This window comes from Anoplopoma fimbria, chromosome 10, assembly GCF_027596085.1.
Source record: "Anoplopoma fimbria isolate UVic2021 breed Golden Eagle Sablefish chromosome 10, Afim_UVic_2022, whole genome shotgun sequence".
Taxonomy (NCBI): domain Eukaryota; kingdom Metazoa; phylum Chordata; class Actinopteri; order Perciformes; family Anoplopomatidae; genus Anoplopoma; species Anoplopoma fimbria.
Window position 1 is genome coordinate 15,096,561 of NC_072458.1, and position 112,248 is coordinate 15,208,808.

Below are 112,248 nucleotides of genomic sequence, written 5' to 3' on the forward strand. Positions count from 1 at the left end.
TTTTAGCAGTCCATGTAGACACAAGTGTTAGTATTTCCCAGCACCAGATTCCCTTTAGAAAACCTCTCATTTTGGAGCAGCAGGGGTCTGACAGCAGCCAGCAGCGCAGTGTCGGTGTTGGCTCCATGCCAGGACTGGCAGCGGGGAGAAGCTCTGCTCCTGGCCGGAGGAGGAGACGCTTATGAGCTCTCTTTCTCCCACCAGAGCTTCCAACTGCAGGACCAAGACGGCAGCAAAGCTGGATCTGGGTCTGTCCACGGTGGACTGGTCTCTGCTGGAGGCCCCACTGGAATCTGAGCTGAAGGACTTTCTGGTGAACCTGCATGATTTCATCTGATTTCACCAGAATCCTACCCGGTGGCACCGATGACAATTATTAAGACTAACTATATAGAAATAGACACTCTTCTCATTCATTGTCTCGTTTACTGATTCAGGTCATATAGAGGCATCAGTATTTAATTGACACTGTTTTATAACCAGTTAAATGTTCCTTGCAGTAACTTTAACATACACGGCTCCCATCAGACGTCATACGTAACGACAAGTTACGTAAGTTACTTAATAAACATACTTATTTTAACCTAAACCGGGTTTAATCACGGATAACGGCCATTCAATCAGGTGATAACATTTGAAATGAGCTCCCCTGGTACCATAAGAACCCAGTAGGGTCTAATTTCTAAATTCTAGGTTCTGCCATGTTTTCCAAGGTGTTTAAAATAACAATGTTCTGGGTATATAGGTCACAGAAAAGGCCACAATGTATGGGTTGACTAGGACAAACCTTTTTTTCAGTGAAACTTGGTAGGAAAAGGTTCCATCTACAGAAGAGCCCCACTTGCAGAAGGGGGTGAACAGAACATATTGTTCTGGACTGTGCAGACTGCATTTGTTGTTTTGGAGCCCCCTACTGGCATTCTGTATACAGCAGTCTAAGACTTACCTTATTTCCTGTCTAGACAGGATGTTGATATTCAGGAAGAGATTAATGGCTGCATGTGGGTTAGGGTATGCATCCTTTGTTTGAATTGAGATTGAATTGTAATCTTTCCCCATCCTCTTCACATGCTTTTTAAGACGTAATGTCTGTAAGCATATTTGTTTATAATGCTTATTATTGTTAAGAGCACTATATTTGTTAACTATACCAGAAATTGGTTTTGTTTGCAGATTTCCCCCAATGTGAACAACTATGCTAATTTCCATTTCATTGTTGACTGGTATTACATACATACATACATACATACATACATACATACATACTTTACCTCTTACTTATATTTACATACTGTTTGTAAATTTGTTTAGTTTCACACTTTGATTCAGTAAACCTTTAAAATCAGTCATCGGCCTCTACTGGAGTTATTTTTTTTAATTGAGGGTTTGACTTACTGTTAGCCCATCGCCTGTGAGACCAGTACATACTCATCAAAAAGAGGACATGACACTGACGAAAAACCAGCTCCCACCAGCTCTCCTGAGCCAGCTGTGTCCCTTGGGCCTTAGCTAGGCTGCCCTAAGAGATCACCAGCAGCTGCTCCTCCCACTCACTCTCTGTTCCATACCCCAAAAAACATTGTGCTTCTTGATTCTGTCCTGAATTCGGAAGTGAAAGTTAAAGGGTGAGACGAGATTAGATACTCATTTCTGATCCTTTTTTTTGGAACCAGAAGTGACATGAGAGGGTGGAGCTAAATTCAACCCAATGCTGAATAAAACATTTCTGGTCACCAAAATGTAACAATTATATTCTAAAAAGTGAACACACTGTGTAGAGTTTAAGTTCTTAGACGAAAACATAGACAACACCCAAACTGGAGAACGCTGTGGTAGCAACCTGTCAATCACAAGTTAGCCCCGCCCTAAAGCATGCCCTGCTTTATGGTCTATTTGACTCTAAATGGACCATAATTTACTAATTGAACATCGTGCTGTATTGAAGAAGACTTGAAACTAGAGATATAGACCATAAACTCATGTTTACAATGTTTACTGAGGGAATAAATCAAGAGAGAAGTAGAGTCATTTTTCATAGACTTCTATACAACCAGACTTCTTTTTGCAAACACAGGATGCAATAGAAGTTTAAGGCACTTCTGCATTGGCTACATGTTTCAGAGCCAGAGGTGGCAGCCAGATCTGGTTGCATTATCTAGCTACTAGGTGGAAAAACTTCCTCATTAGCAATGATTTTGAGACGCTACCTGAAGTTTACTAGGAATTGCACATTATTGTAATCCCAACACTGAACACAATAAGGCTGAATAAGACGAAACGAATATGTCAACTATATTTTGAAAAACACTTTATTGCAGTGCTATCTAAAGACATGAGCTGCTTTATTGATTGGGGTGCAAACCAGCTGTTGCTTTCCTAAAGAGAGTATCTGAACTTGGATTAGAAAAGACTGGAAGGAAAAAGAAGTAAGGTGTATGACATCATCACAACACCACATGTGACAGCTGTGGGGACACAGACTTGTTGAGTCAGAAAGAGCTACAGAAGTTCCCAAGTAAAAGTAAATTAGATCGACAACCTTACATTTTAAAAAAAATCTTTATTTGGTCTTAGGCATGTCGGAACGTGATCAAGGAAGGAGAAAAAGCAGAGTTAAGTCCAGACATTCAGAGAGAGCATTCTGCAGTCACACAGAGACCAAGCTGTTTGGCAGGAATTAGAGAGCTGAAAATACTGTGTCCACTGTCATACATTTGAATAATTAATTTGGTCTATATGTTGCTATCAATGGGAACAACGCCTTGCTTCAAAGAAGAGTAGCTATTGGACACCGAGTACCATTAGGATATTAACTGACAGTAAATATGCAATTTATCTGGATTTTTTCATAATAGTGTTTTCTTGTAAATACACTTTAAAGACCTACAACAGGAGCTCTCAGGCTAAATAAATAAATAAATAACATTAAAGGGTCAGTTCAAACAAATCACCCATTAAGGTCTTTGTAGCCATTTGGGCTTTTCAACCAAAGTAGAAAGTACAACTAGTGTTGACTTTTCGAAGTATATTTTTGAATGTTTTAAAGTGAGCGAGCAGCCATCTAACTGGGGCCAAAAAAAACAGGGGCCACAAGTGGTAACTAAAGGATAAATGCTTCAACATTTAAGTGACTTCCACTTAAGTGAATTAGTGACAGACAAACCTTGGTAGATAAAACATAAACTATGAGGGATTTTGTCATTTGTGTGAACTGACACCAATTTTGTGAGAATGTAAAATAAATGTACTGTGAAAGCTTTCCAAGTCACAGCTTGGTCTCTGTTTCCAGCCACAGTCTTTCTGCAATCCGTTCTTATCATTTTGGACAAAGAGCGAGGGCCAGACCTCAGGCAGAACAGGTTAAAGCTTTAGGTTTTAAGTTGGCTACAATACACCAGTGGAAAACTTAGAGAACAGAGAAGCACTAATCATTAAAGCATTGGTTCTCATTGGTGCTAGCAGCCAGTTTCTACTTTCCTACAATTTTTTTTCTTTTTTTGTGGTTCTTTCTCTTCTAGTCGCTGGCTCTTCAGGGCAGAACATGAGTTTGGCTTTTCAGACTTAAATTTAGTGTCTCTGGAAAACTCAAGTCACTTGCTGAAAGGCCATCATAAAGTAATTCTAACAATCATTTCATCCGCATGTCAAAAAAAAGAAAACATTTGAAATTATCATAATTAATGTTATCCAATCTAATAATAATAATAATAATAATAACAATAATACACTTTCAAAAAAAGCAAACATTTGCTTTGGCAACTTTTCCTGTGCACAGCAGGTAGAAGACTCAAAAGACTCAAATGAAAAGAGACAGAGAAAGGAATGGTTCCAAACAGAAGCAACAAAGCTTTCCATTTTAGTAACTAGTTTAACCGCTACACACATCACACTACATAAAACACATGACTTTATGGGTCATCCATATCAAATACTCTTTTTGGTATCGCATTGGTTTAACAGCTTCCAGTTGTGTCAAAAAGGAAATGTATATTGTTCTACTGTTCTTTTGAGTAAGCCTAAAACACTCACAAATAAAAGGTGAACCTTGAGGACTATAAAGCTGAGGCAACACACACTTTTGGTTAATGATACATTTTGTTCCTCAGTCAAGAGTTTTAAGTTTAAGAACCATTTTAAAGTCCATCTGAAATCCCAATCAATGACCCCTTTTTGCAGTGAAAAATAATGTCAATGTTTTTTTTAAATGTATTGATATTATTTGTCATCACTGGAATGAAGAAAAAGGGTTGTTGATCAAAGTACAAGCCTTGTTCTCTGGCTCTTAGTTAGTGGCAGTAATAAAACGGTGACATTACAAATATAAAGCTGACAATGAAATTATTTGAATGGATACATTCAAAGTCTCAATGGCTACTAACTGTCATCAAACCGAAAAAATATAGAATTTAAATGTACTCCTTATAAGACAAACAATGTGGAATTCAAAGTCAGCTGGACTTTGAAAGTTGTGTCCTTTGCGAAGCAATGTATAAACAACTTCAAAAGCTACTTGTTGAATGTAATTTGAGGTTTGTTCTTAAAGCTGCTGCCGTCAAGGTTCACTTATTACTAGCCATTCACACACACACACATATATATGTATAAACATGCTCACAGGCATGTCGCTGTGCTTTGGTTATGGGGAAGTGTAAAGGTCAAGACTCTGAATGTTAAAAATGTAGAGTTATTTGGTTACATATTTCTTTAAAAAAGCTAAATATTTGGCAAGAATTCAACTACTTTAAAAAGAAAGCAAGTATTGACATAGAAAGTCTTTTAAAATATCTGACATCTTCATTTGGTTACTCTTTAAAAGTTAAATGTTTGGAAAAATAACAAGTTCCATGTTGAAGGGCGCACCTGGAAAAACCAAACTAAAAAGTAAGATAAAACGATATTATTTAAAAAATGATAATGAAATCATGAGAATTTTTTTGGCTTGGTTCAGTTAAAGCACTATACAAACAGGCGACCCTTTTGAAACAGGTACAATCCAAAACATTTTGAGTTAATGCAGTCTCTCTTAAAAAAATTCTTTACAGGAAAAATAAAGAAAACCATTAAAATGTTTACATCTTTGGGTATCATTCAGCTTGGTTTCCATACAAGAACTTTTTGGATAGGCTGACAGGGTGAAACACGAGCCTCGTTCGTGCATTCAGGCAAGCATCACCTTAAAACTTTTTCGCCACCAACTCAGTCATCGAGGTCCCAGAGTGGCCCATATGGAATCTGGAGAGTTAACCTGGCAGCATGGCCTCAAATGCTCATTTTTGGCTTAGCATCAGCACGCCATCAGGTTTGTGCAGATCAAACAAGCATCCTGTTTGTTTGAAGTTATTTTCTTTGACGGACTTCATCGAAAAAAAAATCAAATACATGGCTTATAGGGCTCAAGAAGCACTCTTTGAAGTTCATATTTTCTATGAGCTATATCCTTTGCACAAATATGTCTTTGGAGATGGACACTTTCAGATATTTGAAAGCCATGGATAGCCACAAAAAGGATTAACAAAAACCAAGGAGGCAACACTACATGGTCTGGTATAGGGTCTCCTCATGTTGGATCAGAAAAGTTGAAGATTTCCAGCCAAACTGGAAGTGTTGGCAGAAACATAAGGTGACCTGGCTTGAACAGGAGGTTAAGGCTCTTGTTGATCTCTGGTGCAGTAAGGCTTAATTCGGGCTCTGCCACGGTTTGGTTTCCCTGGTAGTGGTCCTGGTGAGCACTCTCTGGACTGTCCTGGTTAGGGACTGGCACGGTACACTGGCAGTGGTCATGGAAATAGTTGCTTAAGGGAAAGGGATTCCCTAGTTTTTGGTTGAGGTAGGCTAGCACAAGCAGCATAATCAGGCTAAAATTGTCCCTAACCATGGCTCAGACATTCCTGTCAGACTGAGGTAGCTTTCTTTGGAGGTGTGCAGATTCTGGGTGAGGAGTAAAGAATACCCGCTTACTTGGTTCCTCTAAATGGCTCATACGGTGATAGATAATAATTTCATATCACCTTCATAAGGCGTTCACAAAGGCCACTGTGTTTCTTCCCTTTCTTATTGCGGAGGAACTGAAGGCAAAGTCAAGAGTTCTGTCACTAATAATTTCTCCATTTGGGGTTTTAAAACCATAGTGCACATCTTCACACGTCCGCTTACCAGAGGAGATCTGAGGAATATAATATTTTGGTTATGGAACAGACTCCCACTGGAAAAAGCGACGACTGTTTGTGGTGTACACACAAAAAGAAGATACCAGGACCTCATCCCGGTGTGGCAATGCTTTTGTGAAGGCTTTTTCTACATGCACATGTGCATGTGCACAGGCAATAAAGGCAATACGCTTTGGTTATAGGTAGGGGTGGAGGATGGGGGTGGGTTAGCTGAGGACCAGGATGTATCCTAGCTCTGTAAGCAGTCTGTCACAGTTTTGTGGAAGCTACTTTCAGGTTACAAGCAGCAGGTTTTGGGCGGACTAAACCTATGACTGACCCCTATCAAAGGGCACAGAGGGTGCTCATTGATGGGAGGCTTGGGTTTACTAAGTGAGAAGCAGACTGCGGGGGTGACAGGGATGTGGGTGTTGATAATATTGACCAGTTCTAGCCAGTGTCCGTGCCAGGCAAACCTGACAAGTGCTGCTCAATGACAACCTGGTACTGCGATGGACAGACCACCTGCTCACAGGAAGTATCAGGTAGGACAGGTGGGAGACAAGAGAGAACAAAGACAAGGAATCAGATACCATTTAAATATGGCATTATTGACATGACAGCACAAGCAGGTCATCAAATAACCACTGGAGTTAACCATGACTATTAACTATGTCATAATGAGACTATTAAACAAATGATCCCATTCATCTGTGAAGCCTAGTTGTACTTACCGTAAGGTATGTTTTTTTCTAGGAGCTCTATATTTCTCAGCTATTCCTGACCTATAATAAGTCTATAATAAACTGTGTAGCCAAAATACAGACACTCAGACCCTTAAGGACAAAAATGTCCTGATGGAAAACAAATAAAACCACAATTTGATGTCCATAACAGTATAAAATCATGTAATATATTATGTCAGGCTGTAAACTGAGCCCTGGCTTCTAAATTGTACTTTTTACTATTTTCCAACAGGGTTTGCCCTGTGGGGCTAATACATGCTATTTCCCTGGATTCCACTCGGGGCATTGCTGCTGTATTACGGAGCACTGCAGTTTTTTTTAATGAAATGCATCACAGTCAATGTTTTTGCTTATTATTGACATATATCATTGACTTTTCTATATACTAAAACATTTAGTATATAGGAAGTCAATTATTTTTCTTCCATAAAAAAATACCAATGACATTATGTAAACGAACTGGCATTTGAAGGGTTAGAGTTCTGAAATTGAATTTATATTTGGTAGTATGATCAGGACTGAAGTTTGTTAAAAAATTTGTATGGAAAATGATATTAATTTACAATTTTATTGCAGTTTTTTGATGCACATTTTTGTCCTCCAGGGACATTAGAGCAACTTTTTAAAGGGATGAACGAGGGTTAACTATAATGTTTAAATAGAATACTTTGTTTTAAGTTGCGTCAGTGGAATGAAACTGTAATAAATGAAGTGGTCGAGTAAAGGATAAAAGGCTGTGAGACTACCTGAGGGGCTGACTCCCCACTGGGGCGGTTTGCTCCATCTTTAAGCAAGCCATTGTGTCCCGTGTGGTCCCTCGGTACAGACCAGCTGTCCTGAGTCCCTCTACTGCAAAACAGACTGCAAACAGATTGAAGCTATGAGTACACATTCTGCATAACTTCAAATTAGCATAACTAAATAATTATTCATGAAGGTGCAGAATTTTCAGAAAGTCCCATTGATCAATGAAAATGTCTGGTTCAGGTTTGCATATGGCAGTAAACATGATACATAGTTCCTTGGATTGTAACTGAACAAGAATGGTTGATAGAGTATAGATACATTGAATTGGCACTTACCTGCGACGGTATCCAAACATGAGGAAGAGAACACAGAAGATGATGCAGGCGGTGCCTATATGGATGCCAATGACGATGCTGCCAAGAGAGGCCTCTCCGTCCCTGCACTGACACAGACTGTTCCCTCCTGGAAACAAACCCAGCACTAATGAAGAACATCCTTCCATCATAATGGGAAAAGCACAAGATTCAACCAAATTTCACACATAGAAATGGTCCATTTTTTCTAAAATGTTTAACATATTGCTGATATTATAGTCTCAAGGTCTGTTGGTCCTTTGGATGTTTGCCTGCAGCCATTTCAGCCTGACAGCTTTCTTTCTAGCAGCCAAACTAATTTATTCCTCCTATGCTATGAATTTATTTTGGATTCTGCCCAGGTGTAATGTGACTAAAGAGCAATCACCTTCTATTCCAAATTTCTTTATGAAGATGAGCTCAGAAATGTGAAGATGATCAGCAATTTCTACTTTGGTGTCCCAAAATATTAGATTATGTTCTTCCAACAGATCGCTCACTAGAAGCTTGACTTGGAGTCTTCTGTCTACCATTTTCTTTTGATATAGAGTATCAAATCGTGTTTTGTTGACTCATATCTTGTAGGCCTATGTATCTCATGGTATATTAACCAAAATAGCTTCAATATCCTTTGTGTGTAATGCATTTATTAAAATAGTTTATTAAACCTAGATATGTGATAAAATCAGGTTAAAGATGTGTAAAGATTCCTAATTCAAATGTGACCTTCCTAGTGCTCTGCACTCTTCCACGGCATTCACAGGTGTTATCAGAGGACCGGCTGAAAGCTGTTCCAGGACGCGGTCTGTCATCATACTCACCAGTGGCTTGGTCACTCACGCCTTCCTCTGCCAGCGACACCAATCTCTTGGAGCAATCACTCTCCCCGTTCCCATTGTAGGCCACCAGTTTGACTTCATACACTGCACCAGATTCTGAAACAGATGGCCCAAACAGAGTCAGTCAGGAGTTTGAGGCAATGTTTTTAAAGGAATTGATTGGTGTCTTAGTAAGTATCATACTAAGATAGATACAAACGTACACAGTGGATATTGTATTGGTGGTGCACACCCTAAAGATCAGAGAGACTATTGGATCATTTGAGACATTTTTTAGATCATCTACAGATTTTTAATCAGAATCTCACATTTTATCAAGCCACGTGACAACCATCAAAATGTAACTGTGTCTGTTTTATACCACATCACATCATTGTTCCTATGCTACATCTAATTCTTCTCCAGGTAATGTCCTCTTGGCTTTCTGGATCTTACAATCTCCTCTTATATCAAGCTACCCCTTTCAGGCTGTGTAGATTGTATTTCATGCTGTGAATGGCTCAATCAGTAAGTAACACCACACATTTGACAGAAATGGTCATCAACCTCTGATTCTTAAAAGGCCTACTGTTGACTGCTGACTAATCCATGATGTGAAGTTGAGCCATTGGGCCACACTTCCAACTACAAATAAATCCAGTGCTCTATAATAATAATAATAATATAATAATAATAATAATAATAATAATAATAATAATAATAATAATAATAATAATAATAATAATAATAATAATAATAATTAAGCCTTTATTAGTCCCACAATGGGGAAATTCGGTTCTCTGCCTTTGACCCATCCCTGCAATGAAGCACCCGGGGAGCAATTTTGGGGTTAGGTGTCTCGCTCAAGGACACCTCGGCATGCCTGTAGAGGGGTTCAAACCACCGACCTTGTGGTTGCGGGTCAAGCGCTCTACCTCATGTGCCACAGCCGCCCCTTAGTGGATGAACTCATTATCATTGACCGCCCTTCTGTGTGATGTGTGTTCAGAGAATTCTCCACAGTGTGGACACCAGCTGTCAGGTTGACTGATAATAGACTGACTCATTCAGATACACCTGTAGGCTCCATCTGTCTTCTTTTCACTTGTCTTGATTTCATAGAAGTTACTTTAAGAAATATGATACACAGATTTGAAGTACTATTACTTTATTTTACGTGTCTGTAGTTCCTAATAGTTTTCTTGGAGCAACAATACAATTTGCCACTAATTACTAATAACTACTAAGTTTTGAGACAGAACGTTGTATTGAGCTTCTGAACAGTTCTTGATTTTCAATTTTGTAAGAACTGCTCCCACTCAAACCAAACTATTTTATTATTCATTTATTATAGAACACTTTCTCGTCCATATTTGCAATTACAGAAATTTAGGTAACCCTTTTTATGACGCCCATATCTATAATGCAATATAACATACTTATATGTAGTATATTCTTATATAAAGCACTGCATTGTTATAGTTATAAGCACTCATGAATAGTCATAATGCTTTGTAACTATAATCATAACAGATTATTAGAAGTATTTATTAATTACATATAAAATCAAATATGATACAATTTCTTAAATGCTGGTCACCCATATGTTATACATTAGATATCTTCAATAATGCATTATAATGTAATTATAGGTTACTATGTAGCTGTAATAGTCATTTGTAAAAACGTTTTGTGTGTTATTCTTGCATAGATTTAATATAACTGATGACCACGTATACTGACTTATAATCATTAATCATGACATTATAAAATGTTGTATAAGGTGTTATGATTATTGTTATATAGCATTATCAAGAAGCATGATTGCTTCTAACAATGATATTACAGGGTTATAAACAGATTATATGTATGTTTGTAATGCAGTATAGACATGTCCTTGAAAGTGTCACAAAAATTCCACATTGTTGCATGTTCAGCCGACTTAAGAATCTCTACTTTTATTTTTCAACACCGTCAGTATTTAGTTACAATTAATCAAATGAATTAAAACAGCTTTCTATGAAACTCTATGAAACTGTGTGACCTCTAAAATAAGCTTCTGTTGTTTTTTCCCTGTTGACTGTTGATTATTAACACACAACATTTTCTAATCCTGGGTGTTTTTTTTTTCAGATTTTATAATTATTTTTGAATCAAATAACAGGAGAAGGCCCTGTGTAGCTGATGTCTCGTATTTCAATTCAATCATTTTCACTTGTAGGTATGGAAGATAAGTGTGATTGACAGGGAGTGATTGACATCTTGGTATGATGTGGAAATATTTATTTTGGTTTATGGTTTATTCTATTCATTTCTTTTTCATTCAATAGGCCACTCTTGTACTTAGTTCATGTTGACCTGCTGTATAGTGTACAGATTCATGTGGTTTTTAGTAAATTTACTCACACACACACACACACACACACACACACACACACACACACACACACACAACACACACACACACACACACACACACACACACACACACACACACACACACACACACACACACACACACACACACACACACACACTCACCCAGCTGAGAGATGGTGTGGGCATTGATGTGGGAGGGTAACTGGAGGGGCCTCTGGAAGTCGGCATGGGGGACCCTGCGGTAGGACAGCCTGAAGCCCTCAGCCTTGCCGGCCTTACTGGGGAGCTCCCAGAGGACCTGCACGGCGCTGGAGTTCACCACTTTGGTGTAGAAGGTGGGAGCGGTCGGTACTGGATGGAGAGCAGAGACAGAAGGAGACAAGCTGATATAGACTAGACATAAAAAGAGATACTGATAACAGAGCAGGTTTGAAGTGAATTCAGCAGCGAAGACAACGGAATATGAAAAGCACAGATCGAGCAACAAAACTGAAGGAACGTTAATAAAAACTAATAAAAGAACTGTTTCTAACTTCATGGCAGAGCAACTTTTATTTAAATTTAGTGATGTTATTGAATTGAATTGAATTGAATTGAATAAAGAAGCATAGCAGGAATGAACCCCCTGTGGTTCCGTCAGTGTTTCATGTTCTTACCGCCCCCCAGTGTTGTAGTCACCACAGTGTGGGACTGCTGGCTGGCTCCCAGAGGAGAGTAGGCCTTCAGGTAGAGGGAGTAGGTGGTGGCTGGTTCCAGGTTGGTCACATCATGCTGAAAGTTACCTTTACTGATGGCTTCCTGCAGCTCCAGACTATCAGGCTCTGAATCACAGACACATGCATGCACACACACACACACACACACACACACACACACACACACACACACACACACACACACACACACACACACACACACACACACACACACACACACACACACACACACACACACACACAGTAACTTAGATTTAGTTTTTATTATAACTAAACATTTGAATTACGGATTATATCTTTCTAGTAGACTCTTACTGTGTGTGTGCTGACACTTACCTCCAATCTTGCGGATGTGCAGGACGTATCCGATGATGCTGTCAGTGACGTTGGCGGGCGGCTGGCTCCATGTGATCTGCAGGGTGTTGGTGGACAGCGCGCTGGCTGTGAGGCCCTGGGGGGCGGCGGGCAGGTCTTTAGCCTGGGTCACGGCTAGACGGGCGCTGGCTTGGTTGGTGCCAGCGCTGTTCTCGGCGATGCACTGGTAGATGGCCTCATCCTCTGAACTGATACGGGTCAGAGCCAGAGTGCTGCACAGATAACAACACACAGCTGAATCAGTTCACTGCAGTCACATTTACTGTGAAGACACTACTTCTACTACAACTGTTCAAGGCTGGCCACATTGATAAATGTTCCTGGTCCCATATCATCAGGGGCCACAACAGCCCCGGGTCTTCTTTTGAGGAAAGGGTTAGGGTTAGGGTTGAAGTGGAAGTGGAAGTTTGGGAAAATGCTGAGAAACACAAATTAAATGAGGAGGCCCTAATGGAGGTAGTCGAAGCTGTGTTTTTTACAGATGTATTTAATCACTCAACAAACCTGGATGAGGGTAGAATATTCTAGCATCGGAAAGCTGGTTGAAGCTTCCTTGTGGGGTCTGCTTCCAGCACAACAGTTCAATCATATGTTTTATAAGAAGGCAGTTTCCTAGAGTGAGAAACCAAGGACTTCCCATCTAAAACACTAAGCTAAATTTCTCTAATAAACTGAGCAGCATAAATAATCAGAGCATCAACACCAAAACATGTCACAATGGAAATTGGAAATATTTGTAACTAGAGTGCATACTCTAACAGCTTTATAGCATATTTGGGATACAAAATAATTTAAATACAGATAAATACAAACATGTCATCATTAATAAATATAAAGAATAGACACAATTTACTATTTAGATTAATTTGTCATAGACCACGCACTGATCATCAGAAGATATTCAGGGTTTAACCCAGTGATTCTTAAAGTCTGATCAGGGGCCTCCAGGGGTCCGTGGCACACATTATAAAATGTGTTATTAAAACAATGTTTATCTACAGATGGAGAACATCTGAGCCAATTAACAAGCATATTATGTCTACAACCCTGTCAAATCAGCTTTTGGCCAATAGAAACTCTGATATGAATGTGACATGCTGCAATTAGTTCTTTGTTTTTAAGTTGATGCACTTATGGAAGGTCAGCTTAAGACTGATTACTTTAAAGATCTGGATGTATAAGGACTATCTTAGTCCTGCTAATGTTCATTTTCTGAAAGCTTTTAAGATAAATTATTTGAAATGTAGGCGATATATGTTGTCAAGTTGAATCTTAATCCAGTTTAAATAGGTATTAGCATTCAGTAACATTGCATATGTCCCCACTGGGGGACTAATAAAGGATTAAGTCATCTTCTCTTATCTAAACATTGAACTGTGTTTCTGTTTATCACTATGATGCAGGTCTAAAGAATAAAAATACTTCTGATGGCACCTAAGAGTAAAAAAATCAGCAAGCATATGCTTTATATGTGATAAGATATAAGGGGGTCCTTGGAAAATGTCACACTCCACACTATGTGCAGAGCTGCATGTTGATGTGGTGCAACATTTAAATGTATGTGAGTGGGGACTTGCAAAAGATTGGGCTTTTCATAGAAAACCAAAGCCTGCATCCGACAATACTATTGCTACTATTGTAGATGAACTTAGATAATCCTCTTCTGCTTCTGAAACCACCACTATGGCCTGCGCCTCCTTTTCTCCTTTTTATTTTTGAATATAAATGAAAACTACAGTGTGCCTGCGTTCAAGCCATTACTCAATGCATCTCCAGCGCTGTAGTGCTACTGCTGGCTCAGCCTTTGGGTTGCCATGACACTTAACATTATGATCAATGTGCATGAATGGTATTTGTTTAAATGTATATTAGTGATCATTCAGCTGTGTGACGCCCATACTGTTAGTGCAGAGATAAGAGTGGAGAGACTCAAGTAATTTCTATCCTCAGTTTCTGGTAAATGAAATGGAAAAGTCCTATATTCACATCACAGGTCATCAGTGCCATCACACACCTGTTGTTATTGGTCAGCTTGACGTTGTGTCCCGGCATCAGGACCTTGCCGTTCCTCAACCAGATGAGGTGAGGCTCTGGGACGCCCTGGGCCACACAAGTAAACACAGCACTGCCCCCTGCTGGTTTGGACACAGACTGCGGCCACTGCAGGAACTCAGGAGGGGCTGAGGAGAAGCAGAGAGGGAGGTGAGACATGGAGCAGACAACGAATAGAATAATCACAACATAAATTGATGAAAGAGGATGATAAACATGACACTTGTTAAAGTAATGGATAACATTTAGAATTTACTCTGACTTAAGGACGGTTTAAACTATATTTTGGGAGGGATGTAAGAAAAGAAGTCTAGAGCCTTGCTGTCTATTTCTATTTCTTAGAAAGAACATCGGAATCGGCAAAAATAATAATCGGCAGGTCAGACTTAAAAATACAGGGATCCTCCAGACTGCAGGACTGATATCTTTCAGGAATTCTGTTTAATCTTGGAATTTGTTTACATATATATTAATAATTATGTTCTTAGCAGAAAAGAATAATTGTGGTACAGAATTAAAAAACAACAACACCCAGATAAAAGTAAAACAATTAAATTGATGTATGTGATACTTAGAAAACCTCCCCAAATCATTCAGAAATATGTCGAAGGTTTCAATAGCTAATACAGTCTGTGCTTGAACTTCATATGTCGTAGATGTCCCTCCATACCTCAAAGGATAGTCAGGTCCCTTTACAACGCACACACACACACACACACACACACACACACACACACACACACACACACACACACACACACACACACACACACACACACACACACACACACACACACACACACACAGCCTGCTGACCCCAGCCAGTCCCGGCTGTCTACATACAGGGTTGACTGCTCATCCTGACACCCAGTTCAATATTAGCGACACAATAGACATGCATATGCTGGGATATGGGCTGCACTCCTTAAGCCCTAAAGCCCCTCCCACTTCAGCCCATGCTCAGCATCTCATTGATCTATTGACCTAAACACCCTCTGTGACGACCCCCCCCCCCCCCCCCCCACCCACCCACTCATAAGCTGAGGGGGTTGTCAAGAGGATGACCATTTCAATAAGGACACATTCATCACTGCAGTTCTCTTTCTTCTATCGGTCGGAGCATTTTGATCAGAACCAGCTCTCAGTTCATCTGAGCCATAACGAACCCATGAAGAAAACAACAGAATGAAGTGATACTGTATGTGTGTGTGTGGTTGTTGAGTTATACCATCACAGGAGCAAATGTAGACCTGCTGGGGTAAAGATGTGGTGCTGTCAGTTTTTAGGGTTTCTGAACCCAAAATACGAATCATGAGGGGGTAGCTGTCCACCCATTCATCTGCTCAGCTGTCCCACCATCATGTTAAAATGTGTCAGGCATCCTCAGCTGACCGTTCCTCAGTCGATCCATACCCTGTATTGATCGGTGATTCTGTTGACCTTGAGTTTCACCTCATCTCGTAACCTCTTTTTGTGTTTGTTTGTTTTCTCTTTTCTGGGGGGGGGCATACATCTGTCCACTTCTTGGACAACCAATGAACATATAGATTTACATATATGTCAGCCATAAAACTAAAGGGTGTACAACAATCCTTAGTGCAAAATGTCACTAAAGCACCGGTACACAATCTATGAGCAGTGGATGTATTTAACTGCTAATAGATGAAGGTACTGCATGGAACATTAGAGGTTCTAAATATCGTTGCTCGAAGCTGCAAAGAGTATTTAAATGTGTAATACTTATTTTTTTAAAGGTCCTCTAACTGACATTAACTGGAACTATGAAATCTGGTACCAATTTTGTACCAACTTTACTTCAGAAAGAATCAAGAAATTAGATAGTATAAGTAGAGCAAGAGTTTATAAGCAGTTGATTATTACCAAATAGCATAGTCTCACGTGTGTATTTAAATATGACCCGTGGTGGAAGAGGCATTTAAGTATTTACTTTAACTAAGTATTAGTACCAAGTAAAGTTCAATAAAAAAGTCCTGCATTTATCAAAAAAATTCAACTTAATTAACAAGGTAAAAGTACTCAATATGCATATTGATTGTTATATTGATTGTTATTATATGCCGAATATAATTTGATGAATATTACTGACGCATTAATTTCCAAGCAGCATCGTTGGAGCTTATTTTATCCTATGAATTACTACAGGAATGAAAAAAACTTTGATTAAATGTTTTGTATGTAAAATCCAAACCAGGACAGTTTGATAAACGCTGTTGATTCAAAGAATACAATATTTCCTTTTGAGATTATGTTATAAAGTAAAAGTAAATAAAAATACTTAAGTTAAGCCAGAGTTAACAAAAACTATACTACATTGAAATTGTACTTAATAACAGCACTTAAATAGATAGACCTATCAGGATTGCCATACATACATATTTTAATTTATTTTTCAACACATTAGGGAAAGAAGTTATGTGGCTCAGCGTGATACTTTTGAATTTTTTTTGCTGATGTTCACATTATATGTGAGAAGCGAATTGAGGCCCTCATTGGGATCTGCATGATAAAAGATCTGCAGCTCATCTCATCTGCAAAACAGGTCGAGAAAAATGAGGAGGAAGGGGAGGGATGGGCGTATTTAACACACCATTCTCCAAATGTCTGCCACCCTTTGTGTCTCCCTCTCCGTGGTGACACCCTGGTTGCCCTGACCCCTCAGCTGGGATGCTATTCATCTTCCTGCCCTCCCTAATTTACCCTGAGACCACACCTACTTTCTCCGTCCACCTTCCTATCTATCCCCCCTCACTCCAACCGTTTTCACACACATAGGCCCTGCATCTTTCTGTCGAGATCAGGGGTCAGAGGTCCAAGGTCATTAATTCCCCTTGGACCCCCTTCCTGCACCTCACACCCTGCATTGACCGTCTAGCTGTCCTCCACTTTTTTGTCTCTTTGTATGTTGTCTTCTTTGTCCCTTCATCGTGACCATGACCATGGACAGACACACTGACACACATTCACAGACAGACAGACAGACCTCTGCTAACCTTCACACTACAAACAGCAGCCAGTCTTACTGGTTCCCACTGAACTTGACTTCAGCTGGATAATAACCTCACCTTCACTGCAAGTCTTCACAGCGTCTCTGACTATTCAGGCTGTACAACTGTACGGGAGGAGTTGACCGTTACTAAGTGCAAATGCAGAGCAAACATGTTCTTATTATTTTATTATGTCTAATTGCAAAAATGAAAAAACATTTAAATCGAAAAAGAATAAATAATTGCAAAGCCTATTGTTGTAAATCCCCTTTACATACTCTTTAAATAAATTAAACATCTAAGTTTGTGAATGTGAAGAAAGGATTCGTAAAAATGTGTTCAAAAATTATATAAATGGAAAGGTTACTGTTTGTTGAACAGTTTTCTGCTGTGAATGTGTACTCAGATGGTCACAAAGGCTTTTCTTTTTATATCAGAGTCTTTGTGTAACCTCAACATTGATTTACTGTAATTTATGCACACATTTTATTTAGGTATTCTTAGTTTTTTTCTACGACTACACTGTTTTTGCACATTCGAAAGCTTAATTTTACAAGATTAAAATCCTGTTGAAACTTATTGGAGTCCATAATTGTTAAATACACTTCCAACATAAACAAATAGCTATATAAAGTAATGTTTTATCCCATATGTGTGACCATATGAGACCTTATATTACACGATCTGCAATATGATGTTGTTACATTAGACATGATAAACATTTTCACGGTTATTTGAACGGTATGTCCTAAAATGTCCTAGTGTCATTAAAGGAATCAGTAGAGATTCATCTCACCTTTTTAAAACTGGAGATTATTAAACAACTTTATTGTAAAAATCTTATTTTGGTGCACAGCTGCAGAATGAGGACATTTCCACTTCTAAACCACTGTGTGGGTGGTCAAGCTAACAGATGACCAAAGCCTTAAGCTGTTTGTTCTCTCTCAAACCCAAAAAGAGAGCAAATTGATCAATAAATGAATGAATATATTAGAGATCTGTCCCTTCTCCCCTCCTCTACATTAGAGGCACTGCCAATCACTGTGAGAGAGTGGCAGGGAAAAGTATTGATTGATCTGCTTAAAGAGTTGGACACAACAGGAACAGAGACATGGATGGATGAAGGTAAAGCTTTATGATATGAGTATAGATTGGTGGTAATTTAGATTACAAGAATGAGATGTGCTTCAGCTCTTTCTTTTGTTTTACATTTCAAATGCTATGCATTGTTTGAAGTTAATGTATAGAGTATGTACTATACTTTTCTAGCTCCCTAGTTTTAGTATAACGCTACTCTTAAACTGACAATTTACAGTACAGGAGAGCTGCACTGAGCTGATCTCAGTGTTGTGTGTTATCTCTGAATAAGGAGGTCACTGAAAACAAGCAGCAACATTAGTCTGGTTTAGAATTGTTAAAGGGGCACACCAACAACTTTACACATAAAGCTCAATTTACTGGTCATGGGGAGTACTACTGTACTCGGCCTAAACATTCTTATTATTTATTGTATTCATCTGGAGGACCTTTACAACGACCTGATAAAACTACCCTTATAATGTTGGGTAAGTTCAACTTTGGTTAGGAGACTACCAATTCCTGAGAGCCTGCGCTAGGTATAAAATTTAGATATTGGCATTTTTATCAGTAGGGAAGATATAATGAATGTGTGCAAATAGTTAAATATTTAAAATTTAGGATCCTTTGGTGTTTGACCCAGGGGGGACTTCCCCACTGGGACTAAAAGTCTGGACTAAAAGGACTAAAAGTCTGGAAATATGCCTCTGCCTCTTCAGCACAGATTGTGACAATTCTATTTTTAATTTGTCTCCCCCAACTTTATTGGAGTGAAATAGAAAAATGAATAAGGTATCATCCAAATTATCTTGTGACTGCATGTCGAGAACGTTGTACAGTGGTAAAATAAGTATTCCGATCCTTCACTAAAGTAAGAACAGATTTTGTAAAATGTAGTTTTATGTTAAATCGCTATCTTCAACTCAAGCTGTTGGACAAATGTAGTGGAGTAAAAAGCATATTTCCCTCTGAAATGTGATGAAGTATAATAATACACTTCTGTAACGCAGTTACTCTGTGTATGCAGTACGGGTAGAAACTAGATGTGTTTAGGGATTTATGTATGTTTTATATATTTTTTATAGTAATTAAACCTTTCTGCCAATCAAATCTAACTCCCATGACTTACAGGAACAAAAAGAGAATTCAGAGCCTGGTAATTACACATTGAACACTTAACACTCTTCTTGTTTCTGTTTCGTGTGGACTCTAACACTCTGGGAGCTGCTAATTGAAGACAGGACAGCTGATGTGACACCACCTGATGTGACACCACCACCATACAGCCGGTCCAAGCCTCCACCCCCACTAAACAACCCGGCGAAAAGGTGACAAAAAAAGGCTGGAGCTTGCTATTGACCCTTTCCTTCCTTTCCCCTCATCACCAGCGACAGTTATTATGGTCAAGTGCACATGCACGTGTAGTAATCAAACAAAGGCTGCAACAATGGCATGTTTTCTGGACAGGATGTATCTATATCAGACTGTCAATTTACAGAACTGTGAGTACAGTATGATAACATAACAATTTTAATATGTTAATGTATAATTCAAAATCATTTATCTTTAATTCATCTTCACTCAGCCCTCCCTTCCCTGAATGCACCATGCCCTGCACTAATGTGTTTTTACATTAATGGAACAGTCCAACATTTTGGTTTCATCAGTTTCGTCTCTGTGTATCCAGTACATTGATATTAGGTATCTGTATGTAAGGATATATGACGCGTCTCCACTTCCTCCCACTGTACAGAAGTGAAGCCAAATATCCCTGGTAGGGGCGCTACCCCATTTTGAATTCATTTGGAGCCAGTGTCTGCGCAATAATGATGATAAACCCTTGCTATCTAATCACAAGCACGACCTCAGCATGTTAGTGTAACCCTCCTAGATGCTGTATTAAACTGACGTTAGCACGTAGCTGAAAGACACAACAATTTAATACCTCTATAAAATCCATTTATGATCAAATGAAGAATGTTATATTACACAGACTCGTGATTCGGGTTTCAGAAACGCCAGCTTCATTTCTGCTATGAACACACACAGCGGTCAAACAGTGCTGAGTAACTGCAATGTTGCTAAGCTAGCTCACGAAATGGTCAGACTTTATGAACAGACATTGTACATAAAGATCTCAATGTACAGGAAAAGTTAAAGTAACGTCTCCTGACCATGTTCTGTGTAACTTGCCCAACACTGGTCCTAATAAGGTTTACATTCTTCAGTTCCATATATGATGGATTTTTATGGTTAATTCTGATATAAATTAATCCAGGTATTGTTAATCTACAGACATTAGGCAATTACTTAACTCAAATTTAAGCAAAATAAATAGATTTAGCATTTGACCTCTATATGAATAGGGTTTGAACAGCCTTCCAAATTTACAGAAAAAAAATAGGCAAATTGTGACTCATAACCTAAGTTTTTTGAAATGCTGGTTATGGCCCTGTCTGTACTGGACACAGATATATGACAACTACTAACCATCTTCTCACCTGATGTACCAATGATAGCAAAGAAGAGTATCTCCAAAACTGTTGGACTGTTCCTGGTGTCTAAAGTTAGTCAATATAGAATCAATGGTTGGTGCTGATGGCCAGTGAGGAGCTCTACAAGACCCGTAGAGAGTTAAGTCCTTTGCTCAATAACACTTTAGCAGTATGTCTCTGCATGACCTCACCTTGAACAACGAGTCGTCCCAGTGCAGTACGTCTCATTCTGGTGCCGGGCCGATTGGCAGCACACACGTACACACCAGAGTGCTGCAGGGAAACATCTGAGATCATCAGATTCCCGGTCCCCAGAACCTGGATACCCTCCACTCCAATGGAGCGTCCATCTGATGGACATACATGGATGGTTTGTGAAATAAAACTTAAAACAGGCTTAAAAGTGCAAGTTATTATTTTTCCTCCAATTCCAACCAAGTAGATTGACAGTCTATCAGAAATTTCCAGTGGTACCTAGCCTGCTCCAGGAAACGATGGGCCTGGGGTTTCCTGTGGCAATGCACTCCAAGATGGCCGTCTGATGCACGGTGATGGTCAGATTCTGGGGTCCTGACAGGATGACTGGCTCCTTGAAGGTTCTGGGAGCTCCACCTGAGAGGATGACGGAAAACAAAAAGTGATTAGGTGTAAATGTCTCCATTTTGGGTTAAAAGCAATTTATATGGGATCGTACATCGTAAATTGTGATGGCAAAAAAATCTGAGATACAGTGATGACAACTACCTCTACAAGTACATTGCCAAATTACATATATCCTGTGAATACAGGCAGGAATGAATAACATAGCTAGAGCCGGAGGGAACAGAATTCATAACCCTTGTTCACTCCACAGAGTTCTTTCTGTGACTACATGTATATTACATGCTACACCTGTGTCCACCCACCAGTGATGTTGAGCATGGCCTCATGGCTGAAGCGAGTGTTGGCGGGGTTGGTGGCGACACAGCGGAAAACCCCTGCATCCGCCTGCCTCACGCCTGTCACCTGGAGAATGCCCATGGGCAGAAGAGTGTATCTGGACAGGGAGGAGAGATATGAGTGCAGTTAGCATCTGTACACTTTGATTTACAAATACACTTTACTGTGCGGTTTCTCTAGCAACAAAAGTAGATAATTGTAGGTCTTTGGAACATACTGGATATCTGGATCACACTGCAGCAGTACATTAAAGTTTTTGAGTTCATATGGATATTTTGATGCTAAAATGCTGCATTCACATGAAATCAGGCTTCACCATATGTTTGGCACGGGAAAAAAAAACGGAATTACAGGACGGCAAAGTGAATCACACAGGAAGACATGTTGCTATGAGGATGAAATGATATATATATAATTTAAAATGACTTTGAGTACTTTGAGTTTTATTCTAGTAATACATGAAGCAATAAGATGCAACTGTCCTTTAACATTCTGTTGCAAACTGAAATAACTAATACATTTTGTTGTGGAGGATGGCAAAAAGATAAAATATTTTAATTTCGGAAGGCAATTCAGTTTCCTGGTACCGCTGGTAGTATTCTCTGCCGGCCTCACCTATTTTTACCCTCCTGCTCTCATCTACTAAAATGATATCCCATATACTTGATTCCATTGGAATGCAGCATAAGCCTTAAACAGGCCCTATTATGCTATTTTCCAGGTGCATATTTTTATCTCAAGTTACAGTTACAACATGTTTACATGCGTTAATGCTCATAATCCGCCTTGTTTTTCTCATCCTGGCTGTCCTGCAGCACCTCTTCTCACCCTCTCTCTGAAATGCTCCGTTGTAGCGCTTGCTCCTCCCTCCAGAAAGCAAAGTTTGCCCTGATTGGTCAATTAGCCCGCTCTGTTGTGATTGGTCAACGTTTCACATTTTCAAAAAACTCTCCCTCTAGAGCATGACAAATGAATGTTTGATCACAACAGGATTCAAATCTGTGTCTCCTGGGTCAGAGACTGCTGTCACAACCACTACACCATGGTAGATGTGAACTTTGGCTCCATCTTTCTGTTTTGTTGTTTGAGGGCCAAACTAGCTGGAAGGAGTTTTACGTGACTTCCGTAACATTGTGACCTCATAAAGTTATGGAAGTGAAGGAGAGAATTCAATGGAGACGTTTCAGGCAGCTCAGGAGCAGTGACTCTGAGGGGGAGGGTAACTCCTATTAGGCGTGGACTTCAGGTTTTACACTCACACAAAAATATATATAACACACTAAAGGAGAGGGGAAAAGTGGAAAGCATAATGGGGCCACTTTAACTTCCAAAAATGGAAACAATCTTACAGAACTTTATACTAGTTAGAAGGAAATCCATGTGTAACATATTGTAGTGTTTGATACATTTTGATGGTTGAGTTTGTAGAGTAGTAGTTGAAGGAGCAGCATTGTGTTTATTGTGTTACCTGTTGTCGGTGGTGTTGAGTGATACTCTGTCTCTCTCCCAGGTGATGTTGGCCTCAGGTACCCCGTTGATCTGACACTGGAAGCGAGCTACGCCTCCCTCATCCACGGACATGGACAGTGGGTGGGTGTGGAATTTAGGAAGAGCTGAGGAGTCAGACACACAAAGATCAGCCTTAATCAGACACTGAATACGGATGTTATTTTGAAACATTGAAGGGTCACCACACCAATTCTACAAATGAAGATCAGTTTATAAATTGAGGTTGCCACGCTTACTGCTTAATATTTTTAGTAGGCTTTACTGTCTACTGTGGCTCTTGAGGAGCTTTGTCTAGTGTAAGTAGATAACCCTGATGACATCATAATGATGTCTGTTGAACTGGTAGTTTACTGGACAGGAAAGGTCTAACAAAAATATACTATTGGTGACATTATGGGAAGTATTGGTGGAGATAATTAGTGGCTTCTATCTCTTTTTCTTTATCACTTTATCACTCTTCTTCTGCCAGATTATCAAATTTAAAGCCATTAAATCACATGTTCTATTTCTCCACTTCTCTCTCCTGGTATTTCCAAGTTTGCTAAAGAGGACCAACTTGGAAAGAGATTTTTAATCAGCCTTTCTTTCAGAATCTGCTATTGCTGTAACACACTGGGAGGGCCTAGCTTGCCAAACTGTTTTAGAAAATATTTTTAATTGTCAGATAGCCAAAACTTTAAGAACAGAGATAAAAACAGAGATAGGTTTACTAATCCATGTGCTCATTCAGCCCTCTCTGCACACAGATTTTCTCTGTTATTCCATGTGACCTCCAAGGGGCTCAGTAAATTAGAGATTTGAATAGTGCAGAGTTTGGGGTTGTAGTAGAATCTGTGAGTGTAAATCAGGACATACTGTATACGACAGTTTGTGTAATTCCTAAGTTAAGGTTTGGGATAGCCTAAAACATTTGACCACTTCCAGGTTTTACGCCCGCCCACACACACACACACACACACACACACACTGGATTTCTAATGACCTCATGGCCATAATCAATATGAGAGTATACCTCAGAGGGGGGGTCTGCAAATGAGAAAGCATCACCATGGCAACACATTGCATTGAAGTAAGACCACCTTGAGATGGCTATAATTCTCCTGGATTAACCATAAAGCCTTGGTTTTATTGGATTGAAGGGAGTGGAGGTGGGGAGGAGAAGGTTGTACGAGTAGTGCTCGTGTGTGTATGTGTTCAACACATGTACATTACTGTACACTCCTACATGTGCTGAGCAGTCATTTACAGGTTTCACATAATGAGGAGCCAGTATGTATTGGTGAAGGCTTTGTAGGGCGCCTGTTCCCTCTGACAACAAAGGATCAAAGGGTCCGAGGGGGGCTCGGGTTGCCAAGTATGCTGCAGAGGTGTTCACAGTGTGAACCATAATTTATAACAAAGACTATGGGATGTTTTGACAGAGAAAGGGCAACATGTGGTGATATCCCCTGTTCCCTGTGCAGGTTTATGGCCTGTGGATAATGCAGGGATATGGACATTAAAATGCCAGAGGAAATGACTGTTGATAAAAATTAAATTAAGAGTTTCTTATACTATCGACATCGTAACAAAACAAGGTAACAACTTTAAACTTGTAACTTTATCCATCATTCCTACTTAATATGATTAAATCATACAAACCAGAAGAGGATGTCAAAGAAGCTAATTTCAGCTGCCTTTCCTTCTTAACGCTAGCTGTGAAATGTGATGTGAAAGTCCACTACAAATGCATAGAAATATAATTTATCAAAACACTGCAACAAACATCACTGAGTTGGGCCAAAATCAGGTTAAGTAAAATGAAAGAGCATTGTGAGGCTTAGTGCTCTGGAAAACGTGCAGTCTAACCAACAAGTAAGCTATTACAACCAGGGCCTCAACTACCTTTAGGACACAGAGTCATGTCTTTTAGAATTTTCTGTCACATAGATTTTTTGCAGACTACATTCTGCAATTAAAATCAAACACATAGTGGGTGTTTTATTGGCAGATTCCAGTATTTTGATGTTCAGCATATTTCATTTGACTACTTATAGGACAGTGATCAACCAAGCATTGCACTCAGGATGTTACAGCCAGAAATTAAGATTTACAGAAAATACAATTGATTACTTAACTGAATAATTAACAATTGGAGAATCCAAATAGTATAACTATTTGTACAATAATGGTGTTTGGTAGGGTGTTGGGGGACTCATGATCTCAGTATTTTTAAAATCCTAACAATGGCCCATAATTACAGTGAACTTATGTTTTGATAATGATGATGAGTGGAAAGGAAAAGGCTTTAATAATTAAAATAAAAATAAATAAAACAAAGATGTCCTTGTAATTATGACGTATTGTCTCCTCATTACACAAAATGATCACATTATAACAATAAAACTATCTAAATTATTAGATTGTTTTCGTAATCCTGAGATTAGGATCTTGTAATTATGATTTCCATACTTCCATATCTCATTGAGGTAGCTGTAGGAACTGATGATGTATCGAATGTCAAGCACTTCCTCTCAAAATTTCCTCATGAACAAATAAGAACTGAAGTGAAATTATTTCTTCCTGTCCCTGTGTAGTTAAGTGTTTTTGAAGAGCATGTAATTGTATGACATAACAAGTATATCAAATGTAACATTCATGTGCTGTGTTGCACTATTAAACACTTACATGCCAAAAGGACTTTGGCCTTGCGGCTGACCAGCATGCCAAAGCGATTTTGGGCCGCGCAGTCGTACTCGCCCATATCCGCGTCACTCCCCTCTCTGCGTTTCTGGAAGCTCTGGATGAACAGCGTGCCATTGACCAGCACCTGAACCCGCGGGCTGGTTGGTAAGGGCATCCCGTTTTTACGCCACGTGACCATGATCGGCTCCTCACCCTGCACCTGACAGTCCAGCAAGAGCGGGCGTTCTCTCACGGCGATCACATCACTTGGCTCCAGCAGGAAAGACAGCTCCAAGGCCAAACAGCCACCTGCAGATGGGTGCAAGAGAAGGACAGGTTATCAGAGAGAGAAAGGTTGTATGACTACAAATATGATTACTTGAATTGAGAATTTGTTGTACAATCAAGAGAAATATACAAACATTGGTCAAGAAGTGCCATCTATATCTCTACACATATTAATGCATTTCAGTAACCTGGAATTCTGGGTACGCCCTGAGATCGCTTTGAGTGTGAACTGTCTGTCGCACAAACACACACTGCCATACTCTACACATACAGTCAGTGTGTATGTTGCTAGCTACAGCTAGAGGTCTTCATAGGTCAACTTCCTTTTTTATAAATTGCACATCACTCAAGGAGCCTCTTCACACTTTAAAATATACCATCAAGCACATAATATGTAGGCTGAAAATCCAACCTCAGTCAATGTACATGAATACATGTATGTTTATTGTCCTGAGGACAGTGTGGTATTACAAAATACTGACACACTCAAGGCTTGCGGCAATACCAAGCTGGGGTGTACACTTTCGCAGTACAATGGCTGTTTGTTGCAAATAAAACAGTCCAGTCAAAGAAATCCAAATGAGCCTGTCATAGAACCATAGGGAGTTTTTGTTTCAACATTAAATGAGTACACAGAGGAGTAACCTTCATCTGCAGGAGTGAAGATTTTGTTTCTACCCATTTTTTATCTGAAAAACAAACATCCCATAGTTCCAGAGACAATAGCACAAGGGGAGGATTCTCTGTTGGACACCAAGTCTTAGTGAACCCTACCAGAATTGCCTGAAAAACCACACTCAACACCAGAAACCACCTAATTTGATTGATGGAACATTTGGTTTTGTGGCCTATAACGCTTTAATTGAAGGCCAGCCACAATGGAGGCTGGAGGCTGGATGCCAACGAGCCATCCAGCCAGAGAGGACAACAACAATACCCAGCTGGGAAGGAGAACACTGGCAAGGGTTGCTGGGGTCAAGTTAGGAGACCGTCCATTGAAGCAGGGGCCAATGGTGACAATAGTGTTGTGACTATGCTTATTTGCACCCAACCCACAGTAACCTCTGTAAAACTCCCGTCAGCCACCATCCACCCAAGGGCACCATCTGCCCCTTCTTATGCATCCCCTCCACCCCTCCCGTCCCTTCCCGTCCTTTCAGATCCATCTCTGAGGTGACTTTCCCATGCCACCAGAGCTCTCTTCCTCACCCTTGTCCCCTCCCCTGCGTGACCTTGGTGACACTCCCAGTCTTCCCCATTTTCTTTCAGTCTTTTTTGGTGTTAATGTCCTCATATGCAAAGAACCTTGAACCCTTGCAGTAGCCGCTTTCCGAAGCTGTAAAGCAGTAACAATGGCCGTTGCACTTGAACCTGCACAATGCCTTATCAGTGTCACTGAGGAGTCCTGCATCTGTTAAATCACATACACCCTTTTGGCCAACTGAGCCCTGGGCCGCACAACATTCATTGTTGTCCAGCCACTGTCATGCATCCTATCCCACACACAGAGGTTTGCAGCTGAACTTGGGATTGGATGGGCTTCAGTCATTTTGTGCATTTCTGTTGCAGGTGAAGTACATTTCCACTCTGAAGGCCAGCTGATGCTGCTTGCTTATGTGTTGAACATCATTATCAGTGCACTGATTATGTATTTTCTAGTATTTCTGTTTCCATTGATTTTTATAATTTAATGAAAACCCTAAACAAATATATTTTCTCACTTGCCTCAATGGTAACTATCAATACAGATACCACAAGGTTTGAAATGCAGTCTATATATATATATATATATATATATATATATATATATATATATATATATATATACATATATTTATATATATATAAATATCTCTCTTTGATTTTTGCCTCTAATTTTGTTTGTTTTGCTCACAGCATTGAAAATTTTGATTAAAAAGTCATCAGTAACATGTCTTTCCAGAGTCCTGGTTGTCGACATAACATTACATTACATTACATTACATTACAGTCATTTAGCAGACGCTTTTATCCAAAGCGACTTACAGGAAGTGTATTCAACATAGGTATTCAAGAGAACTACTAGTCACCAGAAGTCATAAGTGCATCTCCTTTCTTAAACAAGCATCTTAAAGCATAAACCAGAGCAAAAGTATAGTGCAGAGGCAAATTACTACGAAAACAATAATTGCAACAGAATAATACGAATATAATAAGTGCAACAAACTACTACGAATAGGATAAGTGCAGTAAACGAATACGAATTCAATAAGTGCAGCGAGCTGATACGAATACAGTGAGTGCAACAACTAATACGAATGCAATAAGTGCTACGAGGAAGGCTCAGGGTAGTACTTCTTGAAGAGGTGAGTTTTCAGCCTGCGCCGAAAGATGGGCAGCGACTCTGCTGTCCTGACGTCAGTGGGGAGTTCATTCCACCACTGAGGGGCCAGGACAGAAAAAAGCTGTGACCGGGTGGATCGGCCGCAGGGACCTCTGAGCGACGGGGCAACCAATCGCCCAACAGTAACCAACAGTAACACGGACACTGACTCTGGAAACAGATGTTATTGTTGAATTTTTTAGATGTAATTTAGTAAGTTGTGAGCACCACACAAATCACTTCCATTGCAGTGGGTTGGAGGCAGACATCTCGATAAATGGTATGGACTAAGGAATCATGGTATTGCGTTTACAAATACCACAAATTTGGCCACTTACACGTTACACTGTTCGGCTGTAAGTCTCCTGGAAATGAGCAGGTTGATGACTCACGCTGACAAGGTTGTTTTGAAAATGAACATACAGCATAGCTTTTCCCCTCCTCATGATCTCTGTGATCAAGAAATGAGCATCTGCCCTCTTTCTAAGGATAGATCTCCCACCCAGCAGATGCAGCCAGCTGAAAGTGGATCTGGGCTGATAGAACCCTGCAACCCCCCTGAGCTTCCCATCCCTCAGGCCTGGTAATGAAATTCAGGGCTCCCAAGGGGGGACTTGCATCCCATTCTGTGGCCACAGTTATCAAACACATGGTGATGCAAACTGTGAGGCCCAAAAGGCCGGGGTTATGGTAAGTAAGGTTTAGACATAAACAAGTTTTTTTCATAGGACTCTTTGAGGGTATTGGTTTTTGGTTCGTGCTTGGTTTCCTCTCCTTTATCAACATTACCAGGGCTTGGATGGTTATTTAAAAAATCTACAATTACTGATCTGATAACATTACAATGTCTACATATCAGGTGCACGATTGAGAACACACTGCAAGGTGACTTCTAAAGACTGGTTGCTTACAAAACATATTGTTATTTTGTTTAGATATTATTTCGGAAGTTTTAACTATAGGTGTTAATTCAAATCTTTAAAAATATGTTAGGGTGAACAAAATAGGAAAATCGTTCAGTACAATGCAGTCCAATATGACACCACCTCAAAATACAGCTTCAGAAATGACAATCAACAAAAACTGAAGGACTATCTTCATAAACGTGGGGTTCATTGAAGGGCTACAGTACGGGATGGCATTAGATTGTACAGGTGTGTCATATAAGCCGTAACTCAATAACAGTTTTGAGATAACCTTTGAGATTTGTGCCTTGGCATTGACATGGGATCAATCCCTAGTCTTGTTCCCAGTTTGAAGATGGATGAAGGATGGTAATAGTCAGCAGGACTAAAGGATGTTAGAGAACAAGCTTTAAGGCAACTCCAGACTGGAGGAGTAAAATATACTCCATGACAACAAGCTGGACCCACATGCCGTGTGATTAAGTGCATAGCATTAGAGATTGGACTATTTTCAATATCGGGCAGGGACTATAATGAGAGTTTTTGAAGGGGGGGTTGTCCAGCACCCCCCACACTAGCACCCTGTTCTTGTAACCCCAAGCCCCTCAGGGGTCATGAGACAGTCAGAGGTGAGGAGGATGGATGTGCAGATGAGGGTGGGCGGGTGGGCAGCTTGTGTCCAGCCTGAGCTACTCTCCCAGCCCTCCACTGCCATTGTTTAGTGGGACTGAGGCCCCTGAAGTTCACAGATTTCTGTCCACCCCCCTTAATAAATGTACAGAGAAAGAGGGAGGGGTCCTGAAAATATTTTCATTAATTTATGTTCCTTTATCCTCTCTCCCCTTTTAGACATCTCTGATGGAAAGGAAACATTGGAGGGCTGTATGGATTTGAGCAAGGAATGACAAGAGGAATGAAAGTGAGCAATATTAGGTTAGGGCTGAGAATAAGGTTAAAGCTTTAAGGGTTAGGGTTTGGGTTGGAGCTTCGTATTCTATGGATTCACTGCACATATATGCAGACATCATATTAGAGCAAATGTTTGATAACTGATTTAAATATTCTTGATTTAAATTAAGTACTCAGTTCTAATATTCCCCTTTGTTATGCTTCCTTGCCCATGACCTCTTCTTCTATTGTATCCTTATCAGAGGAGGGCAGTTTAAACAATAAATGTGTAGTTGAAGGTCTTAGCTGGAAGATGGGAATGGCTGGGCCGGCATGAAACCAATTGCCTGGGGCTTCATCCTTTGTCTTCCTCATGGGAGCAAAAGTCTCCTTGTCCAGAGACGGCGAGTTCTCTCAGCTGTAGGAGGTCTGCAAAGGTCTTTTGTTTAAGTTAACTGATGGTCATTTACTGGGTGCCGTATGTCAAGTTCAATGTCTCTGAGTCTGAGGAATGAATGTGTTCATGACTTAAAGTGGAATTTAAACAGATAACAGCTATAGTTTAAGGCTGCTCGTACTTATTAGAAGTAATTTCTTGATTTAACAACTATATCAAGTGTGGTCAATATTGGTCTTCCAACAATAGTTTATTTTTGTCTACATTTGTGGAGATACACTACCCAAGTTTAGGTACCAAAACAATACTACTTTAATTTTTTTGCTTTCTATAAAAAACTTTTTTCATCCTTTTAACAAAAAGGAACAATTGGCAAATTTTTTATAAAAATTTGTAACTATCTGATCAAACAAAAGAGAGATTATTAATCTATGTTTTGGACACATTTCAGTTCAAAGCAGTACTGATGATATACTTAGGTTTGGTACCAAGCCCTATTCAACACGTTCTCATACAACGTCATCTTGTAAATATACGGAATGTAAAATTTACAAGATTTTTATCATGTGATATGGAGGGTGACTATTTTTTGGATAAGAAACAAATGATACTAAGGTCAAATTTATTGTGGGATCAGACTTTTTAGAGCAACTTATCTTTCCTGACTGATAACATGCTTATCGATGCATAAAGTGAGATTGGCCTTGGGACCCTGGGCCCCTGAGCCCAGGATGTCCCATCTGCATTTGGGGGTTGATATCTAATGGTCAGTGCAGATTTAAAAAGCCTGGCCATAACCACGGTCCCCACCAGCCAGGCAGATCAATAAGCAATATTCTCTAATGTGATATAGAGGGGTCCTCTTTGTTTGTCCTGCAATTTTAATCAGTGAGGTGTCAGCTCACAGAGTGGATGCAGCAACTCTTTTTAGGGAAATCTCATTATAAGCAAAAAGCCTGGCAGGACACCTTACAAAACACAAGCTAATAGGACTCAGAGACTCATCACGGTGCAAGAGGGCTGCTACTGAGAGATTATGGGAAGCACTATTGGAAAAATAAAACTGTGATCTAATGGGATAATAATCGTGACATCAAATTACTTACAGCTTTATTATGGAAGGTTTCCACAGTTATAAAGTCAATAACCCTAACCAGCAGTTTAAACAATTGGTCATTTACTACCACTACTGGTGAACCAGATGCTGCTCAGTCCTGTTTTTACTGTCAACCACTCTGTGGCACTGGACATAGAGCTGACATAAGCATTTAAACGTGAAATAATATAAAGTATTAAGGATTTCACACATAAACTGTAGTAAAATAACGAAAATAAAAGACGTGTAATGGAATACAAGTTGTGTTGCATTAAAGTTCACAAAGCAGTGTGGGCTTGTTAATGCCTCATATCGTCAGGTCAAAATTGGATGAGGGCCTCCTGCAAGAAGTCCCATCAGACTCATAACCGCATCTTTACATGGTTTAAATCCTGTTAGCATTAGCCTAAACTCTCCACAGATTGAGATGTTCGCCTCTTTTCTGTCACACACCGGCCACCACATGCCCTTTGTGTCCCTGCTGTGGATTAAACCAAGGGGTTACTTTGCTGGCCTCCTCCATCGTGTTCACTGTGTGTGTGAGTCTGAGAGAGGAACCCTGACAGGGGAGGGTTGTCGGGGACATGGTCATGGGCAGCTGGAGGGGGATTACCTTCCACACACATATTTTTAATAAGGTCTCAATCTGAGCGCAGACTGGGACAGTGTTATGGAGATGAGGGTGTGAAGGTCAGCTCACTGAAGACTGAGGACTTGGTGGGGCCTATTGTGTCTGTGCACCCCCACACAGACTGCTCTGCTGACCAGGATGACCCAGAGCCATACCCCCACCCAAAGGCCAGAGGTCACCAACTCTAACCCCTTACTGTGGTCCGAGTGAAAGACACCCGTCTGCACTGCTACCCTGCTCATGCAAAGCTGCTCTGTCTTTCTCAAATAAAACATTTTTCCCCCCATCTACAAACTTGTATGTACTGTTATTTCGAAGGTTTATTATGTGATAATTGTGCCTGAAAACAAATTAAGATGCCTGGCCATCAGGCTTTCATTTTTACTGAAATGATCTATAAATTAATGTTTGAAATGTATGTATCTCTCCCCTCATCTGTAACTTAGCACTGGGTACAGAAATGAATTGTGCGTACAGAAAAAGTATTTTCTGTGTCACCTCAAAAAATGAAACCCTGTTGCAAACAATTTGATCAAGTTAAACAGTTCAAATTTTTATCTTAACTCTAGATCCATTAACAAGCTTTTCTGGAGCTTCCAACTGCACTTCACTGTCTTCTTCAGTGGAGTTTGCTTGGTTGAAATCTCAAGAAAAAGGTAGTGAGTGGATCTTGAGTTTTTATTCATTTATTTGTAAAACTATTGTTTCCAAGTTGAAGATTTAACTTGCTTGCTAAGTCAAACAGTGTTTTGATTACCTTCAATTTAAACCTTTTAATGTTTATTCAAGATTGATAATTAAACGTAAAAATGCATATTCATACTTTTAGGATTTATTTAGAGGATACCCCGCACCCAAAATATTGTGCATTCAGTAGGCCTCTGCTTTAACTGGGAAGAAAGTGACACAATGGTCAGTTAATTTGAATATTGTTCTCAAGGTTAAAATAAGTAGTTTAATGTTTTTTTCTAGATAACATTTAAAAAAAATGAGGTATTTTAAAATGTATAAACTGCATTGTTTCATTCTTGGTCTTGAAAAAGGCTGTTTAACTTTGTGCCTCTGAGGCTTACCCTCCTTCCAGGAAGGCCACAAGACCAAGTGGATGTTATGATAATGCTTTTTATCAAATTGTACATGAAGATTACCAGATCTACATTTGTTTGTGGGACTTAACGCTTAGCTCCAGTTTATATGCAGACATTTACAGTCACTTTGAGTTTGCATATTGTACATATTTGTGCAAGGGATCGATGACAAAACATTCACATCCATTTAAATATTGACAAGAGTTTCCAATGATCTGAACAGAGTGAAACTGATCCTTCTGTCCTTATCAATAATACCTGGATTAATAAATGAGAAGCTTGTTTCTCCAATTTACAGCAATTTCAGTAACTTAAAATACAGATGCGATATTACGATGCTGTAGGAGCACAGATCTTGTTAAACTTACTGATTCTATGGGAAACAATTGGATCTTCAACAAAGATATAAACTGGATGGTTAAAAACTTAGACGCCAAAGATTTGAGTTCCAGTTTACTAAAAAAAAAGTCAAAGCAGCAACAGAATAGATGGAACTGCAGCAGCATCCTCTGCTCTGGGGACTTGGCAAAGTACCCCTAGTTCTCATCCTGATCTCTCCAACAGCGGAACCAAGCACACTGAATGTAAAAGCGAAACTGTACTTACTCAAACAGTAGAAGGTTGCCAGGCATGTGAGAAAGAGTCTTGGTTTCATTTTTGGTTTTCTTCACTCCAACCTTCTTGACGTCAAAGCTTCTTCCCCTTAAAACCCCTTGAAAAATCAAATAGATAAAAAAAACAAGTAATCCCAATGGAAAGGTGTCTGTATCCTCCCACTGTGTACCGTCTTTGGTGATAAAGCTACAATTGTATTTGTTTTTTATGAAAGCATCGTTATTCTTTAGGTTCCCATGTCCAGCTTTTGGGCCACGGAAGGCTGCTGGTCATATTCAAAGCTACTGTGAGAATAGTGCAAGGACCACACTTCAGCCCGGACAGAGCTCATTAGTCATTCAGCCTCATTGTTGTGAGTGAATGGACACTGATACAGCAGCTTTCACCGGCCGCTCCAGGTTGGTCTGCTGTGAGCCAATCGTAGCCCTGCGGTGAGGGCTCAGCCTGGGAGACATGATTGATATTCATTTAAACAGAGAGCTGCTGGCCATCCGCCCTGGCCCGCCCTGCCCCCTGCCTGATGGGCCTGATGTGTCCAGAGCTGGACTCAAGGTTCCCAGCCAGGCAAAGGAGTAAGTTCAGAGTCAAAGCTCCTTTAATTTAAATAACTACATGACCTTTTCAGGTCACTTATTATCACACTAGAATTCACTCTGGATCAATATGTAAAGGGATAGGTTTGGGATAGTTGGGGAGGTGAAGTTCAGACTGGAAGTTTTTGGACAGACACATTTCCTATTGTTTGAAAGGTGATGTGTGTGTGTGTGTGTGTGTGTGTGTGTGTGTGTGTGTGTGTGTGTGTGTGTGTGTGTGTGTGTGTGTGTGTGTGTGTGTGTGTGTATTGTGAAGCAGACACCTGAGTGATTTTTAGGTTTCTTTTCTCAGTGGGAATAAAAGTAATTTTGTTCAGTTTTGTTTTTGGTTGGCTAAATAATTGATCTCACATTCCATTTTTCACTATCTGAGAAATCCTAGCTTCCAACACACAAAGACAAGTTATTTTTTCAGGCAGCATCCATCAGTTCTGAAAAGTGAAGTCAATGCTGCATGTCTTAAACTTGGTGGGTTGTAAAAACTGAAATTTACTCTTTTGCATGTACTTACATGGTGCTACTTGACTATATTGATGAGCAGGTGGCAACCTCCAACCAATACTGAAGTGCCTTAAAACTTGCATTCTCCTACTGTCCATCAGGGGGTGACTCCTCTAGTTGTATAGAAGTCTGTTAGAAAATGACTCTACTTCTCTCTTGATTTATTACTTCAGTAAACATTATGGTCCATTTAAAGTCAAATAGACCATAAAGCAGGTGATTGACGGGTTGCTACCATGGCGTTGTCCAGTTTGGGAGTTGTACATATTTCGTCCATGTTTTTGTCCTAGAACTTTAACCCTTGCACAGTGTGTTTAATTTCAATCAAGTTAATTGTAATCCTTTGGTTGACTTAAGATGACTTATTAAGCATTCAGTTGCACTAAGCTCCACCCTTTAGTGACACTTCTGGTTCCGAAATACGAAGATGGCGACCGTAGTCCATAAACCAAGGAGTGAAATCACCATGGCTACGTCCACTTCTACAGTCTATGTAATCAATGCAGCACCTCAGATTACACAAATTTATTGTTATGCTGGAATTTAGTTTGTTAAAACTCTTTTTGAAGTGGCCTTACACAAACAGAGATAGAAGTTGAGCAGTATAGGCTACTGGTATAAAATCATAACATCTGTATAGGGCCCTTATTTGCCGCATTAATGCAGGGACCTGAAAACAAACTGCACCTGTCAAAGGCTTTCAAAGTCAATAATAACAGCTTTTTTGTGTAATTAAGGTAAGACTGAGGTCCTAATATATATTTGAGGAGTCATCCACCATTGTTTTGACTATATACCAAAAATTGCATCTCATGAATGTAGTCTTTCTCTGCTCAAAAAGTGTCTGAAATCTGTCAAGTGAATAACATTTTTTGCCAGTTTAACCACATTGGTGTTTGTGGATTATGGTCCTTAAAATGTATATAAATAGTCACATGAGGTTAACATAATCTATGAGTTTAATTTGCTAAATTGTTACAACAATAAATATAGAAATAAGAGCTATATATTTGATAGCATCTAACAGTTGTTAGAGGGCTAGCTTTAGGCTAGTAGATAGTGGCTGGCTAGTTCACCACTTGACTTCTGTTAGGTTGGTTAAAGTAACACTCTTATCATTATTGATATATTACAGCACCAGTTTCACCACTTCAGATACTCACCTTCACACTCAAAGGATGAAGGATACTAAATCTAGCAGGGTGGTTAGTCGCTCTCCTAACTTCATTTGATGGTTGACTTTATTATTTTAAATAAAAAAATGTTTTCCCCCTTATGTCTGGCCCTGATACTTTTCCATAAAGGCTGTGAAGAGAGAAGACCCAGCAGATTACCTTTATTTTTGACACAAATGTCCCCACAACAGGAAATCTCTTTCTCAATGAGGATCTGTATAGGATTCCCTTCAAAACTGAAGCTCAGGATGAGTCGATACTGGCCGTCTCATGTTTTCACAGAAACATATATGCTCGTGAGAACAAACTGCTAAGTTATCTACAACTCTTTTCTAGCCTTTTAGGAACTGCACATGTTGCTGAAACAATACAGAGTTCCCTCACCCTGTGATGCCTGCATAATTCCACCTGGGTTCTAAGTTTATACACATAAGGCCCCTAATTGACATCAGTCAAGTAAACTGTGAACATACTATGTACAAACATACATTCATTAAAAATACCAGAGCTCTCTGTGACCCATGTTAGCGTGTTGAGCTAAGTGTTAGCATGCTGCTGTGCTAATGCAGAGCTAGCTTCCAGTATACCAACAGGCTGGGTCAATGTTGAAATAACAGTTATGTAACACTATGAGAACTGTGTGAACGTTTAGCCTTTTTTGAAGCCAGTTGAATAAGAGACTTATACTTATACTGGAACACTATACTGCATTGCTATAGGCAGTGTGGCCCAGATGCGCTTCCAGCTGAATCAGCACTTTTGCTCCCAACACCTGGGGCCTTGGCGGTGGCATGTTTTGAGAATATATCTGTTATTTTTGCACAGGTCTCTTTGATTTTTTCTCTGTCTCTCTGCCCACTCCTTTGCTCGACATTAAACAGGCCCTATTATGCTATTTTCCGGGTGCATATTTTTATCTCAAGTTACATTTACAACATGTTTACATGCGTTAATGCTCATAATCCTCCTTGTTTCTCTCATAATGGCTGTCCTGCAGCACCTCTTCTCACCCTCTCTCTGAAACGCTCCGTTATAGTGCTTGCTCCTCCCTCCAGAAAGCAAAGTCTGCTCTGATTGGTCAGCTAGCCTGCTCTGTTGTGATTGGTCAACGTTTCGCTTGGTCGGATATGTCCCGCCACTTACAAACAGAATTCAGCCACGTCTTCCAGAGCGGTTCAAAACACTGTTGAAGCTGTCCTCGGCGAAATGCAGCGAACACAACATTAAGTTTTCGTTGTACTGCTCTGGCGAAGTGAAAATGAAATGTAGACACTTTTTCATCATTTCATCTGCCTTCGGAGTCCAAACAAAGGACATTTCCCCTCGCAGAGCAGAGCACAGCGTCTTCTCCACATGACAAAAAAAACAAAACACTCTTCCTCCGGAGCTCCGTCTTTCTCTTTTGTTGTTTGAGGGCCAAACTAGCCGGAAGGAGTTTTACATCAATTCTGTAACATTATGACCTCATAAAGTTAAGGAAGTGAAGGAGAGAATTCAATGGAGCCGTTTCAGGCAGCTGAGGAGCAGTGATTCTGAGGGGGAGAGTAACTCCTTTTAGGAGTGGACTTCAGGTTTTACGGACCTCTTACCTGTACAAAAATATATATAACACACTAGAGGAGAGGAAAAAAGTGGAAAAGCATAATAGGGACACTTTAAGCACACAGTATGAGAATAATATCCATCTTCTCATTTTACTCTCGGAATGCAAGCAAATACGTTTTTGTTTTAAATGCATAACTGTTGCTATGTTTTATGCCTAGCAAAAGAGATAAGATAATCCTTTATAAATCCCACAGCGGGGATAATGCAAACAAGAGACAAAGTAAAAAACAAGATCAAAACAAGAATTATAAATAAGTAAATAAGTAATAACAGTAAAGAATAACTTTAAAAAACTTTAAAAATCCACAATAACTAAAATATTATATAAACAGACAGAATAATTTTAGTATTGCACCATCTACACTACTCTGGCGTTTTAGAACCCCGGGTCTCGGGGGCGGCAGGCTTAGGAGGGTATTCTAGACATTCCTCTCCCCAGCAACGCTTTCTCGCTCTTCCTGGGGTGCCCCAAGGCGTTTCCAGGGCAGACAAGATATATAATCTCTCCAACATGTTCAATGTCTGCCCCGGGGCTTTTTACCAGTTGGACTTGCCTGGAAAACTTCTTAAGGGAGGCATCCAGGAGGCGGGAGTAGCAGCCATCTTTGACTCAAGCCTATTAATAAACCCTAAACCTAAATTAAATTATAACTCATTTGAAAGCCTTGTTCTTAGTCTTTCAAACCCGACCTGGAAAGCATTACAGCCAGTTCTATTTGTTATAGTGTACTGCGCACCAGCTCCGTATTTTGAATTCCTATCAGAATTTTCATAGTTCTTATCAAGTTTGTCCTCAAAACAGATAAAGTAATTATTGTAGGTGATTTTAATATTCATGTGGATGTCAATAATGATAGCCTTAGTACTGCGTTTATTTCATTATTAGATTCGATTGGCTTCTGTAAGAGTGTACAGAAACCGCCTCACTGTTTTAACCACACCCTCAACCCTGTTCTGGCATTGAAATAGAAAATGTAGTTGTCTTTCCACAGAACCCTCTTTTATCGGACCATTACCTAATAACTTTAGAATTTGTACTACCGGAGTGTACGCCATTAGGCAAAAGTTTCTACACTAGATGTCTATCTGATAAAGCTGTAGCTAAATTTAAAGAAGCGATTCCATCAGCGTTTAATTCATTACCATTGCTCAATACAACAGAGGACTCCTATGCTAACTTTAGTCCGTCTCAGATTGCCAATCTTGTGGCTAGTGCTACTGGCTCACTGCAAATGACACTAGACTCTATAGCCCCTCTAAAAAAGAAGATAATAAAAGAAAGGAATCACGGTTTGTCTGGCGAGACGGTCTTAAAATATGAAAGAAGGCACTCCGTAATGCCAGAGCAGCCTATTATTCAGCATTAATAGAGAAAAATAAGGGGATCACCTCTCTACCTGTAATTACAGACCCATCAGTATCCTGCCAACAGTGTCAAAGGTTGCAGAGAAGTTTGTAGCTGAGCAAATTATCTCCCATTTGAATACCAGTTCTTTGGTCCTTCGTCCAATGCAATTTGGCATCAGAGCCAATTATTCTACTGAGACAGCCAGCCACCTGTTTCTTCACGGAAAAAAAAGAAATCAAATTTCGCTTGGACAAAGGGGGTGTTGTTGGAGCTGTATTCCTTGATCTCAAGAAGGCATTTGACACTGTTAACCATAGAATTATTTTGTCTGAGTTGCCCAGCTACAATTTCTCTTCAGGAACAATTCAATGGATTGAATCATATCTGCGTAATAGATCCCAGTATGTCCAAGTACAGAACCATCATTCACCTGCCCTCCATTTGTCCACAGGTGTCCCACAAGGTTCCATCCTGGGCCCACTGCTATTTTCTTTATATATATTAATGATCTTCCATCAGCATGTCCTAACACCAATATCCAAATATATGCAGATGACACTGTCATTTACTTACATGGAAGCAAAATGACACAAGTTGCAAATGAGCTCATTAACGCCATGGTTCATGTAACAGCATGGTTAAAGCAATGCTGTCTACAATTAAATGTGTCCAAAACTGTATGTATGTTTTTTACCAAAACAAACACTGATAGTGTAGAGCAGGATGTTTTTGTATCTGGGGAGAGGCTACAGGTAGTACCGGAAAACAATTATATAATTGGAGTACTTTTTGATTCCAAATTATCATTCAAAACACAGGTGAAAAAGGTCTGTAACAGGGTCAAATTTAATCTGTCAAATTTCAGGTTCACACGAGATTACATGTCAACAGAGGCAGCTAAAATATACATGCTTTCTATGGTTGTTTCTCATATCACTTACTGTTTAACAACCTGGTCACAGGCTAGCACCACTACTCTAAAACCACTACAGTCATTGTATAAAAGAACACTAAAAATCCTTGACAAAAAACCTGTTATTTATCATCACTGCCCAATATTGCAAAAATATAACTTGTTCAGTTTGGAGAACATGATTAAATATGTGAATGTCTGTCTCATGTACAAAATCATATATGGCTTGACCTCTCCTCCACTCAAACAGTTTGTAACCACCAGATCAACTGCATATTGGCTCACAAGAGGTGCAGTAAGAGGAGATTGCATTATCCCATTTAGGAAAAGTGCTTTCAGTCAGTCTGCATTCTCTGTAAAAGCTGCACTAGAATGGAACTCCATCCCAGTGACCATTAGACAACGGGACACATACAGTTCATTTAAAGATAATTTAAAGACATGGTTAATTAGCACCCAGCACTGTCATCACTAACTGCGCCTTACTTCCTCAATATGTCTGTGCTGAATTTCCCCCAGTCTGTCTGCTCTCACCTGTCTGTCTTGATATTGCCCGTCGCCACTCATCAACCTGCAAGCATGTCTTTTAATGTCAGACTGAAATGACACTAATTGACATACTCTGCATGCTTTTTAATGTATTGTGCTTCTGATATATATGTTTTTATTGTCTAACAATGCAAGATAATCTTGTTTTTAGTCCATGTTCTTTTTAACATAATCTAATATTCTGTTTTTAGGGTGACTTTGTAACATCTGTCTAGGGACTACAGATGAAAAATAGCCTCTTGGCTAACTCTGGTACATTTACAGAAATGTTAATTAATGTGCACTGTCCCTACCAAATAAACCAATAAAAAAAATAAAAGAACAACCCCAGGTTTCTCTTCAGCACTGTAGCCAGGCTGACAGAGTCACAGCTCTGTTGAGCCCTGTATTCCTATAAACATCGGTAGTAGTGACTTCATGAACTTCTTTAATAAGATTCTAACTACTTAGATGTTTTTTCTCCCATCCACCTTCACCAATTGATAACAATTTCTAAGTGTAAACCTTCTGCCTGTCTCTTAGATTGCATTATATTCACCCCATTCAGGTCAGTATTTAGTAGATGCACCTTTGGCTGCAATCACAGCACTGAGTCTGTGTGGATATGTCTCAATCAGGCTGGCACATCTGGACACTGCAATTTTTCTCCATTCTTCCTTGCAAAACAGCTCAAGCTCTGTCAGGTTGCTCGGGGATCGGGCGTGAACAGCTCTTTTCAAGTCCAGCCACAAATTCTCGATTGGATTGAGATCTGGGCTTTGACTTGGCCACTCCAGAACATTCACCTTGTTGTCTTTGAACCATTTCTGTGTAGCTTTTGCTGTATGCTTGGGGTCGTTGTCTTGCTGGAAAATAAATCTTCTCCCAAGTCGTAGCTCTCTTGCAGACTGAGTCGGATTATCCTCCAGGATTTGGCGATATTTTTCTGCATTCATGTTCCCCTCTATCTTTACAACCCTTCCAGGGCCTGCTGCTGAGAAGCATCCCCAGAGCATGATGCTGCCACCACCATGCTTCAGGGTGGAGATGGTGTGTTTGTGGTGATGTGCAGTGTTTGGTGTTCGCCAAACATAGCATCTAGTCTGATGGCCAAAAAGCTCAATTTTTGTCTCATCAGATCAAAGAACTTTCTTCCAATTGACCTTGGAGTCTCCCACATACCTTTGGGCGAATTCCAGGCGAGATTTCATATGAGCTTTTTTCAACAGTGGCTTTCTCTTTGCCACTCTCCCATACAGCTTCGACTGGTGAAGAACCCGGGCAACAGTTGTTATATGTACAGTCTCTCCCATCGAGCCACTGAAGCTTTTAACTCCTTCAGAGTGGTCGTAGGTGTCTTGGTGGCCTCCCTCACCACTCTACTTCTTGCCCGGTCACTCAGTTTGTGAGGATGGCCAGCTCTAGGCAGATTTAAACAAGTGCCATACTCCTTCCATTTCTTAATGACGGATTTAACTGAACTCTGTGGGATGTCCAGTGAGTTGGAAATCTTCTTGTAGCCAACTCCTGACTTATACTTTTCAATGATCTTTTCTGAGTTGCTTGGAGTGTTCTTTTGTCTTCATGTTGCAATTGTAGCAGGAATACTGATGAACCAGAGACTGGACCTCACAGACACAGGTGTTTTTATACTACAATCACTTGACACACATCAACGGCACTCAGGTGATCTCCATTTCACTAATTGTGACACTGCTGGCGTCAACTAGCTGGACCTCTGTTGAATTAGGTCAGTCACTTTAAAGGGGGTGAATATTTATGCAAACACTTATTTTACACTATATATTTTTAATTAATTGACATTAGTTTGTAAAAATCTGTTTTCACTTTGACATGAAAGAAGCTTTTTTTGCAAATTCTTGTCAAAAAAGCCAAATTATATTGACCATGATTTCATGTATAAAAGCAACAAAAGGGGAAAACATCCAAGGGGGGTGAATACCTTTTATAGGCATTGTGTATGAATAATTTGTGTTATATACATTGAATGTTTTGTAACTCTGTTATGTTGTTCATTCTGTACACAGGACATCTATTGCATTTCTGTCGCTCTCCCATAGGTTCCTTTTTTCTCCCTGTTAAAGGTTTTTTGTAGGGGAGTTTTTCCTGTGCCGATGTGAGGGTCTAAGGACAGAGGATGTTGTATGTTGTACAGATTTGTGATTTGTGATTTTGGGCTATACGAAATAAATTAAATTAAATTAAATTAAATTAAATTGAATTGAATTGAATTGAATTGAATTTAACTGAATTTAATTGAATTTAAATGAATTGAATCCTGATCAGATGCTTGAACGAACTCAGCTGGCCCCTTTTTACAGGAAGGAGCAGCGGCTCTATTCCAAACTGTCTGAGCTCCTCACCCTAATATCTAAGGCTGAGCCCAGCCAGTATAACGAAGGAAGCTCACTTCGACCACTTGTAACCTCATTCTTTCAGTCACTACCCAAAGCTCATGACCATAGGTGAGGGTCGGAATGTAGATGGACTGGTAAATCCAGCTCAGCTCCCTCTTCACCCCAACGGTCGGATACAACACACCGCACCGAAATGTCTGTCGATCTCACCCTTGATTTTACCCTCACTCATGAACAAGACCAATATACTTATACTCGCTTGCCTGACTTGTTCTCCAATCTGCAGGGTAAAATTAAGAAGATTTTAATCAAACACAAAACTCTGCAAAACCAGCTGCAAAGTAGACAATATACTTTTATACAATTTTTTGTTTTGCTGCAAAGGATAAAGGTCAAATCACAGCAAATAACTGACACATCTGAGTGTTTGTTCCCATAAATCATTTTCACATGTCACACAGTGAACTCATGTGGCAGTAAGAGGTAGTGAGACTGGGATGACAATTTCAATCAGTAGTGCTGAGTAGTTGACCATGACCAGCTTGCTTACAGCCTACAGGAGTCTTTTCTAATGCTGCAAATCCTCTAGTTGACGCACCTGGTAGTGTAATTGTAACACCTATGACCCCAATGTTGCCAGTAATTTGATATGATTCAAGTAAGAACTTGATTCAAATATACAGTATATTGATAATCACATGAAATACCTAAGAAATACAAATACATTAGAGGGAGTTATATATCATTTATCAAGTGCTTTTAAATCTCAAATAAAGGTGAGAGATGAAGGTCTTCCCAATGGATTTTACTTAGTTTATTATAATGGATTTGTACCCAATCCAACAAGAGGGAGCCATCAACAAAGAAAATATACTGTTCTCCAGAAATGACAGACTGCTCTAAAAGAACATTTTTGTGAAATACGCTCATTCCCTTTCTTACCACCAGTGAGATTAGAAGATCAATATCAGTCGCATGTCTTTTATCTCTTAACTTTTTGGGGTAGGTTTGGATACAAACAGCATGTCAAATAAAATGATTATATAAGAATGATTCCAAAGTAGCTACAGTATTTCCAACAACAAATGAAAAATCAGAGACCAGAGATCCATTTGGACGCCAAACTTTTGACAGTTTGTCATTTCATGTCAATGTAAAAGTTGTGCCTGCATGTGGTAAAATACAAGATTACAAACAACTGGATTTCTTTATTTATCACACTAGTTATATAAAGGAACCTATTTCAGTTGTCCTGTGTGGATCAATTTATCTGTATAATGTGAATCTAAAGATGTATGGATTTCATGCTCCAGGTGACAGAGTCCCAGTGGGAGGCATCCCAGGCCAGGAACCAGCCTGTGAAGGTGGGAGGTTCATGGCCTTGTTTCACCACCACCACAGGAGTCTGTTTGTCCCGTCCGCTCGGGTCGGTCTCTATGTACCGTTTGGCTGCAGAGGAGAAGAACATTCACTGTTAAGGTGAAGCAAACTGCTGTACCTGGGTGGTATTGCCAAGAAGTCAGTGTCACATGTTAGTAGTGACCTCATGTGGCAGTAAGAGGTACATGTTTTATACATGTGAAATTCAATGTAGAAAAATTCTGTGGTGATACTCAACTAATAGACATGATAGGGATGAGAGAGGAGTGTGTGTTTTGTGGACCCTGCAGAGACTCAGCTCAGACTCAGTCCTACTGATCAGGCTCGCAAACTGTGACTGACAGCTGACGGTAATACAGTTTATTAAACCAATTAGTGCATGCAAGCATGGTGGTTCAGTAGTTTTCAGTGTCTCCCTATCTCCTACAAATTAAGTTTATATACTACCAATTTGATTAACCAAATGTGATTTGGAGAAACATAATTGCCATCAGATTAGTTAAAAAAAATCCAAACCAATGACACTACACAGAAGATGACCAGGGTTTGGGTCATATGTCCATGTGGTGTATAGTTAAGGCTTCTTGGTCAAGGTTCAGGAAAAATTGTTATCTTCTTAGATACTCAAAAAAATCATTAATCAAGGCTCTGTCCAAATGTGAAGCACATTTTAACCGAATTTCCAGTAAATCTGCAAAACAGAATTACTATGTGTATTTGCTGTTGTTATGAAATTATTAAGAGTTGGGTGCATAAAGATAAACAGTCGGTGCAGAAACACAGCTAAAACAGCAACACACAGAGATTAGTTAAGAATCCAAAGCTCACCAGATTTGACGGATTCAGTTCTCTCCACCTCGTTGGCATCCTTTCCGATCCACACAAACACCTACAACAGAAGATTGTGTTAGAGTGACTGCAGAGTTTGTCCAGAGATGACCTAACCTTTGCTACAGCTGCGTACAGTACCTGGTCCCACACATCCAGCAGCATCACATCATCTTCAGCCAGGTCATCCTGTGTGAACTCTCCTGGAACCTCCTCAATCTGAACACATAATGGCACTGGTTACAATACTGCTCCACAACATCTCATTCCACTCACTGCAGTGTTCCTCACAGACTGAATGGGGATTCAACTGATCACATGAGGAAACATAACAGGTAACCTTTATTGAGAAATGTGTTTCAAAAGTGCATGCTAATGTAATATATATAAAAAGCATAATTTAGATGAGGGAGTGATGAAAGAACGGCTGACTCACTAGGTCTTCAACATAGTTTATCAAATGTACTTATTCTATCACGCCCTTGTATACACAATGGAACATAGCAGCACAAAGCACTCATCAGATGTACATTTACTTAATCCAATTACATGGTTTAGTATAAAAATAAATCTAATTCTATGAAAAAGCGGTAATGACGTAGGTGAAATACTTACTATGAACCTGCCGGTCTTATTGGAACATCCAAACAGAAGAGGAGGGTGAGTGATGGTCTGACTGTCCAGGCTCTCTGAGGTCTGGTACTCTGTCTTCCCCCTAATGCTGCCCAGAAGTCATCTGCAACCCAAAACTCACACTGAATGACATTTGACAATTTATTATATAACTCCCCTGTTTAAATTATATCAAGCCTTAAAGTTAAGCATAATCAAGGGTATGGTCGCTTTGCGTGACAGGTGGGTGCCGTACCAGATCCCTAACTGCTAGATCCCTGCTCTGTTGTATCACATAGGCCAGCATTCAGCTCCACCGACGATTCAATTATTTCATTTTTTCATCATTTAATATGAGAGGTGTTTTACCTTGAGGATCAGTATGTTTTAAAGCTACTACGAGGATCTTTTATTTTGTGCTGATTTTGGCGGTCCCTGCGGACAAAAGCGATGGTGTTTTCGGGCACCAGAATCCCTTAAGAATACCTCTCATTTTACTGCAGCAAGGTTTTAATGTCTGCCCTGGTCAGTCCTGGTTGTGGTTCTCCCTTGCCTCCCTTCCCTCCAGCGGGCCTAGCAATACGGCCTGGGCCTCCAGCAGCACGGTGTCAGTGTTGGCTCTCAGCAGGGGTCGACAGAGCAGCAAGGAGGAGAACTGCATCTGCCAGAGGAAGAGTCGCTGCTGCTTGACGCAGAGCTATCCTCCTCCCCACAGCTAAGCAGGATCTGGGTTTGTCTGCAGGGGGCTGGTCTTCGCTGGAGGCCCCGCTGGAGTCAGTGCTGAAGTCAGTGCTGGGGGAGTGTCTGGTTAACTTGCATGATATCGTTTCCTTTCGAGGAATTAGCCCCGCTGGCCAGGTTGACAAGCATTAAGAATAACTATATAGAAATAGCTAATCATCTCTCTGATGGTCTCGTTTATTTCTGTAGGTAATATAGAGGATCATTATTAAATTGAGACTTTTTGGTTTCATAACCAGTTAAAAGTTTATCATAGTAACTCTAAGGAATGCTACTACACAGCTGCCATCTGACTTCATATACCACACATTCTTCTAATTCCTGCTTATGTTCTTGGTGACAGAGGTATTATTCTTTTTTTTCTGCAAAATATGCAAGGTTGTTCACCTATGTAGTATAAATAATTCTGAGATAAATAGACATATAATGCATATAAGTGCAGATACAGGGCTGGACTAGTTCAGCTGTCTGTCACATCCTGTGTTAAAGCATTACAACCTGCTACAGTAGCTCTGTACTGACAGTCAAAAACCCGCTGCTAACCATGCATAACCAATGCTGGCAGAGTTTACAGATGTATTTTAGTACTAGTTTTACTGGCTGTCAGTCACAGCTGTCACTCATGTTGTTAGTTTGAATTTCAACATCATCCAAACTCCACCATCAGCAGAAGGTGTTTGTGTTAGTATGTGGTAGTATTTGTGTTTAATGTAAGTAAGTGAAATGTAGATGTTGACCTGGTTCATTTCCCTCCATGACGTGTTTGCTGCTGCAGTTCAGCTCTTTACTCATGTAGTCAGCTCCTTTCTCCTCTTCTTTACTGGCCCCTTTGCCCATCCAAAGATAGCCCCGGCCATCAGTCATCTTCAGCAGGAAGGCATCATTAGAGTTCAGACTGGATGCACTGGCATCAACCTGAAACATAGGACACATTCAACACCTTTACGCGACAAAATGCCCGTTTTAAATATCTACTGCCATGCAGCAAGAAGATGCTCACCTCAGCGATTCTGGTGATGGTGCCCAGGTTCCGTCGTACCTGAAACAGTCGGGTTGGAGGTGGGGGGGTCTGGCCTATGAGGCGGGACGTACCATTCTTATATACAATGAGGGGTTTGGGTTTGAAGAGGCTCAGCAGATGTGGGGGCTCCTTACCCTGGCACACTCTGACCTGAATGACACACACAAAAAAATCTGTATTTGCAATTCAAAAGAAAATTCATTCCAAAACCTTATCTTTCTTTTTGTTTTTGATTTTTTTTAACTTTCGGCAGTGTTATTGTATTGTGATGTTTGATTGCTGTTTTTGTTGAAGGAATAGTTTGACCTTTTGGGAAATATACGCTTATTTGCTTTGAAACTACAACCAAGGAAACAGTTAGTTTAGCTTAGCATAAACACTGGAAATAAGGGGAACTAGCTAACCTGGCTCTGTACAAATCCACCTACAAGCACTTCTGTAGTCTACTTATTAACACATGAACCAAACTGCAGCCAAAACAGCTGGTTTGTGATGAACTAAGAACTTCTCGGCATGTAGCTTACTGGTTTACTGTATAGTGACAAAGCATTGACTTAATTAGGCAAAGAGACAGATTCATGAGCTACTGTATTTCAGGCATCCATTGCATGTGCTGTTCATTTCGTTTGTTACTGGCTGTACCTGCACTGCATGCCCTCCCAGTGAACGATCCAGTTCTACTGTCAGGAAGGCAGAAGCTGTTAGCTCATCCAAAGAGCATCTGGCTCCTTGCCTACAGGCCAGATGAGACATGTGACATGATATTGAGTAAACCTTTAAGCCATCAACAATGAGACAAGCAAATATTTGTGATGTGACAGGCATCTTGGTGAACATCCCACAGAGAATGATGAACCCTGCTGTTCCCCTCAGCTCTACAGAGCAGTAATAAACCACAGATATAATCAACATAAACCAGGAAGCATCAGAGCATATCACAGAGGAAGTAACACTCTTTGTTGCTTATGAAAAACCAGCTCAGTGAAGGGTGACGTACCAGGTGTAGATGACCTGCCTCTTCCCGTAAGTGTACAGGATGATGTAACAGTCCCCGCCATAGAACTGACCGTAGCCCTTTGGGTCGATAGGAACCCTGCCATTGCTCTCCACCCTCCAGATCTGAAAGATGGAAACAATATTCACTACTTTAAGAGCCCCATGTAAGAATAGTTTCAGTGTGAGAATTATGGCAACATATTATGCTGAAGGTGCATAATGCTTTCTCATTGGGCTAGTTTATTAATCACAAGCCAATCTTCAGATTATATAAATTATAATGAATTCAGATTAAGTTATGGTTCAAGGCAAAAGTACACTCGCCAATCCTCTCTCCACCAGGGGCCACAATGTTGTCATTTTGGGGCAGCGGATCAAGGTCTAAACACCGAATCTGACATACACCTTAGAAAGCCTTTTACTGCTAAAATTGTAAGCAAGCAGTTGTCTGTTGGAAGATCATCCGCCCACTCCACCTGATTGGAGTCGACTGATTGGTCTGGGATTGTGACATTAAAGGCAGTTTCTTGATTAAAAAGTAATCGATAAATAAGCGGAAGAGTAATATTAACAATGGAGACCATTTCAGACCACATTTATGCTGGCGCATGTTGGCATATCACGGTCACACTACTCTTCTCTTCTTCTTCCTCATTTTTGTTTGTAACTGTAACGTCAAGATCAGACTGCCACTTATCCAAAACACATTATGTTTCCTCAACCATATGAGTAATCTAAAACATTTACACAAATCCTCACAGACTAGACGGCAGGTCTATATGGGGGAATTACCCTGACATCTCTGTATCCTTCACTCTATGGCCTCTTTTTGTTGTTTTGTGCTGCTGAATAATAGTTTTGAATTTTATATGACCCCCTTGAATAAAAACATTTTTTTTCTTAATATCGCCCGACATCATAGGCTAGTTCTGTTTGCAAACCTTCTCTTTTGACTCCCTCCGCTCCACTTTAAAGCGCCATAAACAAAGTATGCTGTCATGTCAACACATCACCTGTCGACTTAAAACGCATTAGATTCTGACGGATACAGTCTCTAGTCATAATTTTAACAAAATGGATCCCCAAGGAAATTGATTAATGGAGGCAATGTCAGACTGAGGATGTAAACAGAGTGAAACTAGTTGACAATTCTGTCTAATATCTGCCAACATCAAGAAGTCCAAGAGCAACATTTTCATGCCACTGGAGTCATGTTAGAGTCCACCTGATCAATTCATGTATATCTACTCTCCTTTTAGGTCTTGTTTGGTCTCCACCAACTTCAAAAACACAATTTACACCCAAAAAGGTTTTGTTTATAGTTCATGCTCATAGGAGAAATCCCAGTTCTCCCACCTTGGTATCCCAGTAACTACAGAACTTCCCTCAAAGTTAAAGCTAAACAAACACCTTAAGAGCAATGCCTGTTTGAGGAAAGAGGTAGGACAAAATGCTTGCTTTGTGCCCCAAAGAGACTTAAGACATTTGGGACTCGAAGTCAGGGCTTCTGAGTTATTTCTTCAACTTGCACCATAGTGTGGTTTTAGAAGTTAACTTCTTGTGTATTCAGTCACCTGTGTTAGTCCGCTCCCATCATCCACCATGTTGTACTGGGCTGCCATGTGATTGGACTCATGGAGCTTGGAGGCATCAAATTCCCCCTGCTGTATCCTCGCAATTCTCTCAGTGACAAACACCTTCCCAAAACCCTCACTCTGGTCCCTGTCCTTCCAGCCCAGGAAGAACTGCTTGAACATGGAAGTCTCTCCTCCCTCTGGCAACACCTGGATCTGCAGGACAAAACTAATTCATGACATAGGGGAACAGTTCTTGCAAGAGCCCAGTATTTTTGCTCACTGAAAGAATAAAAAAAACATAATCAAACATATTTGACAACAGTTTTAAGGTTTACCCCCCATAACCTGTAATAGAGCACTTCTTTAAAAAATACAAACAATAAAATAGAAAAGTAATAATGAAAGTAAACCTGTGTGTTTGCTGGGTACCCCATCTGTTTGATGAAGCCTTCAGCTGTTTTCATTGCTTCCTTTCTTTCACTGGGGTTGGCATTATGCCCTGTTTGAGATAGATTAGATGAAATCCATGTTGAATGACCTTCTGCACAGTCACAAAGACAATACACCATCAAAGCAGATGCTGAAACGCTGTCTGATTACCTTTCCATACAAATATCATCTTGTTTCTGCCATGGTCCAGAATGAAGCATTCATCTGGGAGCAGGTCAGTCTGGAGGAATGGGTTTTCCTCCTTCACAATGGTCACTTTCATGGACCCTGACGCATCAGAAACCTGGTAATACACAAACACAAAAATCACCAAGCCCGTATAACAAAGAGAGAATGTATCCAATAGAGGGCTGCAGGCATGACATATTTTGTAGGCCAACTTCAGAGCATCACACGAGTTCCCTTGACACAAAGCCAATGGGATTTTTCAGATGGCTTTTGGATTATTGCAGAAAATAAGCTTTGTTACAAACACAAGTTTATAATACACACGTTTCGTTCTGCAAGATAATCTTCACAAAAGAACACTACTTTTATGATTTTTGATGCGTGAATGCAGATGTAAATTCTATTGGCCGATGTAAAAAGCTAATATAAGGCTATAATTAGACTACTACACAATCACATGAGCGTGAGTATACACAACTAGGCTGTAGAGGTGGACTAGTCAGCGTGATGAAGTTTAGTCGTCTCATTTATGTACGTGTAAGGTACCTGTTTTAAGACATGCAAAAGAGCATCAAAAGCACCATCATTAAGTCCAATGAACCGGCATGATTAGTTGAAGTTAATCTGTACAAATTTATGCGCCAACTTTCGGAAACTTTGTCCCACAAATTTGTGCCATTGACCAGTAGCAAGCCATCTTTACTCTGCTGACCTTTGAGGGATGGAAAGTCCAAAATCGTAGCTTATGAGATATGTTTCACCATCCAGAGTATGTACTGCTCCACAAAAGGAATAGATTGAAGGAAACTTTGAGACATCAGTGAGTGGTACAATATAATTAGCTGAGCTGATTGTCCTGTTAGCGTCCAATCTAACAAGCTTTTCTACTGACAGTTTATTCAAAAGATATAATAAGCTTGTTAGCAGAGAAAGAGCTTGTCCCTGTTTTTTCTTAAAGATATATTTCAAGCTTTTATTGTTTGTATTAGAGCAGCTGGAGAATTTCAGGAAATAAGGGAGAAATAGAGGGGGTTGACACGCAGCAAAGGGTTGAGGGTTTGAATCCAAACCAGGCAGCTGCCAAGTCTTATTTTCAAGAGAACTCTTCATTGTATGATAATATGCAGCTTTAGATAACTGTAAATAATGGACTTCCATGTGACGGAAAAGCACCCTACTTGATAAACTGCATGAGATAAGATTCCTGTGTCTAATTTTATGTGATTCAAAGAATCAATAATATACTTAACAGGTATACTGGTAATTATGGTATTTATGTTATTTTCCCTTCCTGCTAAGTCAACCAACCAGCCAATCCTTTCTAAATTGTTCTGTTGAATTGAATGTCTGATATTTTGCATGAGTGAATACCATACCATGTATAGTTTAGCCATTTTCCTGTTGGACAGGTCTGCCTCTGTATCATCATCGACATCTCCCTCTGAGAGTTCTGGTTTGACTCCAAGGACCTGTTTGTGCGAAAAAATGATATAACAAGTATAGATTTTTCTATAACGTTTTTTCAGTCCCGATACCAGGGACAATGATGGTTCACTTGTTACTGCCAGTTCATCATCGATTTTGGAAGCAGTAAAGACTTTTTCTGGAGCTAAGAATGAGCCATCGTGCTTCTTTCTCAGCTCTGTAGAGAGTTCCACATACGCAGTACAGATCAGACAGGATGTACAGATGGGGTGATATGGAAAAGTGTTATGATAACGTGATATTGGATCACTACAGACACTCGCATACTTACCAATACCCGATTCAGCCTTTCAGGTGTATTGTAGACATTCCCAATACTGACATCGGGACAACTCTAATAATGCTACTTCATTAAACCCATGGAGAAGGGAAAACCGTATTCAGAGTCTTGGTGTTAGAGAAGCATTTATCAGACTGTCAAGTTATATACAGCAGGTATATCGAGGGCATTACAATCTGTGAGGCTGAAAAATGAAACCAATGTGTAAGGGCCTCCTTGTTAAAATGCCAAACTTTACAGTAGATAGAACCATATCTACAGCCTGGTACTAAAATGGTTGGGCTCTATAACTAATATCCTATGTCCATGACAACTGTGCAGGGGTTGAATTTTATATAACTCACCTTTTTAGATAATAATAAGGCTGAAAGTTATGCATAATAAGGGTGTGGCTGCTTTGAGGCTACTTTAAGTCACTAAACTTAACGTGTTTGTGTTTGGAGAATTTTCCAATGCAATCATCTCCTATTGTAGCCCAACTTTCTTCGACCTAGTTGGGCGTGTTTCAGCAACAGGCTTTATTCGGCCCACCTCAGCTTCATCCATGCTCCTATTCTTTGCCCATTTGTGGATTAGCCAGGAGTTAAGATGTGTCGTCACTGCCAGAATGGCGACAGCTAGGACCCCTTTGAGCCCACATTGAGCTCCATTTCGGCTCTTCAGTAACCTATGGGTGACGTCATGGGATACTATGTCTATGTTTTATTCAGTCTACGGTTCACACCCAATAGTTTTTCTTTTCTTTTTGTGCAGACATATCATGAGACACATTTGTGAAAAAGAAGGGAAATGTAAATGAGAGAAAAAGGAGAGACTCACATCAGTTAACTTGGACAGTTCACTTCCCTCTTCTACAACTATCAGTTCGGCCCGGGAATTTCTCTCGTTGTCACGGATACCTCTGGCCACTTGTGCCGCCTTCAGTCGCTCAAACTTGTTACATTTGGCTCCACACCACTGATAGATCTTCTACAGATTGGTGAACACACAGACAGACAGGGAATCACTATCAACATTCAAACTTGTCTATCCAGTTTGATTAACCCTCCTTCTGCAAACACACAGCAAGAAAATACTGTGTTCTTACATCTCCGAGATCAACAATGAAGCAGTCTCCACTGTTAAAGCTGGTCCAGCTGAGAGGGACCTGGGTGGCCCTCACGACCCTCCGGCCCTTTATGTGTAGGAGTCTCTTTGCTGAAAGGTCATTGGTGACCACATGGTGGAAACCTGAGGCCACACCTCCTGTCTGTGGGGAAAAGAACACTGTCATCCTTCTTCCATTTCTCTGTTTACTTTAGACTTACGTATTCTTCTGTCCATTTAGGCACTGTTGCTTTTAGCCAAGTATAATACTGCAAACAGGTTTATGGAAAAAAAAAAACAGCTGTGTTAAGTCATGATGATCCGGTTAAAACACCTACAGTCAATATTTATTAAGTTAATAATTTTCATTAAAATTGCAAGAAAGTAATTTTGATTTTAAAAATAAAATGAAGTGTTTTTCTTTCCAGTTTTACTTTTCGGATTGCAACACCCTAGAGTACAGTGGGAGTACAGTACTGTACTAAGAGAATGATGACACTCTATAACTCTCCATTAACCCAAGATGACAGTATTAAAACAAGAGTCTGCAGCGAACGCTAGCAGCTCCAGGCTGTGCTGACGTACTGTCGAGTAACTTATGATTTAGGTATTCCATTCTCCAGGGAATACTTGTTGCGTATCACATAGTACAGATAGGTGCTGTGATCCCATCACACTCCATTTAAAGGCAAAAGAATCTACTCCCAGGGTACATGCACATTGTTTGTTTTTTATTTGGTTTATCTATTCAGAGATAAAAAAAATTAATTGAAGGGGCAAGTATTAGACACTGAGATTCCCAACTTAAAGGACAGCATACGTAAAAAGAACAAAGAACTGTACTATGATTAGTATTAGTGTTAAATGAATTCCACTATGTTCCAAGTAAGCGGATGTTCAGTTTTTTTCATTCCTCTACTTCTCCTTGAAAATAATCGTATATCATTCCAAAGTGTGATAAGGAAGTGCTTACATATGCACCATATGTGTCGATCCATTGAGCAGAGATGAGATTTTTCTCTGGATGTATGAAAACCTTGATGTGCTGAATGAAAACTAAGGGCGTTATCAAATTCCATGGTAACTCATCCAATAGCTGTTGAGACTTTACACAGGAAAATATAAACTGTCAACTTCATAGCTAGAGGAAAAGTCAGGGGATCAGCAAAGCCATTAGGATTTATCCTCTGGGGATCATGAATGTACCAAATTTCATGACAATCCATCCATTATTGACCTAAATGGCAGACCGACCAACACTGACATATGTAGACAGACAGACAGACAGACAGACAGACAGACAGACAGATAGATAGCAAACCTAGCAATATACGAAAATTGTCAACTATAGTTTAAATCTTATCTCTTGGTCAGTTGCACTTGAACACAACACAAAGACTACAGCCATCTGCACCTCTGAACCTGTAAGAAAATAAATATGCTGTCTATATTTGTGATCTCTGGAGGATGTCTACCTGACATAAGAAATATGAAAATCGAATGGGCAGATTTAATTTATATTTCAATCATCTTTCCCCTACTGCCAAACTGTGTCAAAAATGTCACCGTGAATTTCATGACCCATTTTTTAAGCGAAAAAAACATTTTAAAAATATGAAAAATTGTCTAATTAACCAAAGATTTCGCGGACCCCCTGCAGTACCTCCGCAGACCCCCTAGGGAAGTGTTATTTAGTAAAAAGGCATAAGCAAATATAACAGTTAAGGGTATAACAGTAACTATATTTCAGAGTAGAGTCACAACTGTAGAGGATGTCCAGCACAAGTCACTTAATTGCATTTACAGACCAGTAATGATTATGATCCATACCTTGTAAGTAATCCCTCCCTTAAAGTAGCTGGCGAAGGCTGTTGACTCGACCCCCTGCAGTTCTCTGTACTGGACCGGCTTTCCGCCCAGGTAGTCATCCAGATGCACAGTAAAGATGGCTGCAGCGGTACTTTCATCCTGGCTGCATTCTTTTCCTTTAAAGAACAAGCACAGGCTCAAATGAAGGACAATTCAAAATTACCGATGTATCAAATTGCTTCTGCATTGATTCCAGTGCTCTTCTGGAAGGCATTTGCTGGGCAACACTCCTGAAAGTCCATTTAATCACCAGGTCCATTCACTTTATGTACATGCACATTAGTACTTAGGTCATTTTTTCAGTTTGTGAAGAAAGCTTATTTAGGATAGGCATCCACAAAAAAAAAGTTAAGACTCATTTCTTGGTTGTACAGTTTAACTGGGTTTCTAACAGAGTGCAAATTAAACCAAAAACCAACACATTGATCTATTTCTTGACAAAAAAATCTATCCACCTAACAATTGTTGAGACTCTAGTGCAGGATACAGTAAGTAAGGATGGGTTTTGGTTTGGGTCTCTGTGGAGGCACGGTGGTACCAAACTTCACTCTTTAAATCAGACTTCAAAAAGCTGCACAGTTAGTTGCGGCTCATAACTCCCTCTGAAACCACAAAATGTAATTTTTACATTTTGTTTGTATGTTAAACTAATTATGTTGATTAGTCAACTTAAGATATGTTGGCTAGCTGTTTCTCCAGCCTTAATGCCAAGCTAGGCTAGCTCTAAACTTTTGTGTCGTTGTTGGTGCCATTTTTCAGAGCTTGTGACTTGAGATGAATCAGAAGTAAGTCACACAATTAGAGTTGAGACTCAGCTTAACCTGGAGTCTGTCTATTCATCCTCAAACACACTGAGCATGTTTTACTATAGTAACATACCTTTATTGTTATACCATGTGGTGACAAGCTTAGAAAGCCAGCTGAAAGTGCTGATGTGGCGCTTCGGCAAAGTATCTCAGTTATCTATACACAATCAATTTTTCTAAAGAAAAAATGTATGCAACATATCTGCATGCAACGGTTTGTATGATATCTTTAGAAACGTTTTTTGTTATTTTTTTGTTATTTAATATGAATGTCCAGCAACACAAGCTATCAGTGTGTCTGTACAAACCCCTGAAGTGTTTAAGCAAAGAAATTTAGTTATGGAAGTTACATATTTACATGGATTTACACAGACACAAACAGCAGTCTTCTGGGTATAAGTCCAGTGTTTTCTGAACCACCCATCCACAGAGACCTCCTCTCCATGCAGACTTTATGGCTTTATAATACAACAGCTGTCCTAGCTACGATTACATTGATTACATACGTACATTGATTACATAAGTTGATTATGTGGGTTGTGTATAATTTAACACAACGACACCAGACAGACATTGCATGTGAATGTCAGTTTAAGGACTTAAGGAGGTCACAGTTTGGGAAAGAAAATGATTTTCCACCATGTCATTTAATAGTTAACAATCAGGAACCTGGAATTTACCTTCAAGGACTTGAGGCTTGCCTTAAAGACTTAAAGCAACATTTGCCAAACGTCTGCTTTTGCACAGGTTATTTACATTTGCAACACGTTTCTTAATAACACCCCCATTGGGCTCTCATCCTTTCTGACTGATGATCTGAATTCAGCCTATTAGTGTTAGTGGCTGACAGCACGGCCAGCAAAACGTTCCTCACAGTCATTCTGCATTAACACAAACTGCATGAGGCATGAAAAGTGCTTCATCTTTTTTTTGTGGTACAGAGTGACAGGAAGGATGTGTGTGAAGGTGCCATTTGCATGCCTAACAGTGAATGATTAATGTTGATGGATTCTCAGTTAGAAGGCAAGAACCAGAAAACATCTTAGTCGTATTGACTTTCTACCCTCAGAGGAAATGAAGAGAGTTTCAGGAAGGAAATACATTCACTGATCAAAACCTCAGATGCACTATGTTCTAAATTTAATAACCTAAATTCTAAATGTTACAGTTCTGTTTGTATGTGTGTACTTTGTGTTCAGAGCTCTTCAGTAGGACAATGTATGCATTTCAAAGCCGTATTTTGTTAATATAGGCAAAAGCAAGGACTTAAATAGCATTATATGCATATTACGCTTCTAACAGCATAACACGGCGTGTTAGTGTGTATTGATACATCTAAAGATGCACGTTCAGAGATTGGGTGTTCCTCGCGCATTGCAGTGCTTTAATAGAAACAGGGCGTGTGACCAAAAATTCAGCTCAAAACGGAGCATCGTGCTGTGCAGTGCTGGGTTGCTTGTGGCCAGTTAGAACACGGGTACTATGGACACAATGCACCAAAATAGATATTCAAATAATTCAAACCTATGGGTTTTTAAGAACAAATATTTGAATGGCCACTTGGAGCTTAATTTCAGGGGACTTTTATTTCATAATGCCAAATTTATTTCCCAGCTCTTTTTATTTCATCTCATTTCATCATTCTGGTTGAAAACTCCAAGTCCTCTAAGCTGGTTTGCCAACAGAAGAAGCAGAAGAAGAAAGAAGGAAAAGTAGAAAAAGGGGAAAATTGAAGAAGGAGAATTACTGAATGAAAATAGGATTTCGAGATGCCATACTTTCCTTAGCAAATCAAATTGATCTAAAAAGCTATTATGACACAATACAAACAGATGCCTGTCATATCTGTCAGAACAGCTGTTAATATTAACTGACCTAACTTTCGTCAACATTAACGTTTTTGGCTAACTTTAACTGTTGACGAATAACTGTCCAACTAACTTACATTCCTTCCATCTCTTTGTATCATATATACAAGATTAAATAATTGTTAGTCAAACATGGTTAAATTCTGTATTATGTTACATGATAATATATGTATTGCAAATGTGTTTCCCCACCAGTCAAGACATTTGTGTGACATTATCTCAGTTTCATTCCCTCAACTTAATGCTGTGTTCACACCAAATGCAAAGCAAATTTGATCATTGCATTAATTGTGCGAGGTTGACATGGTTCACATTGTTTGTGTTTATTGTGACACTTGAGCTAGACGGGCCGGGGAGGTATGGGGCCTAGATGTTGTCGATGTCCTAGATACCCCGGACACCAAATGCTGTCGTGTCTGGGTTCAAAACATCATCTGGAGGCCCTCTGTGAATTTCACCGAACCTTATTCACCAAGCCACATGTCGGCTGGTTAACTACAGCTATATGAAACCAAAATATACAGGTTTTTCTGTAATTTAATTGCAATAAACTGATAAGAAAGGATGCTGAAAAAAAACTAAATAATAATGCAGATTTGTAAATAGTCTGAATTCATGCTTTGTTAGGTCTGGCCACAAGACAACAAGCAGACTTAAAATGCTTGTTTTCTGAATATAATTCTGATCAATTAGTGCTAGCCTATGCTAACATTGTACCTGATCCATCAGGATTCAAAATAACATCATAGAAATACAAGCACAACGTTATTGTTTATACCATAGACATAGTGAGTTTGTGCAAGCCACATACACATTTATATACAGAGTTTATTCTGGTTTCTGTAGAAAAGAGAGGTCTTGTAGAGCTCATGGGTGCCAATTGGTGCCCAGAGACAGCTCTTCACCATTTCCGATTAAACAACTTCAGGACATCAGGAGGAGAATCTGAATGTAATGTTTTATGTAATTGCGCTGCAAGAAAAGTTCTCTTTGGGTTTGGTATGAGCATACCATTAGACCTTCTTCTGCAAATCACCTCTGATTCGTGCAGGATGAGACACCAAACACATTCATGATTTCTCAGCTCATTGGCCAGACGACACAAAGTTAGCAAGCATATCACCTGGAATATCCAGAGATGTGCGATCTGCACCTGTGCTCGTAGCATCTTCTTGGACAACTTCCACATGAACACGGTTTTCAATCAGTCTCATACTATTTAAAGCTAGGTCATCAATGTGCAGAATGTGAAGAGCACATCTCTCAGTCCGAGTATATCTGAAAAGTCTTTAATACAGCCCATAATAGTATCCATTGGTAAACTGTGTTGATCACATTGATCTGCTAAGGATAGCATGGCATCCCGGAGACCACCGACTTCCTCCGTATTGTCCACTTTGCCTTATTTTAATTCGTTAGCTTGAGGCACAATCCAAAAGTCCCTTCTAAAGCCTTAAGCCTCTGACCTATTTTCCAAGATGGTTTTACTTTTTTGTGTTGGTCAGTAAAATAAGAGAGTTAAATTGGAAGAAAGAGAAAAGGTAAAAATTAAGGGAGTGAGAATGTCTGTTTATAAATGTGAATTTGGCATATAAAATAATCCAGTTTATGTTCACAATTTAAGACCTCTAGGTATAGTTTTGTTCTCTCTTTGAAAGGTTTGGTGAATATATTTAATTTAAAAAAATTTATTTCATTGTTCAAAGGACATCATATTACAAGATTCATCAAAAAGCTTGAGAATAGGATTTATGTATTTTTTAAATCATTTTGGAAGGAACAAGGATTTGTTTCTGGTATGTATGTTGCAGTTGTTCCAGAGAATAGTCTTGTGAGGTGAGAAATTGTGGACAAAACATAGCTACCAAGCTATGCTGATGGAATTTGCATAACTTGATAGGTAATCTGTTTGGCAAAAATTGCAATTTAAATGAAAAGAAAGACCTCCAAAGGTTGCCAAAAACCTTTTGTTGTATTTCCAACTACAGAATCATCACAATTATGGAGAAACAAAAATTCACATTGGGACATATTCAATCTTAAAACTGAGTCATTGGAGAATTAGTGCGGTATTATCTGCCAGTTGGAATTTTTTTAAATCATAAAACGACAGCAGTTAATGAAATTTTGAAATTCCTTTTCCTCCTCAAGAGCAATAATTTGTGTTCCTTTTTGCCAGGCCTCAATAAATGTAATGTCGCTCTTCTTGCAAAGAAGAATTTTCATTTGTTACTAAAAGGTCAAGTTTGTGCATCAAGTCAGTTTCTTGTTCCTTATATTTAAATAATTCCCAATTTAGCCTATAATCATTGTTTAAGCCATCATCCAGGAGTTCTTTTCTGGTGTTTTAATAGTGTCATTGAATGAATTATCATTTTGAAGAGAATTGTTGAATTTCAATATCCTTCTATACCAGAAGTTTCCTAGGAAGGTATTCATTTTAAAAATATTTGTTTATAGTCTGATAAAGGGGCATACCAAAGATGAACTTCTTTCACAAAATGCTGGGGAGAGGAAGAAATTAGTAATATATCAATTGTTGATCTTAAAGTTAATCATCTACTACACCAAGTAAATTATTTTGTACGAGGGTTGAAGAAATGCCAGGAATCAATCAATGAAAGGTTGGAGCATTTTGACCACTGACGGTAAAACAGTGCACTGGGTCTGCACTTGTTGAAACACTTAAAACACCTTGCAGGATTGTCTGCTGTTATGACACTGCATGCCAAGACCAACTGGCTGAATGAGCAGTCAAACTGGAAATGTTGACCTGTTTAAGTGTAACTCCACCCACTGCTTCATTTTGAAATATGTTAAAATATGGTTCAAGCACAATGCTTGTAAACATCCAAATTGGTTTAGGCCTTCCACCTCTGACTTCGACTCTATGTCAGCATTGGCCTTTCAAGTTTCAGGGCTGATTTAAAATAGTATATTAAGCAATGATTTGATTTAAGCCAAATTTTTCTAAATTTGGTTAGAAATGTGAATATTACCACCAGCATTTGTTATCAAAGTACAGTCATATCATTCAGTTAACAGCTCATCAAACTTATTTGAATATGCAGTGCTCTTTAGTTTTTAAATGATAAAACCAGTTATGTTTATATATTTATATTTAACCCTATTCTTTAAACCGTAGCCCGATAGCATGGCTATAATCTCCAATACATATCTATTGCTTTCCTTAATACTGAGGAAGCTGCAGTGTTTCTTTAGAGTGAGATGTGATATATATCTCTAACCAGGAGGACTTTTTCTACACCATTTCCCTCTCATGACTGAAGGTTATTACATCAAATCAACATTAACTCATTTGCTTACTTTTGAGGGGTTTGGAAAATAAAGAAATTGACCCAATTAAGAAGCGCCAGGGCTTTACTCACTTACCCAGCCAGTAGTGCAAGTGGTAGAAAACGCTGTTCTTCTGTTTGACAGTGTAGAGAATCACATAAGCATCACCGATGTAAAAGTTCCCACACAAGCTTTCTGGCACAGGGACCAGCTCCAGATTCTCGATCCTCCAAATCTGTATGCCGGCTGTCTTGCCTGCATTGGTGAACTCTTTGTGGTGGAGTACCATGTCTGCTGCTGCTGCTGCGTAATGCTCTTAGGATGATGGTGGGAAGGCTGAGGGTATGAACACACTGCTGCTCTGTTGCTGAGCACTGACTGAGTGACAGAGTGTGTAGCAGCAGTGTTTCAGCCCCTGCTTCCTCAAGCTCTTAGACACACACACTGGGTGTGTCCACATGCTGCCAACCTACACACATCAGCATCCTCAAATACACATGCATGAATTGAGCCTTTTCAGCAGGAAATAAAAGAAAGAACCAAATGAAAATAATTATATATACATAACTAAAAAGAATGATTAAAGTAGTGGATATATTGTTTATTATTTAAAATGTATTGAAATAAAAATCAATTATAAAAAGTGCAATGATTTGCATACAAGAGAAGGGGTGGCTGGTGATTGATGAGTGGAATTTGCTGGCTCTGCACTTTGTGGTAATTTGCTGAAGGTTTTTTTTTATCCCCCACATAAAACATACTTCAAGGACTGCCTGTTTTAAACCTAAATGACCAGGTTCTACCTGGACCGTGGTTTTGCCTCCTGTTCTGGCCCTGCCTGACACCCTCTGCTACTACTATTATTAATATGTTTAGACCCATTTCTATACTATCACTGCTACTACTACTGCTTTTATTATCATAATTATTATATTATATTCAATACTGCTGTATTAAGAATGTATACTCTACATCCAAGCTTTTATAGTAGCATATATAATAGAATATTTACTCCATATCAAAGCATGTATCATAATATATATAATAGAATATATACTCCATATCCAAGCTTGTATCATATGATATATAATAGAATATATATCCATATCCAAGCTTGTATCATATGATATATAATAGAATATATATCCATATCCAAGCTTTTATCTATAGTATTACATTGAATTTATACTCCATATCCAAGCTTGTATCTATTATAATTAATAGAATATATACTCCATATCCAGTGTATCATATGATATACAATAGAATATATATATCCATATCCAAGCTTGTATCATATGCTATATTATAGAATATATACTCCATATACAAGCTTGTATTTATAATATATAATAGAATACATATCCATTTAGTGGCATCTAGTTTAGCTTGTTTTGTGAAAAAAATGCTTTTGGCCGATCGTGCGCAGTGTGCTGGTGTAAACATAGCGACTGTGGATAAGAGACTGAGGACAGGGCCGATTGAATCAGGTTTCACTTTCATTTACATGTTCATGCTTGTTGAAAAGATATATTGATAGAGTATTACCTTTTTATTTGGGAAGGATTTATTTAACAGTAAGAAGCGTAGATGTCATCACCTGGTTCACTTCAGTGAAAAAACCACCAGTAACGTCTGCACTTATCAACACTCCGATCTGTAAAACTTTAGCACTGGTGCCTGTTTATTACATGAATTATAATTAAAAAGATCAATAATTTGACACAAAATATTGTAAATGGTAAATGGACTGTACTTGTATAGGGCTTTTCTAGTCTTCCGACCATTCCGATACATTACTAATCATTCACCCTTTCATACCCATTCATACACTGATGATAGGGGCTACCATGCAAGGTGCCACCTGCCCATCAGGATCTCTCTAATCATTCACACCCATTCATACACCGATGGATTGTAAAAAAAATGATGAAATTATACAGAAATTATTTTATTTCTCCAAAAAATAGTCCTCTCATTTTGTACAGAGTGCAGAACTACGTCCATAATAAAGGTTTGTTATTCATAGCAGCGGTCTACTATGTGGAAATAACAGACTAGACGGAGAGACTAGAATGCCTTATTTGACCATTGGGTAAATGGTTAATAGACTGTACTCGTATTGCACTTTTCTTTTCCTACGACCACTCAAAGCACTTTAACACTACATGTCATCTTTCACCCATTCATACACTGATGACAGGGGCAACTGTGCAAGGTGCCACCTGCCCACCACGACTGTATATAATCATTCACACACTGATGGCAGAGCCTTCAGGAGCAACTTGGGGTTAAGCGTCTTGCCCAAGGACACATGGACATGGACTACCTGAGCCGGGGATTGAACCGTTGAACCTGATTGGAAGACGACCCTGCTCTACCACTGATCCACAGTCACTCCATCAGAATTGACTCATACAATATCCATACAATGTGTAAAAAGATGATTGGTCTTAACTGCTCTTGACCTTAATTATGTTCTAGACCTATTTCTCTGTTATTGATTGTACAGTACAATATATTACAGAGTTGATATTTGGTTGTAAACACTTCCAGTTGAAAAAAAAGTATATATAAATATTATATAAGTATACTGACAGCAAAATTACACTGACAGCTTCAATAGAGAACTGAAACATCTATGCTTAATGTCACAATAAGTTTTAGAAAGTTCAAGGGGTCAAGAATCCTGTGTGAGTTAAAGTCTGTCTGTGTGGAGTCCAAAATATTATGTGTATTACAATATTATAACACTGTGGAACTCATCAAGTGTCTGAGTTGTGTCTGATTTCTTTTCAACATTGGTGGGGACACATTTTACATGTCTGGAGATTATAAAAACAAGGCCAATTCATTTTGAGATGGTTTAGAAACAGGAGGTCTTACAAATCTACATTTGAGTAAATATTTTCTTTAAAATTAATTGAATACTTATTCTTTCTTTCCAGGGCTTGTAGAAAGGCAATCAAGTAGTCCATGAATATGAGATATGAGTTTACAGCTAATTACAATCCCTCCTCGGCATTGTGGAGGTTGGTTTATGACTTTTTGCCAGTTACACCTACAGAGTATGGGTTACTCTCGTTTTTTGATTCTACAAGGTTCATTTTGTTTGTACGACTTCTAGAGTTTAGGGGCAAAACAAAACACAAAGCAGGCTTTCAGGTGTCCTTTACTAAGAAGAGGCTCTGGGTACATCCCAAGTCTCTTAAATTGCCTCCCCGTTTCCCTCACTTGCTCTCCATGCATCCCTGGTGGGCGGGACTAAGACGCAAGGAAACCAGGCGAGGAGAGAGGAAACGAGGAAATGTGTTTTAAGAGACATGAGACGTTTTCTGATGACGACAGCCGCTGATCACAGCTGATCAGCTGTCAGTCGGCTTTAACAGCTGGAGAGACTTTTGATTTTATGTCTGCACACATGATCACTGTACTAATATTAATAATGACACAAAGTAATCATCACTGTACTAATATTAATAATGACACTAAGTCATCATCACTGCCAGAGTAGAAATGTATTTATCTCTGCAGCCTGTTACCTGTTTAACAAACTGCACTGAGTATTTATACTGTGTTCTGTGTATTTATACTATGTTCTTAGTATTTTTTACTGTGTTCTGTGTCCTTCTTATAGGCACAGGACCGATTTTTACCAGCGAAATGCGTTTGTCTTATTTATTAATTATTAAAGTCTATGTTTTAAAATTCGGATTGTAATGTCATTATTAAATAATCCAGAATATGATTATTGTTTCTCCTAAACACTGGAATTAATTTATTAGGCTCAATGTTTCGGGGTAAATTGGAATTTTCTAACTCATCAAACCGACACTCAGGAATTATCAGGCTCATATGAATGAATGGAAATGACAATAAATGATATATAATGGTATAAAGTGTTTCTACTGACAAACAGACTCCAACTGCAACTCTTTAACTCTCTCTGACTTTTTAATCAATTCAATCTGTGAAAAACTCCAGTGATGATGAGCTATATCAGATCAGTACGATCGGTTGCAGCGTCCAATCAAATAACTTATTAACGATGAGGGGGCGTGTCGGCCCTCACAACACTTCCTGGAAGGAAGCTCTCGTGCATCCTCGCTCATGGCTTCCTCAGAGATCCCTCCTCGCTCCTCAGAGTTGAAATAAGAGCTTTGGGACGGCCGTCAATATGGCGGCGTAGAACGACTTCCGGTTCAAGCGAGGAGCGAGGAAACGACAAGTAAGAAACTTGGGATGTACCCACTGTCTGGCCACTCTGCCATAGAGGCCCAGATCAGTAGAGGGTCACATTGATTGTTGTCCTTCTGGACAAGGGACCATCAGGTTCTCGATTAACTCTACTACCAAGAGCCTTCTTACCCAATGCTCTGGTTGGATGGTGCTGGTTGTTCAAAACTTCTTCCCTTTAAGAATTATAGAGGCCATTGTGTTCTTAGGAACCTTCAATGCAACAGAACTTCTGAGGCCTTCCCAAGATCAGTGCCTCAACACAATGCTGTCTCTGAGCTCTGCAGTCAGTTCCTTTGATCTCATGGCTTGGTTTTCCCAAATCATGTCCAATCAAGTGAGTTTACCAAAGGTGGACTTCAATCAAGGTGTAGACACATCTCAAAGGTGATCAAGAGCTAAATTGCAAGTGTCATAGCTAAGGGTTTGAATGTTTATGTCAATGAGATATTTCAAGTTTATTTCTTATTTTTAATAAAACGGTATTTATTGTAGATTGATGAGAGAAGAACTTAATTTTAGCATATGGCTGAAACATAACAAAATGTGAAACAATTAAAGGGTTGCATTTCTTTCTAAAAAAATACTCAGATAATCATGTTTCAAAACTTTATTCATACTCCCAAGACAAATATAAAACTATGAATAATGATCAATAAAATCTTTGAAATGACATTGGAGGTAGGAGTCTAAAATAGCTTTTCAAAAGTTAATAGGGACTGTTAAAGGTGCATGTTAGGATAAAAAAAAAAGTGTGCTTCTCTTTAAATCCCACTCAATACAAATGTTACAGCTGTAGTCTAGCTACCCAAATATCAAAGTTTGTAGGAATGTTATATTATAATGACAATTTCTAAATATTTACAGGATGTTGACATAAATCATGCAAAATTCTAGATACCCAGGATGTTTTTTCAAATTCAAAATAGATTTGATACAAAACTAGATGACTATTGGTCAAAGATCATAATATATATGTGTGTCATTAACAAAATAAATTAGGTGAAATGTTAGAGAAAATATTAGTCATTATTTTTATTTAAGGTATAAAAATGAGACCACCATTTCTAGGAACCACCACAGTTAGAAGGATAAGTATGCATTATGTGCAAATCAACTTGTTCAGTCATAATGATCCCAACTTCACAGGATTCAATCATTCAATCATTTTAAATAAACCTATTTGCAGGATAGCAAGAGCAGAATATAATGCTTTATTTATTCAAGAAATGTACAACTACTAATAATCCTAATAAATTACAGCCCTTCACGATTCATCGACCAAAAGGCTTCAGTGGTCTGCATTGTTTCTAACGGGTGTTGAATCCAATAAATATTCAGAAAATTGATTTCCGGTTTTGTACAGCTTTAAAAATAGATGACTACTAATAATGTGGACTTAAATTTCAAAATTTGGACCTGAACCCATCAAAAAACAGATCTGAATACCCATATCCATTTATTTTCAGATGAAAAAGTTGTTTGGAGTTTTAGTTACTCTATAAGTAAATATGCTTGCTTGCCATTTTACATTTTGCTTACTTTTTCATTACAGAGTTGCCAGTACAGTAATAGGTCGAGGACGTGAACCCTCTGAAGTGATAATTCCTTTGAATTAAAGAGCAACTCCACTCTGTTTAATACGTTTGCTTGTACTGCCAACAAGTGGTGCCTTCATGCTCTGTTTACACCCTGTGCAGCTTTAATGTAGTGCATATCTATAGCGTCCTCTGTCCAACGAGGAGGTCAGGCCTGGTCGCATGAGAAAGTGTTGCAGTGAAATTCATCCTAGTGAAATAGGTGGTGCTAAAAGCTTAGTGGTGTGGGTATTACTCACAAGGTGGCAAGCCAAGAATAATTTCCCCCTCTTTCTTTGATGTGGAATGACACTTTCAATTAATTACAAATATGAAGACAAAAAAAAAGCTATAACGACAAGCAATGTATAAACTATAATTATGAGCACCCGGCAACTACATAGAATGGTAGATTATTCAGAGGATCATACAAATTCAAAGCAGTCATAGAGGAACACTACGTATTTCATAATCAGACACATCAGTATCTGAATATTGTTATCATGTAATAACACCACTTTTTGTTGATCCATCTTCATAGAGCCTAACACACTGAGGTGGAGGAAAAGGCTTTGGAGTACTTGGAACCGCTGATAAAGTGTGCTATTTAAATATACTTATAAAGTGCATTAGGGTTCTGTCGGTAGTGAAATGCCTTCATCAAGTTTTCAAATCTACATTTATTATTAGAACAAATACCCTTTTTGTTTCCTCCTCTTGTGTAAATCTTAGATTATGATGGAGTGGAATTTATTAATGAGTGTTGTCACAATAAGATGATGATGCCACCTCAAAACTGTAGAAAAAAAAACCTTGTTTTCTCACTATCAGGACATACATATGTCTTAATCTTAAAATAGCTGGGGTTTCACTTCATGGTCTGGCCAAGAAGCTCCCATCTTAGAATTGCTAAACTCTGTCTTGAAAAAAAGGCATGTATAGCTTATTTTGGTATTAATTAGCCTAGTAGCCAAGCATCATACTTATCCAATATTTTTGGAATGTAGTCTAAAATATGCACCTATACCTTCAGAGGTTTGGCATATTTTGCTAAATTAAAAGAGATTTGCAGAGGAACATTTATATTCCCCCAGCTAAGGATTGAAAAAACATAACAGCATTTGAACCAAAGTAAATAAGTAGTAAAAGCTAAAAGAACACTCTTGAGATAAGGGGACTAAAGTAACTAGCTAACTACGTCAGCTTAAATTTTGTTGGGGCAAATTGGGACCCCTGAAATATATTCCTTTGACCGGACAAATATGTACTGAGGCATGGTATCCCTGTTATTGTGATACGGCTCTCGTAATTATCAAAAGAGTTTTCTTGTAATTACAAAATACTGATCTCATAATCATAAAACTGTTTTTGGGTAATTACAAGAGATAGGAATTAGGTTTCTTGTCATTTGTAAATACTGATCTCCTAATTATACAGTTTCTTGCAATTGTTTGATACCGATCTTGATCATGAAATAGTCTTCTCGCAATGACAAGATCAGGATTTCATAGTTAAAAAGTGTTCTTGTAATAACTAGATGTATAGCTTGTAATTATTAGCATAAATAATGAAAAAAAATATTAATTATATAATTGTTTTCTAGTATTTTCAAGATACAGATCTTGTAACTATGTTATACTTTTCCTGTACTTATGAAGTAGAGTCATAATTATGAGATATGCATCTCCTAACTATGAGACAGTACTGTTACTTTAAGATACACATCTTGTATTTAGGAGCTTTCTTACAATTTTGAGGTGTGGAACTCATCCTTTGAGACACATACTGTATGTGGTGACAATAAAATACATGTTATTATGAGGTAATTGTCTAGCATCTTGAAATGATAAAGTGTTAGTAATTAATATTATTGCTACTGTAGATTGTTTTCTCTTTGCTGAATTCAATTCACCTCCATAAGAAACAACTTCATGTTCTTGTCTTAGTGTGGATTTCTTTTAGTATTTATATTGCAGTCAATTACTGCTGCATTGTGACAACAGCAGTTTGTGAGGCGCTGCAGGTGGAGGAGAAGGGAAAACACAGTGAACCATCTAAGGCTGGTGAGGACAGTGGTGGGGTTACTCAGCAGGATGTGGGATGCTGAGCAGCTTGGTCATCCCTCTAGTAGAGGTGGTGTTCCCTCCACAGTCCACGTACTGGTACATCTCCTGAGACACCTGCTCCGCATGACCAAAGTACGTGGTGGTGACAGTCACTCTGCAGAGGGTGGAGAGGGACGGGGTGAAGCCTGAGACACACACTACACACAGTAAACTCAAATGTTTAGAATATTAGAATAAAACACAACTCACTGCATCATGACGACAATGTTGTGGACCTTGATGGTTTGGAGAGTGCAGTAGTCACTGGAAAATAAAACAAGTGCTGGTAAATATGTATTGTGGACCAATTAAGAAATGACTTTGTTTTGCAGCAATGTTGAGCATTTTTCCATGTAAACGATAATTTGCTCGCATAATGTGGGAGGTAAAAACTGTAACGGAGTCAATCACTCAAATGAACAATTTCTTTGTCGTATATGACATTAGAGTGATAATCTTTGGGGTTTGGACTGTTGGTTGTACTCGGTATGACGAGATTATCGTTCAACACAATACTGGTTAGGATATTCTATTATGCCATGCCTTATGAATTTTGAGCTATATTCACTTACTTTTCTCTCTCTCTATGCTTTACTAATGCCATTGTAACAACTACTTCCTAGGCAGGGAACATACAGTGGGGCAAAAAAGTATTTAGTCAGCCACCAATTGTGCAAGTTCTCCCACTTAAAAAGATGAGAGACGCCTGTAATTTTCATCATAGGTACACTTCAACTATGAGAGACAGAATGGGGGAAAGAATCCAGGAAATCACATTGTAGGATTTTTAATGAATTAATTGGTAAATTCCTCGGTAAAATAAGTATTTGGTCACCTACAAATAAGCAAGATTTCTGGCTCTCACAGACCTGTAACTTCTTCTTTAAGAGGCTCCTCTGTCCTCCACTCGTTACCTGTATTAATGGCACCTGTTTGAACTTGTTATCAGTATAAAAGACACCTGTCCACAACCTCAAACAGTCACACTCCAAACTCCACTATGGCCAAGACCAAAGAGCTGTCAAAGGACACCAGAAACAAAATTGTAGACCTGCACCAGGCTGGGAAGACTGAATCTGCAATAGGTAAGCAGCTTGGTGTGAAGAAATCAACTGTGGGAGCAATTATTAGAAAATGGAAGACATACAAGACCACTGATAATCTCCTCGATCTGGGGCTCCACGCAAGATCTCACCCCGTGGGGCCAAAATGATCACAAGAACGGTGAACAAAAATCCCAGAACCACACAGGGGGACCTAGTGAATGACCTGCAGAGAGCTGGGACCAAAGTAACAAAGGCTACCATCAGTAACACACTACGCCGCCAGGGACTCAAATCCTGCAGTGCCAGACGTGTCCCCCTGCTTAAGCCAGTACATGTCCAGGCCCGTCTGAAGTTTGCTAGAGAGCATTTGGATGATCCAGAAGAGGATTGGGAGAATGTCATATGGTCAGATGAAACCAAAATAGAACTTTTTGGTAAAAACTCAACTCGTCGTGTTTGGAGGAGAAAGAATGCCGAGTTGCATCCAAAGAACACCATACCTACTGTGAAGCATGGGGGTGGAAACATCATGCTTTGGGGCTGTTTTTCTGCAAGGGGACCAGGACGACTGATCCGTGTAAAGGAAAGAATGAATGGGGCCATGTATCGTGAGATTTTGAGTGAAAACCTCCTTCCATCAGCAAGGGCAATGAAGATGAAACGTGGCTGGGTCTTTCAGCATGACAATGATCCCAAACACACCGCCCGGGCAACGAAGGAGTGGCTTCGTAAGAAGCATTTCAAGGTCCTGGAGTGGCCTAGCCAGTCTCCAGATCTCAACCCCATAGAAAATCTGTGGAGGGAGTTGAAAGTCCGTGTTGCCCAGCGACAGCCCCAAAACATCACTGCTCTAGAGGAGATCTGCATGGAGGAATGGGCCAAAATACCAGCAACAGTGTGTGAAAAGCTTGTGAAGACTTACAGAAAACGTTTGACCTCTGTCATTGCCAACAAAGGGTATATAACAAAGTATTGAGATGAACCTTTGTTATTGACCAAATACTTATTTTCCACCATAATTTGCAAATATATTCTTTAAAAATCAGACAATGTGATTTTCAGGAATTTATTTTCTCATTTTGTCTCTCATAGTTTAGGTATACCTATGATGAAAATGACAGGCCTCTCTCATCTTTTTAAGTGGGAGAACTTGCACAATTGGTGGCTGACTAAATACTTCTTTGCCCCACTGTACACACACTTTTTACTAGTATTTTACTTACAACTAAGCCAAAGGAAACACAAAACAAATTCTGTTGAAGCGGGGGAGGTACTTTTAGCAGGGAAAAATTGTCACAATGCTTCATTTAATTGTTATAGCGTGAAGCCACATGCCAGCATATGTCGGATTTTGTGATGAAATTAATCTCTTATAAATAACATTTCAACTTTGGAGATGGTGGAAGCCATGTAACTATTGAGCGTAATGTCCTGTAAGTTATTAATAATAATAATTGTAATGTTAACGTTATCAAAGAAGCTTCTAACTATTCGGTACAGTCCTATTCATTTCCCATGTTGCCCTAACTGCATCTTTCGACCACTTGTTAGCTAAAATAACGCAAATGTACCTATTTGGCAAATCTTTGTTTTAAACGCAACTAAAACGGAGAGCAAGAGAACATGAACGAAGGGATTTGTGAGCTGTATGATAAACACGGCAGGACTAAAGATGGAAACCCCACAAATATCAGCTCCAATCTTAAAATGAGTTTGTAAAACCAGAATAGTGGAACTTAGACTTTACGTGCTTTACAGGTTTAAGCTCCAGATGATGGGTTGTTCCTGTAGTGGAAAAGGCCTACATGTTATGAAGACCCCGTTTCTAAATGTTCTCAGACATCTGTGACGGAGTAGCTAATAGCGCTGTAACGGTACACTGAAGTCACACCCCGGTTTAGGAGACACGGTTCGGTGCAACTTTGTTTTTATTTACATAGAACAGACCGTAGAACAGGTGCCAGACACAATCCTTCTGCAGGGGACTGAGACAGCATTTTCCCACTGGCAACTTTGGTAAACTATTAAAATTTGAAGGAATATTTCAAACACTTGTGTGTTACACTGTACAAACACTGAACAAAACACTTTCCCAAAAGATAAACAGGTCACAACAGGCTATAAAACTGAAAAGCATCACTTATGCTGTGAAATTGAAAATACTTAATAAATAGTATCTGTCCGTTGCTGTTGTAGCTGACCAGGATACCGGTTATCTGCTTGTGACTGCGTGCACCGGACCGCGAGGGTGGTACTTTTGACTACTGTTTACCATTATTTTTGACTTAACTATTAATTAACAGATTAAAGAATAATGAATATAATCATTAGATGCAGCCATAGTCTTGTCACATCTACAGTATGGGCCTCTCAGAGCTTCTGCCTTGTGTGCGCCACAACTTCAAAACCACACCCTGCATAGACAAAGACCAGAGGTCAAACAAGTATTTCTGTGAGTCATACCTGAAAAACACTCCTTATTAACACACCTTATCTACATCCCTTAAATCATAATTCTTTATCTTTTTGTGGTGAAAAGGTTCATCTATACAGCTTAGCCTTAGAAAAACCTTTGACCTTTGATGTGTATAGCTGGATCAAATCATGTGTGTGTAAACGTTGCCAGTGTTCTATACTCTGGTTTTGGATACACAGTATCTCTTGAGGAATCTTGAGCAGGCAAAAGACCATACCTGGTTCTTGTTAACTTTGATAAAGGAGCAATAGAAAGCATCCTGACTGGAAACATTATAAACTGGTATTGGATGTGCAGGGCCCAGGACAGGAGCGCTCTACAGCGAGTGATTAGAACCGCATGGAACATTACTGGTAGCATCAGTGATATTGGTGAGTTTCGGAGCCTGTGAAAAGCTAAAAGGATGCTTAAAGACAAAACCCACCCAGCCACAGCCTGCTGCTGTCTGGCAAAAGACACTGATGTATTTCACCGCTGTACCACCAGACTACAGAGCAGCTTCTATCCTCCTTAACTCCGCCATAAATAAATGACATGGAACTTTCTGTTATGCTGGTTTTGCAAATTACCATACGGCTACCTTTTGTACAGGCCTAATTCCCACAATAAACCACATTCTCTAGGTATATTTGTATTAACTGTATATATTGTTTTATTTAATTTCCTTTTAAGCCTATTCTAATTTAAATATCTGTATATGTTCTATGTTTATGTAGCGTGAAGGGGCTACAATTTACATTTCATTGTGGAACCCTGTGTTGTATAATGACAGATAAATGAACCATGCAACCTTGTGACAATACTTACTACATGTAGTTCATCTCATCTGCAATGGTGGTGGAGACCATATAATCTATCTGGAAACAGAAATGGAGACAACATTAAAGAGTTGTGCCTCTTCAGTGGAATGGTTAGGTGATGAACAGACACTGAGCTCTACCTGTTTCATGTCCAGAGGACTGATGGCAGTGATGTTGCTGATGCGAGATTTACCGATCACCGTCTTGGCAAACTGCACCTGAGCTGTGATGTTGGCCACCTCCACTGAGTAGTAGTTGTTGTTGGTTATATTGAGCGTGTTCTGGAGGAGAACCAACATTAGAAGAGTTCATTAGTAGTAGTAGGTTTTATACGTGGCAGTGGCCACAAGTTTCCTGAACTCATAATACCACAAAGACACTGTTCATAGGCGAGGGAAGAGCCAGGCTTAAATCTGAATGATTTGATTAAAATCCCTCTTGTATCATCCTGACTCACTCTGAAATGTATCGCATAACAGAAGATACAGACACTCCAACTTCCCATTCCCTATGACTTTGAAGTTTTATGCACATAACACATTCATTCTATTGAAAGAACTAAGAACATTATTGGTACATCTTTCAGACACTATTACTGTGCAAAAGGTACTACATGAATAGATAGTTGAAATGGTTTTGTCTCTGTTAATGTTTAAGTATTTCATACAATCTAAAAGCTTTACAACTAGTGCTGACGGAAATGACCTGAAATCAATATCACAATTAATTTAAATCATGATTAAAATACAAAATGTAATCTTGTGACCACTGAGTCAATTACAAGTACAATTATAGACAAGAGACATGGTTTCTGATTTCTGTATTATTAGCTATTTGTTATCTGCATCTGTCTGAGCCGTTTTCCCTTTCGCTTTAAAGTGTTTGGTGAATTTACCTCTAATCTTACAGATAAGCCCACATAAAGGATGTAAGCACTGACTGAAAGTTTGCGTTACATGTTTGTTGTTTTACTTTCATATAAATTATTTTCGTATTAACTTAATTGCCCGGCCCTATTGAGCCTTTACTTAAGCCCTTAAATCCAATCATTGTGCATTTAATGATCCTCCGCAAACTGACTGGGCTACAAGGTACATAGTTTATGCAGTGACATACCAAACTATCAGCACCTACAACCAAGCAACCGGTCCCCTTTCTCTGTGCTTTTCTGATGGGTCAGCAAAGATCATTTTGTAAATGATGCTCTTGTGTGTGGGGGGATTTAATAATGGATGTCCAAACACATTTTTTGTCCTTATTGTATTTGCTGTTTGTATTCATCCCCACTACAACAGGATTTACACGTTAGTGTTTTTTGATAACTTTAGATTTGACCAAAGATGAAGCCCACCGTGATGTTGAGATAAACGCTGCGTTTCTCTTCGTCGTAGCTGACAAAAACGGATTTCACTCCGACGTAGGACACATCGATGGAGCGAGGGAAGAGGAAGAACACAGCCAGACTGGACAGCAACAGGCAGACCACCACTGATGCCGACACATACAACTTCCTGAGGAGGACACAAGACAATCATGTGATTCCATTACTAAAACACACAATGTGAACTACAAAATGTAACAGAGCTTTATACATACTTGAGAATTTTGGTGCTCGGTATTTTATCCAAGTATCATCTCTCTCACATCTCTCCTCCTTTTTAACAACTACCAGGTAAACAGTGAAATTAAACTCTTCACATTCATAGTATTCTACAGGAGTGTGCACCTGGAAGTAACTGATTGGCCAAATTCAGTGCTTTGCTCAATGATGTCACTGTGCGTTACAGCAAATGATGCGCCAGGTTTAATTTACATTGTCCAGAGGTAAACGGTAAGTGGATTAATTGGGAGTCACATGGTTTTATCAAAAACTACTGCACCATGTAGTGGCTAAGAACCTCAGCATTAGAGGACATTTTGTGAAATACTTGGTTGTGGATCTATCGCCTGTGTACAGTACGGAGCTTGAATCAGGACATTGATAGCCTAGCGTAGCATAAAGACTGCTAGCAGAAGGGAACAGCTAGCCGGGTTATGTGTAAATTCAAAAATACACCTATCAACACTTATTAAGCTGACTATTTTACACACTGTTTCTGGTATCTCTAATATATACAATAAAATAACTGTAAATGTGTCAGTTTATGGTTAAAGGGACAGTTACGTGCTTGAATTATGTCGTGTTGAATAACATCAGTTGCAGTGACTGTAGAGCAGCTTCCTGCCGTCTTGTTGACACAGTAAGGTTGCTAGGTTTTGTACACTGCACAAAAATATTGTGCAGATTGATAAATTGTTGTTTGCCAAGAAATAATTCCAACACCTAACTCCCCCAAAAACAACTGCCTATGTCAATTCATACATTGAGAAACAACTTTCTTTCTGTCAAAATCAAATGCCTACTTTTTTTAGATGTGTGGTTTAATTTCCCATCAATACTTTCTTCCTGTCCTAATACTTTTTATTTTTTGTTCAAATCCATGCTGTTTATTAAATGACAATAGAATAGCAGTACAATAATGTAGTGATTGAAAGCTGGACAGTTATCTGAGAATAATGCGCTGACTCTAGCCAATCAGTATTTGATTGCTTAACTATATGTGTATATTTTATTCAACTTGCAAATACTGAAAGAAGTTAAAGTTGTAATTGTAAAGACCTTTAACCCTATCAGTGTCTCTGTCTAACAGTCCGGAGAGGACACACAGATTAAAGTACTCACGTCCTTCTGGGTCGCAGCCTTTGGTCACTGTATGGAATCAATGCCACAAGTTGATTTTCTTGTCCTGAAACACACACAACAATCAATCATGAGTCACTGTTGGCTGTTTTGGAAAGTAGGTCTGTGGTGCAACTAAAGCCTTTCTTACATTATCCCCCTGCTTTACTTAAGGATTATCACTGGATGCTGTAAAATCACATGACTCTGGAAGACAGACAGCTAACTAACATTAAGTCCTACCCCACCCTGTCTGTGTACACGGTGGTGTTACCTCTGGGGATCCTCCCTGTGCCCTGACATGTGGGACATGTCACACTGTCCCGTCCTGTGAACTCCACATAAGGAAACTGGGAGACGTCTCCACCCTTTCCGTCCTCACTCTGAGAGTCCTCCAGAGGAGAGGTCAGGCTCTCCTGGCCATTATCCTGGCCGGTCTGCTTAGTGAGGCTGGAAAAAGACTTTCCCATAGTCACACCTGGAAAACACAAGAAAGATCAGCTGGGTCTGTACACAGTCCATCCATACCTGGGTTCAATGGCTGACTTATAGCCATGGGACCAAAGGAAAGCTATGTTGAACGAGTAAACAGGAACAGGCGACAACAACTGATCTTTGGAGACAGCTCTTTGGTTTATGGCACACCGGGATGAAATGATCATCTCGGCTGCTGCTTGCATATAGGGGAACAACTGCATTCTTATTTGTCATTCAGCAAAGACTCACTCAGCACTGTCTATCCCTGTCTATCAGATGTTTTAAGAAATATTTCATGTTTCCCTTCCAATTCTCTCCCCTAAAAAAGTAGTTCTGAGAACCTGATTGAATTCTGTATCAACTGTTCATGTGATGGCAAGATTGTATTGTTAAACAAGGAAAAACATTCCTGTACATTACATTACAAGCCCCCTCAACTTCCACAACAGAGACTGCTAAGCCCCCTACCCAATGGCAACTACCGTTGTGGTAGCTGTGCACAGTGCAATAACACATACAAAACCTACAGTTTTTCACATAAAGAGTGTTATCACTTGTGCCTCCACACATGTTGTGTACATGCTATGTTGTCCATGTGGACTTGTGTATGTAGGTAAAACTACCAGAAAGCTCAAGCTGCGTATGAGTGAACACAAAAGTTCTATACGCAGAAATGACAGAGACCATCCTGTAGCGGTACACTTTAAAGATAAAAGACACGACATTTCTACTTTAAGGTTTTGTGGCATTGAACCGAGAGGTGGCGACTTTGACTTGTTTTTAAAACAATGTGAGGCATTCTGGATATTCACCCTACAGACCTTGTCTCCCAAGGGTTTGAAAGATGAATTATTATTATTAACGTAATGTTATGAAATATTTTTCAGATATTTCCGATGCACCATTTGATTTTATTTTATTTGTACTTATTCCAAACGTATGATACTGGTTGGTTATAATGTGACATATTTTTTTTCTAGGGACAGACTGTAGAATAAAAACTTTGCAAGCTTCTAAAAATCCTGTCCTACAAAAGAAAAGTATTGAGCTTGGCATTACAGCCTTTCTATAGTTATCTTCTCTATGTGTTTTTTGATTGACATCCAGACATTCCTCCTATATGATATTATGTATTATGTGTATGTTTTCATGTTGTGTGTAGGCTTTTAGTGCCACGGTATAATGTAAATTGATTCTTGATTTGTTGATGGTTCCGATTCGTGGATGACTGATTGATGTCATGTGATTGGGGCAATCTGATTGGTCTACCAACCTATTTCAGAACCCCAAGTTCTATTTAATGCATGTATCCTCATTTCCTTGTAAAATAACCTGATGAAGGTCTACGTACCGAAACGTTGTTACTAAAATATATTTATATGCAAGTGAAGAAGACAGTGTGCGGGAGTTTTTTATTCTATTAGATTCTATTGTTGAAATCTTTCAAATAAACTTTTACAAATACCTATAGTTCAAAGCAATTGAGACAATTTTAAATCTTTTGTCCAACAATTTGCATGCTTCAAATGTCAGGGTGGCACAACTGTAAATATGGGACTTTTATTTTAATATTAAAGTACACAACAGTTACCAGGATATAGCATCATCAAGAGGAATTCGACTAACTTTTATGTATATATATATATACACACATATATATACACATACATACATATATACATATATATATATATATATACATACATATATATATATATATATATACATACATACATACATACATACATACATACATACATACATACATACATACATATATATACACACAGTACCAGTTAAAAGTTTGGACACACCTTCTCATTCAACTACTAAGAATCTAAAATATAAAACATATTCTGGTTTGTTAAGCATTTGTTTGTTTACCACATAATTCCATATGTGTTCCTTCATAGTTTGGATGTCTTCAATATTAATCTACAATGTAGAAAGAAAGAAAAAAATAAAAACCATTGAATGAGAAGGTGTGTCCAAACTTTTGACTGTACTGTGTGTGTGTGTACATATACATACATATACATACATATATACATACATACATATATATATATATATATATATATATATATATATATATAGACATAAAAGTGATTCAATTCATTGTGATTTGAGCCTTTGATTTAAAAAAAAATGACCCTAGTCATCGTGTTACAATCATCATGCTTTCATAAACACATATTTATTAATTTGCTAAAAATGATCTCACCGTAAAGACTTGTCTTGCCTTTTCAAAAATCTCTTGGCAGGCCTCCTTTCTCTACCAGGCTGTAACCCATGTAAAGGACAATGATTCCTTTAAAAAAGGGATCAATTCAACTTTGCATATATTGTAATACAAGTAGGTGGTCAGCTAACACACTCAACCTGGTGTTTGAGTACAGTCACTGATGACTGTCAAAAGGATCAGATAACATAACAAATGACTGTAATGTAATAACAGACGTGCCCACTGCCAGCCATAACCTCCACAGTTGCAAAGAACGTGAGGTAGAACACGGGAATCCCTCGTGCCTATCTGTTGGTAACAACATTGAAATTGAGACGGTGTTCTAAAGTGAGTCCATTACTTAGCACGGTCACGCTAACGTTGCTGACGTTTAGGCCTGTGAACTAAGATAGAGCGACGGCAGTTCACTTTAGTAATCTATTGACAGGGGGAGTTTCTGTCAATGTCGATGTAGCTAACAACATCATACAACAAACCGAAGTGACCAAGCATGCTGACAAAATGCCCTCTTAAAAGAAACCCCCACAAGAGTAACAGTTAGCTTGATCAGCTAGCTACAATAGCCCAGGCTGACAGCTAACCTTAAGCCGTGGCCAATAGTACCATAGCGTACTCACCTAGCTACTTTCATATATAACACATTCTATCCATCAAAGGTTAATGTGAGAAATGCTGAAATAAACACGTAAGTCCACTGAAATAGGGTCAGAGAGAATTGACGCTACCTGCATGCGACTCTGTAGTTACCAGATCACTGCTGCTGGTGGCTCATGCAGTTTTGTTTATCCTCTTAAAAACAGACATGCGCGCGTATGCTACATTCAAAACCATGGGAAAAGCCAGTTTCAAGCTTAGAAATACGATGACATCATGATAACATCTAATAAGATCTCTTATGGAGCAACAACAGACAAAAAATGATTAGGCTACTTAAGCTGCGTTTTTGTCTAAAAGTTAGAAACAGGAAAACACCTCACCTACTTTCTACCACGAGGGCCGATTTTAATTTCAGCACATATCAAAATAGTTTATTTATATATATATATATATATATATATATATATATATATATATATATATATATATATATATATATATATATATATATATATATATAATGTATTGGCATATATCTTTTTAAACGTTGGCCTTATCCTCTCATGCAGCCAAAGGAGCTGCAGGTCCCTGTGTCTGTATGAAGAAAGGTTAAGGCCATGTCACAGCAAAATGTTATCAATTATGGGATTCAACCTTCTACTACCAGTAGTCTAAACGTGCCGGCCTCACCTGTAAATTTGCTAGTGAAAGACTTTTATAATATCATCTGCCTCAGGTCTCTGGATTAGGTCGACCTGCCTGCACCACCGTGACCAACATTTTTACACTGAATATTGCTCATGTTATTTAATAATAATAAATGTGGATGTTGAGGTCTATCTTCAGCATTTTCAGACAAAAATTAAAGACAGCCCCATTAGGGTTAATCAAATGAATGTCATCCAGGGGGCAAATGGGACAGTGCTCTAAGGCCATTTCAAAGGACCAGTTTTGACCCTGAGTCAAAAATCAATGGAATGTTTGTCGATGCTAAAGGAATTGGAGAAGGTGCTGTGGATGAGGGGGTTCCAAAAGGGAATTTTGTACTCTCCTCATGAGACAATTTAATAGCCACAGAATATTTGAAGGTCCAGAGGAGAGTAGGACATTGACCCTGGACTGTTTTGGTAAGTTTACAAGTAAATTAAATGCATTGTAATTTGTAGATTTAAAAATGAATAATATAAGATAAGATAAGATAAGATAAGATAAGATAATCCTTTATTAGTCCCGCAGCGGGGAAATTTACAGGATTACAGCAGCAAAGAGGATAGTGCAAAACAAGAGACATAGTAAATAAAACAAATAAAAACACAAGAACAAAATTAGTATTATAAATAAATAAGCAAATGAGCAGTAAAAAACAGTAAGAACAGTAGAGAATCCACAGTAAAAACTATATATGCAGACTATAAATGTTGTATTGCACAGTGTATTAGTGTATTAATGTCATTAATGTCATTAATGTCATGTGGTCTGCTGGGAGCAGAGCTGGTTGTGCAGCCGGACAGCAGCAGGAAGGAAGGACTTGCGGTACCTCTCCTTCACACACCGGGGGTGAAGCAGCCGGTGGCTGAAGGAGCTGCACAGAGCTGCCAGGGTGTCCCGCATGGGGTGGGACATGTTGTTCATCAGGGATGACAGCTTGGCCATCATCCTCCTGTCTCCCACCACCTCCACCGTATCCAGTGGACACCCCAGCACACTGCTGGCTTCCTTGACAAGTTTATTTAGTCTCTTCCTGTCGGCTGTCGAGATGCTGCTGCTCCAGCAGACCACTGCATAAAAAATGGCTGATGCCACCACAGAGTCAAAAAAGGTCTTCAGGAGTGCTCCCTGCACTCCAAAGGACCTCAGTCTCCTCAGCAGATAGAGTCTGCTCTGACCATTTTTATAAAGTGCATTTGAATGATTAGTCCAGTCCAGTTTATTGTTTAAGTGAACACCCAGGTACTTATAAGATTTCACAATCTCAATGTCCAATCCCTGGATGTTCACTGGTTCCGGGGGACAGTGATTACCCCGGCGGAAGTCCACCACCAGCTCTTTGGTTTTACCAGAGTTGATCTGGAGGCGGTTCCGCTGGCACCATCCTATGAAGTCCTGGTTCAGTTCTCTGTATTCCCTGTCGTCACCGGCGGAGATGAGGCCGACTATTGCAGAGTCATCAGAGAACTTTTGCAGATGGCAGTTTGCAGAGTTGTATGTGAAGTCGGATGTGTAGATGGAGAAGAGGAATGGAGCCAGAACGGTTCCTTGTGGGGCCCCCGTGCTGCAGGACACCAGATCTGACTCACACTCCCCTATCCTCACATACTGTGGACGGTTGGTGAGGTAGTCCAGTATAGTAGTATTTAGAGATTACAGATTTGTGTTGTATACAGTAAAAACACTAGTACTACACAGTAACAACAACAGTACTATAAAATGGCATCTTAACTGTAACCTTAATGCAAAACTGTAGCTGCATTTAACAATCCCCTCCTGGCTGTTATTATGTTTGTAAATATGATCACACCATTTTATTCGAAGAAGAATTTTTGCTTCCTGGATCAATATTTGTCCTATGCATTGATGTGGCCTTGTGAATCATTATTTGCTTTATTATAACACAGTATTTCTTGTAAATCAGTGTCTTATTTTCCTAGTCCTCTCTCATCAGGTTTTGAAACAAATGAACCAGGTTCCAGTCCCTCCTACATCCATGGTTCACCATCCTGACCTCGATCCAAACTGTTTGAATCCAAACAAACTTCAGATTATCCACAACATATACAGAGATGACTATGGACGTTTGAGGCGTAGTATAGAAGAGGAGTAAGATGTTATTACACATAATGAAATCTGTGTAAACCACATCTGAACACAATTGTTTAATTATAACACAAGATCATAAGAACCAATGAATAAATGAGAATTGTTTATTTTCCTCCAAATGACTTTATTTCTTTTCAAATGATAAAAAAAAGAAACATTTGTTAATACTGTAATACTCAATAGATAATTTTTAGCTGCAATGGTAATGATATGTGATCCTCTCCATACAGGCGATACAGTCTACAATGTTAGCAAGTACTATATCTAAAAGTGAAACACAAAAGCACATTAAATGTAAAACATACCTTAGCTTCTCAGGTGAGTATCCCTCAGAGGACCCAGGACAGCTGAGTGCCAACAGATACCATCCTTTGAGAAGTCTGTGTGCCCTCTGGGACTGTTTGTGGACGGTCTGTTGTCGGTACCGGGTCCTTCTGTGATGTACTCTTAAAGACAGAGACAAATGTGTTCATTAAAACTAATTTGCATCAGATGAAAACAGTCAACATCTATCAAGCTAAAGAGTCATGTCCCGTGAAAAATCAGCAAACAACAAATGTCCGTGTAAACACATGCACAAAGACTCACAATACTATTTTATGACACAAATACACCCCAGCTGTCTAGCTATGAGTAAAATTGACGTTGTTCATCTTATGCTGGGATGTGTCTAGTTTACCTATTGTTGGCAGTTTAATGAAAGGAGCCCAGTGGCTCAGAGCAGAAACAGCGGGGTAACAGTCATGAAAATAGATACATAGTTAGCCAAACCAAAGTGGATGGTGGCAGAAACATTACAGCTTGTAATCACAAACCTACCTTCCTCACTTGATCACTATTCACGATGGACATATTCAGTCCTCATATTCTACACTGTGTTAGCAGTGGGGCTAATGTTGATTAACTGAGCCATTAGAACACAATAACGTTGGCTACCAACGTTAGCCGAGGCTACAGCTGAGCACTGTGTTAACATTTGAACCCCGACTAGTAACGTTAGCTACCTTTGTTGTGTTAAACATCATATCATTAATCATCCACAAATAATAAATCTACTTACAGTTTATGATCCTGAACCACCATCATCTATCAGCAGTAAACTCTTCCTCTGGAGCTCCAGCTCAATCTCTCTGTAGCTTTGTTTGAGGGCGGGCCATACTAGCCTGAGGGTTATGCAATTTCTTTCCATAACATTATGACCTCATAATGTCACGGAAGTGAAGGAGAGAGTTCAATCAAGCCGTTTCAGGCAGCTCAGGAGCAGGGATTCTGAGGGGGAGGGTAACTCTTTTTAGGCGTGGACTTCAGGTTTTACACTCTATGGACCTTTTACATGTAAAAAACAATATATTTAACACACTAAAGGAGAGGGGGGAAAAGGGAAAGCATAATAGGGCCACTTTAATGATGTCAGAGAAAATACCACACTTGTTTGTACAGTAAATTTAAAAACAAAAATTGTTATGTACTATACTCACACGATATAAAAAGACAATGAAAAGTAGGCATGACAAAATGTGGAAGCTGTAAATGCAACTAACACACACAATACAGAATAGATCAAAATAAAGACTTGGATGTGCACACACATTTAGTCTGTCTTGGGGGTCTATGAATTTGGAGTGTGGAGGTATTACCTACAGACTACAGACAGAAGTGGAGTCGGATGAGATTGATTTGTGACAATGGTGACCCCCTTCTCATGTGACTACCACACTGTGGGAAGCATATTATGAGAGATGACTAAAAGCCACTAGACTGTTCATCAGCTGTCTCTATTGTGCTTCCTGATTTCACAGCATTAACAAAATAGTAACCTTTACAGGCACATTCTAGTCACACGACCAGAGGGGAAAAAATAAGTGAAATAAAAGGTATTTTGACTTTTATGTGCTGGCAATAGCAACTTGTAAAAATGTGTCTACTGTCAACTCTTTACACTCTGGAGGGGGCGAATTCAAAGGCTGGGACCAAGGCAATGATGATGCCAGAGCTTGCTCAAAAAAGTCTTACAGCCATCCTGAATCATCTGCTTCAAGGATAAAGAAATAATTTACACGGGGACGCTCTTCTGTCTGGTTCATGGAGCCATGCATTCCAGAAAAAGTCAGGTGACGTTATTGTTGCCCTGTTCATTTGTACTGACACAAATCAGTACAAATAGAAAGTTATAGACTTAGACAGTGAAATAAAAGTTCAGAAAGATGACAGTGAAAGTAGACCAACATCGAAAGAAGATACTAACAATTAAAATCAGTTAGTTATCCTATTTTGTTCATTAATGTTCATAATATTTAAAATAACAATTATAGTTATAATAAGTATTATTAATATTATCATTATTTTCATTATCGCAATTGTAAATCACACTGTTGATAATTGCTTCAGTTAGAGTTCTAGACTTCCAGTTCACAGTTCACCAGCACTGTAAATACATTTTTTTAGACTTTTGGCTAGAGTAAGAAAGGATTTGGAAAACGATTTGGAAAACTGAGAATCAGTGCTTGATTAAAATAAGGGATATGAGCCATAGATTTAATAGTTCAGCCATAGATTTCAAAATTGAATGCAAATGCATCTCAGCAACTAGCGCAGCAATAATAACACATTTTTTACGTTGTTCCTCAAAATGTTAGAATGCCGTTTAGTAAGATTCCTTAGAAAATGCTGATGATATCCTGCCAGAAGGAAACCATTTGGGCACAAGTCTACTTTATGATAGTGAAAAAAATGGAAATGGTTTATATGCAAATAGAAAGTAAGATTGTAGTCACTTATGAGAAACTATTTCTTAAACCAACCATTAGCTAAGAGCACAGTCTGTCTTTGCAGTCTTGTAACACATAGTAAAGCCTCTGTTTCATCCTTACTGTAAATACTCTTCATAACAGCCTCAAGGCCTAAAGCCTCTACCCCTCCTGTTGCTATGCACTCTGCAGCTAACCTGTAGATGGTGCTGCAGGTTTTGTGTTCTGCTGATCAGGGTCTAAAAACAAAAGTTAACAAAAGGGAAGATTGGAAAACTAAATGGCATAGCATTAATTTATATCCCCAGTGTGATCATGCTTGAATAATAATAGCATTTCTAAGACGAGTAATCCCAATAGTATATCACTGCATTTTTAATATAAAAAATATATAAAATACAGACTATTGCCTCTGATGTTTGTTTAAGTTATAAAACAATAATAATTAGAACACTTCAATACATTCACACAATCACTTTTTAGGCCTTCTTACAGTCATTTAGCATCATCTGCTTCAAGGATAAATAAAGACTTTACATGGGGTCGCTCTTCTGTCTGGTGTATCAAGCCATGCATTCCTGAAAAAGTCAGGTAATGCAGTTGCTGTCCTATCCATGAAAACATATCCAGTTAAAAACATGCAGTGCATTGATGTACAAGGGCAATTAATGCAGAAGACTTGGGGACACTTCAGCTCGTTAACACTTCAAATGCTACACTCAGGCTTTTTATGACTCCTGAATAAATAAAAACACTCTGCGTGTAGCCACAGGGAAACCCTGCCTTGATATTTTGCATGGCATCACTTGAGAATTCCCCTTGACAAGAGTATGGGAATTAATTTTTTCAGTGGTATACAGTAGTTTATTAGCCTTATAGCAAATGTTAATATGATAATGATACCAGTCCTCATACACACAGGTAGCCTACACATAGCCTAAATAAACATAAATACACACGGATACACAGCTGATTTAATTTCAGGAAAAAATGCACTGATGGCCAACAGATGAATATCAGTTTGAACAAAAAGTCTTGCTAGCTTCAGTTAGTGTTAACATCACACAAATATCATACATTTGTATAAAGATTTCTTAAGGAAAGTTAATATGGCAAACTTGCAGTTCCAAGTTCTTGTGAACTTTTACAGAGGAGCAATAAAAAGCATCCTCACTGGAAACTTAAAAAAACTGGCATGAAATGTTCCCGACCCAGGACAGGAGGTCTCTATAGTGTGTGATTTAAACCGACCAGAACATTATTGACACCCATCTACTGAGCATCTGTGATATCGGTGAAAAGAGGAGCCTGCCAAGAGCCCAAAGGACACGAAAAGACAAAACACACCAAGGCACAACCTGTTCACCTGCTGCTGTTTGAAACCAGCAGCCGTACCACTAGACTTCAGAACAGTTTTTTTCTTCTGTCTGTAAGACTCTATTATTTATCTACACCCTCCATATACAATATTGTTTTTTTGTGTGTGTTTTTTTTGTGTAGCAAAATGGGACCGCAATCCACACTTTATTGTACAACGACAATAAATGAACCTTGTAACCGACGTGACACAATAAGTCAACAGACTCTTCGTTTCAAACAGGACAGTTGATAATTTCAAAGTGCCCTGCATCTCCCTAGTGAGTGGGTGGGGTTGCGGTGGCAGACAGCCAGGCTTTTCTCAGGAAACCAAGGCCGGCAGGGAGTGGTTCCTCAACCCTTATCACCATATCCTGTCCTACACTCTGACGACTGCAACGTTTACACCCTTCACAGCTCACACTGACTAGGAAACAGAATAGCAGTTCACACAGTCATCAATCAAATTGAACAAACCCCACAAGACTCAACTGTCCTGCTGAATACACACTCTTCACAGGGATGGTTGGGCTTTCAAAGTCTGTTTCCTCAGCTGTAAGAAAGGGAGTGATCAGATAGTGGACACCTGAATGTGGCTGAAATACACAAGCACACGTGTATTCTGTTAGAAAAGAGGAGAACGGAAAGATCCTGTTGTTATCTTCATATATTTGAATCAAATATATCATGGCTATATTGTATCTCAATTTTCTGGAGCAGAGGAAGTTATTATTAAAAACTCCTAGAAAATGAAAGGTTTTGAAGTCCAGTTTTGCTCCCCATTCCTTTATTGAAGTATTTAATTGGTTGGTAGTTGCCATGAACCCCAGCGCCTCCTCACTGTCAAAATGCAGTTGGAAGCCACTTTTTGCTACATAAGAAAACAGACAAAAAAACAAAGAGACATCTGATCCCTGTCAAATTTGTTTCCCCTTATACAGTAAATGTTGCCAAAAGATAATCTGAAATCTGGATTTCTTTTTTATTTCCCCCATTTACACCTTGAAATTACACCTATCATCTATTTCTCATTTTAGCAAAGAAATCTGAATCCTCAGATAAATTTTACTTAAACATATGTAATCTTTATTCAATTTATGTGCAATCTGATAAAAATATCACAGTTTCAAATCAGTTCAATTTAAGATGTATTTCAGATACATTCATCAGACCAACATGACTCTTGGAGGTAGGCTCAGATGAAAAAACATTTGGTGTCAGTCAACAGATGACTAAAATATGAACAGTTGTCTTTGTTATTTTGCTTTTGTGCCTCTTGTCCAATACGTCCACTGGTAATTTTAACATTTACAGTCAAGGTATGTAGGATTTTCAAAGTGCCAGCCTTCGGATCATGACATGACAATGACAGATTCTGAATGTAACTATGGATCTGTGAGACCCAAGGATGACAAAAATCGTAAAAGAGCGACATCATCCTTCAGTGTTCCTGAACCCTTTGCATTAAAAAATATACCTGTTTGAATCTAGAGATGTTGTGTGTCTCAGCTGGGCCCCTTGCTCTCACACTAATCCACTGTTAATTACTGCCCACCATTTTGAGGCCAGGCCAGGAAGTGAGGCCGGCTGATATGGATGTTTGGGAACAAGTGACCCCTGAAGCCCCCTCCGTCACTGTGCTAAAGCATATTTGTCATCCTCCGGCCAAGGGCCATGGGAAGAGGGAGAGGCTTAACCTGGCATGCCACCCAGCCCTGTGTGAGTTTTGTGTAATGGAAAATATTTATGGCAGCTGGGCAGGCAGCCATGTTGCTGTGGAGGAAGGATGCTCCTGATGCAGGAAGGGCAGTTGACAAACTGTGTTCACAGTCAGTCAATGAGGATTTCTACTTTTCCATCCATAATAATGAGAAAAATATGAATACATCAATAACACAAGTTTCTTACACTTTGAATGTGGCTTTAAGTTCATGCAGAGCCTCAACAGACGCACGCTTGTAAAAAAAATCAACATAGATATCTCCCCATTTTAAATTCTTTATTTGTTGAGGTTTTTGACTCTGAGCTGAGCAGGCTGGAAGACCACATATTTCATTATCTCTGACAGAACATGTACTGGTTTTACCCCCAATGTCTAACCTCAGTTTCATGTTTGGGTTTTGTCTGTGCAGGCTAGAATAGGATGGCCAGTTTGGAATATGCCCAAAGGTACATTAACTCAACAGGGTGGTACATGGACTGATGAGACAAATATTAACCTATATGATGGAAATAGTGGCGAAAGAAGAGATCTGCTCATGACGCCAAACACACAAAAGTTAAAGTCACGGCTGATTCTCAGATGAGTTCATCGATATTCATAGATGATGTAACAAATGCTGACTGCAGCAGAATGAACTCAGATAAGCATCCAAAATCCTTCTTCACAACGACCCAAAACACACTGTCTAAACAAACAAGGTACTGGCTAAGGGACCCGCTGACATGTTGCATCTAAAAAGATGGGAAAACTACAGCCGTGCTGCTTCCATCCTTTCATCCAATGTGTTGGGTGGTTGCACTCTTGCCACACCTGTCGTGACTAAGCCAACCAAGACCTGCGCGCTGCAATGACGATGATGTTGAAACAGCGATAATTTAGCAGTGAGCGTCACTGATTAAACTAAACACAGTCAAAACGAAGATAAATGCATTTCCAGCACCGTAAATCCCTCACAGTTGCTTTACTGCTCGGCTTGTGTGTGTCAACAGGCTGACCTTTTAGTCTTAGTCAGCGGTAGTCCATAAAACTCAGGGTAGCCCCGCACTAACATGATAAACTCCTCCATGTATATACTGTAGACTGAAAGGCAGAAGAAAGAAAGTGTACTTGCCATCATGCCCTGAAAAATAGGCGCCGCTGTCTCTCTAGCTTTTGACCGTGCCTTCCGTGCGACTACATTGACAAGGGATTTGAGGGCTCAAAAAAGGCAGCATGTGAATGGACCCTTAGTCATTCTCCAGACTTACACCATTTTAGCATGCATTTCACCTGCTAAAGAGGAGACTGAAGAGGGAAACCTCCCGAAACAGACAAATGAAAGAGGCTTCAGTGAAAGTCTGGAAAAGCGTCACAAAAGACAAAAGACAATGTATTGCCATGTTAATGTGTTGCAGGCTGGATGCAGTTATTGCAAGCTAATGATTTGCAACTAAATTTTACACATTATTCCCCTAAATCTATTCAAAGTCAATCCAGTCCAATACTTTTGCTAACTAAAAAAGGAATGTTACAAACTTATTTCTTAAGTTGATAAGATCTAGATCTTATATAAGATCTCTAACATAAAATATCAAAGTATTTTAGACAAAACACCTCAATATTGATATATTGATAAGGTTGACCATAATAACTATCAGTAATGTGGATATAATGACTATGTGGGTAAAGGCAAATAATAGAACAGCTAGAATAGTCTGCTGGTAAATTATTACGATATCCAAAGTCAAAGACGATATTTAGTCAATATACCACAATATCGATATATCAATATATCGCCCACCCCAACATTCCCCTTAATTTAATTTAATTATACAAGACGATTAATTCGGATATTTTATTTTAATTTGAAACTGTCTATTGGTGGAGAAGGCATACAGTTACATCATGTCATGAAATCAAAAGGTTGTGTTTCATAGTCTTATGGCAGTGTGTATACGCATCACGGAGGTTTAATATCTATGTATTATTGTTATATAGATATTTTAATGGATGACAGATTTTCTGTTTTTACCAACTGTTTGAATAAAATGTGGCAAAGATTTAGTTAGGTCAAACTATATCACATGTTGACCCAGCTTTTGTATCTAGATCTATGTCATCTCACTCCACCCGAATGCACAAACTTATTTGATTGGATTCCAATAAGACAATTACAGTGTTTCACATCATCTAGAGTAAACTTCTGGTCTTAGTCTACTTAAAAATACTCAATTATCTTTTTTAATCTGATTAAAATTAGACTGATGGCATGAACTTGAATTGAACTTTATGGAACCCGTTTAGCCCCACCTGATTTGTTAGGTTAATTCAAGTTTTGTACTAAAAGCCCCACTTTCCTTAGCTCACCTAATGGAATGTGGCCCAGGCAGTCAGTCATATGTTCCAATAACTTTGCTCACTTGAAAAATGGGTGGGTGGCATCTTTCCCTCTCAAGATGATTCAATACATATCTCAATACATGGTCTGAAATACCATACAAAAATGATAGAGTTAACCATGTAATGATTCGATACAGTTCAATATTGCTCTAATTTGATACAATCCTATTCAGTTTAACTTAGTTCATAGTATTCTCTTAAAGTGTCATATTTTTCCTTTACCCATATGGCTCACGACAGCACATTGGCCATAGTTGTAATTTAATGTTTATAACTGTGAATCTCAACTGTTGTTTGCCTTATACCTGTCGTGATAATGTGAGACATCAGACTTTTTACTATTTATGATACAGATAACATTCTAAATCTACTGGAAACAGTGGACGCAGGGACAAGTCTTATTGTACTGCATCCACTGATAATAGCCAAAGAGTGGACGAGGTTTACGCCACAGTGAAGACATTATCTAGCTGCTATATTAGGGCAGCACCAGTACACCAGGACCCAGAAGAGATTCCAGCAGTGGGACACTAGGCGGTCTAAGCTAGCAATGCTAATTTAACATTAGGCCAACAAGTCCCAGACGGTAGTCAAAACTCTTGTGTAATACGATTGAATGTAGCTTAGCCTAGCCCAGACAAAACGATGGCCTGGCACATTTGAATCCCATTTGTTTTTGTGACTGTAGCTAGCTCCCCTCCAGAGACTGCCTGCTTGCATGCGTGACCTGTTTGCTGGACCGCTGTGCTCATCTCCTTTTCCTGTCTTTATGTGGTTAAAGGGGGGGTGTCTCGCTGCCTACGTCACACACACACACACACACACACACACACACACACACACACACACACACACACACACACACACACACACACACACACACACACACACACACACACACACACACACACACACACACACACACACACACACACACACACACACACACTCTCTGAAACTCTCTCTCTGCTCATACACAGAACACACAAAATGTGACTGTATGGTTTATGATGATACCCATCAAAATTTAAATTAGATTGAAAATACTTATTGATGTAGCTGCATCTGAGACTTAGTAATCAATGTTTGGTAAAATGTTTAATCTTGTTTACTTGAACAGCTGTTTGTTTTTTAGACTTTTTAACATTTGAGCGGGTTGGTGTAATCTGTTAAATGAACAAGGTTTTTGTAGGACACCATGTTTGTAGTCCTTTAGGTAAGGTATTGAAAAAGGATAATTTTGATAACAGAAACTGAAGTTATTGTATTGGCACTAGTACATAACATTTTCAAATCATAACCAGCTGTACTAGCAAGCTACCATACCTTAACCAAACGTTAGTTGTTGAGTTATCTCTCAAAAAACAAGCATCTAAGTTTGGGTAACCCCCTCTATATATCATATAGATGATTGTCACTTCATATCAAACATTTTACGTTTTCCCTAAGTTACCTCAATCATATCTTTAGCATTTCTGTCCTGACATAATTCGTTACTTAAGAGCCAAGAAATACATTAACACTGACATATCTGCAATTAGCTATAATCAGCAAATATATACTCACCCAGGCAGATTCATTGGTATAGCATTAATTTATATTCAGATATAAATTATAATACATTTAAGATTATTACATTGTGTTAAATTTGACTGATGCTTTTCATTATTAATTGTTGTATGATCTGTACATGCAAGTTACAGAGAAGCAAGTGAAGCAGAGGTTGTGCATTATTTACTGCTAAAAAGATCCAAATCTGGCACAGAGGAACAATGAGCCATGGCCGGCACTGCATTCTGCTCTTTTGAAGCTACTGTGATGGTGCTAGAAAGACGCCCTCGCCCTTTGTTATCCAGAAGGTTTGACAACTAAATGTAATGTTTTAAATGGATTCTACCTGTGTCTGTGACACTAAATAACAGTGTTCACATGTTTAGGGTCATTGTACATCCCTTTTTTAGAGAATATTACTCTTTATGTAAACGTTTTGACCAACCCCCCCCCCCCCCATTGTGCAACATGGATACAAAATACTTTACTGACAAATGCAGCATTTATCAAATAGCTCTAAAACAAGCTTTGGTAGCAACAAATTTGAACAAGAAACATAAATCAGAGGAGTCAGAGCTCATTGTTCACTTTAAAGAGTTCAGTGTAAACTTCATAGTATAGCATAATACTGGGCTTCCTTGATGAATGACTTGTTGCTGACAAGATTGTAGGCATCCAAAGTCCACGGGGCCAAATCAATCCCACAGTCCTCTCTGGGAGCCCAACACTGGCCGACCTGAACAAACTGTTACACTGCAAGGATCAAACTAAGCCAATCAGACTTCAAAGGGAAGCCGAATTACAGTTTACTATGGACCAGCAGATTGTTCACAGCTCACAGTAGTTCTGATGTAGCTTTAGATCATTCTCACATTTTATAGTTCCCATTGTAAGCACATCATCTCTTCTTCTTCTGCTGCCGCAGCATCTTTCTCCTCTTCATGATCATGGCATGCAGCTTCTCGAGACCTTCCTGCAGTCCCTCACCAATGATTGCACAAGCCGGCAGAAGGTGCCAGGCTGTGGCCGGGCTGAGCTCACCTAAGGCCAACATGCTCTCCATCTCAGCCATGCTGAGTGAGTTCCTCAGGTCCTGTTTGTTAGCCACCACCAGAACAGGCACTCCCTGGTTCTCTGTCAGCCGTGTGATCTTGTGCAGCTCTGTCTTGGCCTCCTCGATGCGCTCAGCATCTACAGAGTCCACCACGAAGACGATGCCATCAGCACAACGTGTGTAAGAGCGCCACAAAGGACGCAGCTTCTCCTGACCGCCCACATCCCAGAAGTGGAAGGACGCTGTCCGTCGGCGACCTCCAAGTGACACCTTGATCTTCTCTGTGTTAAAACCTTTAGTTGGGACAGTGTTCACAAACTCATTGAAACGCAGGCGGTACAGTACAGTGGTCTTGCCTGCACAGTCCAGTCCTAGAATGACAATGTGGAGAGCCTGGAAGGACGGCAGGCAGGGGAAGAGGGAGTGATGATCTGATGACCCGTTCCCCATCTTGGTAGAGCAAGATAAGTCCTCACCAAATGTTTACCAGGCTGCTTTTATTCCTTGGGACTTCAGGAGGAGCCTGGGGGGGTCAACACAGCATACATAATAAGTCAAAGCAGTGAAAGCACACAAACCCCCAGCACCCCATAGCTTTATGAAAGACCAAACACCCAACAAGTGAATATATCCCCACTCTCAGTTGAGTACCCAACCCCACATTATACTGCTGGTGAGAGATGAATGAGAACCAAAACAGCAGGGTGGATGGCACTCGATTTGCACATGTAGCGCCACAGCAGCCAACAGGGATTTCATACGCTAATTTCTATTCAGTATTGAGTAATGGCTTTTGAATTTGACCAACATCCCAGATTTAACCGGCCATCCAGTGCTCTGTGATAGGGAGGGATCGGAGGGAGGGATATATTTGACAACAGAACAGACTGACAAATATAGTCTAGGCTTAAAAAAAAAAAAACGTGTTGCTTGGCAACATCTACTCCTCTCTTATGCTGAAAGGACACGGTTTGGATTTCAAAAATATTCCAATTGCTATAGCCTTGCTGCAAACACTGACAAATCGAAAAAAAGCAAACAACCACTGTAGCAACTCACAGATGTTGTGATACATTTGGCATAAATGTGATCCACATTCAATTGCAATAATTCGCGACTTTCATAAATGGCTTAAAGCTAAATTGCAGTTCCCTTCTCCACTGCATGGTACGTTACAGGGAGACTGGGAATACCTTAACTGGTAAATCATCACAGAGAGTGGACATTTGATTGGAATCCAGTTTCGCTTGGTGTGGTGGGTTATACACACACATGTGTAAGCAGTAACTAAGGATTCAGGGGATATCTCGACAAGTAAAGCTAGCTTTATAGCTGGAGGCAGTCGCTGCCGGTCTTAAACGGACCCTGGCGTGTACCGGTAGTTCTCTCTGATCGGTGCTACACCAGACCAGGCTCGACTTCAGGCTGTGATGCCAACAAGTGTTGAAAATCATAAAAGTTAAATTGGCTTTATTGGGCCCAGTGTGTGGCTGACAGCTAGGCCTGCACCTTTACATGTAACGTGAATGGAACGTACGTTACCGTTACATGACAGCACAGAGGAATGGAGAACAGTATTAATGTGGTGGAATTATTATTATTTATTTATTTTTTAAGCTGTTTAGCTAAATGTTGTGACACGGTAATCAAGGTGTGTTCAACACAATCCGTAGTATCACTAGAGGGAACTTACCTTTCTCAACCAGTGATAACGTTAGTCCAACCAGAAGCTGAAAGTGTGCTCTCATATGTTCAGACCCACTGAGCCGCTCTGCTGGGAGGACTCCCTCCATTCCTCAGAGGCGCCAAGCCGGACAGAGTACGAAACAACACGATATCCGCTCAGGTTTTTCAAAATAATAATCTTCTTTTGAAGAAGAAGAAGAAGAAGAAGAAGAAGAAGAAGAAGAAGAAGAAGAAGAAGAAGAAGAAGAAGAAGAAGAAGAAGAAGAAGAAATCAGTAAGCAAAGTTCAAAACAACAGGACAGCACGTACTTTTACAACAGTTGATAGTTTGACGGATTTTGTCAAGTCATCAAACTCAGTCGCTGAGGAAGCCTAGACAAATCTTTGAAAGTGGAAACTGAGTTACTTTACTGTTTAGTTTAGTTTTATTTGCAAAAAACATAACATTGATAAATGATATTACAGTGCAGGAATAGGCAGAAAGCCCACTGGGCTTATTTGAAGCCTCCACTTATATACTATTTAAAAAAAAATCACAATACTATAACGAATACAAAAAGAAAATACATATGATATGAAATATTGTTGAAAAAGCATTTTTACAAGATATGATTTATAATAATAATACATTATAAACAACAAGAAAACAAAGATGTTTCAAAGATAAAGACTAAACTTACCATTAATCATTTCTCATAATCATACAGTAATAGCTGAAAACGTTATAGCATCACAATTAGTTAACTAGTCAGGGTTTACACTATCTTTTTTTGTAAATAGATCAAATAGGTGTAATTCCATCTATTGCTTGACTACTGGAAAAACCTTGATAATACTTTACTTATCTGGTGTCATATATTATATTAAAAGACTGCTAAACTATTTGGGTTCACTCCAGGTTGTAATAATCTAATTTGTCCACATTTTCTTGAGGGTACCCTAGTTACCAAATGTGTTAAACACTTTTATTGTGAAGGAATGGCGGCGAGTTTTCCTGTCTCATTCTGCCTAAAACAGATGACTTGATGCAGTTTCTTTACGCTGACTGATCTGAGGTGAACAGTGCCATGCCTACTTCGCTCACGGGCACGCGCAGGTCACCTGTTTCTGTCACTCCAACAGAGGCAACCTCCAAAGAAAGAGTTGGATTGAATTGCGGGCAGAAGCTAAAATGTCTTTGAAAACGGTTTATTTCAACGCCATTTTATGGTCATAGAATATGGAGTCATAAGAGTGCCATAATAAAGAATAAGTCTGTAAAATAATTTGAAAATAAATGTGGAAATATTAAGAGGAATAAATAAAAGAATAAATGAGTAAATATATATATTTTTAAATAAATAAATAAATGTTTTTCATACAAGACCTGTAGCTCAAAAGTCTTCCCGCCACGCATCAGCCATGTCACATTTGGAAAAATATCTTATCATGTGGAGTTGAGTTTTGTCAAAACATTCAAATTCGCTGCGCCGTTGTGGCAACGTACCCACATGTAACAGCAACTTCCTGTTTTGAGGCGAAAGTTGTTTTGTTTCGTTGCAATGCCACGGCAACATAGCTCCACTCAAAAACTGCACAGCTTCGCACATTTTGCATCTGAAATGCTTAAAATGGTACTGACCATATTTGAAGTCAATCTGGGGAAATCTTTACGAGGAGTTTGTTAAAGTGCAGTACCTGGAAATGGCAAGAAATACTCTAAATCAGCATATTCAATTCAAAATTGACTTCTTGTTGGGTTGATTACACCCTCCAAGAGGCTATTTGTACGTGTAACATCTGCCAACCAAAGTTTGTACATCTTCAGGGGGCTTCTTGTTAAAATTGTGTGTGGGGCGCTACCAAGCAACTAAGCCACACCCATTTACGAGACCCATGAAATATAAACATTTTCACCACTTCTGATGAATGTCCAAAATATGTTAAGGTACTGGTGCTTGGAGCGGTCAAAAAGGATGAAGAGAGACCTGTAGTTCTACAATAATTTCTCTCATGTGACATGATCATGTGATTGTATCGGCCCAAGTCCGGCTGGGGTTGGCTACTTTGTCTCAGCCGACAGAGAAGTTAACAAGAACAATCTGAGCTAAACAGTTAGTTAGTTTGGTTTGTAAAAAAAAAGCATTAAGCCGATGGTGCGTGCTGTTTTTGTGTAATGGTGGATGAGAGACTGAAGACAGAGCCGATTGAATTAGGTTTCTTTCATTTAAATGTTCATGGTTGTTGAACAGATGTTTTAATAAAGTATTGGCTTTTTAATGGTGAATGTTTTTATTGAACTAACAGTAACGAGTGTTGTTGGTGGCGACTTGAGAAATCTTCACCTGGTTCACTTCACTGTCTCCCCTTCTCTGCCTCTGCTCTGTATGCTGACTATACTGCTTGTGTGTGTACTAGTGTAGCTGGAGGAGCTCAGCCCAACAGAGAGAGCAAAGGAGATGCTCGATGATAATTAATGACACCAAAACATTAAACATCAAAGATAAAAAAGCACCAGTAACGTCGGGGCTTATCTATACTCCATTCTCTAATAATTTAGCACCGGGGCTGTTTAATATCTGGTTGGTACCCACCCCTACCTTCCGCTGACATAAAAACGTGAAAGGTACTCACTAGAGCCGGTGTTTGGTTTGTCCTTTCTGGGCTGCTGTAGAAACATGGCAGTGCAAGAGAGTAGAGTCCATGGAAGAGGACTCGCTCCCTATTTAGATATAACTGGCCTTTTCTAACTAAAACACAAAGACTCTTGTTTTAGGTGATTATACAAGGATTAAAACATGGTTATGAATGTTATATTCAATTTCTGCCATTAAATCCCCTAAATGTTGCACACTGTTTTGTCTAATAAAATCAGACATTATAAAAAAAGCATTGGTCTTTTTGTGACCAGAGTCAATCTTTCCTCTAGATAGCCCAGACGTTTGTAACAAGGTTAAACTTTTAACATCAAAAGTAGTAAGACTACAGAAGATGTCGAAGTGATATGATAGGGGCGGCTGTGGCTCAGTGGAGAGCAGGGTCGTCCTCCAATCAGAGGATCGGCGGTTCGATCCCTGGCTCCGGCAGTCCATGTCGATGTGTCCTTGGGCAAGACACTTAACCCTGAGTTGCTCCCGACGGCTGTGCCATCGGTGTATGAATGGGTGTGAATGATTAGAGAGACCCTGATGGGTGGCACCTTGCATGGTAGCCCCTGTCATCAGTGTATGAATGGGTATGAAAGGGTGAATGATTAGTAATGTAAAAGCGCTTTGAGTGGTCGGAAGACTAGAAAAGCGCTATACAAGTACAGTCCATTTACAGTCCATCCTTTCAGGCCGCTGATCGACAGCATCGGTCTGCACCTTTAATGTATTAAGATTGTGGATCAGTAACAACACATGCACTTTGATTATTTTCTATTGTAAGAAAAACAATTTGGGAAAATAATAGACACTCTTACCCTGTCACCCTCTTCACACAGACAAAGATAGTGGGTGAGACTAGAAAAAGGGAAAATAAACATATTAAATCTGTCAGTTGATTTATTTTTTGCACAGACAACAAGTCCAGTCACCAGTCTTTTCTTGTCAAAGCAGTGCTGTGTCCTTTCAATTAAAACCACACAATACCAAAAAAGAAACTTCCATCAAAAAATACACAAAATAAAACATTTTAAAACAACATCTTACTCAGTCAGAGAATGACAGGCCTGGAATGGGTGGTTTTGGAGCAGAGCACATGGCACAATTCCTCAATGTGTCAAACCAAGGATCTTTAGCAGACAAATATCACAATATGAATATAGATGAAGAAAACCTGACACACACCTGATGATTCAAGCATTTTCGGAGCCAAGGTTCTACGTTCCTGTGCCAACTCTCTCATTTTTGCTGTGGCCTGTCCTTTTCATTTTGAAGTACTCACTGTATGAGAATAAGAAATAAGGAACAGGTTGAGCTACAAACAGTACAAAAGGAACTCAATCAGTTGTTAAAGAAGGCCAGGAGAACACTTTATTACTATGAACTCTTAAAAACTTTGGGATTCAATGAAAGCCATTACCAATATGGAACCAAGCAAAATACATATTTCTTTTACTGATGACTTACATTACATTACAGTCATTTAGCAGACGCTTTTATCCAAAGCGACTTACAGGAAGTGTATTCAACATAGGTATTCAAGAGAACTACTAGTCACCAGAAGTCATAAGTGCATCTCCTTTCTTAAACAAGCATCTTAAAGCATAAGCCAGAGCAAAAGTATAGTGCAGAGGCAAATTACTACGAAAACAATAATTGCAACAGACTAATACGAATACAATATGTGCTACAAACTACTCCGAATAGGATAAGTGCAGTAAACGAATACGAATTCAATAAGTGCAGCGAACTGATACGAATACAGTAAGTGCAACAACTAATACGAATGCAATAAGTGCTACGAGGAAGGCTCAGGGTAGTACTTCTTGAAGAGGTGAGTTTTCAGCCTGCGCCTAAAGATGGGCAGCGACTCTGCTGTCCTGACGTCAGTGGGGAGTTCATTCCACCACTGAGGGGCCAGGACAGAAAAAAGCTGTGACCGGGTGGATCGGCCGCAGGGACCTCTGAGCGACGGGGCAACCAATCGCCCCGAGGCAGCAGAGCGAAGTGGTCGGGGTGGGGGTGTAGGGCTTGACCAAGGCCTGGAGATAGGAAGGAGCTGTTCCTTTCACTGCCCTGTAGGCTAGCACCAGAGTCTTAAACTGGATGCGAGCTCTTACAGGGAGCCAGTGTAGAGAACGGAGAAGGGAAGATGTGTGGTAGAACTTGGGGCGATTGAACACCAGACGTGCTGCAGCTTTCTGGACAAGCTCCAGGGTCTGATGGCCGACGCAGGGCTCCGGCAAGTAGTGAGTTGCAGTAGTCCAGGCGGGAGATGACCAGAGCCTGGATGAGCACCTGTGCTGTCTCGTCAGTGAGGAAGGGGCGAATCCTCCTGATGTTGTAGAGGAGGAATCTGCAGGAGCGTGTGACCGATGCAATGTTTGCTGAGAACGACAGTTGGTCGTCCAGGGTCATTGTGCAGACCCAGATTCCTCACAGTCCGAGGGCGTCATACGGCATCATCAATGGTGATGGACAGGTCTCGGTGCGGGCAGCTTTCCCCGGGAGGAACAGTAGCTCGGTTGCATGTCCAGGTTGGGCTCCGGGTGGTGAGTCGCCAGTCCACGGGAGATGAGCCAGAGCCTGGATGAGCACCTCCACTTGGGTGTCACCGGGAGGAAGGGCGAAGACCAGCTGATGTTGTAACAATGGTAAGGAAGTCTGCAGGAGCGTGTGAACCCAGAATGTTTGCTGAGAGAGAAGAGAAGGGGGCCCAGAACTGAACCTTGTGGGACCCCGTAGTCAGCATGCGTGGTTCCGACACGGCCCCCTCCATGTCACCTGGTAGGATCGGCCTGTCAGGTAGGATGCAAGCAGGGAGAGTGCAGAGCCTGAGACGCCCATCCCCTCGAGGGTGGAGAGGAGGATCTGGTGGTTCACCGTGTCAAACGCCACTGACAGGTCCAGGAGAATCAGAACAGAGGAGAGAGAGTTCGCTCTCGCAGCGTGAAGCGACTCTGTCACCGCAAGGAGGGCCGTCTCTGACAAGTGACCCACCTTGAACCCGGACTGGTGGGGGTCCAAGAGGTTGTTCTGGTGGAGGTAGGAAGACAGTTGTTTAGAGACAGCGCGTTCAAGTGTTTTGGATAGAAAGGGTAGAAGAGAAACCGGTCTGAAGTTCTTGACATCAGAGGGGTCAAGTGATGGTTTTTTCAGAAGGGGGTGACTCTGGCAGTCTTGAAAGCCGAGGGAAAGCATCCCGAGACGAGAGATGTGTTGATGAGGTGGGTGAGGAAAGGAAGGAGTTCAGTGGCAATAGACTGAAGAAGAGGGGAGGGGATCGGGTCAAGGGAGCACGTGGTGGGGCGGTTAGATGTAACAAGGTCGAGGACCTCGTTAGGGGAGAGGGGAGCAAAATAGGGTAAGATGGGGTGTGGAGAGGGAAGGGGGAGCTGAGGGGGAAGAGCTGGAGAGGGTAGAGAGGGAGAGGGTAGACAGGGAGAGAGGGGCTGAGAGAAGAAGGATCTGATATCGTTTACCTTCTTGTCAAAGAAGTTGGCGAAATCATCAGGGAGAAGGGAGGAAGTAGGAGGAGGGGGTGGGGGTTGGAGGAGTGAAGAGAAAGTTTCAAAGAGTTTTTTAGGATTGGAAGCAGAGGTTAGGATTTTAGAGCGGAAAAAAGCCGCTTTAGCAGTAGCTAGAGAGGAGGAAAAAGTGGAAAGGAGAGATTGGATGTTAAGAAGGTCCTCCGGGAGTTTGCCTGTTCTCCATTTACGCTCAGCCGCTCTTAGGCTCCGTCTATCAGTACGCACTGAGTCCCACAGTCATGGGGCAGGAGGAGTTGGCCGTGCAGGCCTGGAGGTGAAGGGACAGAGGTTGTCCAAAGAGGAGGAAAGGGTGGAGAGGAGAAGATCAGTAGCAGTATCGGGGGATAGGAGAGAGAAGGATTCAGGGTCAGGGAGGGCAGAGGTAACGGAAGAGGAAAGATCAGCGGGGGAGAGGGAGCGGAGGTGACTACGGGTAGAAACCATGTGGGTAGGTGGAGGAAGTAAGGGGGGAGAGGAGAGGGAGAGGGAGTAGGACATGAAGTAGTGGTCCGAGAGCTGGAGGGGAGTGACAGAGAGGTTAGCAGTAGAACAGTGTCTAGTGAAGATAAGATCCAGCTGGTTGCCGGCCTTGTGGGTAGGAGGAGAGGAAGAGCGATAGAGGTCAAAGGAGGAGAGGAAGGAAAGCAGAGGTTCTAACTTATCAGTCTGGATGTTGAAGTCGCCGAGCATGATGAGCGCGGAGCCATCGTCATGGAAGTGCGAGACTAGTGTGTCAAGCTCCTCCAGTAACTCACCAAGAGGGCCTGGTGGGCGATACACTTACAGAAAGCTAATGAACTGAATGACTTCACATCAGGTTCTAAACCCATGGTTTTTCCTATCAGTGCGTTTTAGACTCTCTCACAGACGACTTGAGCATGAGGCCTGAGTAGGAGAACTACAAAGTGCAGTTACTGTTCCATCAGTTATGAACTAAAAATCCAGCGGACCAAACAGGATTTCTGGACTTACAAACTGTCCCTGCACTATGGAAAAAAACTGTTATCACTCCAGTTTCAAAGAAGTCTTGCCCAGTTGAGAACAAAGATTTTGGGCCCGTAGCATTGACCTCAATTGTGATGAAATGTTTAGAAAAATATATAGTGTCTTTACTGAAAATGGAGGTTAACCCAGAGTTTGACTTTTGGCAGTTATTGAAGTACTGATGATGCAGTTAGAAGTACCACCCACTTAGTCATTGGACACTTAAAAGACAGTAAGGCATATGCATGTTTACTTTTCATTGATTTTAGTTCAGCTTTAATACTCTTCAGCTATATTTATTACTTGATAAAATAAAAAATTTTTAAATTATTTTATTATCAAATGGTATTTTTCTTTCCTAACTTACAGAGTCCAACATGTAAAGATAAATAAAGCAACATCTGACCCTAAATCTATTGGCACAGGTGCCCCCCAGGGGTCTGTTAGCTCCCAGTTCTCTTCCATTATATACAAATAGGTTTGTGAGCAAAACTCCCAAAAATTACATTGTGATATTCTCAGATGACACCGCCATTCCTGGCTTACTACACAAAGATCAAGACATCATTACTTTACCACTCTGAAATCAAACACTGTGTGGACTGGTGTGATGCTCATCACCTTATTGTGAATGTGAGGAAAACTGAGGAGAGAATATTAAACCTAAGGTTAATTGGTGACCATAGTCCAATAAGCATTCACAATGTACCCATAAATCATTCATTCATTCATTCATTCATATATATATCTTGGTGTCCATGTTGACAGCTCACATGGCATGTTCATGTTGAAAACCTTTGTTCTAGGCTACAACAGAGGATGTATTTTTTGAGAAGGCTAATGTTAATAGTAAACTAAGGATTCTGGTTTATAAATCATTTTAGAGAGTGTTATTTGACATGGCATACAAGTATGGTATGGTCACCTGTCAGCACAGTTAAAGTCTAAGCTTGCACGTCCATCTCAAACGGCCATGAAGATTTTTAAAGTTGACATGTGTATTTAAGCAGGTTTATGCATGAATGTATGTATGATCTATGCATGGGGATTTTGATGGTGGCAAGTGTATTGTGTGATGCAGCAGTTTGAAACCTATGACCTATGATGTGTTCCTGCAAGACAATAAAGGATATCTTATCTAAGAATCCTTTGTTACATTATAAATGTACTATTTATACATACACATAAAATATGTTGACAATATAAGAAAAACATAACTTTTGAAATGGTAACATGCAGACACCAGTATATCAAATTCTGATTTTGAAATGTAACACATTTTTACTTTGCTCTGGCAGTGACAAGCCCACGCCCTGAGAGGAAAGGATATCTAATTTTGACTTGAAATGTGTTTCCTCCATTCTTTCCCCCTCAGGGCTGTGTGTTCAGCCCCCTTCTGTTCACGCTGTACACCCTCAACTGTTATCCGACATGAAGAGAACTCTGTTGTGAAGTTTGCAAATGACACTGAGTCATATGCAGATGACAAACAACAATAAGAATGCTTAAAGAGAGGATATATACAATCTTACAGAGTGGTGCTCAGATAATATAATTTTACAAAGGAGCAACAAAAAAGCATCCTGTCTGGAAACATTTCAAACTGGCCGGGGATGTGTACGGCCCAGGACAGGAGGGCTCCACAGCGGCTGATTAACACCACCCAAAACATCATTGGTACCATCTGTAATAAAATTTACAAATTCTCAATTACATTATATTTTCTTTTGCTTCATCATATTGTACACTTCACATGTTTCAACATCCAACATGAAAACATTTATCAAACTGTTCAGCAGCATACCTCTCTGGACTGAAAACACAAGTTACATTTGAGAAACCCTTCTTCCTGAACATTTCTCCCCAAAGAGGATCACACCAGCCGTGGAGGAATTCATGATGTAGATGATACTCCCCAAATTAGGCACATTGGCAGTGTGATAAAAGAGGAAATCCATGACCTAAGGAGATAGTTGACATGAAGACGTACAGCATATAAAAAAAACTTACATCATTTTACATTTTTTTAAAGTCTTACATTTTGGGTTACTGTGTGTCAAAACAAATTGTGAGATAATTTGCAGTTGCTTTAATCATTACTAATTACAACTGACACTATATTTGTCAAACTTTATGTATTGGTTCTACAAACGCCACGTAAATATGAAACTATGGATGCATTTAAACACACATCTTTACAAATACTGGTATCAGACCCACACACACAAAGACTAATTTTGTTAAAAAACAAATATGCTCAAGCACATTTTGTATACACATAGCTTGGGTAAAGTGACACTTTTATTTCATGCTTTAATTGAATTGAATTTATTAACAACAAGTAATCCATTCTTTTTTTCTGGTTCTTTCCATGGCTGCATATTCCAGGAGCAGCGCATCATGAATCTTTTAGTATATCTGAACAAAGTCCTCCAGTCTTGTCTCTGGAAGCGAGTTCTATTAAAGTCCCACTGACTTTTTTCAATAATCCTCTGTGTCAAATAATCCCTTGTGAAGTTCTGAAGTACATCTCTTATCGTTTGAAGTTATCTAAATATATTTATTTTTATATTATATTATATTATATTATTTGAGTTTTTCATGCCAGATATTACCAGTTTGTTGTTTTGCTGATTTCCTTATGGAGCTAACTAAGATGCTGGTGTGCTGGGTCTCTTCTGTGACACCCTAGATCCCATGAAGAACATTAAAACATTGTGCAATCAGAGGACTTTGAAATGATGGATTGATAAATATTCAGGTGTAATTTAGGGTTTAATATTGTCACATTGACGGTTGAATCAGAAGATTAAAGCATCCTTTACTGTTTCGCGGCCAATACGTCCTAGAGCACAAATATAAACAAACACACGTCCTAACAAACCTTCGGTAAAGTCACAGGCTTTGAATGAATGCAGCCAAAGCACGCTCATCCTGCTGTAGACTTAACTGCTGTGGATAACACCCCCAGGTGCGATCCAAATGTTCTTTTATTGCCGCCCAGAAACATCCCAAAAACAGAAAAATAATAAGAATAAAGAAAATACAGGCAGAGGGCAGGGTTACTGCAGATACAAACACCACCACACATTTCTAGTGGGTCACAAGTGGTGATTGAGCGGGATTATTTTTGTATCAGTCTGTACATTTATTTTTTAGGACAGGTTGCATATCTTTCCTTTAAATCACTTAAATTCATTAACAAAACTTATAAACCTCCCCTAGTATCACTTCAGTCCACAGGGTGGCTTGTAGGAGGAAGTATAAGGCCAAATTGGAAATATATGATAAATGTTGGCTTCACCATCAACGTGGTTGCATGGAATAGGAAAATGCAAATGTTACATAATGACCCTGAATTAAACATAGAAAAAAACATTTGTGCGATATAATGCTTTAAATTACGTTCCATCCATCCATTATTGGATCGTGGGGGCAGCCGGCTAAGGAGAGTGTTCCAGACGTCCCTCTCTCCAGCAACGCTTTCCAGCGCCTCCTGGGGAACCCAAAGGCGTTCCCAGGACAGACAAGATATGTATCATGTTCTGGGTCTACCCCAGGGCCTCTTACCAGGTGGCTGGCCCAGAAAACCAAAAGGGAGGTGTCCAGGAGGCATCCTGATCAGATTCCACAACCACCTCAGCTTGCCCCTTTTTACGCGCAAGAGCAGCTGCTCTACTCCGAGCTCCCTCCGGATGTCTGAGCTCCTCACCCTATCTCTAAGGCTGAGTCCAGCCACCCTCGAAGGAAGCCCATTTTGGCCCATTGTAGTCGTGATCTCATTCTTTTGGTCACTACACAAAGCTCAGTGCATACTGAGGGTCGCGTTTTGAATGAGTCAACAGAAGAAAAAAAGAAGAAAACCAGGGATGCAATTCTGAAGTCCTCAAACCGGACACTCTCCTCCCACTCTTTGGTCATACAAGGACCATATGGCTATTAGCAACGACCCCGGTACCCCATATTCCTTTAGTGCACAGGACTCCCCTCGGGACACGGTTGTGGGCCTTCTCAAAGTCCACAAAACAGGTGTTGACTGGATAGACAAACCCCCATGACCCCTCCAACAGACCTGCAAGAGTAAAGAGCTGGTCAACTGTTCCACGGCTGGGACCTAATCCCCATTGCTCCTCCTGAATCCGAAGCTCGCCAATTTGTCGGAGCCTCCTTTCCAGTACCCTGCAATAGAGTTTCCCGGGGAGGCTGAAAAGTGGGATAATTGGAGTACACTCTCCGGTCACCCTTTTGTAAAAATGGGAACCACCACCCCGGTCTGCCATTCCACAGGCACTGTCCCAACCTCATTGCGATACTGAAGAAACGTGTCAACCAAGACAGCCCAACAATGTCCAGAGCCTTCAGCATCTCAGATCGAATCTCATCCACTCCTGGCGCCTTGCCGCAGAGGAGCTTTCTGACTACCTCAACGACCTCTGCCACACATACTATGTATGACTCTTCCGTCAAGTCTTCAAACTCTGCCTTCTCCATGGAGGACGTGTTAGTCGGGTTCAGGAGTTCCTCAAAGTGTTCTTTCCACCGCTTGACAATATCCCCAGTCCGGGTCTGAAGTTCTCCTCCCCTGCTGAACACAACCTGAGACATGCGTTGCTTTCCCTTTCTGAATCGTCTCACTGTTTTCCAGAACTTCCTTAAGGCCAAACTCCTCCCACACCTTTTTTTTTTAACCTCGGCAACTGCCCCAGCTGCAGCCCTTCTGGCCAACCTGTACCCGTCCTCTTTACATAGACCCCTCGGCCAGCAAAACCCGAAAGGCCTTCTTATTCAGCTTGACGGCCTCCTTCACCGCTGGTGTCCACCAGAGATCTAAGGTTTCCACTATGACAGGCAACATTTACCTTCCGACCACAGCTCCTAGCAGCAGCTTCCCCAATGGAGGCTTTGAACATGGCCCACTCGGAGTCCATGTCCCCAGCCTCCCCCGGGTTGTACCAGAAATTCCTCCGAAGGTGGGAGCTGAAGACCTAGTGGAGAGGGTAGCCAGATGTTGCCAGTTCCCCCTCAGCACATGCTTGGGTTTACCAGGTCTGTCTGGCAGCCTTCCCCGCCATCTGATGCAACTTACTACCAGGTGGTAATCAGTTGACAGCTCTACTCCTCTCTTCCCCCCAAGTGTCCAAGGCATACGGCTGCAGATCTAATAATACAACCACAAAGTTGATCATAGAACTCCGGCCTAGGTCGCTCTGGTACCACTTATGAACCGCCCTATGCTGGAACATGGTGTTTGTTATGGACAATCCATGACTAGCACAGAAGTCCAACAACAAAGCACCAGTGCTATGCATGGAACTAATCTAGTTGGAACCATTCCACCTGCCTCACTAGCTCCGGTTCCGTCCCTGCCAGAAAGGTGACAGCCTGCTGTGCCAGGGGTGGACACGCCCAGGTCCCAGCCCCTGCATGCCGCCCGGCTCACATTGCCCCCCACCTAGATGCCTATCCCTGCAAGCGGTGGGTCTACAGGGCAGGGGCTCCATGTAGTTTATTTGGGCTGTGCCTGGCCGAGCCCCTTGTGCCAAGGTCCGGCAAAACAGATGCTCGCTAGCAAGCTCCTCTCCCAGGTTTGGCTCCAGAAGGAGGCCCTCGGTTTCCCTTTTCTGGGCGATGTGCGACAACACTTTTCTAGCTGATTCATAAAGGGGTCAGTGAAGGGGTCAGTTAATCGCTCTTAGTCTGGCCCCTCCCCTAAGACCACTTTGCCTTGGAAGACCCTACCAGGAGCGATTGCCCCTGACACGGCTCTCAGAGTCACTGGGGCACACAAACCCTTCCACCATGTTAAGGTGGCGATTCATTGGAGGATATAAATGATGTTGCATCTAAGAAATATCTATAAATATGATGACTGTGTAATGGAATAGTATTATCAGGGGAAAAAAAGATTATTTTACAATACTCTCTCCATCCTCATTGTCTGACAAAAAATTGTGTCCAATACTCTATGCATAGGACTGCAATTTGTCTGTAAAGAAAGGATCAAACTGCTAACCATCCATCCATCCATCCATCTTCCGTAACCGCTTATCCAGTTAAGGGTCGCGGGGGTGCTGGAGCCGATCCCAGCTGTCAATGGGCGAAGGCAGGGTACACCCTGGACAGGTCGCCAGCCTATCACAGGGCAGACATATAGAGACAGACAACCACTCACGCTCACATTCACACCTACGGGCAATTTCAGAGTCATCAATTAACCTAAGCTGCATGTCTTAGGAAGGAAGCCGGAGAACCCGGAGAGAACCCACGCTGACACGGGGAGAACATGCAAACTCCACACAGAAGGTTGTCCAGCCCGGGAATTGAACCCGGGCCCCTCTTGCTGTGAGGCGACAGTGCTAACCACTACACCACCGTGCAGCCCCACTGCTAACCATTTTAATTCAAATTTTATCCTGGTTGTTTTTCTAATTTTATTTACTTCTTTTAGATTCTAAAATACGTTCTACCCTCCTGCCTTTTAGGTAGCCCTTTACTTTAATACATTGATGTGTTTGAAACTTGAGATATCCCCTAAAGTTGACCCTATATATTGTTACATAAGCAAAATAACAAATCATATTTCAAGAGACCGGTTTCCTCACCAAGTAGCCTGTTAAATAGCCCCTCTATAGTCTGAAAGACTGTCCTGGGTCGTAAAACCATTCAGTGTTAAAAACAGCGTGTTTTAGTCCCTTCTCCAGCCAGCAGGAGCAGTGCTGAGCATGGACAATTCAAATCTCCAATAAAACAATAAAACAAATCTCAGAGGGTTTTAGACATGATTTTAGTATGTTTTAAAACATGATCAACAGGGAAGTCCCCTGTCCATTGTTAGATAGGGAGGTACAGATGTTGCTACTTTCATTTAGCAGGATTGTTGCAGCAGTAAAGGTGTCCCGCTGTGTTTTATTTTTATCCAACTTGTTCTGCCCTAGCTGCAGTGCACACCAACAACCACCAGGTAGCACATCTGAGCAGCTCACACTACCCTCTGGATTCCTCACGTTTTTTTCTAGTACACCAGGCCCAGTATTTTTCTTCTGGTGTGACAAATCGGAAGAGCAAGTACCCGAACCGATGTGCACAGCCCTGGGTCATTAATCACAATTACATGATAGCTAGAAACAGGCTGTCTGCAACAGATCCTGAATGTTGTGTAATCAATCCAAACATTAATCTACTGCTCCCCAGCAAATATAAGCTAAATAAACTATTTAAAAGCCTTTTGGATCAGCTGGAAAATAAATCAACACAAAGCTGAAAACAGGGCTGTTTTTTCTTTTTAGAGATACGTGTTTCTCATAGGACAGCAACACTAAAAACATATGATGATCTCATACAATGGGTTAAAAACATATATAGCAGTGTAATGCAAAACACCCATTAATGCAGCAGTAATATTAATCCAGGCGAAGAATGAAAAAACAAACCACCTACCTAGCCTATGATGTTGGTCAATATTGAGAGCACATGCCTATATGTCAAATTTGTTAACTAAGAGGGTCATATCAAATTCAGCATGGAGGAGACCAAAAGTGAAAGTGGCTCAAGGAGGAGATAACTTGAGTTTTAATTCAGTTTCTGGACCTCTTTGCTCTAAAAAGCAAACAGTTTATGAATATAAAAGTAAATGGAGCAGCAAGTGATCCAAGAACTGTCTGGGATTGAAATAAACTGCCTTTCTTCAGACCCACACACATTGAACTGAACTGTATTCATTTGGATTGAATTTGAGTATGAACCATAGGTTTTGATTGGATTACTAATATTTTGGTTAAATACAGCAAGACCTAATTGATTAAAAGGACTCAAAGGACTGAGAGTTGAAACCACACCAACAATCGTATAATGAAAGCCTCGTCGCAGCATCGACAAACATGCGAGGCAAAGTACTCTGTGAGGAGAGTGGGCACCAGATTTTCAGAGACAGACTGCTTCAGCTGTTGCAACTCAAATTCAGCCAGCGGAAACCTGTCTGTCTCCAGAGTTGCAGCTGTTTGTTTACCTTCCGGATGTAGTTCTTTGTGCCGGGGAGCAGGGATCCACCGCTGATGCTGACTTATCAGCCCGCTGGTCTGCTTATTTTCTGTTACCAGTGTTATGCTAGCTTGATAACATTGTGGGATTAGCTAGCCAACTGCTAGATGAGCAGTGCTGAGACTGTAATGCAAAACAGTTGTTACTAAATAATTAAAACAATTTAAGTTTTATCTTTAATGATCATGTTGTTGTGATCAAGTCACTTTATTATTTAAAGATGTATTTAACATTCAGAACATTGATAAAGCAGCAAACCACTATTGTCTCTGTGAAGATTTATCGGAGTAATAAAACAGGGTTTTAAAAAGAAAACGATCTCCATCCACACATGCGTTTCAGGATCGTTTTCAAAATGATTTCCGTCCGGACTAGCTCGACCAAAAACGAATATCACATGACTGTTCTCATACACTGGGCATGCGGGTGTAAACAAGAAGTACATTGGTTGCTTGGTTACAGATAATACGAGTATTATACTGCTCTTTAATAATAAAAGGTAGTGCTTGATACTTAAGAACTTCCTCTATAAACTCAAACAGACAAATGTCATGGAAGTTTTATTTTTCAAACTTAGTTACAACGCTGCAGGTCTTGCTCTATTTCTCTCACACAAACACTTGAAATGAACAGTTACTAAACAAAGTTTACTAGATTATGGGTCATTACATGTGGTCAACACAAGTCTCTCACTCATTTCGTTGTTGTCTGTTCTCTCACTAGCTCTGCTGGTGGCAGAAGTCCCTGTCGTACTGGAGCATTTATGCTTTTGTTCCTTATCAGTTATTTGTGAACTTCACAATAGTTGTGCAGAACAAAATAAGCATTAATTAGAAAAGGAAAGGAAAAGGTAATCAAGGCTTCTGTTGATTGTTTTCTTCCAGAAAAGGCTAATGTGATAGGGGTGTGATAAGTTATTGGTTTACCAGCACACAATAATATCTGTCTATCCTGACTGAATACTGATCTCTATTCCTCCACAGCCTCTCTCAAGCATTTTGTTGTATTTTTGTTCATTCGACATCAGAAACATTGACTCTACCTTTAGTTTCTTAACAATTACATTGTAGACTTCCTCACACATTGATTGGTGTTGTCCATATTCCATACATAAGACCCAAAGGGTACAGGTGATAATAATTGTAAATTGCAGATCTGTCAAAAAAAACCAAAAAAACAACCCATAGCTAAATTAATAGAATATTTTTCAAACATTCAATGAAATACATGCTGCACGATGTTGCTAATGCTTAATCATTTCTAAATCTTGGCAACACATTAAAATGTATTACTTATCATTTTCCCCATTATCACGTCATAGATTTTTATCCATTTATTGCAACAATGGAAAAACAGTTATACTTCACGCTCCAAGCAGCTACTGAGCCAAAACAGCTGGGGCCGTATGACTTTCGTGTCCTGCATGAACTAACGCGAAGCTTCATTTATTCTTAGACGGATAGCACTGTTTATTGTGTGTAGAGTGAGCATGATCATATATATATATATATATATATATATATATTAACTCTGTAACAGAAAATTATCTGGATTACTTCACATCATTACTTCATGTTCATCTTATCACGGTTTTCTATTTCTGCATAAATGAGACAATCATCTAAAGATAATATACTGTTTGGACATTCACTCACTGGGTAAGAATCAAGAACATTGTTTTTTACC

General features: G+C 39.8%; 4 protein-coding genes across 5 annotated transcripts; all 4 read right to left on the reverse strand.

The window, feature by feature from the left end:
• Nucleotides 1–6,596: 6,596 nt before the first annotated feature.
• On the reverse strand, nt 6,597–27,475 carry si:ch211-57n23.4 (immunoglobulin superfamily DCC subclass member 3). Its single transcript, XM_054606594.1, has 14 exons — nt 27,403–27,475; nt 26,025–26,330; nt 23,317–23,461; nt 21,815–21,945; nt 21,384–21,521; nt 21,101–21,259; nt 14,295–14,460; nt 12,242–12,492; nt 11,846–12,010; nt 11,352–11,540; nt 8,814–8,927; nt 7,975–8,101; nt 7,639–7,753; nt 6,597–6,671 (listed from the first exon to the last, which is right to left on the reverse strand). Exons 1-14 carry the CDS (start codon nt 27,473–27,475, stop codon nt 6,597–6,599), a joined length of 2,154 nt encoding a protein of 717 aa, XP_054462569.1.
• A 16,601-nt stretch (nt 27,476–44,076) lies between these two features.
• On the reverse strand, nt 44,077–62,165 carry scin (scinderin). The gene is given in 17 exon segments (XM_054605418.1): nt 44,077–44,781; nt 45,541–45,601; nt 45,682–45,759; nt 46,156–46,247; nt 46,250–46,276; nt 47,631–47,808; nt 47,894–48,064; nt 48,557–48,647; nt 48,912–49,033; nt 50,485–50,700; nt 50,898–50,986; nt 51,088–51,220; nt 52,482–52,574; nt 53,690–53,839; nt 53,958–54,119; nt 55,787–55,941; nt 61,893–62,165. Coding segments are annotated over 17 exon segments (2,175 nt in total). The 5' UTR covers nt 62,086–62,165; the 3' UTR covers nt 44,077–44,617.
• A 4,476-nt stretch (nt 62,166–66,641) lies between these two features.
• tmem106bb (transmembrane protein 106Bb) lies at nt 66,642–80,279 on the reverse strand. Of its 2 annotated transcripts, none has more exons than XM_054605903.1 (8): nt 80,203–80,279; nt 77,030–77,233; nt 76,759–76,822; nt 75,388–75,547; nt 74,177–74,317; nt 74,044–74,093; nt 69,925–69,978; nt 66,642–69,829 (listed from the first exon to the last, which is right to left on the reverse strand). In XM_054605903.1, the coding sequence occupies exons 2-8, from the start codon at nt 77,223–77,225 to the stop codon at nt 69,691–69,693; spliced, it is 804 nt and encodes a 267-aa protein (XP_054461878.1). In that variant the 5' UTR covers nt 77,226–77,233; nt 80,203–80,279; the 3' UTR covers nt 66,642–69,690. The 2 variants fall into 2 exon arrangements, with proteins under 2 accessions (XP_054461878.1, XP_054461879.1); XM_054605904.1 differs by lacking the exon at nt 80,203–80,279 and adding an exon at nt 79,457–79,512.
• Nucleotides 80,280–92,225: 11,946 nt separating this feature from the next.
• On the reverse strand, nt 92,226–95,505 carry arl4ab (ADP-ribosylation factor-like 4ab). The gene is made up of 2 exons (XM_054605926.1): nt 95,395–95,505; nt 92,226–94,224 (listed from the first exon to the last, which is right to left on the reverse strand). The coding sequence occupies exon 2, from the start codon at nt 94,149–94,151 to the stop codon at nt 93,546–93,548; it is 606 nt and encodes a 201-aa protein (XP_054461901.1). The 5' UTR covers nt 94,152–94,224; nt 95,395–95,505; the 3' UTR covers nt 92,226–93,545.
• Nucleotides 95,506–112,248: the final 16,743 nt, after the last annotated feature.

Bases quoted from the DNA above. Each gene is read 5' to 3' on its own strand.
- si:ch211-57n23.4 (XM_054606594.1), bottom strand. From the start codon at position 27,475: ATGGATCTGAAAGGACGGGAAGGGACGGGAGGGGTGGAGGGGATGCAT. The intron at 21,522-21,814 runs GTGGGTGGACAC...TCATCCTCTCAG, and splicing joins GGCCATGCTCAACATCACTG to GTGGAGCTCCCAGAACCTTC. The intron at 7,754-7,974 runs GTAAGTGCCAAT...ATCTGTTTGCAG, and splicing joins ATGTTTGGATACCGTCGCAG to TCTGTTTTGCAGTAGAGGGA.
- tmem106bb (XM_054605903.1), bottom strand. From the start codon at position 77,225: ATGGGAAAGTCTTTTTCCAGCCTCACTAAGCAGACCGGCCAGGATAAT. The intron at 75,548-76,758 runs GTGAGTACTTTA...TGTCCTCCTCAG, and splicing joins AGGCTGCGACCCAGAAGGAC to GAAGTTGTATGTGTCGGCAT. The intron at 69,830-69,924 runs GTGAGTTGTGTT...CACCCTCTGCAG, and splicing joins AACATTGTCGTCATGATGCA to AGTGACTGTCACCACCACGT.
- arl4ab (XM_054605926.1), bottom strand. From the start codon at position 94,151: ATGGGGAACGGGTCATCAGATCATCACTCCCTCTTCCCCTGCCTGCCG.